The sequence below is a fragment of the Channa argus genome, chromosome 14 (assembly GCF_033026475.1).
Source record: "Channa argus isolate prfri chromosome 14, Channa argus male v1.0, whole genome shotgun sequence".
Classification (NCBI taxonomy): Eukaryota; Metazoa; Chordata; class Actinopteri; order Anabantiformes; family Channidae; genus Channa; species Channa argus.
The window spans coordinates 18703923-18847388 of NC_090210.1; the positions used below are offsets into that span (position 1 = coordinate 18703923).

Genomic DNA, 143466 nt, shown 5'->3' on the forward strand with positions numbered 1-143466 from the left:
AAAACCCCCAAAACAACAGTGATTAACATCACCAAATAAACGCTATCTCGTAAAGTTGCTGTTCCAATACTTTTGAAAGGAACTGTTTATGCAGTGCATCAGCAGGTACAGAAAAAAGGTGGATACATTCACAGAGAATGGAAGCAATAAAAAGGGAAGATATAGATGTAGCTACAGATGTGAGTATAAATAAAAAGTAGCCCACAGTACGAGCAGAAGTACTGGGAGCCGAACAGAGTAGTATGTGCTGCTCACGGAGACAGGACAGCAAGGAGATTCTACACAGTGCACTTTAAATCACATTCGACCAGCTTATGTCAGGACTGCCCACAACAGGAACCAGTACAACATATAGTTGTTTGGATAATATTCTAAACTCGTGAGACGATCTGTCAGGAAGAGGGAAATAAAGTGTCCAAATGTACAGAGCTGGTAGAAACTCTGAGCTGCCATTGTTGCCATGTGCGTTACTGAGCAAGGCACCTGAAGGCTTATTTTGGATTTTACTCTTGTCATAGTTTGTAAATTGCTGACAAAAAAATTGCAATTATTTTTTTCATGCTGGATAGTTATTTTCAATGCAGTCAAGTGTGTAAAAAGTAAAAAAGGGTTGAAGTAATTCCCTGTATGTGGGTGTCAGGCAGGAGGTGTGGGCCAGAGAGAGTGGCCGTGATTTTATAGAAAAAAAAAGTTTAGGAAGATTGGTTTAGCAGAAATAACAGTATTTTAGAAATTGGTGGGAACACAAGAGGATTTAAATGGGTGTTGAAGTTGTGTTGAGGCACAGACTGATTCAGAGGGTGGCAGCAACACAACAAGAAGGAGGCCAGCTGCCACAAAACACCAAAGAAGAAGAACAGGAGGAAGCAATCAGAGGAAATTGAACGTGTCTTGTCGGCAGGTACGTGGACTTTGTTTTGCAACTTGTTTGACTTGTTAGAAAACCAGTGGAAAGTGCTTGTTACAAAGTTTAATTTGTAGGAGGAAGATTGTTTTCTTCCTACTTTCCAAAGTCATAAAGCCTAAATTGTCATTTATTCGCATAAAGCTTTTGAAACACTGCTGTAAATCCGCCGCGTGTTCTAACGGCTTTATTTATTTATTTATTTATTTATTTATTTATTTATAATTTTTTTTTTTTTTTTTTTGTCAGCGCCGAAAGTTCTTCATAGTTTTTGCTTTGATGAAGTTCTAAGGGCTGGAGACAGTCACATCCCGGCAGAGCAAATAATTTACAGCATTTAATGCATGAGTCACCGCGGCGGGAAGCAATTCTCAGCCTGTCTTTAAAACTCCTTTCTACTTCTGGAGCAAATGAGAAACGAGCATTAAAGCAAACACAGAGGCAGCAGCACATTGTGCCAACACAACATCACTCTAGAATACCTCCAACAGCAATTACAGACAAGGACCCCCCCCCCCCAGTGTACTCATAAGCAGGGAAAATGTCACATCCCCTCAAGCAGTTAGCAATGATCAAAGCTACTGTAAGCTCCGTCCAGCAAACCGAATTACTGAGACCCGAGGCCAGAATTATCCGAGCTCTCATCTGAGGTTGTTCGATATCTCACGGTGATAAAGGAGAGGAAATGGAAACTGGCTACATCTGAATTCATCATGTTTGTGTGAGACCACAGCTGCGATTCTGTCGAAAAATACAGATCGAGAGGGCGATTTGACTGTATTTATTAATTACATTCTTCTTCTTCTTCTTTTTTTTGCCTTTCGTGCTGCTGCTTCAAGCCATTTCGTGTTCATTTTGAATGTCACTCGTTCTGAGCTTTGCATCTTGCTTGTGTTTGGCTGCTCTCCATTGCAATCATCCCTTATCTGTGTGCACAGCAGCTAAGGGTTCGTCTCCCTGAATGAAGAGGCTCAATAAACCTGTCACAGCCCAGACTTGTTGACTCCGTATTGACTCGGGTTACAGGATTCCATCCTTTTTATTAGCTTCAGTTTGGCTACAGATTTACAATAGGATGTTCTGCCCACACATGACAATTTCTTTTAAACTCAAAGTCACTGAATGTAGATAGTTTGTTTGTGTAGGTTTTTATAGGCACCTGTTGTGCAGGTGTTCCTTGTTTCAGGATGCTTATCTAGTCAGTTATTTTTAAACAGTCCAGATGATGGATGTGAATGAACTTTCCTCACTGGTTGGATTTGGTCAGTTGTTGCAAGTATTTTGGTAAGATTTGTAGTAATTGTGTGCAACACCAAAATTTACGACATTTTACACCTGGAAGTTGAATCTTTGGTTCGTGTATTTGTGAAATTATTTACGTGTTCCCATTAATTTGGGTTTAATCTTGCAGTTTAGCCAGTGCACAAAAGAACAACATTCTTGTATTTAGATATCATCTCTGTGGTGTTTTTCTGATATGATCTTTTTTTAATCTATCCTGTTTTTTTTTCTTTCCACGTCTCTTGTTTAATGGGAAAAGCCTGATTCAACTTCAGATTTGGACCAAACTGAAAAGTCTGAAGGCAGGTGTGAAATGCCCAAAGTCGAACTGAAATGTGCAGTTTAAATTTGTAACTGCAGAATGAACTATCACTAAAGGTTCTTATGTGCTGGTAAAAAATATTCTCATTAATAAACATAAATTCTTTTTGTATATTCAGGATGTCAGTTTACTTCAAAGTCAAATTTTCAGTTTAGTTTAGTTACTTATTATTCTCATACTAAATTATTTGGTGAGAATATCTGTACTGACACACCACATTATTATGGCTCTGAATTATTTTGTCCTATTTTATTGTCGTGGCTCATCCTGTTGCTCTGTGGTTTGGACTCTACTTAATTTTAAACTTACATGGCTGTGCGGAGACGTGCACCAAGATCTTCCAGCCGAGCGCATCCCACCATAGACAAACCAGCCCCTCTTCCCTCCACAGATTAATCTGCGCAGAGTGGCTGCCAAAGCCTTGGTTTGGGTATTGTAAAAAGAGATTGGATCTGAGAAAGCTGCCAGGCTTGAAAGAGAGAGCATGATAACAGAAAAATGGCACTGCATATTGTGAATCACACGTCTCCGTTCTGCGTCTGCTTCCATTTTTATTCCCACTTGTTTTGTTTGAAATCTGTCTTCTAAACATTAAAGCGTTAATAATGTTAAATGTTATCAGGGTAATTGTTTCACATCGGGCAGTATTGATAATTACAATGTTATAATTCACGATTGTCTACTAAAGACACCGACAAACTCTTCTTAACTAAACGAGTTGTCTCACTGTTGCTGCTCTTACAGCTGTGGGATCTTTTTTCATTGGTGATGTTTGTGGAACAGATTTGATACACAAACTTTCCACCTTTTTGTCAGATGAAGATTCTAACAAAACTTAAAAATCACAGATGTGTGATTCACATTTGAGTTGTTGCTGAAGTATTTCCAAACAACAGAGGAAGCTCATTTCTCATAATGACGTCTGGACCCTCCACCAGGCTTGTTCTGCCTGTAGGCTCGTGTGAATCCCTACGTGAACATTATCCAGCTTTGTACACTGTGCACAATGGCAACTTGCAGGAAGTCTTCTAAGGATTCTGCAACGTCACAACAAAGCAACTTTTCCCTTCAAGCACAGTTTGTGTCTATACTATATTGCGTTGATATTAAAACCAGGAAAACAGTTTTCTGTATTTGTCCTGGAAAGACTAGAAGTTGTCAGGGACCTGCAGTGAGACACAATGTGCATGCACACAGTTATTGTCTTTGAGATTACCGGGCTAACCATGAGGATGGCATTACGTCCGTTACCCTCAGCGTCTGCAGCAGGTTAGGTGGGACAAATGTGCTGTCAGCCTGCTCCACATTAGGATGCATTGAGGCCGACTGTGCATGTGCACGTCAGCTTTTTCTAAACGCTGTAATTCTGCGGCGCTCTTGGACTTTGTTCGAGCGCACTACTTCCTAAACTGTAACGGACCTACTAGATTTAGTGGATGCGTGTCCAGATATACCTAGTTCTACAGTGCATGTGTGCACATTTTAGTGAAGTCTAACTTATTCTGACTTTATCGCTTTAATCGTCTAAAATAAAGTCAATTAGACACATGTATTCCCCAGGCATGACTGACCTTTCAATGGAACTATTCATAGTTCATTTTCCACACTTGGCTCCATGGTTCAACTAATCTATTTTGCATTTCCTGGTGAATCAAGGAGAGGCTACAAAAGTAGAACATTTCAGAATCAAGGGACAACACAATCTGAACATTTTGTTGAATACTATTGTTAAATCTTTGTCACCATCACACATTTGACCATTTTGTTTTTAGATTATACATTGTATAAAATACTTGATTTGCTTGCTTGGTAATAGTACAGTGGTAGAAGTTTATTTTTCAAACTCATGATGTGCAACCCAACATTATTCAAACTCTATAAATTTATTTACAATTCTAGTAAGTCTAGTTGGGGGCTCAAAGTTTTTAGGCTGAGGGTACAGTGTATATTATGATGCCCTTATAAGAGTTTGAATACACAATAAATAATATATGATACTGTCAGACAGTGGTGAATAAGCTGATTTTCACAGCATTGCATTCATAGTTCGCCACTTATTTAGAAAACAAAGCATTGAAAGGGAGGTTTGAAAATATCAAAAATGTGTGTCAGGTTTGACTGACAGCAGCTGGCAGGCTTACAAATATACCAAATACACCACCACTGGTATGGGCTGGCCTGCAAAGGGCGCTACCAGTGCACTTTTTTCCAGTTATTGAATGGACCCTGAGGTTAAGGGTTGAAGGTGTTTAAGCTTGTAATTTAGTTTAGAAAGAGAATTGAGCCAGAAGCTAACGTGGTCGTTGTCCAAGTCTTTGGCTTGACTAATATAGCGTGCTACTCTTTGAGTGTTAATGGGGTTTGTTTTATTTTCATTTGTTTTCATTTTTTGAGATTATGTACTGTGGCCCTGACAAGTTAATGCACTGCAGCCTAATAGAACACATGCAAACACACAAGCAGCAGGTAGACATCACAGGTGCGTCGTTTAGAATAAAAGTCTGAAAATACTGAAAACAACCAAACAAGTGTTGCCGATAGCACAGACTAAAATGAAAATGTTTCAGGAGACACAATTAATGCCACAATAACGGGGTAGGCAAGCTCCAAGCTGCAGCCCTGCTCGTTTTCCTACCCTCCCTGCACTGCCCACTGCTGATGACCTGGGTCTGGTGTGCTCAATCAATCAGAAACTGGATGATAAGGTTTGTGCAGGACTAGTTGAAAAACAAGCAGAGCTGCAGCTCCTGAGGCCTGGACTTTACCACTTCTGCATTATTAAGTTAAAACAAACAATTAAAAGACTTGCAGACGGGACAAAATGTAACAAAGGCAGATTCTACACACAGAAGTTCTGCTACATCCTGTGGCTCAGAGTTTGGATCAAAAATTGGGTGGAACAGGACATGTTTGGTCACTGTGATGCTTTGGCTTTAGTGCGATGGGACCGAACAGAGGAGCAGCTTTTCCTCAGGTGTTGTCAGTCTGTGTAAGAATAGTTCATCACGCGGAGAGGGATTTTACACCAGGCCTGCTATTTTAACACACACAGCCTGAAATGTCATTGTTTAAAAGTAATTGGACCTTGTCCAAATGTGGAAAATCAATTGTTCTGCTGAGATGGGATTGACTTGACCACTCCAGATTATTCAAAACTATAACGTTAGTGCAAAGTACAGTAAAGTGAATCTTAAAGATTCAGTGAGATCAGTGGACTGTGGGGGCCACACCGTCTGCTGTGCTACTCCTTGTTCATGGAGTGGTTCATGCTGTATTTTGGGGCTTTTAGTCATATTTGGGATTAATTAGATGGCTCCTTGATGGCATTGCCTTATGACACAAAAAAAAAAATGATGGAATATCCAAATGTATATGTTTTCACTCCATCCCAATTCCTTTCAAACTATTTTTAACTAAAACGATCGAAATGCATATAACTTTATTGTTATGTGACCAACGTGTTTCGTGTTTTATTTTTGATCATAATTTAAAAACATATTTTATGTATTACAATATAGCATATTTTTATTAGAAAGTGGCTCTTCTCAATCAACTGTTTGGGGCGGGATCAACAATTACAATTAGTTATTTGGCAGAAGCTACTGAGTCACATCAATGGATTATTTGTGACTGTAATAAGTCATCGCATACTGGTCTGCTCATTTAGAAATCATGTTTGTTATTGGAGGGTTTATTAATATAAATATGTCCAATGGAGTCTATAAAACACTCTTTTCTTTTCTCAGAGGAACATGTAACTTACAGAGCAGTTTGTAATTTTGAAAAAAAAAATGTTTTTTTTAACATTTTCAGTTTTTCTGTAAAGTGAGAACTGCTCCGAAAAGTTTAGAGATTTCCATTAAAGAAGCTTCACAGCTGTTCTTTCTTGATTTTTGTGACCTGTAAGTGAGGCAGAACAGCCCTCGCCTGTCAGACATTTTTCATAATCAATAGGCCAAGAATAGCAGTTGAAGGTGAGCCACGTCGATCGGTCTTTCTCAATCATCTTTTCTTCTATTACCCCCGGGGTCGAATCCGCTGCTTTAATTCACACTCCGCCACCCCGCCTGCAGAGTTGCAGCATGAAGCTGGGGTGCTGGGAGAAAGCTAATGAATGTATTTGTCATATCTCTAATGGCTTACTATATCAGCACAGCACCTTGGCTTGAGATTTATTGTACTCATGACTGCAGGAAAAGCAAATGCATTCTGTCTTAGGATTTTTAGTTTCTGTGTACCGATGATGAGACACCTCGGGAGAACATTAAATTGACGGCACCGGGGTCTTTTCTGAGCCAAGCGTTGACAATGTGCCACGGTAAATGATGGCCTAAACACGCGGAGCTGGGAAGTTGGTATTCACGTCAGCAAAAGTGCAAGAATGGCAAACTAATGATGAGTCAACTCCACTATTGATTAGAGCCTGCTTATTTTAGTCCCAGAGGCCCACACAAGCCCACACACCAAGACTAACAATATCAGTTTACGCCCAAGTTATACTGAGATGTCTTTACTGATAGAAACTCCAAAAACTTTCTCTCACTGCCCCCTTTTTTTTTTTTTTTTTGTACTTTCAAATCTAATCCACCGGTGGAACTTCGTCTTCCATTAAGTCCCCAGTGACTTCATTTTGAGACTATATTTCATTTATTTTTTTATCTACGTTATGCACTCTAAATGCAAATGTCCAAGTGTATCAGGTTGTGAGAAGTGAAGAGCACAAATGAAGAAGACAGACAAGTGTTCGCAGGAAATATATTAAGACAAATTAAAGTAATTAGTCCATGAATAAATAATTTCCTCAGCTCTATCTGTTATCAATTTACCACAAAATTACCAAGGGATGGGAGTTAGTCTCCACTTGTTGATTGACTCCAGTGGGAGTGTTGAAGTGTGCAGGCAAAGTTTGAGCCAGCGGCATATTTAATTTGTATGTGTTTTGAAGTTGTGCGAGTACATTTTATGCAGCATAAATAATAGTGTGTGGGTATGTGGGAAGGAAGAGAGAAATATTTCTTCATGACTTTTTCAAGGGCGTCTCCTGCAGCTGCTATGGAGACAAGAACACACACGTACAAGGCTGGAAGATGGCAGGCTGGCGGCGTGGTTCTGATGCACTGTAAAAGCACACTTGATCAGCAATTCCCTCTATGAGCCCACACATCCCTCAGACATCAAAAGACTCCTGCTGAAGTTTCGGGGCACAAACCTGTGTGGATAAGAGCAGGGAAGCCTTACATTGTTGACTGTGTCCGGGTATTTCCATAATCCTACTGCCCTCGTGTGGTTGGTCCTGGGTCACAAATGGGGCAAAAGAAACGTTGCCAACAATCATCGATTTCTCAGAAATAAATGGCACGATTCTCATTTCGCCTCATGGTACAGTAGAAACCAAAATAGGAGGATGACGCTTATTTCCTGTAAACTGTAACATTTTTACCTTTTGATTCGGTCAGTGAAGGAAGTGATTGATTACGACCAAATGATTGATGATCTCTGTCGTCTGAGGGGGAAAATGCCATGATTAAGCTCATTTGAGAAAGAGCTGAACTTTTCTTCAGCACAGACTTTATTGATGGCCATTTTCCTCTTTAGCTTTTCGGATTCCACCCCACTGTGGACCTGAAACGTTCCAACAGCTCCTTGTAACCATTTGTCCATCTAGATATTTTTAGTAATAGTATCAATAGAATTTGTCTTTATTTATAAATGTCTTCTGTCAATAAATTAGCCGTGGCTTGTGTTATAGCAGGGTTGGAACCATCCAAAAATGAAAACCTAACGTGCAAAAATACACATCAGCTTGTACTTCATCCTCATAATGTCAAGTTTCCCAGAGTAATCGCAGAATAAACAGACTGTGAAAACACAGTGAGCAAAACTTTAAATACTTGTAATTCCAAGGTTACAAAATATATTTAGTGACTTGAGCACTATGCTGCCCTCTTTGCTTTTCATCCTTTTCACCTCATTATGGTGCATTAGACCATTGTGCCGCTGAACACTTAGTGAAGAAGCTGTAACCATCTATATGGAAAGTTGCCTGAATGCACAGTGATTAAATGCTTAATGTATTCAAGCATGAATGCCTCTGGTCATCTTGTTTAATGCAATCATGACCTTTTCCTCTTATTGTACTTGTGAATGTCCATCACCTTCCTCTCTCATATAACACACAGTTAATTACAAGACACATCAGCTTTAATGCTCGCTTTTCCTACTTTTGGGTCAGCAACTTTGTTTCTCCTTCCAGAAGTTTATTTTTTTTTTGCCACTTTGAACACAGAAACACCAGCAACCTTTTCCGACTCCATGCGTACACCATGGCCCCAATTAAACTTATGACCTGAAACATCCACTGCTGTGGCTCACATAATTTAAAAAAAAAAAAAGGATTTGAAAAAAACATAATGTGAAAATAAAACGGACATATTCAGGATCCAAGAAGCTCACACATCAGGTCTTACAGCTGCAAACTATAAGATGGAAACAAAGGAATAGAAGACACCGGTTCCCAGTAGTTTTCATTATTAACCATGGTGGAACATTTAGTAGTTGCTCACTGTTAACCATCTTCCAGCCTGTTCATGTAGCAGAAAGTGTGTAGTGAATTCATATAATGCTGGTATTTGTGTAATGTCATATGTAGTAATCTGCTGTTCAGTTTGTTTGCAGTATGTAAAGTGGCTTGAGAAATAATTTAGACTCCTAACTCTTTTTTTTAAGTTCAAGAAACATGCAGGAAAAATTCAAACAAGCAGAAAGTTCTTGGCCACTAGATAAAGTTGCTGCTGCATGGGGGTCCAAATACTTTTGGAAATAAGAGATTCAGTTTGACTTATAATAACATCTTGAAAAACTTGTTTTAAAGCTGCAACACGGCGTGTACAAAAAGTAGAGGGGGCCTGACGATTTCTGTAGCCGCTATAAAATTGATTTTGCATTTAACACTTTATCACATCATACATAAGTTCATATGTATTGATTGAATGCAGGGAGCTTTGAATCAATATGAGATACGTGTGTGTGTGAGTGATACAAAGCAGGGTGAGGCTTTGCAATGTTAATTAAGCTGAAAGTCTCTGGTCCTGTCAGGTACCCAGGGGGTCACCATAGGAAAAGAGTTTCTTCTCTCTGTGCATCATACTGTTGTCCACAATGAGAGAATGCTGCTCTCGAACATGTCGGATTGTAAAAGCAACATGTGGACAGAGGGTTTTTATATTAAATTTAAAATTTAATTTTCTTCTTTTCAGAACTGTCCTTTCGCCCGGGGGCTGCAGTTACATTGGCCACCTGCTGTGAAAACCACCTGGTAGGTGTGACTATAAAATCTTTTATCTAAAAAGAAGAAAAAGAATTTAAGTGTCAGAAATATGAAATATACCATGTCTGCAAAAAAAGGATTATCTGCCACATCATATTTTAGCTTTTATTTCATATTTTGGATTAAAATCCGTGAAATAGTTTGAGATTAAATACCTATCTTGGTGAATTAAATAATGAATTACAGTTTTCGAATTCAAATGTGCACGTTTATTACAAACCCCAAAGCCCCATCTGAAGTCAACAATTTGGCAACAGCTCCTGTAGAGTGACTTCTTGCTGAAGTGCAATCAAGACCTCAGAAAATGCTTTAATGATGGTAACAACTGATCAGCCTTGGCATCTGCTGTCAGTCACTCTGCACACAGTGAGTAGGCCTGTGGAGAGTCTCCACGTCTAGGTCATGGTATTTTCAAAAGTGCTCGTTGCTGGCTAGTTTAGCTGTGTGTTGGCCTCACACAGGGAGAGTATTTCTTTATCATGCAGTAACTCTCTTCCAGTTCTCTCTTTCTTCACTTGTGGTGGCTACTGCCTGTGTTTGAGTACTCATTCCCTCCTTTACATTTCAGATAGTTTTTGTTGAAAAAAAAATAGCAAACATGCTCATTTGTTGCCAATTTATAGCTTAGCAAGATATGGTGGCTAATCTTACCACCTTGATTCTGCTCTGCATTTGTAACAATTTGTTTGAGCTTTTGGCATATGTTTTTATCCCGGATGCCCTTCCTGCCGCTACCCTCACAATTTCTCATGCATTCGTGGTTAAGAAGTATTTTATTCTTGCAGTCGGTTGAAGTGAAAATAACTTGTACAGATGCAATTAATGGATTTAAAATATTTCCCTTATATATTCTTAATTAACTTTTTGATTTGTATGAACATTGTGGTGATTGCCAGTCACCCAGAGCTTAAACTACTTTCCTATCGTGTTATTTTGTCCATCTACCAGGGCAAACCTCAAAATAGTTCAGTTTAATGTAGCACGTTAGGATGACGAACAGGAGCAAATTAAATGCATTTCCTAACATGATAATTTGACTACGTTTCTCAAAGGCTTTGTATGTGAAATCTTGGTTTGTATACTAGCTGTAGCTCAGAGAGCATCCTCCATATTAGAGTTGTTCTGCATTCACCAGTGTGCAGACAGTCACATCGCACAGCTTGTTTACAGACTCATTTGCTCCCCCACAGCGGCAGTATTCATGCCCATCAGCTTCAGCCTGATGACCATATGAGCAGGAGATCGGAGCATGAGATCCACACCAGAGAATTCATTAGCCGCCCTGAAATGCCCACTGCCATCACTCCTCCGTTTCGCTGAGGTAACCAATGAAATTCAGACTAGTGGGGTGGCCTGAGGCAATGACAGCACCACTTGCGGCAGGAGAACAGTAATTGGACTGCGTGTCAGATAAATCCAGGTTGTGACTAGCCACTGAGCACAGTGTTGGCCCTCATACAAAGCTGTCTCTGAGGCACGCCGCTGACCTACAGTACGGTTTCTCAGCTTTTCCGTGGAGGTCAGAGGAGTTATTGTAGGTCAGCAGAGCGAAACGCCATTCAACTTTTCTTTAGAAGTAACCAACAGTGACTTTATTCTTTACATACAGTAAGAAGCAAAGCAGGGCTGAAATGCGGCACTTGACATGTAAACATTCTAAAACTTTGTTGATTTATTTGGATTTCATAGTACAATGAAAATCAGCAAAACATACATTGTAAAGCATGTTTAAGGTTTATTTGTCAAATGCAAAATAGAATTCCTCTTTATTTACAGCTATATTCATCTAACACCTATTGTTCTTAAATGCGATATTTCAAAAAGAACATTTCGTAATGACACTGGAAAATAACATGTATGAAATGTATGAAACACAGCAGATAAAGAAATAAATATTACAACAGTACATTAGTGAAAAGAAGGAAAACAATAGTAAACATGTTTTTCATTAAGTCAAGATGACAAACTTTAAATGACGCATCATTTAAATATGGTACATATTTGAAGGTATGTGCATCAATTTAGACAGGTAAAAAAAAACCACTGCTTCTAAAGTGCTTAAGTATTTTTAAATGTGTATATATACATATTTAATGCAATCATAAGCTTTCATACTTCAGACAAACGACGAGTTGTTACATAAGTTTGTGCTGTTTAATATGTGTCCGTCGAACACGCTTGGCCTTTGATAATCTCACGGAGGAGTAATTTTGTTTGCAGCCAAAGGCCTGTAAAGTTTTGCTGTGGCTGGGGAAAAAAAGGAACTATTCTATCATTTACATTATCAGGCAGCCAGCCGGGCTTGCTTCTACTCTAAAAACCAATTTGGCTAGTGAAATAGTAGAAGTGGTGGAAAATGTGTGAACTGTCCTCTACAGTAACACATTTTAAAGTTGCTTTTTCATACTTTCCTCTTCACTGGTGAAATCTTTACGTCTTTTCGTCCGCCTCCTGGTCGTCGGTGTGACGCGATGTCCTCATCTTCTCCTGTCTGTTGCTTGGCAAAGTTGACAAACACCTGAACACCAGACAGCTTATTTTAATACACTGTTGTGGTTAAAGGGTAACAGTTTGGAAATAACCAGGTAATCTAGGGGTAATATGTCGCTATATACAAGATCAATGCAGGTGACAGGGTTAATATTTCTGTATGAAATGTCATGTGATTATTGGATTACTGGATGTGTGGTTGCATCTTTTTTATTTGCTGTCCTGCTCAATTTGTGTCTGCATTTTTTTTCAGACTGCTTTTTTTTTTCATTACTTGCTCCTCAGGACATTCAAAGAACACCCCCTGAAAGGAGAAAGTTGTAACTGAGAGTAGTCAAAATGAACATTTCTCCCATCGCCAGTCTAACTAACAGGTGACCATCTTAGAGTTATTGCAAGTGAAAAGGTGTGTGTGAAGATAAAATAGTCTCCCATGCATGTAGGCTTTGCCTAGTTAGCAGTAGTTATGAAAACTAAAGCTACACAATATGTAGAACATTCCCATTAGATTAATGAAGTACAGAGACATCTCTGAGGGTCTTCTGTCACTTCCCCCTCTTGTTATTCCTGTTCTAATGCTTCACACAGACAAACAAACCTGGTCCAGTGTTGTCTGAGAAACAGAGTAGTCTTCGATGCTGAGCCTCTCTTTATTGGCCACCACCAGCTGAAATATCCTGGCTAGTGAGGAGGAGGCGATCTCATACTGCAGTGTGTTGTAGTGCTTCTCCCTCTGAACACAGCCAGGGAAGCAGCTCTCCATGAAGCTCTCGACAGGCTCAAGCTCTGGGGACAAGCCTGCTTTAGCTGCCTTGATTTTCATGGTCACTACATAGCCATCACCAAATCTGGATAGGGTAAGAGCACATGAACGTCTGCCGTGTTTAAGAATACTTTTTACACTACAAGTGTTTTTAGTTTCCAAAGCTTTTGGAGACTACACAGCCTTTTATTTTCATATCTTTAAATTAAAAGTGCAGAAGAAGTCAACTCCTCATTTTAGTGGTTTCAGATATTAAACACTGTAAACCTCTTACTTGTATTTGAGATGCTGAATGGTACCCAGACATTTGAAGGTCCCATTGACCATGATGGCCAGACGAGTGCAGAGGGCCTCACACTCCTCCATACTGGTGGAACAACAATAATCCATCGTTATTTTTACTTCTATTTCAGGTCTATGAGCAATAAATTTAAGTCACAGATCTGTAAAGTATAATTGCGTAAACTCCAATCTAGTTTTGATTTCATCAGCAGCTCCTGGCAAAACAGTTAAGTGTTTGATCAGCTGGTGTTGCAGATGTGTGCAGTGAATTAATTTTCATTATTTATTGTTGAACCTGTGTGACGTTAGCACCACGGCCCTGCCGTCCTGAATGACACTCATGATGGCGTTCCACAGGAAGCGTCGAGAGTGAGGGTCCATCCCCGTTGTGGGCTCATCCTAAACACACACAGTCACAAACTGTAAACGAGACTCTCTGAGCACATAATTCCATATGAACAGAGACCAAATTCTTATCTCTGTCAGCATATGGCAAAGATCTGAGATTAATGCCAATTTGAATTGAATCGCACTGTTGCCTGCCAATGTATAAAACATTTGAGGCCAGGCTTGACTGAACCCATATGGTTTCCCATCTGGATCCATCGTCCATTTCATTGATAAATTCCTGCATAAAACCAAAGAACCCAAACAAACGGGGCCACAAGCTCCTCCTCATTGGCTAACTCACCAGGAGCACGAGTGCAGGGCAGCCAATCATTGCGATGGCTGTGGAGAGTTTGCGTTTGTTGCCTCCGCTGTAATTCCCCGCACAGCGGCCGGCATATTCTGTCAGACCCAGCTTTTGAATGCCCCACTCTGCCACCTACAGAGGGAAGAGTAGACATGTGATTGCAGGAAACCCACAGTACTGTAGTGCATACGTTTGTGAGACGGGGATTCCCTGCTGTTAACGGAGACATACATAACTATTTCTCTGCTACATAATGAACAGAATTTTTAAAACGCATAAGCTCTGTGTCTAGTCAAATGGGTTTTACTTGGGCAGCAGAGTGAAACATCCTGTGACAGTTCAAGATGAAAAGCAGCTGGAGTCTACTCACTCGGGCGATCTCTGACTCCGGCACCCCTCTAAGACGAGCGTAAAGGTAGAGATGCTCCCTGCCGGTAAGGAGCTCGTCGATGGCATCAAACTGAGGACAGTAGCCCATGTTCTGGTGCACGTCCAGAATCTCTGTCAGGATGCTGCAAAACAACACACTGCAGTGAGCTGATATAGCACTAAAGCTGGTAAGAAAATGTAAATGTCAATCCATTCTGAGTGTGTGAAACTAAGAGGAAAAAGAATAAAATGTTCAAAAAGGTGCCAAAGTGTTGTTTAATCTTCTTCCTTATTGCCTCGACCCATTCAATTGGCAGTCTTTGCAATTAATGACTGACTTAAGAAACCTGCTGTTCCTAAACTAGCTAATAAGTCTTATTTGGAATTGCGAGCAAAAGTATGGTTTCATGGGATTAACGTGCCAAGTAGTTTGGACAAACTATCCTAATGATTCCCAAATAGCTGTTAAACTGGACTTGAATTCATTGGGGTTTAAACTGAGTTGTGTCAACAAATGCTGTTTGAGTGTCTCTTCCATCCTGGTAAACAACGTTTCTAAGGGAAAACTTGGTACTTTCAAATAGATGGCATGATTTTTCAAATGAGAAAGTACCAGCCAAAAAAAAACCCACCTCTCTATTTAAAGAAACGATCATTTGAAACCTCAGAAATTCATTGTCTACCAAGCCTTAGCTTTTTCTTGTTTGGCTTTTAATCTGTTTAAATTTCAATACAGACAATTATAAATGACTTTGTTGTTCTTTAAACTGTTTAACTTTAAATGATGAGTTAGTCTCTCCGTCTCTCACTCTCTCTCTCACTCCCACTTTCTCTCTCTCTGTCTCACTCCCACTTTCTCTCTCTCTGTCTCTCTCCCACTTTCTGTCTCTCTCTCCCACTTTCTCTGTCTCTCTCTCCCACTTTCTCTGTCTCTCTCTCCCACTTTCTCTGTCTCTCTCTCCCACTTTCTCTGTCTCTCTCTCCCACTGTCTCTCTCTGTCTCTCTCTCCCACTGTCTCTCTCTGTCTCTCTCTCCCACTTTCTCTCTCTCTGTCTCCGACTCTCTCCCTCCGCATTTCTCTCACCCCGACTCTCTCTGTCTCTCTTTCACTCAGTCTCTCTCACCCTGACTTTCACTCAGTCTCTCACTCCGACTCTATCAGTCCGCCTCTCTCTCTCTCTGTGTCTCTCTCACTCACTGCGACTCTCTCTCTCTCCGACTCTCTCTCTCTCCGACTCTCTCTCTCTCCGACTCTCTCTCTCTCCGACTCTCTCTCTCTCCGACTCTCTCTCTAATTTAAATACCATCCAATTTAGCCTAGAACAGCATTTGTGTTGCAATGTCCAGGGACAGTCTGAACTGATCTTTATATACCTGTAACCAGCCACTGTAGCCTCCCCAGAGCTGACATCAGTGTCACCAGTCAGCATTTTGAAGGTTGTTGTCTTTCCAGCTCCGTTAACTCCCAAGAGACCGAAGCACTAACGGGACAAGACAATCGGGCTTTTAACTAGAACTGATTCAGCCAAAATACTGCACATGAAGTACTGACATAAACTCACTATCACTACGTTAAAATATTTCTAATCTATTTGAATTGATACAAAAGTCTGTGTATATTAATTTAAAAAAAAAAAAAAAAACACATTAGACCAAGAATGTAAGAAACACACCCAGACTAAATAATAAATATCCAGTATGTTGCATGCTGATGTTTATTGACAACTTCTGCATATTATTTGAATCTCTAACAGTCTGATGAAAACCTTAATTAGTATGTTGAGGAAAACATGAATATTGAAAAAAAAAAAGAAAAAAAAAAAGATGGCAGTAGCTCTGAATGTAAATGAACCCTGTGACTTTACCTCTCCAGCAGGGACTCCTACACAAATCCGGTCCACAGCTGCCCTCTTCCTGCCTACATAGGTCTGTGCAGAGAGGGACACAATATTTGTTTAGCACATTTTATAATAACCGTACATACAGTAGGTGAAAGAAAATATACTGTATGTCTAAATAACATTTATGGCAAACCACAAAATACTAAAAATACTCCCACTCCAACTGTAAATTTAAATAGCCTGTAACAGTGTGGCCACCAAACAATTAAGCCTGTTTAAATGTAATATTAGAATACATTTGCCCCAGAATGACATGGAAACATTCCTTTTAACAAAACTGTATGCGTCCAAAAAATACTTTGGCTTAGGTTGTCATTTAATTAGCTTCATACATCTACTGGGATACATATAATAATGGATGAAATAATTAATAAAATCAAACTGAATGTGAAGCATAAGCCTCAATTCAAGTCACAAATATGAACTTAAGATGTCAAAAACATGGCTGAATTAATGAATTAATTACTTTACCTTACAGAGGTCTCTGATCTGCAGGATGTCAGTCTTGCTCCCTCCATCATAAATCCTTTGCCTCTCCGCTGCCACATCATCATCTTCGTCTTGTATTGGGGCGTGCTTGTAGTCTGATAACCTGAAGCATGCGAGAAAAGCAGCTGTCAGCACACATCTTGCACAACAGAGCTGCACTTTATCGGTCACTCCCTCGGCAATAGTTTAGGGAATGAATTTTTCCAGGTCAAGTGTCCACAGAAAGGTCAGAAACCCTGTTTGAGATGCTGTTTATGTAAACGTGTATGTGTGCATAGCTTACCAGTGGTCTAGGAAGAAGCGGTACTGGATCAGAAGATTAAAAATGAAGTAGACAAAGCCTTCCACTGCCATAAAAGCAATATTTTTCCCCAAAAAGTCCCAGCGGAAAGGATCTGCTGTGTGCTCTTCACCTGGACACAGAGATAAGGGCTGTACTGAGAATCACCCCCTATTTTGTTCAACTCACAGGCTTTTATTTCATATCTCAGACTGTACAAAGATAATTGGTCCAGATACTGAACAGAGAAAGATTTTTATTGGGGCATAACTTAGTTTTGAGCTTAATTTAGTCCTATGCCGCTGTGGTTATGGGGGGACCTTAACCATTTGACTATCACTTTGTTTCGATGTTTCATCTTTTTTACTGCAGCTTCTCACTCAGCTCTGACATAACTAAGCAGCTGGTCATTGCATAAACATTTTTATATCACTGGGTTGAGCTTTTACTCTGGGAAATCTAGGCAAAAATGAACATTTAATCCCAAGTATCCTATAGAACAATCCAAATCTAAAGTGTAGTACTCACCAAATCTGGCATAAACATCAGTAACAGCCTGGTTCATGGCCATGTCTATCAGTCCTCTCCCCAGGCAGAAGTGAGGGAACACCAGCAGGCCTTTCTTCAGCCACTCGTTGAATATTAGCAATGACTGACAAAACACACACACAAAAAAAAAAACAAACCAACTTGATGCAACACTTTGACAAGAACTGCACAAATGTGAATATTTTAATCAGATGAAACATGGTTATTCAGTGTTATGGGAATAAGAGCTTGAATTAATCCTAAATTTACTTTATTTGACCTCTCTGCAACATTTAAGCATTATTTTCGAATGAAAACATGACCAAGGGATGCACAAAAACCACTTATGTTAAAATGATTATGCCTGGTATTATGCCTGGTGGACACACCCACCCGCTAGTTATTTCAATCATGGCGCACCTTGTGAGCTCAGCTTGCTTTCAGTTATCATATTGTTTTTAATACTTTAATAGATTGTACAAACAATAACTCAAAGTTTAGATTCTTGGAAAGGGACAACAACATGAAGTGCATGACTCATCTATGGTGACGCCAGATAAGCGCAGTGCAGATGTGACATGAAGAGAATGGAAGAACATCTGTATCTGTTGACAGAGAAAATGCATTGACAGCTGCATTTGTGCTTTCCACCCGTACTTCTGGGATTTTCTTTTTTTTTTCTAAAACCTCAGATGCCACACACCATCTGTATAGATTTGTTTAAAGACTTGACAAAGTGGCTGTCATTGTTATCTTCTCGCCAGTTCAACAGGTACCCACAGTGTTACTGTGACTCATTGCACCTGCTCTCATGTGACTCATTGTTTCCACAGCTGCACCACAAAAATTAATCTTTGTGTATAGGCACAAATTTTTTGTCAAATAGTCCTATTTCACGAAAGACAGTGTAGTGTATAGCACATGTGTCCATAATGAAATATATGATTTTAGCTGCATCAGACTCAAGGTGCTGGTATTGTTCATGCTGTCACTCTGTCCTGTTTTACTGGGACACCTGAACAGAACACAGCCATTGTTGTAACACCTGTTTTTCCTACAATGACAAGTCAAGATGTCTGCTGTAAAAAAGTTTCTCATGGTCTTCTCACACAAGCTTTCTTGAATCCAAACCTAACTTATCATCGTGCCTCCTCCAAATACACCTATTGTAAGAGTAAAGTAATTTGTGCGTATATTTCTTTTAATATAAATGTTCTTACTCGATTGTTTTCAAAAAGCTCCAGGATGAAGGTGATGGCGCTGCTGTTGATGCCTATGAACAGATTGATGCAGGACAAAGAGACGTATGCAGTACTTGGGATGTTGAATATGTAGGACATGGGATACATCATGGGTGTCACGGACCATCTGCAGGCATAGGAGTCAAAGAGGTTGGAAAAATGAGTAATTTTATTACTGGTGTTTCTACATGTATTTTTTTAAAATATGCCTTTTGTATTTTGTGCAAAGCAAACTCTCACCCATATAGTAGTAGCAGTACTATTAGGGCTCCCAGGTTGGCTGGTGATGTGTAACACTTCTTGTCAAAAGCCATGAAAATGCAAACCACCATTGCAGTGCTGAGAGAGTAGTTAATCTAGGAGAGAACGCCAGCATTCATGTGATGGGAAATAATCATGTATTCACAATATCCAGTGCGCTGGTATCAGCTGAGTTGGGATTGTTTAATATATAGTTGCCAAATAATATGACATGAATAAACCAGGTTGGAAAGCTGGAAGTAACATTGCTAGATGCACGTGGACTTTAGCCCTTTGTGACTCACCATGTCCCAGAAAAAGTTAGCCACCCAGTAAACTAAGGGACTGACTCCACTGACAAACTGCAAATGCTTGGCCTTGGACACACGCTCCTGGATGAGGTATAGGACAAAGCTGGCAGGTATGAAGGACATGGCAAAGATGACACAGATCGCCACCACAGCATCTACTGACGTGGTCAACCTGAAAAAAGAAGCAAATAAATACAATTTCAGACTGGTTGAAAATCAGAATAAACAAACTGCTACAGTATTTTGAGAAACCCAGATGTGCAAACTCATCACACACTGAAAATAAATAACGGATTCTCTCATTTTAAAGACTTTTGATCTAAAAAGATGACGTGATCTGATGCTTTGCTCCAAATTAGGTAGCACCTAATAAAAAAGAAACTGGACAATTCATAATATATTTAGAACTTTCTAGGTGTTGCATACTGATAAAGCAAATCCTAGATATGACCATTTTGCATATGTTAGTCAAAGTGGAGTCTTGGTTTAATGGAAATTTAAAAAGTAAAGTCATAAGAATCCAGATGCTTTAAGCTTTGGTTATGTAAACTTTTATTAATGTGATTCTGTTTGTCTTTGAGTTTTCAGCAGATGTCTGTGTAAAAACATTCATATTACTTCCCCTACACAAGCTTTTGTGTACATACTGAATCTTATCTCATGTCTGTGTACAAAAGAAATGCATAGAATAAGGCCCCACTCACACGGTGACTTCAGAAAGCTGCTCTTTGGTGAGGTTCAGCGGGTGGTTGATGGCCGTGATGCCAAACTCTGCAGGGTTGTGTGTCTGAGGCAGGAAGGCCCTCAAAATGGCGTTATTGGCCACATTCATGAAGGCGACCATGGCGTGCCAGCCTTTGTTATTATACCATACCTGATAGAAGAAAGCAGAGTTGATATCTTCATGTCCTGATCTACAATATGAGGACTTGAAAGCTAACCTTCACTATACAGTATAAAACCTCCATTACTTTAAGTGGGAAAAAAGCTATTATAGACAATACATACTGTACAGCCAGTAGTCAGGGTGAAATAAATGGAAATGTTTTGTAATATAAAAGCAAAGTGGTACAGACAGACAGCAGACTGGTGACAATGAGCAAATAATTTCTGCTGCTTGCTGTTTTTTCTCTGTCCAACCCACACCTACCTTTACATTGAATTCACTCTCCATGTATCGTAAGAAGGGGCCAATTTCTCTCAGTGCGACTCCAGAGTGATACCCCTGTGAAACAGAGTGGTCATTATAAACAGACTTAATGGACCTTACTGTCGTGTCTTTGATGAACAGCAAAATAAAAAGTACCCCTGTGATGTTGAGCATTCGCCCCAGCTGATACGCCACATTCTGGATGTCTTTGGGATTCACGTCCAGGATGGGAAGCTGTCCTCCCACTGACAGACCCCCGTATCTAAAGACGGAGACAATATACACTCACTACTGTGTATCAATGTCTTTCAAGTGTGGTTAATAATAAAATGCACAGGAGGGAAACTATGAATGATGGGTGTTATAGGAGCAAATTATTACCTTTGTTCATTCACCCAGTATTTGCTCTTCAAACTGTGAAATGAAATTCAGAATTTGATTTAGCACAGATGTAATTATTTCAACGTGTCGAATAAGTGGTAAAACAAAATATTCTACAGAGCAATCACAGCATCTGAAAAACACTTTCAGACTATTTTTTTAAAATGTGTTTTAATTGTGTTGTTTTTTTGTTTTGTTTTTTTCCATAATATGATTTAGTTTGTGACAAGAATGAAGACGTAAACCTGCCTGGTTTTGATGAGACTGGGGTAGGTTTTGACCAGGTAGTCAGAGATGTTTCTGTCTGTCAGATCCAGCATTGTGTCTCCTGTGGCCTCGGCCCGTTGGCGAGGAGGCAGCCCGCCCGCACCGACCGGGCAGATGGGCATCATGGTCAACTTCTTGCTGTTGCTGCACTGGCAGGAGGGAGACGGGTTTCGCTGGTTCCACTCAGGACTCAGTAAGATGTTGCGGACCACAGGGGAGACATCAGGATACTCCCATTCTGACGAGCTGTTGCTACAGGGCATTCTGACGGTAAGTAAGAGGAGAAATCCACATGCAAAAAGGGAAATTTCAGATGCCACACATACACTCTATGCATCCACTTAACTTTCTGCTGCATTTAAAGTAGATCTTACTATTTCTCTGTGCACATCCACTGAATTAGTGAGGCTCAGCACCGTGAGTGTTTAAATAGAATTTTTGTTACTAAAACAAAATTACCGATCTGCATACTGTCAAAAATAACGTTTCTCAACAAATTCAAACGTTATTTTGTGGACGTGTTGAATGTATTTGGGCTAAAATGTGACCTTTTTACAAATATGTTTTTCAGGAAAGAAAAACAAGCAAGACTGCTGCACTTTTTCTGATTCAGGATGTCAGCACCAGTTATTCTTTAATAAAATTCAAGTTGAGTCTGAGAAATTTCCCCGAAAGCCGAAATGATTTTTCTTCAAACATCTTTAATGGTCCAAGATGTCAGAAACGGTTACTTGAAATAATGCAAATTATGCATTCTTGGCACTTTATTTCATGTTATCCTACTCTGTCCTAAGCTATCTGTAGTCCTCATACTCACTCCATTTGTTCTCCTTCCATGCAGCGGGTCCCCAGTCCTGGTCGGTTTAACAATCGCTCTGTGAAGCGTTTCATTTTGAGGTCAAATGGTTGCTCATTGCTGAGTGGGGAACAAAATCAGGTTTAAGAAAATGAGTGGAAGAATATAAAGTAAGCAGTATAATATAATCTGTCAAATGTGTTACATAACTGGGGGTTTTTTAAAGGTGGAGTTTTGTCAAAGTAAAATCTATTAGCAAAAGAACTGGCAATCTGCCATGTCCCCAATGTGCGTCACAGTGTCTGACCTGAAGAAGGTGTACTGCTGTCCGTACATCCAGGGGGTCAGAGTCAGGCTTGGATACTCTCCAAATGGAGGGACTATCGTGGTGAAAATCAAAGCTATCAGGACGAAGCTGGCAGGAAGGACGATCTGAAAGCAAGAAGAAGTTTTTCACATTATTAGGTTTAAAATGTCCTGTCAGTCAAATGTGAACTTGTTCTCCTCACTGCATTTCCTAATCCAGTTTGACAAAACCTTACAGCCACTCAAATAGTGTTGTTTATTTGGTGAAGACATTCCACTAGTCTGCTGCAACAGTTGATTAAAGTTATCTATACTATAGTCCTGACAGCATCCAGGTCCAACAGTCCAATCTGTATTAACAAGTCAAAACCATGTAACAATTTGTGGGGTGGACGTGGCTCAGAGGTTAAGCGGGTTGTCCACTAATGACAGTTTATAGATTTTTCTACAGTCCACATGTGTGTTTTCTGAACCCTCAGAGGTGCGAGGCCTTTAAGTCGCTACATGACTAAATGTAAATAACAATGCATTGCTGTATGCGTTCACCTGTGCCAGGAAGTCTTTCTGGCTTCTTTTGGCGTGGTGAAACCTCTTCACCAGCAGGGCATGGAACTGCTTCACGATCAGACTGCTACCTTTCACCTGCCTGGAGCCTTTTCCTGTCCTGCTGTCGGAAGCCCCAGGGGCAGTGCCGTTCATGCCATTATGTTCTGTGGTTAACAAGAAAACACCCAGTAAGTACTAAACTTATGATAAACGCACAGGCGACAAATTGAAGGGAAAAAAAGTCTTGGTCAGGTCATTGTGTGAACAGATATTGGGCACACAAAAACAGACAAAGTGTCAAATATATGTAATGAGCAAAAACGGGCACAAAACAAACTAATAAATGTAAATTTACCACAATTATACTCAACAAGACCAAAAAGAAAAGTGTGGGGATGTCTTTGCCTATTTTCTCATAATCCATCCAGGCTTAAGCCAGTCGGGAACATGTTGCCTTAAAATTTAGACAATGACTATCGATCATACATTTCATGTAACATTGAATTAACAGACATTCTGCTGATTGTCTGAAGTCCAGTAGAATCAATAAAGAAAATAAAGCGGCTTTTATATTTTGCCACTAGTGTGTCTTTCAAGTCTCTGACCTTCATCTCCCTCTACACCAGCAATGCTGTTTGTTCTCCGCTGTAACATCCACTGCTCTAGAGGTGGGAGGGCAACACAGAAGTGAAACACAACACACACACACAAACTAGAAGGTTAACACATGATGCACCACAGTACTTTTAAGGACAGACAAGTACTAGCAGTTGTGTAAGACAGTCTCGCATACACTAACACTAACAGTATAATAAGGACAGGTGCGAGGCAGCTGGAATAACAACACATCAGAGTCACAGGGCGATGGGCCACAAATTCAATTCTAGGAAAAGGCCATGTAGAATATTCTGCGGTGGTATTTACCAGGAGTGGTGGCATTATTCGCTGCTTCTCCATCTGCAGTGACCTTTATGAATATCTGGAAGCCAAAAAAAAAAATAACACCTTTCTCAAACTTCTATGACTTTTCACACATTAAATAAAGTTAAATGTAGCTCTACTTTTATGTTTACCCAGTTCTCATTTTTCTTCATTAAACTCGAAGAGTCCATAAAAAATAAGAAACAACTACAAGTGTATTCACATACTGTCCTGTTTCCACTAAAGTTGATGTCCATTGTACCTTGGTCTAATTGTCTGTCAGATCATTTCATGTAAATCTAGTGTACATGATTGTTCGGATGAAATCAAGTCTCTACCTCCTCAAGTGATGTATCTGAGATGCCAAAGCTGCTGAGCCCCATGTCAGCGAGCGTCTCCTCCAGCTCCCTAAACAGACTGGCATACGCCCGGTGTTTAAACCCCTTATTGGGCAGCAAATAGGTCAATTCCTGTCCAATCATCTCAATCAGTTTGGCTTCTGGGACATGGTGGTGGATGAGGCTGGTGATGCTGTCTATGTCCCCTGGGAGGAAGACAGACGGCATTAAAGAATAAAGTGTTACCAAAATAGCAGAAAGCAAGACAAAGACAAAAGACGGGAAACTGCTTAAGATGCAAAACCCCCAAACAGGCACAATTATTCAAGCGCTAAAATGTGTGTGTGAATTTGTGCTTAAACAACTACGTGGTGTTGCATCTCAAGTACAGTGTCCTCAGGCAGAATTTAAAAAAAAAAAAAAAAGGAAAGAAAAGCTCAATGTTTAATGTTACCACTAAATTACAAATGTGAAAAAATTGTTTCTGTATCTGTTTTGCAACTTAAAGTAGGACGATCATGTGAATGTTCAAACACACACACACACACACTCACATTATTAGTAAACTAAGGACTATATTCACATCTTAATCAATGACGGTCAGTCAGAGAATTTCCTGCCGTGGCTTAGAAAGTCTGGAAGGTTTCTGTATCTGTATCCATTCTTCTGCCTGGCTTTAAGTCTATGATACTCTACTGGATTTTTGTATTTTTGTCCCCATCCCATGAGTTGAGGATCCTTGGTCGGGAAGAGGTGGCCACTCTACCAACTGAGCCACTGCTGCCACCTGTGATACTCTACTGGATAAAGAGCCGTATCCTAATCTATCTGTTGATAGTTGTAGGTTTGCTTGTTTTAGTGTTTGCTAAGAGCATAGTAAATTACAACAAGGACGTTTTGTCTAAGTTTGATTTTTGTTCCTTTAATCATGTTGAGGGGTTTTCATAATTCCTGATTGTGATTTGATCTGAGATGTCAGAACTCTTTCCTGTTTAGTGGCCCAAAGTCTTGGACTGAATGTGGGCCTGCTGCTCCTGCAGCCTCGAATAAACTTGAAAAGGAACTTAAATAGAAGGAGGAAATAACCATACAAAGAGATCTTAGCTTCTAGAGAACTTAAATCTATTAAAAACGATTGTTGTTTAGTTGTTGATTGGTGTCTTTTAATCACTGAATCACAAATGTTTGGTGGATTTTACCTGGTTAAATAAAGAACCAGGTAAACTGGGTAAATTATTATTAAATATAGAAATACTTAATAGTTGTAACCAAAGACCATCTATACCCATGTTCAGCCACTGCAGCCAAATGCGTAAATGCAACTCTTACCTAACCTAAGCTTAAGTGACTTTACCCAAAGGAAGGAACAAACTTTCCAAAATTATTCTCACTCCCGGGGCCAACATTTCAAGTTGCTCCTCAATACGACCAAACACATGCACATAAACAGAGGAGCAGCTCAGGATTATGCAGCCACAGTAGAATAAGTTAACAGGTACACGCTTACCCTCCAAAACTCTGTCCAGCTGCTGAGACTGGTTCTGGGACTGATCTTTGTATCCCGTACAGATGGAGCAGGCACAGGAACAGTCTGAGGCACAGTCACAGTCATTCTGACAGCAAAGACAAGGACGCCTTAAACAACAAATCCTGCCAGAGAACTGAAAACCACTGTCTGTTGTGCCTTTGTTAAAAGCTGATTCAATTTCCAATGCAGAATGAACAGATGGGGGAGAGAAATACTGCAGCTGGATGATTGTGTGCACAAGACAAAGCTCACCTCGCCCTTCTTCAGGTCCTTTATGCGGCGCACCAGTGTCAGGTAGAAACCCACTCCGAAACAGTTCTTGAGGAACAGAGGGGATCCACAGCAGTGGAGCTGTCCTTTGGAGATGATGGCGATGCGGTCACTGAGCAGGTCGGCCTCGTCCATATGATGTGTGGATAGAATAACTGTACGCCCTGCACAAGGGTTAAACTTTCATCAAAGCGTCCTTTGCTGAATCAAAGGAAGTTTTACTCCATTCTATTAGTTAAAAACAGAGTTAACCGTAGCTTTCAAGTGCCAGCAGATGCTTAAATGTATTGATTTTATGATGAGATTTTTTGCTTTTGTTGTAGCTGAATTTTTTCGTTTGATCAGCTCACTACTTAATTCAAGTGCCTCGGGGGGGCTGCAAATTTTCCGTGTAACAGGAAAACGTGGGCATTAGCAGTGAGATGTTTACTTGTGCCCATTGACGTTAGATCCCCGAGCTAAAGGGGCATTTTTACCGGTTTTGTATTTGAGTAGTAGGTCCCAAATAGATCTTCTGGAGTAGGGGTCTACTCCTGAGGTGGGCTCATCCAGGATGACGACCTTTGACCCTCCAACAAACGCCATGGCAACTGACAGTTTCCTTTGCATGCCACCTGCAATGTGAAACACAGACTATTCAGAAGAGACACATCACTGAAGGACCTTATCATTTCGCACACACTGTAACAAGTGGACAACCTGAGAGGTTCTGAGCCTCATCGTCTCTCTTGTGTGGCAGCCCCAGATCCATCAGCATTTCCTCAGACTCCCTCTCTGCGTCCTCATGGGTCCGACCCTTCAGCAGCGAGTAGAACAGGATGTGCTCTTCGACTGTGAGACTGGAGTTTTACAGAGGAAAAGGGTAAAATTGGTGTTTTGTCAGTTTTAACACAGTGTAAATGCTTTAAAAAGCAGGAAGTGAATCAGTAACTGTCTCCAACAACTGCCTTTAAAGCCTTTCGATTTTCAAAGCCTCACTTTATCAAAGAGGTGAAGAATTCTAAAACTTAAACTTTTACCGAAACTATATAATAAACAAGTATGTTTTATTCAACTAACTCATGGTTCAGTTTTTCATGCTGTTTTGTAAAACTATTTTCACCTGGAACATGACTTACTGTTTGAAGAGGATGTTATACTGGGGACACATGCCCATAGAGGAACGGATGATGTCCATGTCGGTCCTAATGTCTCTTCCATTAATGTAGGCAGTGCCAGATGTAGGAGGGAACAGGCCAGTCATGATGGACCTGGAAAACAGTAACAGAACTGAGCCAAACTTCTAAACTTCTCATTCACAATGACTTTAAATCTGAGGCTGAGGGGAAAACAATTTATTTTTAAGTAGTACTGTTACCCCTTTACTAAATACTCATTGTAAAATGCATTTTTTTGAGGTCAATGTATATATGAAATTAATTAAATCCAACTTTTTCTTACATAGTTGTAGTTTTTCCAGCCCCATTGTGGCCTAAGAAGGATGTGATCTGGCTTTCATAGAAATTGATGTTGAGGTGGTTAATGGCTGGACGAGAACTTCCATTATACACTTTTACCAGGTCTTGGATCTGCACTCCCATCTTCAGGCCCACTGGTTCTGACTCAAAGAACATCCGGACTGTAGTGGACACAAAACAGACACAAAAAGAATCATTAGTAACAGTTGGTCTCAGTTGAAATTAACCGTTTGTGAAAATGTAAAAGACAAAGGGGAAAAGAAAAAGGAAAAATGTATTTTGCAGTTTGATTATATTAACCTAACCCTAATTAGAATAACAACTCTACAGTTGAACGGATGCCTGGTACATCAATAACAGAAGCGTTTGCATATGACAAATTATGTTAAAGTAACTTTAGAAACTTGTGTTTGTTCATGTTTTACTTTTAAACCTGTATAATGCAGACCAGCAGATTTTTCCTAATAACCGTACTGGCTCAGGTACCAGTTAGTTAATCATCACAGACACAAGCACAAATTATCTCTTTTGTTTATTATTCCTCTGGTGCTTTTTCATTTGCCCTGTTCCCTTTCTGTCTTGCAGATCCAGGTATGGGTGTGTTACTTAGCCTTTCCACCAGATGTCCTCAGAGTGCTCCCTATTGCCCTTCAGTCCCACATTTCTGCTGCCGCCTCCTGGCTTCCAGCTGTGCATTTCTTAATGCTTACCTTCGTTCCCCGAGTCCTGACACTCCTCTTCCGGATTTGGACTTTGTTCTTGTCGCCTCAGCAGCTCCTTCTCTCTCTCCAGTCGTTCCCTCTTACTCTGGTGCTTACAGGTTTTCCTGCTGGCCGAGCCGTTGCAGATGTTTCTCTCCGGTGTGGCCCTGCTCTCAACATCCTTGTCCGTGTTGCCTGGTTCTGGTTTCTCAGTGTCTAGACGGAACAGATTGCAGAGCCATATATTCTGGTTTAATTTGCTCAGGTTTTATCAGTCACATTTCAGAGTCAACTACTATAGTTGTGTGAGATACAGTACGTTACTCCTGACAACATTGTGCTCCCATCAAGACAAATGTTATATTACACAGGTTGCATTTACTGCTCCAACTACATAAATGCGTGCATGCTTTGTGAATGTTTGATTCCTGGTTGTGATGAGACGACCTCTTCCTGCATGTGTGAAAAATAGCCACAGATAGGCCAATGTTTTCATTCTGATTTTCCTGGAGAAGAAAACCTATTCTTTTTCTTTATTTAAACAGGTTTTTTTTTACTGTGTGGACCATTGTCCCGACACAGCATCTGAAGATGTGAGGCATTTCTTGTCATTTCACACCTTTTATTGACATTTCTGGCACAACTATAGCCCTTCAGTGGGCAAGTGACAGCTGCATGTGAGACAAATCAGAGCAAATAGTACTGACCTTGATCAGCCATTTCCATTTGCGAGGGAGCAGGTCTTTGCCAGTATGAGGTCTGGAATGGGAAGTAGAATGGCCGACCAATGCCGTACTTCCCTGTAGAGAAGAAATGCGATAGAATTCTAAGTGTAATAACATTTTAAAACAAAGCTTTAAAACAAAGCTAAAAGTAGACAAGCAGCCGAACCTGGGAAGACATTATCCAGGTACCAGGCCAGAAAGGCGTAAAGGACACCATCAAAAATCATCATGAGGATGGAGGTAAGGAAGGAGTAAGTGTCTTTCTCTAAAGGGCTGGTCTGAACATTGTCCCACTGCAGACCCAAACCCTGCTCCTCATACCGCGACAGGTACTCCGTCCCAAACCCGAAAGCCACTGGAGACAAAAGGCTCTACAGTAACCGTGGGAAGAAGAAGCTTGGCTTAGGTACAAATGCAGAATATCTACACACAATAGCAATGATTCCTGCAACTAGGATGTTTTATAATTGTGATCCTGAACCAAACAAAAAATGATTGACGTACAGCGACCAGCTTCATGGTTGTTGTAATGCGGTCCTGCCAGGCCGAGCAGAGGATGTGCGGCAGGTAGAGGGTAAAGTAGATGATGCCGCTGCAGGCGGCCGCCAGGTTGGCCTTGTTGAAAAACACACTCATTAGGAAACACTGCATGATGGTGGTCACGGTGAAAGTCAGCAGGAAGAAGAAGACGAGGATGGGGTCGCTGTAATTCAGCACCTTCCCACCCTGGAAGGAAAAGACAGTGTATTTTTCATTAAATAGAGTTTCAAAGTAATAAAAGTTTAAAAATAATACATAACAGGACCCCATTAAATTAACATGAACATCAACTCTCCAAACTTTTTAGCATTTAAAATATGCCCCAAGTTTCTCCATCTGCACGACTTCTTTGACCTTCTTGATCCCACGCCGCTGTTTAACTCACCATGATGATGGCAGTGAGCAGTGCCGTGCTTGCAGTCATCATTATGAAGCTGTCGATAAACCACGTGCACCAAATGACCTCGTTGCTGACCCCCATGGCTTTGAGCGTCTCCTTAAGGCGCAGCTCTTTCTCCAGCACGATGCTCTTGACATTCATGGACACAGAGTAGATCCAAGCCAGCACCATGAACATGGGGAAGCAGCGGTTCAGGGTGATCATGAAGCTGGAGAAAAAAAAAAAAAAAAAGAGGATGAGTTGAGACATGAACTTATTACCGGATTGTGAAAACTCATTAACCCCATGGCAGCATTAATATACAGCTTATCGTGACTGAGGAGAGACAGTTTCAGAAAACCTAAAGCCACTTCAACAAACCCTGCTTCCCATTCCCCCGGTTTACTCACAGATCATCCACATAGCATGGATAAGGCATCTGCTGGACGTAGACCCCGAGTGGCCAGTCGTTGCTCGTGTGAAGCTTGATGATGCCGTGCTCGATCATGTCCTGCAGGTAGGCGAATCCTCCCCAGATGTACCTCTGGTCCTCCATGGGGTCTGCTCGGGGGCCAGGGTCCCAGTACCTGAGACACAACCATATAGGGATAGTCATGAGATTGCTCTGAGGTTGTGTTGTCACGATGCTGAAGCAATAAAAATGCATCTATTACTTCAATCAGGCCATAATACAACACAATATTTAAGCTTTGTTGTTATTCTTTGAAAAACAGTGTAGTAATAAAACATCCTTAAGCCAAAGTCTGTAAACCACATACACACACACACACACACACACGTACACCGCTGTGACCTAAGCAGATAAGTCTGAAGCAAAGCCTTTTTACAATCTGATTAATCAATTGTATAGAGGCAGGCCTCCTGCCACTGGGTCTGTTGGTGCAATGTAAACAGCTAAAAGTGTTTGTTCACCCCAGGGGCTATTGACACACCGTCTGTTTATGAGTGGGGCATCAAAGAAAAAGGGTAATGCATGTAAGAGCCTCACATGGGAGAACGAAAGGGCAGGTATCAAGTTAATATGGAACCACCAATACACTTTGGAAAACACACAGAGGCCAGCTGGTGAGTTTTTCTTTTCTTCCTTTGAGCAATGTGACAAATCCATAGAAATGGTTCCACTAATACAGTGGTAGAAACATGAAAATAGGAAGGAATTGAAGGCTGTCAGGGCTGTTTGGTACTTGTTTGATTTTTAATAAGCCCTGTGTTTTTACATACCAGTGAGCTGCAAAGAAATGCATTGGACAATATTACTAAATAAAAATAACTTGTGTGTGAATTAGTATGTGGCACTTAAAGTGGTTGCAAGATTAATCCAAGTGCTCGCTTGATGGTTTACTGGATAGGAAAGAATAAATGGGCTTCATCCATTTTCTGACCACCTTAGCATTTTAAAAAAAAAAGAATACATGAATGTTTTACCTAATCATGTCTCAAACATCGGGAGGTAGAAGAAGAGGAAATGCTTGGGAACACATGCAATTGTTGCCTCAAAAGTGCACAGTCTATTTCACTCCAAGTGGTCAAAAGCCAAAAGGCTGCGCATTACTAAGAATAACATCACTCCACACAGCTGTTGCCGACCTGTCTTTGATCTTGTTTGTGCGCTCCACTGCATCTATGTCCATGCGGATCTTATACTTGACATGTGGGGGAACACTTGTAGTCCAGGGATATATGTCCATGAAGACCACTCCGCCCCAAAACTTGTTCTCCTCCAGTAGGTACAGGGCCTGATGGATCATCTGGGACTCATCTGTGTAAGCTGCAAACTTATCCAAACGGATGCACTGCAAAGAGTAAAAAAAAAAAAAAAAAAAAAAAAAGGAAAATGCCCTGGGGTTTGATCATAAGTTAGCAAAGATGCTCAATTATCAAACAGGCCATCACAACAAAAAAAAAAGAAAGAAAGAAAAGAAATACATTTACAAGTGATTAATGAAAGATATTGTCAAAAGAACATTTTTATGTGAAATATGTGCAAAGGAAAAAAGTAAGAAACAGTCATTAACATAATTGGTTATGTATTGTATTATTGTAATAACAGTCAGTCATTGTGTGGGTTGGGTTTTGCACATTTGTATTCATTCCATGTTTCACTGAGGGGGATCTGGTGACATGGGAACATTTACTTCATTTCTTCTGCAACAACACACAAATACATGAACACACACACATATATATAGCGTCCACTTACACATGCAAACACACACAAGCTGGCATTTTCTCACACACAGATAGGATTCACATGTAGCTGCAATGTGAAACTCCATCCCCCCCCCAAACACACACAAACATGTCGCTGTCTAACCCCCGCCCCAGAACCCCTATATACACCATGTCTAATGTCTCCATTCACATTACTGTACAATGCCCTGAGAGCACTCAAAGAAAGACGGGAGAGCGCATCCCATTCATCTTCACGGAGCCATACATTTACAGCACAATAATGCTCACTCAGAGACGGGCTGAGAAGAAAGATCCTTGCTGATACACACGTTCCAATGGGATTTCAGTGTGAGAAACACACCCCTGACAGAGTGACAGGACCTAATGCACCAGTTATCCTATGGCCCAATGCTAGCTGACAGCTATATCTAATTGGCTAAATTGCCTGGGTTTGTTGGAGGGGCTTCAAAGGGGCTTGATGCTGAACTTGGAAACAAAGGACAGATTGAGATGCCACCACTGACAGTGCTCTCTCCAGGACCACAATTAGATGAGAGAGGACCACATGAAGGATGGGGTGATTTGCCCTCTGCCATTTCACAGGCGCAGGGGTGTGTTTCCATGAGGGGCCATAAACCAAAACAGCCTTGAGCTCCCAGGGGGGTGACTCACTCCCACCTACTCTCTACTTTATCATTGGCCCAAAATGGAAGCAAAGGGAGGGGGTGACAGCGGACTTGTTCTCCCAGCCATTCAGCCTACAGGACAGGAGAGCAGCTCTATAGCAGTGCTAAGTGGCCTGCTCGGTTTCAAAGGGGCCTGGCTGAAATATCCTGGGAGCAGACCCGGAAGACTGATGCTGCTGTCTGGAGAGCTGGGTGTTAAAAAGGCCAAAACAGCTTAGGAAGCGAGTGCTGGCAACGTGCAGGATTTTGGAAATCGAGACAGGAGCAAAACACAGCGAACCATAGAAATTTCTAACCTCTCCATACTGGTTGAACATGCGTATGATTTGGTCGGTAACGTTAAAAATGTTCCTCCAGTCAAAGTCTTGCATGCCTGCATCTCTCTGTTCTTCTGGACCGTTGTACAGAAAGTTAAGGATGTCTTCGGTGGTAAAGTTGCTGCCCTCCAGACTGTTGTCAATGAAGTGCATCACTGTCGGGTTTCGCAGGGTGTCCTGCAGAGAAAGGGACAGAAGCACAGTTTCTGTGATGAGGCTCTAAACCATATTTCTATACAATATTACAGTCAGATAATGGAAAATGTAATAGATGTAACAATTTCTTGTCATATCACAAATTTGCAAAATGGGTTTTATCCTTTGCCCTCATTTCTTCTTTTACCTTTGTCGTTCAAAATATGCAATGCAAAATACCAAGACAATATGATGTTAAAGCAATTCAATATAACTGATATTCACACCTGTGCCTTTTCCTATCATAATGTTTTCTGTGAAAAAGGATGTGAGGCAGTTGTTCTTGGTAAACTCTGAGTTAGTAACTGTGCGTTTTTAAAACAGCAGTCAGGGCCCACATGAACACTGAACCCGGTCATTCTTGGAGCAATCATTCCTCCTGTTAATACCAGCCAGTCTTCTTCCTCTTTCAATAGAAGGGATGGGGGCCAAAATCCACAGTCCTAATTCTGTAAAAATGTATCCAAATGTGCTTCTAAAGCTAAAAATGAGGCCTAAGCAGTTTGAGTTTATTCAATAAAGTGGATTTTTCCATGGCAAAAGTCTCAAATAAAAGTCCCTCATTATGTTTCTCTCAATTTCCTAGTTGAATTGCATTGGGAAGAAGAAAGAAAAAGAGGGAATTTTAAATTCTGCTTGGTTATTTAGAATCTACTGTTGTACATATTGCTACACTTACAAATATATTTGCCAGCAAGTGTATTATATATGTACATTTGAGAGCATAATTGTTTTTTTAAAAGTGGAAAAATGAATTGGCTTTTTGTGTCCAGATGCACCTAAAATTGTGCACAGCGGTTCTTGCACATATACGGACATTTGTAAATGCTTCATACCCTGATCATGTTCATCTGGACACTGTTGTGTAAGAAAGCCCAGAGCTGGGGGCCCACCTCCTCCCAGGCCTTGGCCATGTTCTGGAGCCTGTCTAGCTCCTCGAAGGTTGTGTTGGCCTGGATACACACAAGAACACAATTTTGAGTCAAAGTAGACTGATGTAATGTTCACAAATACTGTATTTCCAGAGCAAGGCGGAAGCAAAGACAGTATGAACAAATGTTGTTCTGTGCTGACAGGTGAGGTCTATAGAAGCTTTTATTATTACTCAACATAGGTAACAGCTGGATTATCACATTAGGTTGTTTGGTTAAAATCTCTACTTCAAATTAAATCTGGTCAGAAGCTATGAAGGAGATCTAACAGTTTTTCCTTTAGGTGCTGCACTCTCACTTCCAATTTATTGTTTAATTCTCCCCTAACACCACAGCACATTGGTGCCCAATCCCTGTCCCCTCCTTTGCCTTAGTGGTCAGCTCATTCCTAAGAAGGGATATGAACAGATACGAACAGATACTGAGAGCGTCAGGGAAAAAAATGGAGAAGGAGAGAAAAAGCAAGTAGAGAGACAGAGAGAAAGAGGTGAGGGGTCGGGCTGGAGGTGGTCTCGCTTACACTCTTTAAGATCTTGCGGACGGCAGGGGAGTCAGGGGTGTACAGGATCTTTCCCATCAGCAGGGGCTTGACTGAATTCCACACAATTTTTGTGACAGGGTTGGACTCCAGTGTCTCCATCAGGGCATTGCAGAATGGAGCTATGGGTGAAAGAATTGCAAAAATATTCAAATATAGAAAATAATGAGATGGGGAAAAAAATAGAATATTTTACAGAGCAGAGATGCTATATCATATCCTTAGCAAACCGACATTCAGTTAAAATAAATTAAATTATCAATAATAGTAATTTATGATAACTCAGCTGACTAGTGCTTCTGTAAAGTGAAGAAAATGGTACCGACACATTTACGGCTCCGGATTCAATTACTTACTGGTTGTATCATCATAGACATAATTGTGGTTCTTGGTGCCATTAACCCCGAGAAACACCTTGTAGTTGTTGTCCTCATACCAGTTGAAGGACAGGACCCTGGACCCGCCTCCCTCTGGGTATCCACAGAAGAGACTTGACACACTGGACATGAGCTGGGAGAAGGAGGGTGGGCCCCCGGCTTGGAACAGGGAGGAAACTGCCTTTAGGAGCTCCTGAGAGCTCTCCTGCTCTTTCAGCTGTGTACGAGATACAGGGCAAGACATGAAAGCGATTTTGTAAGTGATCAGGTTTTGTTTTTTAATGGTCCATAGAAACTTAAAGCGTATCTGTTAAGATCAAACCATCTCCTGTAGCCTCAGTCACAACCCAAACTTCAGGTCTTCCCTAAGTCTGACTGACAAGAATATGGATCTATACCTTTATTAACAGCTCTGTGAGTTCTTTTTAAGATACGATCGGTCCAGGTTGTACCCCGCCTGTAACTCAATGTCACCAGGAATTGGCTAAAGTAGCCCCTTCAACCTTTAAGGTGAGTAACTTAAGGGGCGACTGTGGCACAGGAGGTAGAGTGGTCGAATCATGTTAATGCCTCACTGTCTGTAAAGTCTGTTAGGTACCTAGCTGACCAGGGGACCAACATTAAAAACCTGGTAGCATTGAACCATTTGTTTTTTGAATAGCTGCAGATGGATGACTTAGTTAAACCGAACTATACTGTACAAAGAGTGAAAACCAGTCTTACACGTAGGCCAGTGTTTAGATCTTATTCTGCAATCGACCCTAAGCTTTTATGAGCCGTCTTATGGAGAAACAGCAGCAGCATCAGTCTAACCTGACTTTTATTTATAGTTTTAATTTGATTGTAATTTGCACGATTCGCATCACATCCACACACATCACACCCACTCCACTATACACATTCCTTCAGAGGTAGGCAGACTTCATATTCTTACCAGCAAGGGGCAGAATATCATGGTGCCCCCGACAGGATGAGTGAGCGTATTGCTGGAAAGCATAACCATTTCATTTTCAGCTATTTGACCTTTTATCAGACAATTATATGAAAGGCATTTATATTTATGTTTCTCCTATTCAGTTATACAGTGTGGAATTTCATAAGATAAGCAGCCACTAGAAAACTGTAGTTTGGAAGATAAGCTAACATGTTGGAGAAGCATCGCTCCTTATGTGACAGGGATAGTTGGAGGGTGGAATATTCTCCAATTGATGGAACCTAAGTCAGATTTCTGGCAACCTTCTCATGGTGCACACAGGGGAGAAATGCACTTGGTTGAAGCTAGTAACATATTGGTCCACAGATTTAATCAGCCGATGATGAAAACCATCTGTTGTGGAATCAAACCTAAAAAGAAGCACTATTTCAAACCTGATGATATCATAAGGGATGGATTTTAGTTGGAATATTTATGAAACCCCCAATGATATCAAATGTAGACTTCACTGCAGCACTGATAAGCAACTTGGTCGAAGGTCAGTGAGAAAAATGACTCATGGCTTTTCTATGCCCCCAATTCAAACCAATTCAAAGTATTACGTGTGAACATGCACATGGTGAAGCCCCCCCCACCCCCAATTCAGTCTCACTCCCTTTTCCTCCCTTTTTTGTATTTATTATTTCACACAAACACACACTCACTACGGTGAAAAGAAGGAGAGGCAGGTAATGAGAGCATTTGGCTCGCCTTTCTGTCACCGCGGTGATACAAAGGTTCCACCTACAGGATGTGTCACCTCACAGGAATGTCTTTCCCTCCCCCACAAACCCTCCACGCCGTCCCTTTCTCTCTCCCATCTCAGCTAAGGTGATGATTGGGTATGCCACCCCTGGGACGTACAGTGAACGTGCTGAAACACACAACTTTGTGTGTGTTTCTCTGAATTAGTGTAAGACTATAGTTAGGTGTACAACCATAGATGTTTCCTGAGATGCAATTCAGATTGCGTTATTATACACAAGCCTACCTCCCACATTGTTGAGCCCATCACTCAGCTGCTCCTTGTGTGAACATTTCGCAAACAGGGAGCAGCGGAAGAGGCGAGTTTCCTGCAGGGCTAAAAATACTGGGGTCTCTGATCTGAAGGAGCAGAAGTGGAGGGAATAGATGAACTTTGGAGCACTCACGATTAGAAACTTCTCTGATGCCGTCTTAAGAACCCGGCCCCAGAAGTGAAGGTCAATCCCCTCAGAGCTCCTGTCCATAACTTTGGGCATCTGAGGAAACAATGCCACAAGGTGCATTAGTGAAATATAATTGTACAGTCGAGATTTGACACAACTTGTACTTTTGTATCAAAACCATTGCTGCTTTTGTATTTCATGTCCCATGACGGCTTTAGACATCTAGCACAAAACCACTTAGACTGCAACCCTAAAGTATTGTAAAGTAGTTCCAACAAATGTTTGGCCTGTAAAGGAACAATATGTTCTTTACACAGACTTTATATGAATTAGAATCAGGGAACCGGCTCAGAAAAACCACATCACACCCCACCCACATCCACTGGACTGTGGGTCTATCGTAGTAGCTTTAGTCAACTTGTATCAAACCTGAAATCCAACAATTCTTTGATATGGAATCATGCCAACATTACTCCTCTTAACATCCCTCAGTAGGTTTTAACTTGCAGAGGAACCATTACCAGCAGTTGTTAGAAAAAGCCTGGTCAGGGCAGAGGGCTACGGAAACTCTGAATGCCAAGACAAACACACACATGAGATATCCTTCCTCTGGCATTCTTCGTGCCTGCTTTTCAATGAATGAAGGAAGGAGGGGAGGGAGGTGGTGCAGTGAGGGTGGGGGGAAGGAGAAAGCGAGGTAAAAGAATGGAAGGGTGTTAGGAGGAGGATGGGAAACGTTAAAAGACACAAGTTGGTGTAGTAAGGGGCTTTAAACTTAAGAGCTAGCGGGATAAATGCACAGGTCACCACTAAAATACTGCTTCTACTACTACTGCAGTTTATAGAAACTAAGGACTGCATAATGATTTTTATGCATATTACCAATATGTACATCTGCACAGTGACTATTACGTGAGTTCTCTGCATAACAAGGTGGACGAGTTGACGGCACTGGTGAGGAAGGACTTTCGAGAGTGTAATCTAACGTGTTTCGTAGAGACGTGGCTGCGGGACAGAATGTCCGACACACGCATCAGTCCTGAAGGCTTCAGCACGGCGCAGGTGGATCGGAGGAGAGAGCAAAGGAGGGGGCCTGGTCATTTACATCCACAGCAGGTAGTGTCATACTACTGGTGAAGTTACTGTCAAAGAAAAAGTCTGTTGCCCAGACATCGAACTGTTGGTGGTGGACCTTCGTCCATACCATACGTCCATGGAGTTCTCACATGCCATATTGATCGCTGTCTATATTCCTTCCTCTGCTATCGCAGATGGTGCATTTGATGTCATACACCCAGACTCCAGACCCAACATCCTGACGCCCTCTTTATGATCTCTGGTGACTCTAATCATGGCTGGCACGAAAAGCATTACTGGATATAAGACCAGCAATCAGTGGACAGAGGGGAGTGTGCATATAGCTAATGATTTTAACAGCTTTTTCAATAGATTTGCATCATATCCAACTCCCAAGGACCTTCACCACAGGTGCCCACATCTCGCCCCTGCATGACTTGAATACCACTCCTGTCTCTGCCACAATGACCATCTCAGCACAGCAGGTGAGGAGAGAGCCAAGTGTCCCCAGTGACTACAGATCAGTGGTGGACAGTTTTTTTCTTTTTATAACTGTTGTGAGCACAATAAACTCCAGCTCAACAACAGTAAACCAAAGGAACTGGTGGTGGACTTAAGAAAATCCGGGACTCCTGTCAATCATTTCTCCATACGGGAGAGGGGCTGGAAGTAGTTTCGGAGCATTTCTGCAGCACCATGCTGCATCCATCGGTGTGTGAGGGTGTGTGAATGGGAATCAACATTGTAAAGCTCTTTGGATAAAAGCGCAGAGCAGCTCTAACAAGGCAATTCAATTTCCCTATGGGATCAATACAATTTTTTGAATCTTGAATCTATACCTCTATCTATCGATCGATCGATAAATACGCATCTCTCGACAAACAGACAGACACACTCTGATTGTGAATCAAGTTTCCAACAGAACATTGCTGACTAAATAGCACTGTGATAGTGGCTTAGCGTTAAAATTATGCTGAAGTGTCAAAAATCAAAATGTTATTTTAAGCAAACACGGACTTTCTCAAGGTTTCTCAAGCTTTAGACTCAAGGTTTCAGGGGGAAAAGTATGACACACCAGCATAAGATCAACATATCCAGCTTTGCTCACTGAGAAATACTGTAAATGAGCAGAGTCATCACCGATGAAGAATTTGCTGAATAGAATAGAAAGAATGAAAGACACCAATCAGCAACAATACTGTCTAGTGGTGGTCTCAGTGGATGCAGCCTCTAAAGGCTCACCCCATTTCCTGAGAAGTCCTTTCAACACATCTACAATAGGACTTTTTTTTGCAACAGAACTCTTCACACTGGCACAGGTTAACAATGTATTTATACTTACAGAAAACCTTACCGGCCCTGGGTGAGGTCTAGCTAAGCCCATTAGAGAAACAGGCCAACAGGGATAATGTCATGCCAACCCCCTGAGCCTGTCACCTGACTCACACAGGCCTGAGCCTGAATGCACACACAGCCAATTGTGTAAAGCACCAGATGTGAATTAGCTGACAACAATTCCCCAAAATATCATATTTTATGGTGTTTAGCTAACATTTGCTGAACCGTTCCCTCCCATTTTTATGAAAAAAAACCCACATATTTTTGAGTAGCTTTCTTGGAGGCCTGAATTTCTAAAGAGTAACAAAGTTTTGTTTTTGTTCTGTTTTTGTTTTATTCTGTAATGGATTGCTAACAGTAAAAGGTACAGAATAAAAACTTTACTGGTTAACAACTGATATATAAAAACAACCACATGTGTATTCCTGTTATTTTCAACCAATAGTACATTAGTGACTAAATGAAATCACCACTATACCTAAAAAGGTGTAGTAGTTTGTCTATTACTGACTGAAATTTGTGAACTTCCTGTAAACAAATGAGACTGGTTGCTGCTATGGCCTTCAGTGCCAGGACAGGAAAAGGAACAGATCGTTCCCAACAAACACGGCCTTCCAGAGGATCTCAAAGTGGAATAATGACTATGACGTCAATGAAAAATTCAAACACTTTCAAAATGGTCTCATTTCCAGTAACCTATACCCTGGTGATGTATCTCAAGGCAATGGGACAAGGCAGAATGGGTCTAAGGTACAACAGGTAAAATGATACCACTGCCGCATTTTAGATAATTTGACAGAAATTTGCTAATATCCTCGTTGTGCAAATGGCAGCATAAAGTACTTTCAAACAAGTTACTAACCAGTTTAAAGATTTTGAAGAAGTCCAGATTAGCATAGAGGATGTCTTCTATCTTCTGCAGCCTTTGTTGGCTGAAAGCACACATGGCATTGCGGACCCCATGGAGCCCCATCCGACTGGGAAAGATAATGAAGCGCTCCAACAGGGTCTGACTGCATGCAATGTCTTTCAGCTGCAGGTCCGGGACACCGTATGCAAACTGGACAAAATGAAAGCAGAAAAGTGTTTTATAAAAACCAGAAGTAAAGACTATTTATATTAGTTTCAGTCGTGAACGTCTTAAACAATCATAATGCTTTATGATCAAGAAGACCTAGAAAAAAAACTAATATTTTTACACGAGGGTTTGACCCCAAAACTCATTATATCCAACAGCCTTTACATTTCATAGATAACTACTAACTAACGGCACCTGTTCCAGTCTTATTTCTGCATTGATGAGCTGGTAAACTATCGAGTTTGAGAGGCCGGCGTCTCGCAACAGGTAGGCTGTGAGAACCTCGTCATCCTTAAGTATGTCGTTTACCCTGAGGCCACGGCCTAGATGGGAAAACCAGAAACAGAGATAGTGAATAGTCAAGGACAAAGACAATATTGCCCCAACTGGCAGTGGATTGCTCTGAGGAAATGATTCAGACAAATAGAGATTGGCAAGGATTCAGTATTTAAGGGGAAAGTCCAGTAAGCAAGAGGGAAAACACATTTATGCCCAACTCTGTCAACAAGTAAAGTTAATTTCTCAGAAAGTGATATTAGGAAAACACCTTTTAAAGTCATGCGTAACATAAATAACAGTGTGAAAACTGCATATGACAAATTAATCAAATCAATATTTTGTGGAATAGGGCACCTTTATGCTTGGTAATCTATTAAACTGAAGTAAGTCTAAGTATCTGCATATATTTGCAATTATCTTCAGTATTAATCTGCAGATTATTTCTTTAATAAAACACAAAGCCAGAAAACATAGTTATCATTGACACATGTGATGTTTAAATGAATCAGTCACCTTTTTATGCTGACTCCCTCTGTTGAACTGAACTTTTGTTAGAACTGGAAAAAAACATGGTTCTAACTAATGGTGTCACTGTTTGAATCACCTCTTCCATTGTCTGGTTTACCTGAGATTGCAGATGGGTTGTTGCGTAACGTGTCCATGAAGTTTGAGAAAGACACCATTTCATGCCAAAGACGGCCAAGCTGCTGGACCTCCGTCTCTTTGAGTAGAAGCTCCTGGGCATCAGCATAGAACCGTGCCAATCTGTAATATGACAAAAATATTCACACTAAATCTGAATCAGTACTTTAGCAAAAATATGAAACTTTATTTAGATTTGTAAATACTGAACAACTCCGTGTTTGACAGTGTTTATTATTGAGCTTACATGGAGTTGTTGTAGTTGGAGACAACGCCTGGAGACTCTCCTCTGGTTGGATACCTGAAGCAGGGGTTGTTGGCATTGCAGAAGATGCCCTGGATCCAGGGAAGAATCCCTGCTGAGGGCATGGCCTTGTTGGGGAAATGGCCTGGAGGAACAGACAACACAGAGTTACTTTAAAAGTGTCGCCCAGGGGATATTGTATTAATAAAAGGAAGGTATACTTTCTTATTTCTTTATATTCATATAAATATTTTCTAAATAAGAGAGCTTGTTAAACAGGATTGTATTTCTTACATTCATGTTGTTGGTACAGTGGATTGGCCTTCCTCAGCCACACTAAGCCAATGAATAACAACACAGGCCAGAAAATCTCCACCAGGAAGCGGATCTGGGCACAAAGAGGCGAAATATATATTAAAAAAAAACAACAACAAAAAAAAAAACACCTATGCAGCCCAGTGTCACCGTCCGAAGATGAGATGCATCGAGATGATTTATTTTGACGCAGTCAGAGTGATCTTGATATGGCGGCTTGAGTAATTTTGGAAGTGCCAGTTTGTGGTGTTATTTTAATGTTATGGGGCACCAAAACCCAGAACACAGTTTCTAAGGTTTGGCCCAAGCCAATTTACATTGATCGTTTTACCTTCTGTCTCTTGCGGAGAGTCCAATTTTTCCACAGCAACAGGCGGATTTGTGAGCCTGTCTTCATTGTTCCACAGCTTAACCCCTGGAAGGGGTCATCCGACAGACAAACCTGCAGACAAACAACTCCATTAGTGCTGACATTTACTGTGAAGTAGTTGGCAAATTAAAAAAAAACACTGTCCAAACCAGATGGCACATTTGGTGGTTGAAAAGACCCCTGACCTTAGTATAGGGTCTGGTCTGGAGTACATTTTCCTAATCTTGGACTGGATTTGATCATGAGCCCCATTTTAAATCAGACGCCTGAAATCACCTTTCCAAGATTTGGTGGACGTTTTTCAGATAAACTCCGTATCCATGGCGGTTGCTCTATATCTTTTTGTCTCCTGTGTATTGCATACTCAAAAATAACCGTACTGTACCACTCATCTGTGGAAAAAAAACATTTAAACTAATATTTCAAGAAAAGCCTGAAAAGCCATTTTCAAACTTGTTAACATTACATCTTGGTCCTGAAGTACTGTGACTATAGTCTGGTTTGGTACTGACATCATGTTGAGTCAGACTTGATTGTGTTGGCTATGTTCAAGGTGGCCTCAGTAAAATGTTGTTCTGTAAACCTCATCTTCAAGCCGATTTCTGATAAGCACACACACACACACACACACACGGAAATAAACGGTCATTAAAACTGCTAAATGAACAACTAAACATCATTACAAACATGTAAACATTACATTGCACATATACCAAATATGTGCAATTCAAAACTACTGTCGGAAAATGTTAATAAAAAACCCTACAAGCTATGTGCAGATGGCCTTAGAGAATGTTGAACAAAAAGAGTGACATGTCCAATAGATCACTACAGGCTGCAGGGACATAAATACTTGTCAACAACAGGACAAAGACTGTGAGAATACAACAGAAGACTATCATTATACGTCTTACTCCTGTGAAATCACATTATCGCTCAAAGTGTAATTACACATCACAGGACTTCCTGGCACAAGACTGATTTTAAAGTGTATTGGAAAACAAGAAGCGTCCCCCCAGGGGTGTTTTTACATTTCATCAGAATGCAGAGACTAAACAAACTAAAACAGTAATTAGCAACTACGTACCTCTTTGCTGTTCCATGATGTTCCATCGCATCCTGTTTTGGTAACTAAAATAGCAAAGAAGTAAATGTAATTCTTACCTCTTATGGTATGACATAAAAGTCATACGACGTCAAGTGAAAAGGGTTCACAAACAAGTGGAAATAGTGGAAAACATTAAGCCAGGTAGAGGAGCTCTGTATACGAGTCCTCACTGGCCACTCGTTCTCCTCTGCCCGCAGGTCAGCAGCACTCCTAATCTGATTGCTCTAATCTCCAAGCTCAACATGGACAGGCAGGAAAAAAAAAAAGACAACAGTCATCCATTTTGTGGCAGAATTTGGGGGGGGGAGGTGATCAGAAAGGGTGGCAGGAATCCTGGTGGAACCACATTCTGTGCTGCAGTGGTGGAGGAGAAAGTGGTTACAGGTTTCAGTAAAGCCATTATTTGTCAAAACTAAAGATTTACTTCAAGAGTCACAGCAAATCACTCTGCATGTGAATCTGCAGGTAAACATACAAAATACATCGGTTTTAGCTTTGTGATATAGAACCTCAATAGACGCAGAGACAGGGATGGTGTGTGTGTGTGTGTGTGTGTGTGTGTGTGGGGGGGGGGGGGGTATTGCACACATCTGAAGTGAGTCACAGCTCTGAGCAGCTCGACAAGGTGGAGCAGGTGGCAAGGGTAATTAGGTTGTGAGAATCTGAAGCCATCTGAAGTAGCACAGTAAAGCATTTGAGCCTGCAGTGGACTATGGATGCAGCACAGTGGCACAGCTTAACGTAAAACTGAGGGAGGTTCAAGCCTTACTGACCCTTAGCAGGGCTCGGCTACGATTTCACAGTACATGGATCTAGTACGGCACAATTCCACTGTCCTCAACTAAAAAGGTCAATGATGGGAACACAAACACACACACACACACACACACACAAAATCTCAAATAAGGGTCAAATGTAACCTTGGTTGTAAAAACTCACCTGGAGCAAAACACTGTTCAAAATACATTTTAATTTGCAGCAAGAACTGTTGTATGTTCCCTTTTTTTTTTCCTGTATGGTCACAATACTTCGATAAGACAGAACTGCTGTCACAAACATGCAGTATTTACAAACGTATACAAAAATGTAAACAGATAAAGCTTACATATTGAGAAAAGATGTACCAATAACAGGCTAATATGGACGAATTTAAAAAGGCAAAAACATTACAATTCTTTATAATCAACACATTTATGATACAAAACTGTATCACACATTTTGAACAGCAAACTTGAACCTGTGTGCACAGGTGCAACTGCAAGTGCACTGCAGTTTGATTTCAGTAAAACATAATTTTATAAAACAAATGAAACACTGGACCAGGAAAATAATAGCTTCATATTTCTTTAAAAGACAAAGCCATGTTATGTTTGGCATAATTAATTATATAACAATTAAGGATTCATCGCTTTTTAAGAACGTGATACCCAACATTCATGTTGGTGTCACACTTTGCTTTGTGTGAAGCTCACAGCAACCACTTTGAAACTAACATGTAAAACATAGTATATTAGTACTTATAACACTGTCATGGTTTCTTTTCGCAGACCTCCATTTTTCTCCCAAACTCTGCTTGTCGATAAAAATGTTCTCCCCATAATACACTATGGCACACTTACACAAATATTTACAGATATGTTTTTGGCGTCAGACAAAATGGGCCTCTCTCTGTTCAAACTCCTGCTGCCGCCGAGGTCGCAGTCTTTGGTAGATTGGTTTAGTCTCACTGGAGCTGAGGTCATCGGGGCTGCTAGGCAGTGGGGACTGGGGGGGTGAAAGGATTGCAGAGGTTGAGACCCCAGGGTCAATAACGCTGTCAGTGGAGTCCTGTGTCTGGAGCCGTGTCTGTAGGGGGCTAGTGAGGACAGGGGATGGGGTGACTACCTGGACACTGTGGATAGGGATGACTGAGGAGAGAGTGGTGGTGGTGGTGGTGGTAGTGGTGGTAACAGTAGTAGAACGGGTTGAAAGAGTCCTAGCTCTGCTGTTAATGGAAACAGGGGGCTTGTAAAAAGTCCCAGGAGGAGGCTGCAAAGTCCTTGGTGCCCTGAGTGTTAGAGGAAGCTTGGGGGAGCTGCTAACCTCACTGGCTGAAGTTTCTGTGCCATTCTCCCTTTTAGAAGTCCACGGAGGCTTGACTGGCACCGAGTACAGGCTGTTGGAGAATATCGTGTTCAAACTACTTGTGGTAACAGCCACAGAGGTAGTGGTTACAGCTGGATTAACACCGACAGGCATGATTGCTTTTACAGTTGGCACTCCAGAGCTGGCAGATGGCAGGTTGGCAACAATCATAGCAGTCCTGGGTGTAACACCATAGTGCTTGTATTTTTTGTCCCATGTCTTCCTCTGCATTGTCTGTGTGTCAATAAAAGGTGTGATGTAATAGGTGCTAAGCCTAGATGAGCCACTTTGGCGAACCTTCCCTGGCTCTGGCATCTCATGTATGGTTTCAGTAGCAGGGCCCTGCTCAGCGGAGCTTGAATCAACATTAGCAGCAGTGTTTTGTTTATTCCTCTCGCTGATCTGGGCAGGAGTGAGCAGGCGTTCCAGGGGCATGCTGATCGGTCGAGACACATGTCTGGTGTGCTTAGTGCGCAGCTGGACCTTTGGCACCACATTAGTGGTAGAGGAGATGGTGGTGCTAGGACGGCCAAACACTAAGGTTGACCTCTGGACTTCTACACTGCTAGATGTCTGGGGCCCATCGAGTCTGTCCAGGCCCGAGACCTCCAGTCTCTCTTTTCCTGGCTGGGCCTCCTGCACCTCATCCAGAATGTGTGAGGATGGGATCACGGATGAGTGTCTTTTATACACTTTCGAACTCTGCAAGGGCAAAAGAGACAATTTAGATCTATGTAACCTGCAGCAAAGAGCAGTTAAGGAAGAGGATTATCAGTAGTTTACGAAACTTTAATGTTTATTTTTATTCTTTAAAAAAAAAAAAAAAAAAAAAAGTATATCCAAATCAATAGGTGTCTTTGTTCTAGTGGTCACAAATCAGCCCAAGTGGGATAGTACACTTATTGGTATTTTCATGGTTCTTTTATTTGGTACTTTTTATGATTTTTTTTCATTTGAAGAAAAGAGATGAAGGTAAAATGACACTGCTTCATTTTCTCATTTATACTATATATGAAATAACAGTCTTGAGTAGCAAACTGCAACAGCAGTAGCAGAGAGGAGTAGGTTTGTTCCCTGTACTTGCAACATTTATAAAAAAGTTGCAAAAACTTCAATTGGGTGCATTTATAAATTCAATCTGACCATTTGAGCTCAGACCAGAGAACTGGGCGCAATGTCACAGATTTTACTAAAATATATCCAAATGATGCATTATTACTCCTACAATACACGTAGCATTACATAAGAAACAAAAGCTCCACTTTGAAGAGATGTTAAGTAAAATTTAGTACATTATGGTGATGATGCCTTAATCACAAATTCAGCTGGTAAGAAAATGTGCAAGATAACAGTTACATAGCAAAAACAATTCCCTAGTTCTTTTCTACTGGTTATTAAAACTGTTGTAAACCTAATGTAAACCTTTCCCCCAGCAACAGCATCCCACACTCTCCCCCTCACCTCTTTGATGTCCGTCAGAGAGGTGGAGTGTTTGCTGAGACGCTGCACCTTCTCCAGAGGGGTGAGTTTAGGGGACGCCTGCGCAGTAGTGGCGATGTCAGAGCCAGACAGGGCCGTCTTGTCAAAGACCTTTTTGAAATGTCGCACAAGCAGCTCCACCATCAGTGCCTGGTAGGGGTAGTCCACCAGAGAGGACAAGGACACCTCTGCATCCGTCTGCCGTGGCCTCACTAGTGTGGGGCCAAAGATAATGCCCAGGTTACTTGCGGTCATCTTGTTCTCTTCCACCTGCTCTGTCACTCTGAGGTTGTAGAGAGCAAAGGTAAGTTTATTTTTATTGAAAGACATATTTCACCTATTGGTACTTTAATATTCTATTTGGGGCGTGAGTAGTACAGCTTGACTCAGTATTCGATATTATACAGACAAATATTTGGGCCTTTAAAATGTATAAATTAACCAGCGTTGCTAATTGTGATGGTGGCAAACAATTGCAACAGTCTAAAATAAAGACAAAATGTACAGTTAAAAGAAGCTAACAAATTACTTTTTTGTCTTCAATTACTCATGCAAATTTCATTAAGGACAATAGTAAGCAAGAAAAACTGTCCAATTTAGCCATAAAGGACATACAAAAACGTTGACTTGCAACAGTAACACTTGTGTCAGATTTGAAAACCAAAAGAAAAAGACATAAGCAAAAAATGGGATATGAGTTTCATGTTCTTTACCACTTCCTCTGTGCTACATAAGGAACTCTGTTTCCCTTTGCATCTAATGAGGAAGTCTGCATATTAGTTTTTGCAGAGAATAAAGGATACAAATAATTACAATAGACTAGATGAGGGGGATTTTTAAAAGCCCCTTACCGGTTTAGGTGTGCTATAAGATAGCGCAGAGTCTTGTAGTTGGGTGAAGGAAGCTGGCAGAGAAGATCTCGGATCTTGAAAAGGACTCTGTTGAGTTGGACCTCGAGACTGTCTTTCTCTTCTGCCTGGGTGTTTTTTATCACTCTCTGACATTCTTTGGACAAGCCAATGAAGTCGTTGTAGTATCGATACAGAATCAGGGGCTCTGGTAACTGTTGAAGGGAAACAGTAATGCATTTTGTTTTCTTAAAAAAAACACACAAACACAACGTAATAGTGTAAAAGCAAACTAAGTATTAAAAGTTTTTGCTAAAATGAGAAAATGAACAATTCAAAGTGTGCTATGCTATGTATCATTACCAACTTTTTGTCCTTTCTTATGAATGACTGATTAATTTTGAAACATGTATGAGGCCCACCTGTCTCAAATATAGTTTAAGAACATTGCTGATATCGTGAGGTGAAAGGTCAGACAGCTCAACCAAGTCCTTCCCATTTTCAAATGCCTGACAGAGCTTCTCGACACGGGATTTGGCACCATTTACACGATAAATCCCCTGTTAAGAAAAAACACGGATCAGTAAATCTCTACTAAGACATTACCACAGTATAATATTACTTATAGTTAAAAAAGCCCAACAAACCACAACATCTACAGATAATACAGACAAAACATTAAAGGAGATGTCTTTACCTTGATGTTGATAGCACGACTCTCAATCTCAGATGTGCACTTCTTGATAATAAAGGGGATTCCATCCGGGCTGTTCTTTGCTGCTTGGGCGAAGTCGATGCCAAACAGATGCAGTCTGCCTTGCAGCTTTTTATGGCCACACTGAATGGCAAGTGTCTCTAGGCACTTTTTATGACAGGCCAGGGAGCACTGGGGAGAAAGTCAAACACCAAATGCAACATTGATTATTTTAAAATTTTTTATTTACTCACTACTAAAAAACTAAAATATTCTTATGTCTCAGAGAGCGTACAATCCATCAGTTAAGATTTATGGGCTTAAAACAATTGCCAAAAATTATCATTTATGCCACATTCTAATCCAAGTAGTTTAATAATCATTCACGTTACTAATGAGTAGAATAAACCCTTTTGCGTATTGGTGTATACATAAAGAAAAAGTGTCATGCCTAGCTAATCTATACTGTAAATAAAAATAATAATAATTAAAAAAAAAAACTCACTTCCTCACACTCAGCGCCATGGAAAACAACCAGGCTGTCACACTCCCTGCACTTAGACGGAGCTCTGAGTTTTCTTAGCTTATGGGTTTGAGCAGCTTTGGACATCTGAGCATTTCGGAACGGACCAGGAGAACTTGCAGTCTCTGTCACCATCTCTGCCAGACCTAAAAAAAAGAAACAAAAAAAAAAGAAAAAAAAAGAAAGAGGAGCTGAGTGCGACTTAGTATCCCGGCAATAACATGCTGGATTCTTGACAATAGGGTGAGTGATTTTAGTTCAGCAAAAACTGAACCACTCTAAAGACAATTAGGGAAGTGACAAGGACTTGATGTCATAGTATTAGACAAATGGTAAATTGCCTTATCTGGCTATTTCGAGTCACAACCCAACTTAAATAAACAAACATTTTAATCCAACCAATAAAATTAAATTAAGAGTGGAAAGGTGTGCGGAGCTGAATGACTATGACTATATGAATGAAAAATACAATTGGTTCTTGTTCGAGCAGTTTAAAACACAATTACATGTTAATTAAAAAGGAAATCTGAAGAAATTAGTTTTTGTTTTTTGTCCGTTCGGCTTCGGCCACAGCGGATCATTTGCCAGCATGTTGATCTGGCAGAGTTTTTACACTGGATGTCCTTCCTGACACAACCCTCTCCAATTTACAGCGGGCTTGGGACCTGCACTGCGCGGCTTGGGATGATTAACACTTTTAAAATCATATTTTAAAAAGATGGCATTATGCTCTAAAGGACCAAAACTTATTTCATAATAGAAAACATTTAAATAAACGCACTCTTTTGGCAAATAAATTCAATAAATGTGTAATCAAAAATTAAAAACAAGGGACATTTGTCTTGATTTGACAAACAAAACAGCATTAATGACACAACTAGTTGACCACTTGTGCAATTTAATACAGTCAAATACAAAGGTGCTGCCATGAATTCTACTTTTTACTTCTTTTTTGTTGAGGTCATAGCCTCGTACTGGAGTGTATTATATTAAGAAATGATTCTAATGTTTTGGCCAAGCCATTTAAAATGAACGAGAAACCAAAATAAAGATTGAAAAAAAAAAAAAAACCCAGCTGATTGTAAACCATGTGAAAACCTTTGTTCCCACTTTGCTAAAGCCTACTCTGTTAGCCTAATTTAAGGCTAAGAACTGCCTGCTCTTAGCAGAAACACGATTGTATACTAGAACACACACTTCATGGGGCCTGAAAGCGCAGACTCTTCTATGGTGAAAAGCTATTGGTAGAAGGATGCGTGTGGATTTGGTCTCTTTTTAGAGTTTTCGTTTTCGAGCCAACGCTCATTAAAACAACAACAACAACAACGTCATGGCGCAGTCATGTCCGACTCGGTGCGTTGGGGCGGCGCTGCTTCACACATGAAAACAAACTGACCGAGCAGTCACGTGCAGACCCAGGTGTAACATTTTTAATTTTAGACTCGTTTATTTCTCCACCTACTAAGCGAACTGACTACCCAGGTGCAGTACTATTTACTCTGAAAGACCCACAGTTACTGTTTCAAGCATTTCCAAGCACTTTCTCCAGAACTCAAGCACATTCCAGGCCTTGAAAACACAACATTAAAATTCAAGCATTTTCAATGATTTCAAGCGCCGTACAAACTCCCTTCAGTCAAGCTTAATTGAATGTAAAGACTTGGGAAATTGGGACACACACAAGTCCTATTTACACCCTCTGCATCAAACAGACACACACACACACACACACACCATTATCCGAGGGCGATGGTGGCTCCCTCTCATCCAAGTCATCAGCGGAAGACATGGTTCCAGTGGAGGGAGTTCTTGGCAGTCGTCGTTTAAAATCACCTTCACAAATAAATCAAAGTCACAAAAATGTACATATTCTTCATTGACTAGTTATAAATCTCCAGTTTCATATGCATGTTCATATTTAGTATCATATTTCATAGCTTTTCACAGTGTGGCATGTAGTTTCAGTTGTAAGGGGGAAGTGCACTAGCAGATGAGTAGTGTATGAGTTTGGTGTGCAAAGAGGAAGTACACAGTTTAGGAGTTATATAGAAAATACATTATGAACATCTATAACCCATTTTAGCTTTGTAGTGATTTGTGTATTGAAAGCATGCTATTTTAGCATTTCCGCTTTTATGTTTTTAGGTGACAGAATTGGAATGTTTTTAAAATGGGATTTCCCCAATCCCACCTCCCGAAATATTTTGTCCTTGCGCCCTCTCTTTCAGTCTTTCATTATATCCATGAACAAATACCGCAAGTCCTTTTTAACTAAGAAAAGCTTTTGTAAAACCCTCATACCTGGACTGGCAGTGGGGGAGTCCATCGACCTTGATTCACTGCTGCCTCCAGCACTCTCTGAGTCACTGCACATCCCACCCTGGTTCCCCTGACTACTGGGGGCCCAGGCTCTTACCGTGGTCTGGTTTCTCAGCGCTGCAAGAAAACAAACCCCAAGTAGTAACAAACAAAATCATAAGAAACAAAGAAAGAAACTCTACTAGATTACACTATATCACAACTGATATTCTTAGCGTCAGTGTCAGGTATTTTATGAGAAAAGCAGTTTGCATAAGTCTGCAGACATTCCAGACTTATGATAAGGAAACTTGAGAAAATTCCCAAGACTCTGATCCCAGGGTAAGTCCCTGAGAAGATCACATAAAAAAGGTACACGAAAGCTCTGCAAAGAGTAAGAGTAGGTACTGTATCGAACGGCACCCTCTCTAAAACAAGTTAGCTTGTGATTTGAGCCCACATGAGCACCTGGAGTAACTGAAACGCCAAATGTATCTTAATTTGTACCTCGTATGTCTGAGCTGCTGTTAGACCTCTGCTCGCTTATCTTCGCTGGCCGGTGAAGAAGACTGTCCACGTCATCTCCACTCAACACATCACAGGAGGTGACAGATGTCTGTGACAGGTTGCCATGGGAGGAGTGAGTGCTGCCCACTGATCTTTTGTTAAACCGAGACCTGAAGAAATAAAGTCAGAGTGTAATGACTGTACCAGGAAGAAACAAATCCTTATTATAACGGTTTGTATCTTTGGAGATTTGACAGGACTTTTGATCAACACCAGTGACACAAACATTACTTTACCAACCAACATTTTTGCAGTTCATTTTCTATCATTTAGCTTAAAGAACAATCGACAACATTGCATATATTAAGTGGTTAAGACACATTTTTAACTGACATTAGTATCTCAGTGCATTACAAGGTATATTAACTCTTCTATGAAAAATATAGCTAGCTGACTTGTTGGTTTCTGTGCATTACAAGATTACTTAAGACCATGGGTTTTGTCATTTCTTAGTTGCAAATACTTATACTTAATATTGATTAATGTTGATTCATAAAATTAAAAATTAAAAAAATGCTTGTTGTTTTTGCATTATTAAGAATGAAAGAGAAAGTTACCAACCAAAATTGAAATGTGTCCAGCCAGATTATTCACTGATGCCTTTACAATAATGAAAGTGCTAAATGTGACTCTTTACGGTATCTAGAAGTTACAATAACACCAAACGTCATACCTCTAACTTAGCACAAAATGAAATTATGAAACGTCTATTTTCTTAATGATAGTGTGTGTGCACGTGTGTGTGCATCTGACACTGCTTTGACAGCTTTAGGCCAGAGCCAAACTCTCACGCCTGCAATCTCCCCTGCTGCATTCAGCCTGCAGCAAAGATATTTCCTGAGGAAGGGCAACAAATTCAACACACATTCTGTCTCCTCCATGGTTCTCTCTCTCTCTCTGTGCCTCACTTCCTCCCAATCTGACTCACTGATACCTTTGCTGAAAGAAGAACTAAGCAACTTCTACAAATTCTAAATGGGTGGAAGTGACAAAGATATTTTGAAACTGTCTTCTAAAACCTCATTTTATGTCAACAAATGCTACAAACCTACTGAAAAAAAAAGTGAACTTAGCTGAGCACAGTTAACAGTGACTTGGATTTTGGATGCATTTGCAACATTCTGCCTTAAGAATAAATGTTTAAAGGACTGTACACCATACAGGGGCAAAGCAAGAGTTCATACACAGTAGAGGAGCTTAAGTCTGACTTTGCAGATTTCCATTTTGTGTTTTGCAAAACAATATTAAAGCCACAGTCTAATATACCTGGTACTGTCAAAAGAGATGGAGTCTGACTGCAAACGCTCTTTGGGCAGATTTTTGGGCAGATTCCGGACAAACTCAGCATAGCATCCACCCGGTTCATACAATTTGGCACTCTCACACAGGGCCTGATAGTGGGCTGGGAGTGACACAGTCTGAGCCTGCTGCATTTGAAACCAGTTCACTGTCACCTAGAGAACATAAAATTAAAGGTTGCATGGATGAGCAAGTAAGTGAATGGCAAACTGAGAAAATAAAAGAATAGGCAAACGAGTACACACGTGATAACAGAGCAGATGATGTGCACAGGAATACAGGTAGACAAATGATTTGTGTTATGCACTTTAGTTTCTATTCTATTAAAAAAATTAGTGAATAACCTGAGAAAGACTGAGAACCGGAGTGCAAAGCATTCAGTGCAAACTTGTATGTATGTTCTGTGGACACCATTTCCACTCCCATATTCACATTTTGTACTGTGTTTGAGTTGCTGTGGATTTCAAATAGCTTAGGTCATGATTTGGCATTAGTACGGTTTTCTCAGCCATTGGGCTGCTTTATGTAATGTATAAATTAAGTTCATTGTATTGCCGATTGACTGCTTATAGCACGTATTTTCCACTCACAGCTTTGAGTGTGAGGTCACACTGGTAGACCAGCTCTCGGATCTGTGTGAGGATTGTGTGCTTTGCATTGGTAAGATCCATTCTCCTGTTGCCTGCATCAGTTATGCAGCTCTGGTATTGGTCCTGAGCTTCTTCTGCCTGACCAAAACAATAAATACAGAGAATAGTATGAGGATATGAAAGAAATACTAACTTGTTAGGTAAAATAAATGCTGATACTTTTAACTAAAATGCACTGCTGTGAAAACAGATGGTGATACCGTTTCCCTGGTATAACACCCTCTACTCACCTTCTGGAGAGCCTCCTCCTCTAGCTTCCTCTTCTTTTCCAGCTGTTTGTTAGCAGCATTATTAGTCGGCTCCTCTTGGGAGCGATTGGTAGATGAGTGGGCTTTCTGGTACTCCTCTTTCCTCTGGGCCTTCAATGCTCGTGCCTTTCTCAAGGTTGCATCTGCCTCTTGCTGCCAAAAAACACAGATCAGCCACATAAGCCCGTGTGAATCAATATCAAATAGATCTGTATCAGACACACCTTTATGGTTGATCGACCTTGCATGTGAAATGACACAGTGCAGTGTGTAAATAGAAGTGTGAAAAACTGTGCTCTTTTTTTTTTTGTCCACAAAATAAAAGAGCAAAGAGTTCAACAGGAAAACAGTTGCCACTCCTTAAAATTATAATGATCACTGATGTTATGATGTTATGTAATTATCACTGATGATGCAACTTAAAACACTATTTTGTGCTTTTGGCAGATTGAACATTTTAACTATGTTGACATTCAATTAACTGACAGTCCCCTGGCTAGCTGACATTTACTCTGAAAAAACGTATGCAGGTTTCTAATAGTATGCATCTATACAGGGTCTTTACATACCATTTTCTTTTGCTCCCTCTGCCACTGCTCCTTGATGTCTTTCCTCAACTTGTCCAGATCATTTTTGCGGGCCAGAAGAGGCTGAGGACAGGTGGAACAAAGTTTATTTTTAAAAGGTCAACAGGTTCTCAAACACAATATTACTATTTCAGGAATAAGGTGAGGCCCATATGTCCTACAGTCCACTTCTTGTCACACTTACCTGTATAAATTTATTGGTTTGAAGGGCCATTGTAGCTTGAATAAGCAGCTGGTTGAATTCAAAGTCTTTCTTGAATGTGGAAATATAGGTATCGCTGAATGGCATATAATCCTATAATGAAATATATTAATTATAATACCAATGTAATAATACCAATACAATATCATTTAACATAAATATCTGATTTTTTTTTTTTTAAGTATAAATATATGAAGTAGGAATTCTCTCTATGCATCATCAATAAAGTCAATATTGTTTAAAAAAAATGTCTCTTTGGTTACCTGTTGACTGGCCATTGTCTTTGCAGACTCAGCCATTTTGGCATAATTTTTAGCATATTCAATATCTGAAAATGAGAAGACGTTTTTTGTAATTGATATTCATTAAGTAATACAATATCATTAGTAATGTAAGCTAATTGTACAAACAGCTTTCACATTCAGCTTCAAGTGATATAGGAACTAGTTTCGGTCAGTAAATAACAGATTACAGTATACTGAATATATTTTACACTTAAAGTAGAGTGTCATCAGTAGATGATACACTAAATAAATAGTTAATCAAATAAGCAAGTAATTTTAGCACATATTCCAAAATAATATAATATCTATTTAAATGTATATGAGCAGGATCATGTTTGCTTGTTAATAATGTCAATTGAATTGCAATCATACATTATCTTTTGCAAACTGAGAACAGGAGATTTTTGTTGTTGTTACAGATATCAGTAAATAGCAGACACACTGATATCTGCAGGTAGCGCCTGTGTTTTGGATGGTTAATCATAGTAAATTAATATTAATAATTCATATCAAAGTTTTAACAGTCGCAAGATTTTAAGCTATCCCCAGACCTTATGCATTTGGTTTGTAAATGTTTGGAGCTTTTATGAGTTTGTGAAGTTCACAGAGATCATGTTTTTGGGAGATGCTCACTGTCAAAAAACAGATGAGCCCGGTATCTGGGGAAAGAAGTACGTGAGTGAGTGACTAAGAAAATAACATGGTGGGCAGTGAATGAAAGCCGTCTTTTGTCCTATAGGTGGACGGTCCAATAGCGGCGCGACGTCATGTAAAAACTATCAACAGAATGTACTTTTATAGCCAAGTGGCTGTGAAGTAAAAACAAAGGACTCTGGGTCTGTAAAACTGTTGCTTCAGCTCCGCCTCAAATAAATGTACAGATAACTCAATTTGTTCTTTTTACCTTTAACAACAAACTTGCAGCTTGGGAGTTGACAACAGTCACACCCTGTTTAATGAGGTCTTATCCAATACTGTACTGCACTAACCCTCAGTTTGCATCTCACTGCACTGCCAATAGTTTTACTGTCTCACCCATGGCTAGTCTTTTCTCCATCCAGGCCAGAAGGTCTTTGATATACTTGGACAAAGCCTTAGCATAGAGCAGAGCAGACTCCACCCCGCTGTCATTCTTCAGCAGGGTTGAGTCAACTTCTTCCTCCCGTGACAATGGCACCTCTGGGCCTGCAGAGTCAGCAGAAGAGATACACATATCAGTGAATGAAAACGTGTGCATGAACAAAATTGCTTGCGCTACTATCCCATCAGACATGTGTGGGAGATACATGGGGAAAAAAAACACTCATGTAATTGAAGTTGACAGTGTAGGAGGATATGAAAGTGCTGGGCATCTTTTAAAATAGTGTGACAGCATTATTCTCTCATGGCTACTATGTGATACACCTCTCCCAGCTGCCCTCCATTTGATTCAACACAAAACCCCCATGTGTTTCCCATCCCACGCAGAAGTCCTCCTAAACAGGCCAAGAATGTCAGATATGTGGACAGAGAGAGGATAACGAGCAGCTAGTATGAAAAAAGCAGCAGAAATAACAAGGGTGGAAGCAGAGGTTTAGGGTGGGTCTACCTCAGGCATTCAAGAGTCCAAAGCCTAAATCACTCAGTTAACTCTTAAGCTGACACTCCGGGATGCCCCTGGGCTGTGAAGTAACCATCAAATGCTAATTTAAGCAGCTATTACATGTCAGGATCAATTTATTTTACAGCCAGATGTAAAGTTTGGAATGTGAAGTACACTTACCCACAAGGTCACTTTTCTCTGAAACATATACCTCAGGATCCACAGAGAGGTTGTCAAAAGACTGCAAAAGAAAAATGTATGTTTTTAAAGAAGGGGATACTAGACATATAGTCAAAGTCAGACATCAGACGCGGGAGAGTTTTCAACACCCCAGTTGAGTGAATAAGAAGGTCTTTGGGGTTGTTTTAAGTTGAAGCATGGTGAAAAGGCTTTGTTAAGTGCACCATTTTGAAAACCATCATGGTTCAGAACAAAGCTTTAAAAATAAAAGCTGGTCTGAAATCTAAGAAAACAAAAAAATTGTCTCACCCTGCTTCTCTTGGTCTGGGGGATCCCCAACCCTGGGCCACTGTCCACATCTCCCATAAGGAAGTCAGAAACTCTGAGTAGCAGAATGCAGATGTGTGTCAAAAGCACAGTTTAATATGGTCAAACTTGTAATCTATTCAGCAGGTTGACTGAAGGCAGCTACACATTTTGCCTTGGCTGTTACACAAAACAGTAAAAAAAAAAAAAAAAAAAAGGGAAACAAACAATGTACTTACACATTGCCGAATGTGAAAGCCAAAGTGTCAATGGAAGTGCTTATCTCGCCAAATACAACTTTTCTGTTTTCTGGGTTTACTTCCTTGAAGTCAATGCCTGTGGAAAGTGATAAAATAGAACAAAACCTTAACTGTATTATAAATGAGTTTATGCACACTCAATCATTCACCAAAGGTAGTTTACTCAAAGACTGGGTGTAGGTGGGGCAATCTTGTTTCTACCACACATTTTCAATAAATCAAATGAAAGGATATGCAAGTGGAAGAAACAGCTTAACAATTACTTAAACACATTTATTAAACAAAGATATTAAACACATTTAATTTGCCCAATCGCCTTGTCAGGATTTTTGTTTTTCTTGTTGTAATCATTATTCCAAAGTTATATTATATTACTTAGTTAACAGCTTGGTTCCTCTATTGAGCGGTTTTCCTCCTCTACTAGGGTTAAAGTTATTTCAAGTAAGGAACGAGCAAAAGTCAAACTTCCCGAACAGGAGGTTACACATGATCAAGGGATTTCATAAAATTGCGAGGGAAACTGCTTAAAAGCCACATCCACTGCAACAGACATAGTCTAATACAACAACAAGTACCATCTGTAAGTGTTACTATCAACAATGTCTTCCAGAACAGTGTCAAGGATCTTCAAGGATGGATATTTAAGGAATATTCAGAAAGAATCCCAAACATTCCCTCCTTTGTTCCAGTGTCTTCCAATCCCACAGGTCATCCTTAATGCTGATCGTGCATAGAAAAAGGCACAGAATCAATCCCACTATTCTTTGTTTTGAGATCTGTTCACAGGATGCCGTCCAGCGATTTCCATCAAAGTTTGAAAGAACTTCATGAACGTGCACAGTGTTTTCCTTCTCAGTTTACTAAGCAAGAGGACATTTGCAGAAAGCAATCAGAGGAACCAACACACTTGCAGTGAAATCTGACTAAGCTGAGTACTTCCTGTCTGACCCACAACAGGAAATACACATAGCTCGCGTTCTGTCATGTAACATTTTTTCAACAACTGTAGCAAGGCTTACCTCTTCAGAAAAAAAATAAAAATAAAAAATCCAGTTTCTAGCCTTCGTCTTAGCTTTTGTGTTTTCATTTTCAGTTCACAAAAACTAATTGAATCAAAATTTGATGGCGGCTGGGTAACTGTAAATTCCCATCTCATGATGAAGTACAGAAAAGCCATTGCATTCTGAGTTGGGGAGGCTACCCTATCATCCAAAGAGACTCTGACAGTGGTGTGAGCCTCCCTGCCGTGCACCTCCCTGGCCCTGAATGTTAGAGTACAACTCTGCACTGACCTCTTCCTCAGGACATCCTGTGGGTCTCATAACAATGATTCCAGAGCTCTGCCCCCCTTGTCATGATTGAAATATGGAAACTGCATTATTCAAGTACAGGGGTCATTGTTTTCTCCTAGCCGAGTTGTAACTAGGGCAAGAAAAATGTCTCGAGTTAATACATGTCCGATAGCTTTCTGATAAATCTGTCTTGATATGATTATGGGTGATATAAAAGTAGTTGCCCGTGTCCAGAATGAACCACTTTTGTGGCATTTTCCAATTTAGTAAAGTGTTACATTAAAAATGAATGAAGGAGAAGAGCTTGAGTCGAGATCAACTACATGTAAATGGCATTTGAAACTGGTTAGACAACCATGTGTTTAGAGTAGGAGGAGAAAGGAGGGAAGGGGATTTCTTTCCATTAAATTCTGGCAGTTGGCCAAATGCCCCAGGTTTCATGACCATGCATCAAAAAGTAACAAGAAGAGATAGCACATTCCCAAACAGCGAGGTGCACAAGGCATGTTATCGTCCCAGGCTTCAAGTCTTCATTTCTGACGTCTCATCGATCCTTTCCTTTTTCCAGTGTCTCCCATTTGAGTCCTCAATGTGTTCGCTGGCTGTGCCAGTATTGTGTTACCTATTGGCCACTAAAGAAAGTCCAGCGAGGCAGTGCTATGTTGTAAAGCGCCCCCTTGTGGACAGGCATGTTTTCATGTTTCCTCATAGGTTTACTGCATGACTAAATTACATACTGTAAATTAGTATCTATTCCTAATTCATATCTTTTGGTAAAGTTATGAAACAACATACTGCATAATATTTAAACTCAATTTATCATGATATTATTACTATTTTATGAAAGTAATCTTGTCATTAAATCCATGATACTGGGATAAATGTTGACTAAATGATAGTTTCATATTCAGGATGTTTTATCCCCAAACTTTCTTCCCATGTATCAAATCCAGTAACTGAATCTCAGCTGATTCATTTGCTATAAATGTTCTCTTTTCCCCCAAAACATATTTAACTGTGAGTTAACATAATGCTTAGGATTGCTTTCTAATGCTGGTTCTTTGGTTTTTTCCTTTTTGCATTGTCAAAGCCAGACATGAATTCTAAAGCATGCTTCAGGAGTAGGTCACAACGAAAGATATTGAGATGTAACAGATGAGCTGTCGAGACAACCTTCACCTCACAGCATGAAGAAAAGAATGAAGAAACGTGGGTGTGCTTGGCTGACAAGCAGTTTGACAAGGGGCCTCTGTGGTCACTGAAATATGGAATGCAAATTACAGCTGTGTAGTTTCAACCAGAGAGTCAAGTGAACGATTGTCTTTGCTGTACAACTAAGTTGAGATTCCCTTTCTTGTACTCAAAAAAGTATCTGTTGTAGAAGAGGTAATAACCTCCTACTGTGACCTTTGAAGAACGACACTCCAAGCTAACTAACCAAGCAAACATTAATTACGTGTTCCTGCAGGGTCTTTCCCACACCGGTCTCAAAGACTGGCATAGACCCTAGCCTAAACCAGTTATGCAACTAAAAGATTGCATGCCAAGATATTTGATCATCTGGGTGCCTGCATGTGTTTACTTTTAGGTCCATGTGCGCCCATGCATATTAGTGAGGAATTACTTACCTTTAACCTTGGCAATGACCATGCCAGCGGCTCCTAGGATGTCCGCTGAATTTAGGGTATGGTGTTTGCCAATGACAGCCTTGAGGACGCGAAGCAACTCTGCCAAACGTTCCTGCACCAACTCCTGAAGGCCTTCAAGATTTTCTGGACCAAAAAAATAAATAAAAAAAAGGGACTCAGAGATTCATCCAGGTATGACATGACAAACACAAATTTGAGTAAATCAATAATCCAACAACTATGCCCTGTGTTATCTAGTAGTCAGTCACCCACCCACCCCCACCCCCCAAATTCTTGGCATTCCTTTTGTCATTGCCACATAACGTACTTGTCAAATACTTGAAATTTGGAAACCATGTTATTATCTTTTGTCTAATCTTGATAAATCCCCACAGAGTAAAAAAAATAAATAAATAAATAATTTGTGCTCTGTCATACGTTGTCTTTGTGTCTGGCTGTACAAGATAAATAGTGGAAGGCTGAGACAATTGTGGGTAAGAGACACTGACAAACTCCGCTGCATGAAACTACTGTGATGCAACTTCTTTCCTGCTTCATCCAGGCAGATACTGACACTACGCACAGCGGAAGTGTACATGGTATCGCACTGCGTCGTGTATTGTAAACAGGCTGCATTGTCTCAGACATGGTATTAACATTCCCATACTGCTGAAGGTGATAGAAATTAATAATTTATTTTTGTGCATTTAGGGTCACAAGTGAGTCAGGCAACCTTCACAGTTGAGAATGAAGTCCCAGTCACAAAAAGGAAAAAAAAGAAAAGAGAGATTTCATCTACACAACAGCCAGAGTGCCTGGCAACATCAGTGACTGTGTACAGTAAGGAGTGAAAAATAAATGTCAATGCATTTGGCAATTTACTGTTCAAGCACTGAGGGATAGAAACCTTTAATTACAGAGGTAACTGAAGTAGCCAATATGCAAATCTAAGTATGCAGTGATCAGCAGACAATGACCGTGTTGAGAGTATGACAGTGGGGAGCATTAGAACATACAAATGACTCATTACCAATCTTTTATATACAGTCATTACTACACCACACAGGGAATGTGTTTCTGCAAAACAAGAGCAAGCAGTGAAGAGTTTTGATTTTCACTTTATTTAGTAGGCATTCTGTGGTTACTCCTCTGCAGCATGAATAAAAGCAAAAAGATATACAAAACCATGTGCCATATCATAATATCACATGATCCCCAAAAAATATTGCAAGCTGTGTCAATAACCAACAAACATAAAATTTGTTTTACCTCAAACACAAACATGGCTAAAATGCTAAACCAACAACAGTAACAATTTAGAAAAGTTTGTCAACAAATTCTAAAAAAAGAAAGACAAATGACTACAACTATACTGTCATGCTCATCAATATTGTCCAATAAGAAAAAAATTGTGTTTACAGTATTTTCTTTATCTTCCATTTCCATTAAAGAAGAGGGGAAGGCAGTCAGTATACTAGTCTGATGCAGGTTAATCAGCAGAGCTGGCACCAGACAATAGGTGAGTTTATTTTTCAACATGGGGGGTGGGTGGAAGCGGAGGGGAGGGGGAATCCCCCCCTTTAAATGTTTCACATACAGGGGGTGAGAACCTACTTGGGAGCTAAACTACAGTTTTTAACTAGTCCTATTCTTACCTCTGATTGCATTTCATTGCTTTATCCAACTTAAGCATTCATTTGCCTCTCTCATCATTTATGTACATTACATATGTAATACTGAATCATTCTTATAGTTTCTCTGTGGACTCATGTTGTACTAAGAAAACTAACCTCCAAACCACAATGCATGTCCCCGGCTTCCACCCCCCAGGATTAGAGGAAAAGTGTTATTTACAATAGAGGCCTCACCTGCTTTGCTGCCCCAAAGCAAAAGGTCCCTATAAACCTGCAGCGTGCACTTTGAAGTTCCTTTGCCTTCCAATTCTGACAATGGGCCTTCATTAGGACCCCCCTTCCACCCACCTTTAAACCCTCCTTTTAAGTTGTGGTCATCTGGGCATTTCAGGTTAGCTCACTGTTGTTTGAAGATTTTCCTATCAACGACAGTGTATGGTTAGGCAAATAGAATATGAGAGTCAGTCCCAATGACACAAGCACTGCTACGGAGTCACACAGTGTCTTTGATAGGAAAATCTTCAAACAACAGTAGGGTGGATTGCCTGCATTTCCCTTTTTCTGGAATTAATCTAATTAAAGTTATCAGGTCTTTAGTAAAGCAAACAGGATACAAATGGTGAGGAAATAACATCTGAGAGCTTGTGGCAACGAACGAAACTTTTTAATTTTTTTTTTTTTTTAAACTGCTACTGAATATGTCTTTTGGTCACAGCCACCCACTGGCAGGTTTCACAAATGACTTCACTTCAGTTTACATACACACCCACCAACAAATTCAGTAATGGTTTATCTGGCCCTGACTTTTAGTAAACAAAGATTTTAAATTTTCCACATTATTCAGAGCAAATATTAATGCAATTACCTCTATAAAGCATTTGCACCACACCTCAACAGTGCTGTCTAAGAGAGGTTGCCCAAGTCCTGCTTAAACCTTCTGCAAAAAAGTGGACTTTATGCATTCTGTACTTCCTTGTGGAGAGCAGTAAATGAAAATGGTCTACTTTGAGCTGAGGATGCATGAATGCACAGCAAGAACCGACTTTTTAAGAAGCCAGGTCAAAACATTACAAAAACTGTATAAAAACAATTCAATGACAAATTCATTTTGTAATTCTATATAAATGTGTTTTTAAAATGATGAGGGTTAAAAATGTAGATTTGTTTGTAAATATGTCTTAACATTTAACTCCTCATATGCTCCATATGTTTGTAAGCACGTCCCGTGTGGTTACTTAGATCATTGTTAATCCAGATTTTAAAAATTACAATAGAATCACATCCAACATTAAAAAGGCTGAAGAAAAGTTGTCACACAAGAGCAGATTTTGTGACAGCTCATGCTGATCAGCATCACTGTTGCCCTTTGATATGTGTGGGAGGATCTGCGGACAGCACAGCCTGAGACAGCAAAGAGAAAGCTGGTAAAAACCTGTGGAAAGTGGTTTTATCAGAACAATGGCACCCAATACCCATTGGAAATGTGCTGGTAATTGAGTGTATCTGTGTGTTAGGGGGTGGTGGTGGGGGTGGGGTGAGGGAGGGAGGGAGGGGGGGGGGGGTACCATTGTCATTACAGAGATAACAGCACAGAGACAGTGAGCTGGGCTACATTGTCTAAATGAAGACCCCCTACCAATGCCAACACAGCTCAAGCCTTGTCTTTCTTTACAGCGGTGGGACGAATCTGCATCCCAGCCAATCTTCATGCTCAGTCTTCCTCATTAACTTTCAGTTTAAGACCTATAACACGCTATTAAAATGTTTCAGACTTTACATACTTCTATACCCCAGACTACCTAATTGTATACAGTAGCTGAAAAAAAGAGAAAAGATGGAATATGCTAAATTGACTAACAGTGACATTTTTTAAAATAGAAAAACTCAAGATATTGATATAAGTTGAATATAATTTGAGTCAATGAAAATCAATAAAAACTCCCATTAAGACACAAGTGCCACTGAAAGAGAACAGTTCATGTTGCGGGTGCAGCCGAGTTGGTAAGGCAATCGTCCACAGGGTCAGTGGTTTGATCCCCGGTCCCGGCTTTATGTCAAAGTGTCTCTGGGCAAGACACTGAACCCCTAAAAACCCATTCCCATCCCCAGCTGTGCAGTGCCAGTCAAGCCCAGTACAAATTGGGGAGGGTAGCATCAGGAAGGGCATCCGGAGTAAAAACTCTGCTAAATCAACATCCGGACAATGATCCGCTGTGGCAACCCTGAACTCACGGGATAAACCGAAAGGACAAGAAACAAAAACAAAAAACAAAACTGTAGTTAGTCCATCGATTTGTCTGAAACTTTGTTAATTTGATCTAGAATAAATTGCAACTAAAGGCTTCCAAATTTACCTTATATCAGTAAGGGTTTTTAGTGCTGTCCCATGATCTAAAACCAATACTATCTCCATAGTAATTGTTTTACTCAAAGACTTTTTGTAAACAAAATTTTGTTACCAACTGAGTCTTCAACACTGTTTCACCACACAGCACATATTACACATTACACATGCACATAACATTATGTTTTACTTTTCAAATCAATAAATTCATACACCAATTGAAATCTATCACCATTCAGTCGTGGATTTCAAATGTTGCTGAAAAAGTTGTCATTTTGAAATAATTTAGTTTGCTTTTTGCACTAGTGACTAGTTTCTACAGCAACATTGCAAATCCCTTTTTCAGAACCATCCACTTGTATGCAGTCAGTCTGCATGCCAGCAATTTGTATGCCAAGTAGGTCACAAACTGAAAATGCAAGTTTAATTGGTTCCCTTTTTTTTGGCGCAATGCAGTAGCTCAAATATTTCCCTATTAATCTAATATTGCCGATTAAATTATTGAACGCGTGCGTGGGGGGGGATCCCATTGTGCCTAGCAAAGCTCATTGTGTACCAATCTATCCTAAACCTTCAGGTGGACTTGGGGGGAGCAGAGGCTGTAACCTCTAACACTGATAACAGCAGGCAAGCAACTGGCCTGTTTGGACACGTGATCTGCTCAACATGAAGCAAGCCTCAGCAACTCTTGTGACAGTGCTGATTGGGAAATAGCCGCAGGCTTCACTGCGAGGCAAAGGAAGTAATTTTTCTTTGAAACCATCCCACCTCCTCCCCCTCCTCTTCTAAAGAAGCAGGTAGGGTGACAAATTAACTCTGTTTGCAGCAGATGAGTGTTAGTCTTATGTAGATGTGCAGCCATCTACCTCATTCTTACAGTGTTCTCTGTGTGGGCTCTGCCAAATGCTTTAAATGAAATGGCCACTTTTTCTTCTTTCCATAAATACAAGCTTCACTCAAATTAGCAATAGGTCTCTTCAATTAAACGTCACAAGTGCAGAAAACACGCCCTGTAGCAGACTCCACTTACATTGCTGCGCTGCCTGCAACCTTATCTGCAGCAGGTGGAACTGTTTGGTCAGGATTCCATCTCCAAACACTAATTTCCCCCCTCTGTCCAAACAAATGCCGCATTGCTGGGTTGCCTGTCCAGCTTTCCGATGCCTTGTTTGGAGACAGTGTGGGCCCAGACATTGCACAGACATTAAACAGCAGGCCCTCCATAAACACCTACCTGCTTAGCCTATTAGTGAGCTACACCCTGTGAGGTCTGGGCTTCACAGTCAGGCTAATTGTTTGACACTTCATCATATGTTTAGGGGACTTAACAACAGTTGTACAACAAAGAGGCATCGTTACATCCCAGTCTTCCAGGTATTAGCCACACTACCAATCTATTTTACAGTCTAGTTACATCTTTACAAGATTGAATTATTATAAAGGCTGAAAAAATAAAATAAATAAATAAACTTAAGGAGACAAAAATTGATTGAACGAAATTTAAACTATTCGATTCCATCATTAATCCAAAAAAGAAGGACAATCACATTATAACCATGCACTATAATGCAAAGAAAAATAGCAAAGCCTTATATTTGTGAAGCTATTGTATTTGTTTCTTGGGGAAAAAAATGGAATCAACAGTTTAACAGTATGGAGAACAAAAAAAAAAAAGAGCTAGCTTTGTTTGTGAAGGTCATACAGACCTGTAAATGCCTTTACCTTGGGAAGTTGGAAGTACAAGGTTTACGAATGAATGCTCACGTACCTGAATGAATGATATAACTTACTACAGCATGGGATCATTGGAATGTGTCTGACACATTGTCGTTGAGCAAGAGCAGTGACTCACTCTTGGTAACGCGTGAAATGAGAGAATTTGTTTGGACAAGAATAACTGTCTTTTAATTCAAAAGCTGAACAGAAATAACATTAACCTACACATTTAATGTGTGTGTAGGCTAATGTTATTTATGTTCACACACACTCTCCTATTTTCTCACACTCCGTTTTCTGTACGGCCTGATTCAGAGTGTTAAATTTCTGTCCAATCACTACTATGTGAAGAGCCCCTGCTGGCAGGCGTTCTACTGGCCAATCCACCCCTCACCATGGCCAATGTCTTATACAAGCATCCATGGCCCATAACCATAAATCCCACCACAGGAAGCACATCCCAACCACAAGATTGCACAAAAACATCCTTCAGCGTCACATAGGAGAGATTTGTTGGGCACTAACTTTCCCAACAAATCTCTCCTTTCTTTTTCCTAAAAGCAGCAAGCTATTAAACCACTAGGTGCTAGAATTTGTCTTTTCTCTCGATTTAGAGCACCACCCACAAGTGGCCACTTGTGTGGTACTTGTAGAAGAAAGGCAGATATTTGTGGTAGCTATTACATGTACATTTATATATAAAAACATATAAATAAAAATACATTGCTGAGTAGTTATCATTTTTTGGGAAGTAAACAAAATCTTTAAAGTGGTTAAATTTGAAAACTGGCTTCATTCTGGTAGTGAATAATAAACTGAATATAATGGAAGCATTTAGCTCCCTACTGCAAAGTCTGAATTATGTCCACCCGAGCTCATTTGTGAAGAGCAGAGGTAAGCACGAGATTCTGTGGTATAGAACTAGATTACAAAGCAAAACACTGTCACTTCCGCAGCTTTGTTTTTTGCATCACGTCACGCACCCTGTTGTGCCCGAGCACCACCTCTTGCCCAATTTCTTCACAAGTGAGAAAGCATCTCGCACGGACCATCTCCCGATGTTGGTTACATGTCTGAAAGGGAAACTCCTGAAAATGTCAGAACATGAACCTCTTGACATTCTCTAGAGTTCATGCCTGAAACAGGCTTATGGCAAAATAAATCTTTTTGAAGCAGAACGAATAAACAACTTTGTTCAGATTGTTATCAAGGTAACAAGGCCTTGTAAGACTATAATCAAATACATTCTTAACCTTTTTATAATATACTAGTCTCCAAGAAGAGTCTGCCCCACTGACAACAGTAGCGAACAATGTCCTTTAACTGGAGAATAGCCAGATCTTATCAGTTTCACAATGACACCAATAGTTTAAAAGCCACAGGTTTCATAGTGAAACGAATGCAAGTCAGCTCGACACATTTTTCCTCATTGACAAACATTTGCAGTTTTTTTTTTCTGACAGCACACCACAGTTTATGTGGTTGAACAAGCATAGCTTAAACTGAGTAAATAAGTTTTAAACCTCATGCTAAGCAACTATGCTGTGAGATGTTTGTTTTACACTATGCTCTCCTTTTCACCTGAAGCTAGAAGGATAAAGTATTTCACCCTGACAAGAAAAGGGAAATTGATGGTATTCTTATGTTAATCTATCATCGTAACAAATGCCATTAACGCTTCATGGTTCTTAAGGCCTTTTTGGCCAGCACACTATCCATAACCTCCATCATATTTCTCAATACATTCCTTAAACAGTTTAGGCTTGGTAATGGCGGCAAACAACTTAGCAACCTGCGTGTAGTTGGAAGGTTGTTAGACATTCAGGAATTTCAAATATTATAATAAATAATAATAACAGGGGGCCGGGTGGCTCAGTAGTAGAGTAGCAGTGCCGGTCCCAAGCCCGGAGGAAATGGGAGGATGGTTAAAGGAAGGGAATCAGCATAAAAACTCATGCCGAATCAGCGTGTAGAACACATCTCGCTGTGGTGACCACTGAAGGGACCACAGCCACTGAGCTTTGATGATAATAATAATAATAATAATAATAATAATAGTAATAGTAATAATAATAATTATTTGAGATGCAGTCTGCAATTGTTTTGTTCCTGTGTAGTCAGCAAAATAAAAGCAAAACAAACATGCAACATACAAATATGGTGGCATGTTTCATCTGTTACAAGCACTGGTCTGAAATAGTTAGCAGCGAAATCCCAATATTAGGTCTTCATTATTCCCCTTTTCCTAACCTAAAAATAAGTAGGACAACTCTGAGTAATCATTCACAATTTTTAACCACAAACTGCACCTACATTTATTTTAAGAGAGTTTTCATAGTCAATCTGCCTCAAATGTACCATTACTCTATTGGCGGCACTATATCTACAAGTGAACATTTGTTCTAAAGGAATGCGGAGTATGCATGAGAGCGGGGGGATGGGAGGGGGACAGCTCGGCTGTGTGTAGAGGACTCCTTTTTTATCCTGATTATAACCATTAACCAAGCTCTCCTCTGTTAGGAAATACAGACTCAAGACGAAATCTTTAGGATAAAAGAAGATAAAAGGAGTAAAGAGCAGACATCTGATGAAACTAGAAAACACACCAAACTTCTTCTTTGACACAACAAGCTATATTTTTAGAAAATAAGACTGATTCATGCCACGATGCATATTAACAAAAATTACACTCACTATTTGGGTCAACTTGATTATTAGGGTTAATACATTGGAGTAGGATGTAGGGCTGCAAGAGTAAAGTAATTCATTAACAATGTGTGCTGATGAACATGCAAATAGACAAAGATCACCTTGGGACAACAGGGGGATGGGGACAGGGGTCACCAATTCACTTAAACCTCATACAGCCTCACAGTTCTATTTGGGGTGCATTGTTTGACGGCATAACTATTGCTGTACATGTTAATAATTACTTATGTTAACAAGTCAATACCATCTCTGAAACCCAGTTATGAGAGAAAGTAGAACCCTACACCCCCATATGCCCTTGGGAGTTCTGTAGGCTGTAGGTCTGAAGTTGTGTATGAACTTGGAAGGTCCAGTAAAACATCTTTCAAGCTATATCCCAACATTTTCTCTGAATGAGAAGCAATGTGACACAACGGAGAATAGAATTATGCCACATCTCAACAGGGCACAAGCCTTTTGGCAGCAAGACAAAAAAAAGCAAGAAAGCATTGTATAAGTTTTACTTAGTACTCCACCTCTAAATATGAAAAGAATATAAGAGCTGGCATGTGCCCTGCTAAGTTACTTCCCACTCACCCAGCTACTTTGCTCTTGCTGCTTTCCTCATCCACATCGAAACCTGTTAGGCTGTTTCTCTTTTCCACACGTTGCCACTAACGACAACAACACTATAAAGTGTAACTTTGCCTCCGCTGACTCATATTTTATGTTAGCAAACACAGTGGGCACCCTTACTAATCATGTATAGCAAACAAGTGCTTATAAACTAGACTGTACTGAAACATGTACTTTGAGATTTCTAACTTAAATAAACAAGAACCACTCTTCACCTATGTTAAGAGTAATTATATTCAATAAGTTATGCACTATATTCACAGTGCAATTCAAAAATACATTTATAGTTAGCAACTTGGACTATGCAGGAAACTGAAATGGATATAAATTACATATGCATTAAAGTAAATACAGATACAAATTTTAAAATCCTAACAACCAGGGGAATTCATCATGATTTGTACACTTAGTGAGCTTATACAAAAACAGAAAGAGTCTGTTTAAAAATCCAAAGAACAGTAGAAAAACAAGGATTCACTGTTTTGACAGACAGTGTAAAACAGTAAAAATAAATCCAGTAGAATTATGGATGTAGAAATATTGATAAGATCTAGACACTACTACTTTTATCTTTGTTAGGCAAAGTCCTGATGACAAAGACTTTCTTCATAACATATTATAATGTCCTGTATGGGCTGTGTATATTCATACATAGATCATCCTCAAAAGCTCAAAGCCACAGTCCCAAAGTTATCAGTCCCGAAGTTCAGACATCATTTAAGTGCTGGTTCTTTTGCTTGCTTGGTCTGCATCACTGGCAGTCTTCCATCTCATTGTACATTTAAAGCTAGGACTGTTAAGAATATGCATTTAATTTTAGCTGTGACCTCCTTCCACCACTCTTAAATAAAATGACACAATGTTTACTTTAAGTCAGACAGCAAACCGCTTTTAGCAGTAGCAGCATTTCTTACACTTCAATCACAGGTACAAGTAGCTTGATAGAGAAAAACTAAAATAAATCACTAATCCTACTGGCAAATAACTCAATGGCATTATAAGGTCATACACTATGATTTCATTCCCACCTGCTGAATGTGAGCCTTTGTAAACGGGGAGGCAAATAACCCAAATATTTTTGCAATGGGTGAGAGCAATACTCAGCAGGACACAAGCCAAGGCTCACTCCTCCAGCCAGAGGAATGGCTAAACAACTCACTCCCGCTGCCAGACCTGCAGCAGGACCCCTGTGTGTGTGTGTGTGTGTGTAGGTCTTTTAGTTGTACAGTAGGAGCAGTAGTTGTAACAGTGATTATTTTAGACTATAAATTCCAAAGATAGTTATGACTCAATTGATATAAAATATACAAACACTCAAAAACATAAATCCAATGAAGCAATATTTTGCATGACTTACATATGGCTTTATAGCGGTTAAACAAGCTTTTTAATCATTAGTAAATTTTATATCTTTGATCTGGATGGACAGTAATCAAAAAAAAATGTACACAATTTGACTACAATTGAAAGAACAGTAGTTGCACCCACACGATTACAGTACGAGTATGTCCAGGCCACTGTAAAATGTTGTTTAATACCAGGTTTGCATTTGTGTGGGTAGAGTGTTTGTGTATGCCTGCAAACAAGTGTCAAGCCATTAAAACCAAGTGAGAAAAACTAAAAATGAGCAACCGTGTCAGTTCCACTTTTCTACCTGTGTGTGCAGTACATAGTGGCGTGTGGGTGGTTGGAGTTATTAAGAAACTAAGAACACAGCGAGTCCTCAAGCGGCTCAGAGACTGGTGTTATCTCTCTACTGTATAAAATGACATTCCACAGGTGGTTCTGTATGTTATTATAATTATAAGTATGTTACATCAAAACAGCACACAGATCATTCGTGGGTGTTTTAATCCAAAGTACTTTACAGAGCAACTATATTTTGGGGGTTTTGGCCCAGAAGGTATCAGAGATCAATAGTGACAGTGCTGGTGCGATAAACAACTTATGAGCCAAAGTGTTCATTCTAACATTGTTTAAATGCTAAAAGGCGTGTTTACATTATTACATCTTGTAAATATTTCCAGCAAGTGAATTTGATGCCAGAGAATTGTAGCAATCTACAGCACCATTGGTAAACATTAGGTTTTAGTGTCAGTAGCATAGTTCAAAGACCAATGGTTCCTTTCCAGACAAACATAGCCTAGAAAGAAGTAGGTGAGGAAAAAGTGAGAAACAAAAACTTAAAATAGAGTAATTTAAGTTTATAACCCCCAGGTTGTATAGAACATGCAACACGGATTAAGGCAACACATGAGAAAAACGCTTTCTTCAAATATAAAACTGTATTGAGTTCCACTTCCCTGACCCATAAGGTTCTCCTCCAAACCTTTAGACACCAACTCCGCATGAACTCACCTTTATTCTGGAAAGCATCCTTGAGGTTGAGTAGCACGTCAGCAAACCACCGCACATCATTGACTAGTTGCATTACATACTCTGGGTCCACTCCCGGTGCCCCAGCCAAACATGACGTTAGCCCTATGCTGCTCAGAGGATTGCGGTTCTTGGAGCTGCGGCCCATTTCAAAGGTCGTGGTGGATCCGGCGGACACAGATCTTATGTGGGGTTTGGAGAGGTGTTGTGGCAAACCCTGGGAGAGTTTTGTCTCAGCACCACCACCACCACCACCACCGCTACCACCACTACTACTGCTGCTGCTCTTCCGCAGCATCCCGGCAGTCGAGTTGCCACCCTTTGCAGGTGGTGCGACTTGGCCAGCTAGCCCCTGAACTCACCACGCTGCCCTGGTCCCTGAACAGCTGAAGGACATAAAGAGGGTGGTTTAAGAGTCTGGGATTAACGTTAAAGGCCCTATGATCTATAACGTTATTAATAACATAAAGCAGAAAAACTTAACGTTACCTATTGCAGGCTAGAATCAAACAAATCATTAACCACTTCACCATTCTTAGTTACTTTTGTCTCTTATGTGCATTTACACAAAAACATTACGTTTACAGAACACGTGATGTTATTTTTTGGTCCTTAAAGTCATTTCAAAACTTAAAATGTATGTTAACATTTTCACTTTGCTCAAACATTGAGCAACGTCTTGGGGGTTTTTTGCGTTACATTTCAATGAACAAGTAAAACGCCACAACATATAGGCAAGGCAACACGGACACAAATAAAACATGTTAAAAAGATCAACATAAAGCAAAATCTCAAACCCACAGTTTTATCTTTAATACTGTTAATGCCAAAGTTTATGGTGAAAACGGATGCTGCGGTTACAGAACGTCAGTTAGTCTAAGCAGTCGACCCCGGTCATAAACCGCTTTGCTGCCACGGCTTAAAAAAAACAGCTATTTAAACTCACCTGCTCGGCAGTTTACCGACATAATGGTTACGATATGCAAACAAATCTTTGCCCGGTATAATCCAACAGCTGTTCCGTTTGAAAGGGGAAAATGCACAAACTCCGGCACCAGAACGAAATCGTCCGCTTCGAATCACTGTACATCGACAAGTAGCAAATATCGGCAACTCTCAAGTCAATCGTAATTTAGTAGTTTTTTGTCACATGACCAAGCGAGGCGTCTTTTGATTGGCTAGCTCGTCTCAGCGGAAAGGAGCTGTGGTGCTTTCGCGTACGGGAGGACGTTTGGTGATTATGAATGGAACCCAAAACATCCCATTGGTTTTTTTTTTTTGCTTTTTTATTACAGTTGTTTTATTTTAACTTGCAAGATATTGTAACTTAATGTTACTTTACGGGGATAGAGGCTTTTGTGATTCCCAACATTATGTACACACTTTCAGATTGTTTCAGAGAGTAAATTGTGGCTAGAACTGGATTGTTCGGAGCACGCTGAAGTGCTGAAAAACAAAAACAACATTTTTTGTAATGACGTTAGAAGAGGCCTAATTGATCTGGTAAACAGATGTGTGACTAAGAATGCCAACGTAGACATACTGTATCTGTGTGGCAAGTGTGCAACAGCTTGAAGTACGTCAAAGATTTCATTTTTTATAAACAGAACATGTATTAGGTACTTGTGAAGTTTTTGGAGCGAAATGCGTGAAATCAAGCAGCAATTTTAGACCCAATAACAAGGTGATGTAGTCACTGTTAACATAACAAGGTAGGCTACATTATAATTAAACTTTATAGATTGTGGCACAGTGGAGATTTTACTGTAAAATATGACACAAAAATCAACGAAAATGTGTTGACTGTATTGTTCTGGATGTTTCAAACTACCAAACCCATCTTATAGTTTATACATCTTGGACTTTTTAAGGTTGAGTTGCTGTGTAAAGTGTGAATAGGATAAAATGAGGAAGCGTGAGAAAAAAAAAATCCACTTACATAGTTAATCAGTGTTTCTTTATTTTAATATACAAAAAGGATGTATTCTCATCTAGTTTATATTTCTAAACATTTCAACTCACATATAGTTACCATTCATACTGTTTTAGTGAAGCCAACAAATATACACCACACACACGTGCGCGCGCAGACACACACACAGTTCACATAAACAGGGAAGGTCGCACAATTCAGTGGAACATTCAGTCACACTACAAGAAATAAACCATACACTGACTGTAAATGAAAAAAAAGGGGGGATTTTGCATTCACAGGACTCACACGAAAAGGAAGAAACCCTTTACATTTGTCTAGTAAATATATACACAATAGTTGATATTTTTTGAAGATGACACTGACTCCATGTTAGTGTTACTAACGAGGTACTGCATGAGGTAACTGGTTTTTTTGTTCAGAAGAGCTGGGTGTATGACAGCATTTGGAAGCAACAACCGATCACAGCCGATTTGCCTACATGATGTGATCATTGTTTTTCTGGCACAATACGTGACAGCACCTGGGTCACATTCGACTGAAAGCCTTTTTCTTCCATCCTAATGGGACACTAACAGTTGTCATGTCCTCATCAGAACATGATCCAGGTGGGATGATGTGATGTACTTTATTGATCCGCAGAAGAAAACTGCTAAGTCACAGCTGAGTCAAATGACTTGAACTATGATAATGAAAAGACTATTGCTGTATAATAAATATTGCTGGACCCTTGAACCACGCATATGCCACCGCTCACATTACTCCTATTAATGGGGTTGCATTATCAAAATTAATCATATTGTTATATATAGATGATCTCCAAACACTAAAACATTGTTCTGTATTGAATCCCCCCCCCCCCCCCAACCAACCACACACACTCTATCGAAACTGCACAGGAGCAAGCATTGAAGACCACTGTCAAGGGGGAAAAAAAAGTCACAATTTTTCCACAGGCTAATCAAAGCACAACAGATGAGCGTGTGTTGTCCAACGTGACTAAACTATCACTGCACAGGAATGAACATCACATCAGCGGGTTAATATTGAGGTAATACTGTTCAAACTGGCATTTTAAACAAGTGGCCAACAACACTAGCCACCTTCACCAAATCATTAGATTTTTTTTTTTTTAAACGGTTGTTGTTTGATGATATTCACACCAAGCTTTCTAATGCAAGTGCTACCTACACAGCTTCTGACCCCGAGGAACGGATACCTTATCATTGTGTTACTCTTCAATCACAATCAATGCAAAAATCTGAAAATATATTGATATAACCACAGGCCTAGTTGTCAAAATGACTTCTAAATATGTAGAAGTGGAAATGAGAAATCCATTTGTTTCTGTGAAATGAGAAAAGTTAATACCCTGATTTTGTATAATAAAAAGAAACCACAAAACAAAATAAAAACAGATCAGTGTTCGGCAACTGCGTGTACACATCTATTTACAAGAATCTTCCTCTTGTTTTTTTTAGGTTGTTTTTTTTGTTTTTTGTTTTTTACAGCATTAACACCTTGACAACCTGTCAGGCTCCTTTAAAAAAAAAAAGAAAAAAGAAAAAAAAAAAGGTCTGCACACAGTCTGCACAGATAAAAGAGGCCCAACCGGCAATAAAATATCTCAACTACTAAAAACACAATAGAATACATAACACAACTTGATATACATGTAGAAAAGGCCTGAGGTAACTTGTCAGAATATCTGAGGTCAGTCTGGAGGAGTAAGCAGCTGATGGCCTACCCAGCCAAAGAAAAAAAGAAAAATTAAAAATAAAAACAGAATATTAGCCTCACATAGTATTATGGATAGTTATCACATGTTAGAGTTATATTAACATAGAATACATGTACATCTACAAATCCTTGAGTATCCTGGAATAGTCACAGCAGCATAACGGACATTCAATGTATGGTATTCATGTTACGGTACAACTATGGCATTGCATTTGAGACAAAGGCAACCATTTGAGCTCTCCTTGCATGACGTACAGTGACTGAGGTATCTGGGGACTAGTGTCTGAGTCTACTGAACCAACACCCCTGAAAATTAAAACAGACATGTTGCTTACTCAAGTATGGCCCTCACAAGGATAAACCCCAACTACCTGCCCATGGTTCTTACCTTAAAAACATGCTCTTTAGCCATCTCATAACATTTCATCTTCAAAATCTCAAAAAACACTCATCCACACGTACATACATTTGCACAGACAAGACAGTTCAGAAAAAAAAGACAGAAAAAGAAATCAATCAAGAATGTGTAACATTGCAACTCCAGACAGCATCCGTCAACGCCCCTGGCACTGGCAAAGGAGTAACTCTGAATTTTGACAATTAAGAAACTAAGAAATCCAGGAATATGTCCATGATAGCTAGCTGGAAAGCTTGGCTCTCAAATTAGAGAAAAATGTTCCAAGAAGCTTACTAGATACCTGAGAGGTAGTTCCCCAGGGACACCATGCTTGTCCCAAATCTTCAAAAGTTCAAAAAAAAAATGTCCAATGCAACGGCTCAACTGCTATTTAGCTCGCACCCTTACAATAAAACTGCTGTGCTCCGATCCCCCCTGACCCTAACCCCCATTTTGAGGCATTCCCAGGTTTAAAATATGGGAGCACCCTCGAGTTTAAAAATCGAGAAGTTTCAACCCCTGAGGAAGATGAATATATTTTGTTTAACAGTCTCAAAACAATTCCTCCGAGGTGTGCAGCACGTCGTCTGAGGTTTGGAGCAAAGATTCATTTCATTTGGCCGCAGACGATCATGACCAAGACAGGAAATTAAACAAAAAAGAGAACTCATGAGGTAATAAAAAAAAAAAAAAGGCTAACACAAAAGAAATACATGAGGTAATGACAATTTAAGATTTGACACATGGGTGATATCAGATGTGCCCATCGCATAGATTCTTACTACTACTTACAAACTACAGCAGATGGATGTGTTAGTAAGATCTGACTTTAAACACTTAAAGAGAAAAGAAAAAAAGATAACAGTATTGGGATAGCACAGCAGCTGCATTCATGTTGCTATTCGTTTGTTTTTTTTAATACTTTTATAATATTCACAGAGATCCGCTGAGTTTAGGTTTGGGGGAAAAAAGTCAGGAGCTCAGGAGAAGGATGGTGTCACCCATTCAGGTGCTGGACTCTTTGGGAGGTAGGTCCTCATTGGTGAGAGATGTCACAATGCACACTGGGCCGTCTGAGGTAGTGCTGCTGATCGTCCTGGAGATTTGGCCAATGCGCTCCTCGACGCAGCCAGCTGACAATCGCGCCTCTGCATCATGGTCCCAGCATTCCTCGATGGTCTCGCACATCTGGCTCAAACCCTGCAGTCAAAAACCAGACGTTATAGCTCAGTGCCTTTATAGTAATTCTTATATAATTTACACCCAGTTGGTTTTGTTTCTGTGTTTGGACCAAACATTTCATACAAATGTGATAAAGAAACCATCGGTTTCTCTATGGCCTCAACGCAAACTGAAACAAACAAACAGACAGACTAATTTGGAGAAGTATTTCCTCACACGATCGAGCTGCATTAACCATAAAAAAGGATGTGTAACATACTGGTAATGCTGCAGAAACGAGTCTTTCACTGTTACTCACAGGATGTTTGAGCCAGCAGTCCTTGATGATTGGACGCATCTTCTTGTGCACGACCACATCCTGCAGGTCCTCCAGGGAGGGATGCTGGCCTATTTCCTCCTCAAACGGCAGCATGTACTCGCCCGTACCTGAAGATGGGCAGTGAGGGAACAGGATGGAAAGCTTAATGCGGATGTCAAGTCCAGTAAACAGTGGAGTTTTTGTATTTTGGAGCATAAGAGTAATTTTATCCACATTACATTTTGTCTCTCGACTATGTGACTCTCCCAGAAAAAGCAAAAAAGAATCCAATGTTTTTTAGGTCAACCCTGAAGCACAACGACCTTTAACCTACTACTTCTGGTGGTGATGTTTGACTCACCATCAATTTCTGAGCAGCGGGACACCAGCTCCCACAGCACCAACCCCATGGCGTACATGTCTATCCTCAGGAAGGAGTCTCGTTGGAAATTGATGGCTCCCTCTAGCACCTCTGGAGCCATGTAACGCCTTGTACCCACCTGATGAAAGAAACTTGTTCAAGTACATACGAGTGTGTGGACTAATGTTGTTTTCCATTCTAATATGAATCCTACTATCCATCAGGTAAAACATGCTATCAGGTGGCTGGTGAACTATTCAGAAAACATCTTGTTACTTGTTTGATTAATTCTTTTGTCCCATCTGCATTTATGCCAATTTCTTTCAGTTCAATATTTACTAATAAGAGCTGCTGAAAATTCGGAAAAGACACTATTACATCCTTGTGAATTGGGCAGCATAAACAAGGGGGAAGGTTATTTGAACATGCCTTAGAGGGCTAATGCTGAAATTAAAACCATGGTGATGACATTTCATACCTGGCCATGAGTATCTCCAGGAGGTTTTCCTGGTACAAATCGAACAGCGAGCCCAAAGTCTCCAATGACTGCAGTTAAATCATCTCGAAGCATCACATTCTTACTCTTGAAATCCCTGGTGAATTAATGGTAGACAGTCACTCAAATGTCAAACTTACAGACACATGAAGTCGTGAATGGGGGGGGAAAAAAATCAACAGTCTTTGTTCTGTGCCACAATGTATTCAAATGTGCATCTAAAGCTTAAAGATGTCGTGTCACATTTTGCTAATTCAACTAATTATCTTCCAAAGTTTGTATTTTTAATCAATATTAAATACTCTCTTAATCTTTCCTGTTATGTGGCATAAAGTATAGTATAAAGGTATTTAATTTGGAAAAGTTGGATTTAATTTGGAAAGTTGGAAGCCTTTTTTTGTTTTCCTATACCATTAATCCATTTTTGCACAAACAAGGACTGTGGATTTTACTTCCCTGAATTACTTAGGAAGCATATTTTAGAGGGACTTTTTAAGGGAATGGTTGTAGATCATATACCGTTTATGGAAAATGTGAAACATTGGAGAAAAATGTAAACCTGTCCTTAGAAAAGTACCTCCTAGACATTTCTGAAACAATTCATTTTCATGCTTGTGATTTTTATTTAAAAGAGCTGTGGTGAAGATCCTAACCAGTCATGTACATTATTTGTGTTCTGAACACGCTCATTGAAAATATCAAATTTATTGGCAATAAATATAAAATGAAATTTGAAATGAATATGAAAACAGTGGGAACATATCGGAGCAAACCATAAAATGATGCGTGCATGAGTTTGATAAATATGTATGTGAATCTATTATCCCAGTGCATGCTGAGAAGATTTCTTAAAACTATCTCATGCACCTGTAATCACATAATCAACACTTAGTTAAAGAAAAGATCATTGTGTCAACTTTTTTCTTTTTGTCATTATTAATTTTATCCAAAATCAACAAATCAATCCTTAAAGAGCTTTTTAGAACGAATCAGCAGAATAAGAACGAGAAGCATTAGTTTAGCTCTATAATGGAATGTTAGACTGACTTAGTTAAGCCACATTTTGGGCCCAGAATAGGGCCCAGGTTTCCCATGTTTGGAGGGCAAAGATTCAGCAAAGTGAGGAGCGGTCTACATTTCCCCTACCTGTGTGCAATAGTGGCCTTTGGCCCCTCTCCCTTGTGGCTGGGAATGTCTTCGTGGAGGTAGGCCAAGCCTCGTGACATTGTCTCCGCTATGTGGCACAGCTCACTCCAGGTCACAGTGTTACCCTTCAGGTGGTCCGTCAGTGAGCCCTGTGCACACAAACACACAACAGATTCAGGAACAAGAAACAGCCACTGGAATTAAATTCTTAACCCATTTTTTTAGAAGCCCTACTGTTGTCTATATACAATCATGACATACAAAACAAAAGGAATAGTTTATTTTAGCTGTGTTTCACTTCACTTGGAAGGGGAATAGTGAAGCCTGGAGGAACTAACAGGAGTCAAAATGTAGACAACATACCTTGACCAATCATATGACACATGCACATGGGGTAGTAGGACAATTAACTGTAGTTAAATATGCTTGTGTCACTACGTTGGATAAAATATTCTAGGCTTTGGCAGTCATTGCACAAATGCAATGCTACATTTGTGGTTACGGCAATTATTGTTTGTCCTGTTGCTGACATTTTTGTTGACAAGACCAGTGAATGTACCGGGATGCTTTAGTAGCATAGGGGTTTATTGGGTTATTTGAGGCACACACACACAATTTAATACTGCTAGTATGTAAATTCCTGTAGCCTTTTTACTCAACAGCCTTAAAAAAAAAATAAAAAATCATGTATAATAAATCTCAGGAGCACTGTAGGAGCAGTACTGCAAAACTGCCACAAGCAATAAAATCATCTTTAATAAAAGCTAGGAAGCTGTTGTTGAGGTAAATAAAGGGCCCAGCCAATATTGAAAAATATCCCGCAGTTCTAGTCAGCAAAGAGACCCTATACCTCACCAGGAATTTGCTATATGTGGGTGTATAGGAGTAGACATGCTCTCACCCTCTCATGAAACTCCGTGATGAGCCACAGCTCCGTCTCCAGGTTTGTTCCATGTTTTTCTGCAGCAATGTAATGCAAGAGGTTTTCATGTCGCATCCCCGGAGTCATGAATATGTCACGCTCATTTTGCCACGACTGCTTATCCTGTGCACATGTACACAAACCAGAGAGTGTGTGTTTAGGCTGTGATGATTTATACATCAATAGTACTCTGTGATGTTTGTTATGTTACACAAGGCAGGTAGCACCAGTTTGTGCCTCTCACATAATATTACAAGATGACATTTTTTGAAAAAATATACAACCAGTGATATGTAAAAATAACCCAGAAAAACACACACACACACACACACATAAGTTTAGATATGTTTTTTTCAGAAATCCTGATCCTTGGCATTGTGACTCAAATATAAAAGTTAATACATAAGAGGCACAAATATAAAAATAAAATAAAAATAAAATAAAACAACGCAAATGACTTGAATTTATTTTGCTTAAATACCTGAACAGGGAAGATCTTTACTGCAACATATTCACTCATCAACTGGGCTTTCCAAACACAACCAAAGCGCCCCCTAGCTTTGATTTCCAGCAGCTGCAGTGGTTTCAGACCCACCAAAGGGGATGGAGGAGTGGGTCCTGGATCCTAAACAGACAAGAAATAACAGATTTCATTCTTCTGGCAAGTTAAATGACACTTTGACAACCATTGCCACAAATTATTTTAAGTGGGTGATTTGCTTGAGCAAAGCAGAAAATCTAAGATCAAGCAACAGAAATTTTAAACCCCAAAACATGCAGGAAGATTAATCTCACACATAATGCAGACTAGTCTAAATGAGTGTCGGAGTTGTGTGTGGCGTGCCTCACCTCGCTCAGGTCAACGTGGCCATAGGGAGGTTTGCGATGGCGGTACATCCACAAGGCCAGAATGAGGGCCAGGGACAGCACACAGAGAGGCAGCAAGGAGTACACAAGCACATTGAGCAGGGACGGCACCCTGGGTGGAGCCCGGATTTTCACTGTCAAGGAGTAAAAACTATAATTACAGCATGTCAGCTTTTTTTGACATGCGAGTTATTAGCGACGTCATAAATACCCCTTTGATTGCAAGACATGATTGTGAAAGAGCAAAATTTTAGCTAGAGTGTCCATCCTTGATCCTCAACTGACAAATGTCCTCAGAGTTTTAAGAAATGCAGGAAACAGACAATAGTCGGCATGTTAAAACATGTCACTTTCCATCACTTGCTAGTCAGTGGGAAATCAGAGCTGGACTGTGAAATGAAACAAATTCAATAGCACACCCCTTAATATGCAGTCAGTCAGGTGCATGACTTGAATAAATTAGCAACAACTGTGCGTAAAAGGGATCATTATATTACAAATCAGGTTTTACTACTACTAAAACATTACTTTTACTTCTATTGCACTTTTCAAAATCAAGGTGGCAAAGTGCTTTACGTGGATACATACATAATACAATACATAAAGGGCATTACAAAAATCCAAACGGGATTTGTTCACGCTGTTGCAAAGATGAAAGGGAACTTGTGAAAATAGAATGACTTAGTTACTGACTTTCCCAGCGTCCCTTTCAGAGCCATGTAATCAAAGTTAACACTAATGCATTTGAAACTAAGGGACCAAAGTGCTGTCGAACATTTTCTACAGACTGACTGTTGCAAAAACCAGGACTTCGATTGTAGAAAATGAGACATCCATGCACTGATCTGATTACGACAGTTTTTCAATATGAACAAGTTTAAGGCTTCACCCGGTTTCACAAATACATTTAATTGGACATTATCAGCATAGCAATGATAAGAGAGACCTTCAAACTCACAACTCATGTGCCCTAAAGGGAGCATGTACAAGGAGAATAAAACCGTTCCTAAAATAGTAAAACCATGCAGGGTGGCGGGGGTAAAACAATATGGCTCAAAGAAATACCTAGTTGGAGGGCTAAGCTCCACTCCCACTAAACGGAGGGAAAGAGCAAAGACCTATTTTTGCTTGTACTATAAGTGGCGGTGCATTTGTCAAGTCACCTCGGTTGCCAATCATGTCAGGTAGGTGGGTGAATCGCTCATTGCAGTAGTTGCCCTCACAACAGCAGAAGAAGACCTGAGGGTTTTCCTCCATGGAGACACACTCTTGCCTAAAAACAGCAGGCAACACAAATATAGATTAAAAAAGGAAGGACAAAAAAAAAAACACACACACACACAAACACACTGAGCTGTTCTCATAGCTACAAATGGGTTACAATAAATAAGGACCAGGTATTCCCATATATATATATATATAGTAATTCACCTACTGACATTGGTCCCTGGTACCTACAGTATGTGTCAACCAAAGATTAGGAAATGTTGAATATATAGAGGAATCACATGATTTGTAATTTGCCCTTAAGTGTACATCTCCCCTGTTTAACACCAAAATTGCCAACCTGTTCATTACGTTTCACTTTCTGTCAATACTTAAGGAGAGTTTCCTCAGACTAAATTGACCAGGTTCCTGTATGTTCCCTGTGTGCTTCTAATTACAGCCAAAAGTGGGGCAAACACTTTGAACAGTCTACACATTTAGTAGTTTTAAAAAATAAAAACTACATTTGCATGCGTCCCATTGTAACTAAGCCTTTAATTTAATTTAGTTACAAGTTGATCATCAAATTATCTCAGTGTCATTGAAAATAGCTGTCGTTTGCCTAGTATTTAAAAACCCTGATGTTAGTCCTGAAATACACAAACTGTGTAACTGCGTTACTTCTTTTTTCTCCAGCTTGTCTTTGTGAGCCACCAGAGGTTTCCAGCTCATTCAAGAAGCTGTGGCATGAATATTAAAAACTAGGAAGCTCGATGCCACATAACTCTGCATAGACAGCTGATAATGTCCAGGTTTAAACGTATTTTCCTAAACTACATATTACTGAGTGGCCTGCTGCCACCATATCTATCTGCTTTTATCAGGCTGTGGACCCTGAGCTGCACTCTGCACCATCAACACAGACTATCTGGTTATTTCCAAAAAGAATAAATGGAAGCTCTGCTGGTGGGGGAGCATTTGCCGAATAAACACAAGTCTACACTTGAGGGAATCTCTCCCCCCGTTTGATAAAGCCTGGTTATAACGATGTTTTATAACAGGATTGGAGACTTCATTTTGAAATTACTTGAATTTGCCCTACAGAGTGTATGAGTTAGTTATACTGCACTGGGACTAGACAAAATAATCTGAATGTTACTATTTTTTTTTAACTAAAAAAACTAAATTTCTAATCTTTTATTCAGAACTTCTTCATTCATCAATTAACAATCAAATTGCTAATAAACAAAAAAAATCCATTTGCATCTCTGGTTTTAGCTTCATGTGCAGTGTCCGCTGTGTGTGTCTACGCAGAAAGTATTGCGAGTCCTTCACTTTTGCACACGGTTTTTGTACCAACATGCACAATCTGATTTATTGGACCACATATCCACAGGAGTGTGATGTCTAATCAATTTAATTTCAAAGCAAACAGGCATCAATAGACCATAGTTTGAAACTGCAAAGGGCCTGAAACAAGTTCGCTAAGATTTTTTTTGAAAATATGTTTTTAATACAGGCATTGAGTGTATACTGATGGGCAAGTAAGTTGCAAACTGTGCAAAAAGTGAAGGGGTTTGATGCATGTCCAAATATCAGATTTGAGAATGATTTCTATAATAATGGATCACAGGAAAATTGATCGGTAGTCTTTATAGGAGGAGCCAGATATCTAAAATGTGAATGTAAATGTACAGTGTGGGTGATCTCGCTCAGTTAACCGACCTGTCATAGCAGTTGAAGTCGTCCAGCCAGCAGCCTTTCTTCACCAGCTTGATGGTCCCTGAGGAGTTGAGCCAAGAGGCATAACAGTGCAGTCGCTTGTCCTTCTCCCCCTCGCAGCGTTCAAAGCCGCTCTGGTTGGTCCTCTCCGTACGCCAGTTATCATTGTAGTACACACACTCCCGGGTCTCAGCTTCTCCCAGACTGTACCCTGAGATAGACAGAAGGCCACAGTCAGCTCACATCGTAATGAATTGCAACTCATAGGCGGAAGCACGGACATATGGCGCAGGATCCGCTCAGTGCCACTAAGGAACATCTCTGAGCAGAGCTTCTATCATCACTGTGGCTCGTGGCCAAGATTGGGAGCTCTCTGTAGTAGAAAGGCAGTTCCTTTGGGCTAAGAAATTGTATTTTAGCTTAATCCCATTCACTAAAGCATCTTTTCATAGAGGAAAATGTTAAAAAAATGAGAGAAAGAGACAGAACTTAATTAGCTATAACAATTATGCCCTGCTGTGCCACGAAACATCTCTTTCTCGCTCTCTCTTACACACACGCACACACACACCCTGACATTACTTCTACTGATAAGGACTCCTGCATCCTCCTGGAGTATGACACATCTGGTAAGACCGATAAGACCTTTTTCTTTGAAAGGGGGGAAATAGCCGGACATTTCCTAACCAATGCTGGGATGTAACAATGGCTGTCAGTCTCCTTACAGAAAATGTTTTTTTTTTTTTTTATTCCTCTATTAGTGGAATTGACGTGGGACGCACAGAGGGGACATGTTTTCGATGAACACTAAAGCAGATAATGTGCGGTACATGTCACTCACAATATCACTCGGACATTAGGTTTAATCTTTGTTCAGCAAAAAAAAAAAAAAAAAAAAAATAGTGCCTGTCTCTTTAAATCCCTGACTATAGGAGGCTGCCCATCCCCCAGTGTTACCCCCACCAACCCATTACACACAGGCACGGGCACACATACATGCATTCAGTTGTCCAGTAGCATACAATGGACTCCATTTTGGCATGTAGGGATGCATGCTCTGACCAAACACCATGTTCACTAGTAAGAATGGGGGGAAGCATGGTAGAAAAGACAAAAAAAATAAAAAATAAATAAATACGCAAAAACATTGAGCAGTGATTCTCAAAGCCCCACTGAGCCGAGATGGCATTTCTGATATCTGTTGTCACATGATCCGGGAGGACTTACTACAAGATCATTCCCCAACCCCCTCCCTCTGTCACTTAGCGAGGATTATACCACAACAACATGAATTCTGGAGAAGCAGCTTACTATACTCACCTATAAGCCCTAATCTATAAACCAAAAAAAAAGAAAAAAAAAAGGCACTAGCCACGGAGGCAGCTGTGCCTCAATGGTGATTTCATGAGGGAAAGTGGATACTATTGTTGTCGAAAGAACAAAATAGTTGTAGTTGAGAACAGCTCGCTCAGGGAAACGTGTGCTCGTGCGTGAGACACAATAAAAGATCCAATGTGTGAGGCAAAAACACAAATTCACGTGGTACCAAGTCCCAGTTGTGTGTGTGTGTGTGTGTGTGTGTGTGTGTGTGTAACAGTTACCTAAATTCAGACAAAACATTCCAGACAAACGCTTGCTGTCTCTGAAAACCAAACTCCGATGATGTGTTTTTATGTTTATTTGTCTAATTATCCTTTAAGATGCAGTGTGTTTGCAAGAGCTCTTGTTCAGGCTGTAACCTCAAACAAGAGCACAGACCTGAGACGGCGCCTATAAGGTTTCAAGATGTTGCTGCAGCTGCTACTGTTACGAAAAGGCGACGAGGACGCAACAGTTTCAAGTTTGGATAAATATAGGCGGCGTTTTTATGTGTGCGAGCGAAGGACACACGTGTAGCCTTTTTTTAATAACTAATATTCATGATAATAATAAGTCTGCGCTTTTACTTATATGGCTCGGGAGGGGACTAGTTGTGTTAAAGGGACTAACAGAGAAAAGGCGATTAAGGGTAAGAGAATAAAATCCCCTCAGCTGAACCACCAAAGTTTAAACAACTAACAAAGATGAAGTGGCTCGTGGGTCCACATTTCAAACTACATTCTTTAAAATATGTGTGTGCGCCTCCGGGAAGGGGAAAAAAAAGGCTGTTGCAAATTCGGTAGCTTACCTGCGCATAAAGTTCCCAGAAGAAGTGAACAAGTCAGCCATGAAAAAGACATGTTCCGTTTTGAATTCAGGACAGAGATTTCCCCCGCGTTCCGTCGCGAACATTAAAACTCACGGCGTCCAAAACATCAGTCCAGGATCAAAACGACCACCGGGCCTCCGGTCCCTCCAGCAGCCTAACCAACACCAACACCACCGCCGCCACAGCGCGTGTCAATAGCCGCGACGCTGCAACAATGTTGCAAGAACAGAGAGGAGCGACTGAGAGCCAGGCTGTTAGTCCGCGAATAGGTGCAGCATTCCGCGTCGAAAGTGGGTCCCCCCCCCAAAAAAAAAATACCGAAAGCGGAGCCGTTAAAGGACTCGAGACGAAAGCTCAGCACTGCTTTTCATTAAGGTAATTCACTCGAATAGTAGCACCGCTGCGTCGGGAGGTCGGTCGGGGTTTACGTGCATGTTACTGATCTGTGTCCAAAATGGCTTCTAAATGGGGAATGGGCTGCAAACAGGGAAACCCGGATGTGTAAACACAAAGAGGGGAATTCATGCAGCCAGCGAGTGACCTCGACGCGACACCACCGATCCACGCCTGAAATGACTTTGTTTTAGCCCCGAATTAATCATTTCCTCTCTCTTTAAAAAACCACAACCAACCTTTAAAGCGCAACAGAAGGAATCTAAGGTGTTTCCCACGTCTGTGTTCGACTCGGTTTCCAGCTGGTGTAACACTTGCACTTTGTGTGATCAGAGTTGGTGTTTTTGTAGTCTACCCTTCGGTTCCTATCATTTATTAGTGTAACATTTAGCTCAAGTTTTACATGGAAATATTGTTGAACGTATGCCTCATTTAAGCTAAGGGTTAATTTAGACTTTTAATTGTTTATTGGAAGATTGTGTTGCAGTGCTAGTGTTCCCAGTAGACCTGTACAGATCATCAGCAGCCTGCGTTTTTTTTATTCTTTTTGTAACATATTACAGTTAACCAGCTCTTAAACGCTTAAAACCTATATTATTTCCTGCGCTTTGACATACTGTGATTAATATCTCTTACAGCGCCATTAGTTGTATGAAATTCAGAGTTTTTCTCTATCTGAATGATCTTTTATGCATAAGTGGCAGTGCTAAAAATAGCTGACCTAATTTGGGGTAACAGGATACAATAAATGCTATTTAAAATGTATTTGTTCTAATTACTTCTTTTTCCACCTTATTGAATATCAAATAGCTGACATCTCACACCACAAAACCCCAAATAGATGTAGGTTGTGGCTTATAATGCATATCTATTGTTATCACAAAACAGGAAGTAAATTACAATAATCTTCCCCATTTTCCAAACATGAGATTCCTTAAATAGTCAAATAATTTGCGGCATAAAATTAAAACAAGATGGGTTTGTGGCACAGGGTTGATCAACCCGCACAGTTACCCAGACAACAGACTCTTACCTTTAGAAGCATGTCTCTAAAAAGATTTAAGTTCTTTTGCTTGAACTAATGGGTAATGCTTTCCCCCCACCCCCCCCCCCCCCACCCCAAGAAAAAAAGTATCTCCATTAGAGGAAGTAATTTAGGTCTGTGAAACAGAATAATAAAAAATCAAGGTATGCAGTTTGCTTCCCAGCATTTAGAACACTCTTTCAAAACTGAAGTCCTTTGTGTAAAATAAAACCCCTCATCAGAGGAAATCAACAATGACATTGTTAAAATGCCATTAAGCCGAACCCACGGGTCCCTCTCGCTTTCTCATCTTTGACAACCAGGCTAATGGCATGTTGGTGACACCCAGCCAATTCATGCAGCAAATGGCCCAGGAATAAGGTTAGCTATAGGTAATCGCCCCTAAACTATAGCCATTGAGTGTAACTCAAGACAAAGCATTTCCTCATTAAGCTGTCCTACATTGACCCTGTAACTCAATAGAGGCCACAAGTGAAACCTTGTAACGATAGATGTTGTGTTGTCATGACAGCTGGAAGAGAAAGCACACGAGTGCTCATTATAGGTCCAGCGGCCACAATCAGGGTGTGACATTCCTAGAAGAGTTAGAGCACGGAAGGAAAATGATGCGGCACTACATAAAACATGAAAGTGTCAGCTAATAATGCTGCTGCTATTAGATACAACAGATGGCAGCCTGTCATCAATGATGCTGCACTGTACACAGCATCAGTGCATCGTGTGTGCAAAATATAACGTAAGCGTCTCGGTCAGACGCATTCATACGTAAACTCCAAAGAGAAAAGTATTAATTTATATATGATGCGATCTATGTAAAAAAATGTTTTATCTGTTTGTGTCATTGCAGCTGATCATCTTCACTGTGATCCTTTTAAAAACCTGAACTTGAAGTGAGCGTCACTGCTTCACAGTTAAATAAATAAATGACACTAGGTGGTAGCAGAGCTCCCCGGGCTGGGCACTGCTGCAGCTTCAACCTGTGCAACATCTGGCTGTCACTCGTGGTTTATACACTATATGTGGGGAGGACACACAGTTTGGACTGCTCACCGCAGGAATACTTGCAGACTTGTATAGCAGAAGGAGAAATGTGTGTATGAAAAGTCTGCCTGAGTTTTAAAATGAGCATTCTCTTTTCTTCATTTTTTGCGCTGCAATTCTTTTAAATAGCCAAAACAATTGGACCCCCCCCCCCCCCCCCCCGGGGTGATAAAATGACCATTTATTTATCTGTTAATTTGCATTCAGTGATATCCACTATACCCCTTGTAAGTTCATAATGGATCCATTAGTATGAGGAAAAGTACAGCACTTAAAGGTTCTGTTGTTACGGCACATAATAGAAACCAATTACGTGAATCACAGCCTGTAGCCATTTCCACTGTGAAATGTGGTGGTTATGTTAGGAGTTTCACACTGACTGATCATAAAAGGAGGGAAAAATGAAAAATGAAGAAATTGTAGGGTTACTACTTTATTTCATCCTTTGAATAATTCAGTACAAAAATAAAACAACAAGCAGTCATCATCTTCATCTTTTATTATTTTACAGTCCCACAAAGCCACCGTGAGAGCACGCGACAGTGTGGGGTGTTTTTCGACAGTGGGTAATCTCACTCCTGCCATCACATTGCCAGCGATGGGCGAGTTGGCTTTAAAAGTAGTTGGCCACCCTACGAACCGATTGTACGTTGGGGTTCTCAGCCTGCCACTCCGTGTGGCTGCAGTAGTTTCCCCGCTCCACGATGTACATGCGGCCACGGTAATTAGGGTCCTCATACAACACCCAGCTGAAAAAAAAAAAAAAAAGTACTGACATTTAAAAATGCACTATGTATTGTAATTCAGTCCTGATATAAGTAAAGTAAAAGCATTTCCTTATTTGCTTTGAAAAGTTTTTGATGACATTTTTGATTAATGGAATTTTGCTGGTGGTGCTAAAAGCATTGTGAATATGGCACAAACAAGTTTCCAGCTACTTTGTTTTGTCTTATTATTTTGATAAATAATGGATTTCTGTCTATGTTGCTTTGAGAGCTTGTTCTATAAGCTTTTAGCTTCCCGTGCTTCATGCTCAAATTCAAAGACATCTGAGAAAATGTGTGTTTAGAATGAATGTCCTTGTGCACGTACATAATATCTTTCACCTTTCCAGAGCAACAAGGACAGTGTTTGTGAAAAGTGGGTGCTGGTGAGGCTTTTTTATTCTAAGGTTAAGATGGTAAACCAATGAGAAGATGTGTGTCTGAGCCTTTCCAGTTTTCACTAGGGTCACTAGGGGTATCAGTATCTCAGACATACAGTCCATTAGTCATACATGAGGCTCTTGCTTCAGAGATACATACGCTCCATCTCCATACACCTTGATGGAGTTGACACAGTTCTTCATCAGGCCTCGCGTTTGCAGAAATGGACAGTCGTCACACAGCTCCACACACTTGCCAGTGAAGTTGTCTGCCTCAAACAGCTCCATCCTGTAGTGCTCTCCATGCTGGGGAGGATAATGACAAGCCCGCTCGCTGAGTCACAGCAACAATGTTCGCCTTCACCTCACTGCACACCACCAATGCCTTCTCCCGGTATGTGCAAACCACATGTACCTATAGAAATCTAAAGGTTAAATGTACATGTGGAGGATGATATGTAACAGTCCTCAGTCTGTGACTGCAGTGCAATAGAAGTGCAGTTTTCTTTCAGCTGGTGGTGTCAATATATGATATGAATAGCTGCACTGCAAGTTGCTAATGTGCTGCTGTGCTGCAATTCCTCCATCATTCCATACTCAGGCAATTAAAATTATTCATACTTTGATTTGCCTGAATAAACAGATGTGCAGAAATGAGGCTACACAAATGCCAGCCTGCAGCCTCAAACACACACACACACTCACACACACACACACACACACACACACACACACACACACACACACACACACACACACACACACACACACACACACACACACACACTCCTACCATCCTGATGGGCCTGCAGGAGCCCATATGGTCATTATGTGCATTCCAGCGCTGGAACTCGGGGTACTCTCCATGCTCCAGGATGTACTGTTGGCCCTTGAAGTCTGGGTGGTCGTAGCAGACGAAGGCCCCGCTCTCCACACGTACAGAGTTGACCCTGTTCATGAAGCCTCGGTCCTGGAAGTTGTCGCATTCACTGCAGATCTCCAGTTTCCTCCCAGTGAAACATTTTCCCTCATAGAAGACAATCTGCGATTTATTGCCACAACATTAAAAAGTCATTCTCCCAATAGATCACTTTGACCGGAAATACAAATTTCATCCAAATACCTTGCAAATGTGCCATCTCTGATATCTGAGGCTGAGCCAGTGTTTCCACATTATTGCTTTGTGGCTTTTATTTGTTAAACACCTGCATATGTTTTGTAAGGCTCCACTGTTGTGGTACTCACCTTTCCTGAGTACTGAGTCATTTTCCACTGTTAGCTGTTCCAAACTAGTCACAAAGAATAAGAGTGGAAACATTTGGACACCCAGATATATATGGTGGACAGGGAGTCCAGTGGCGTTGAGAGGCAGCGGCAACAAAAGCACAACAATGGGGGGTTTAGACATTTTGCCACATGGACAGTTTCTCATACATGTGCCAGTGCTGATATTGGACTTTGGCTCAGGGGACAAAACAATAGAGTGAGAGAGAGAGAGATTTTGCTTTGACTGGGCTTTGGGAGCAGTGAGTCGGAGTGGCAGGGTAATATTTGGGTTGGGTCCAGATGAGAGGCAAAATAAACAGAGAAGGAAAGATGAAGCAGAGGTGAAAGGAGGCGGATGACACCGTGCCAATAATAAATCTTGGAGATGGCACAAACAGCGAGGTGTGGTCGGTGCTGAAGTACTTGTCCGTGTCTGAGTTTTAATGGCAGAGTGAAAGGGAGACAACCCAGATGATTTATTCCAAAGCAGAAATCCCTCTAGCTTTTCTCTGCTGTAGTCTCTCTGCTGTTGATCCAGAGAGGATCCCTGCGTCAATTTAGACATTGGCCAATAAAAACCAGGGAGGAGACTGAACTGAACAAAGAAGACCTGTTTTAATGTACTGTACGTCCTTTTTCCCCTATCTATTTCCATTCACAGCAGCCGCCATAAAGCAGACAATTGGAAAAGATTAATTACACTAGAGTGGATTTTTAGAGATTAGTAAGTACAACAAGGTTTGGCCTTTATGTTAAGGCAGTCGTTGACAGTAAACATTTGTTCCAGGTGTGTAGACTGAAAAACCACGCAGACTTTGCACTTTATGTAAACAGATGTCTGTCCATTTCGCATCAGTTGGCTGCTTGGGCGATTATTGGGAGACTATTTTCAGGAATTCTGCTAGAAGGGGTATACTGATTTTACACCAGACTTTATGATTTAAAGAAAATGTTTTATGTAATTAGTGCAATTTTACATTGATCAGCTACAACATTAGGTGTAGCTGCCTATCTATTGCAGTCCAGTAGAGCAGCTCTGCCATGAATGACTTGGAAACCCACTATGACATCAACAATAAACATGAAGCAGAATTCTCATTTTTCTAACTGGTTCAACTTGAAAACTGAGAAATAGTTGAATTCACGGCAGACCTGCTGTATTGGTTTGCATTAGATGGACAGCTGTACTTAATGTTGTGGCTGATCCACACGTATTTGGATTTAAAGCAACATCTGAGCCAGAGTTATACGCATTACTATCAGTGCATAGCAATTGGTAAGTGTTGCAGTTATTTCTTCTGTTTTTGAGTTTTATAATAAATGTAAGTTTACATTCAGTTCAGACTTGGCGTTTTCTTGGAGCTATTTAATGTCTGGTGGTGATAGTGGTTAAATATAATACACCTTATATGTATTACATATGATCCAACTAAAGTAAACATACTGAGCCACTTGTCCTCTTATGGTACAGCTTCAGCTAATACACAGTAAAACTTTATTGCAGTCTGTGACAAATGCATGTGTAATATTTGCAACAGCCTCATGAATTATATGCAGGAGTGGACAAAGGGTGGACAGCTGTTGCATAATGCAGGAATCTGAGGGTTAGCAAACTGTAACCCCTGAGCACAGTGTACCCAAGGCGAGTACACTTAGAGATACGCCTCATAATGGGACGTTACCATGACAGGACAAGGTATGAACGGGTATAAATGCAGGGAGAGAGGATCAATACGTCTCAGACATTGGCAGAAACTAGGACGACCGACCAGGTACAGTGTTTCTATACACGAAAACATTGCTTCTTTACAATTCTTTAGATTTAGATCCTGTTTCATTTGCTTAGCATTTTAGATGTTTTTGAAATATGATAATCAATAGTAATTCAATATCAGCTAAAATCTTTTCCACACATTTGTTTTTACCTCTTAAAGACATAATGAACTCATGTTTTGGTGTCATGAAATCTGTACTAAAAGTACAGTATGTACTGTATTATCAAATGTGCGCCTAATATTTGTGCCTAATCGCTCACAGGCAGCAGTATTGAGCAGAACAATGAAGTTATTGGTCTTGGCTTTAAGCATCGCCCTGCTGTTGACAGCTGGTGAGTCTGTCACTGATTCTCTACTGAATAAACACAATGTCTGCCGCTGTGCAACAGGGAGGTCTGTTTCCCCTGCTGAACAGAAGCACAATCTCAGCCGACCAGCCGGAAACCCAATTATTTTCCCGTCAAAGGACTGTAGCCATCATAACTAAGAAATGAAAGTAATAACAGCGTGTAAAAAGCTGCTGAGATCATTGTAGTTTAATCTACTTGTTAGATGAAAAAAAAAACATCAGCCACATTTTACTGGACCTTAATTTCATACGCTTAGGCTAAAAAGTGTATTTGAAATATTGTCGGTGTGGTTTTGGTCTTAGGCGAAGCCCTGGACTGTCACCGCTGTGTCTCCAAAACGGCCGGGGGAACCTGTGACCTCACTGTAGAGACATGTAAACCTGGGAAGGATGCGTGTGCTGCTGCCAAGTTCCTCAGAGCACCATGTGAGTTTCTGGAAATGCTCCAACTGCTTTATCATTTTAACAAATGCACGAACTGGAAAATGACAGATTGGACCACAGTCAAATGCAAATGCAAAGCAGAAAAAGATTTCCAAGTAAACTATCACACCAAAATGAGAGTGCTAGGGAACGGTGAGGTCAATGCATTGTTTTTACAGACTTTTACGACCTTTTGTGGCAAAACAGCCACAATAGCAGGAAGAATATCAAATATTTGTGAATTGTGCAAATATGCAAGTCTTACATACCTAAGTGACTTTTCTTTTCTTTTTCTACACTCTCAGTTGGCCAGTTCCAGAAATGCATAAAGCTGTCGGACTGTGAAATGCTGAAGATGAACGCCTACATCAACATCAAGTGCTGCAGTGATGACATGTGCAACACCTTTTAAAATGTAATAACAAATAACTCGAATCAAACAACATTAAAATGTATTGGATCTCACAGTAACAGCTGCAGATCAGAGCTGCTGCAGGTGTGAGGTATAAATTCCAAGCAGCTGCGTTTTAGAAAATTAAAAAAAAAAAAAAAAGTGTCAGTCCCCTGACAAATAAAGGCGTTATGACGGTTTGAAAAATAGCATGTGTCCGTGCTCCTTCTAACTGTGTCTGAAAATCTTTGCTGAAAGTTGGTATTTTCTGAGGTTTCTCTTAAATCTTTTACCTGTTAACAGCTCAGCCTCTCAGTGATTTGACAGCAATTATCACACTGCAAATAGCTGCAACAAACGTCAATCATTAGCTCTTACTCCTCAGCACTTGAACCTGGCTCCCTCTTCAGTTCGTGCTTCCAATATTTGCCAATATTCTCTCTGAGAAACACTTTAAATTACCATTAAATTGTGCTAAATCAGTCAACCTGCTCTGCCAACCTAATGACAACAATCACACGTTTTAGCCCAGACAACAATCTACTCAGTCTTCTTTTACATAACCACTTTTTGCTTTAATGATTACAATCAAAAACATTTGTACAACATTTTCAACATTAGAAAATGGATGCAGATTTTATTTTTTTGTTGACAGTAACCGCTATGAAAACAAACTGAAGAACAGAGAAGAGGGTACTGTAGAAAAAGAGCTGTATATTGGAAGGAACTAAACAGCCGAGGATGTATCAGAAGAAATGTATTTACTTATCAGTTTTTAGAGCGGGTGCTTGGCCGGTAGGACATTTCTCTTATATCCTGTTATTTAAACAGAGAAGATACATACAAGATGCATAAAGAGAAGCTAAGATGCATCAAGCCACTTATATCTCTGGCCTTAGTTACAGTTGTCATCATTACCGAGCACAGGAAAACATTCTTTTCTGATACACCCAAAGTGATGTTTTGCATCAGTGCCGAGCAAAGAGATGGAGAAGGGGTGGATTGTGGGAAATGTAAGACAAGGGATCTACGCAAAGAAAAACAAGGATGACAAAAGGGAACAGGAAATACTGATAAATAACAGTGGATTCAGAGCCATAAATAGACAGTATTGGATATTTAGGACCCTGGGGGGGGGGTGGAGTCAGCTGAGGTGGAGGAGAACTGGCAGCTAGCCTTCAAGTAACAGGATATCCCAGTGCAGTGTCCTGTGTGTTGATTGGGCGGCTCTACATCATGGAGCAGGAGGTTTTTCCTGGCTGCACGCCGCCGTCCATCTTCTCTGCCTCCAGGATCATCCTCCGGAAAACCTCCACGGCTGTCTGCGAAGGACAAACACGAGAGCGACACGCACATAAGATGCTGTCAGATGTCTCAGTCACCTCACTTTGAATTTTCCAGCAGCACAAACACCAGTGGAGGCTCACTGGCTTTAGGGTCCTTACAAAGATGGCTCTGGTATTATGTGTATGTAAACTGAGTCGAGCAATATTGCTCGCTAATTTGATTTGATACAGATTAGCTGACTTCCCGAATATGAAGCTGTGTAGAGTAATACATCCACCAGAAAACAGAAAGAGGGTGCTGATGTTGGTCAAACTTTCGTCTCTCTGTATGTTTTTGAATAACATCAGCAGAATAATGCTGTATCATCGACACTGTGGCCGAACATGTTTTCAACCGCCGTTCAACTTCAAGCCTTTTCTAAATGTCTGGCCATTTCATTGAAGCGTACAGAGCTGTAAACACGATGCTGGCACTAAAGGCAATCGGGAGACTTTGTATTTACAGACTGAGGAGACAAAAAGGAACAGTAGCACTCATGTTTGTGTTTATCTGACAAATCAAGTCCAACATTTACTCTGCTTTTAGCTGAGGTTCGCACTCCACCGACTCCTAAGGGAAATAACAGATTCTTCAGCTGCTAAATGCTCCACTATTGTCATTAACCAGTTGCTAACGTTGTCTGTTTAGTCTTGAGCAGTTAAGAGAGTGGACAGTGAGTGTTTACTGACTGAACCCACACTAACTCTGTCAGCCGTGAAACCAAAACAGTGCAGTGGTGTCAGAAATGGAACCAACGAAGAGCAGCGACTATCAATAGGCATCTTCAGCTGCAAGCAAAAATATTCATTAAAATACACTTTATGTTATACACCATTTATCCACATAAAACAATGAAAATGACTTAGTAGTAAAGAGAAGTCGTAGTAATGGATGCAGAAATACTCTGACCTTTAGCTGGAGACTGTAACACGCTAGAAAAATGCTGGATCCTACGCATGATGCAATCTGACACACAGCATCAATTTTACTTTTTGAAATCTCTATGTCCTCAAACTGGGGCAGCATGGGGGTTAAGTGTTGCCACCTCACACCTCACACCGCACAAAGTTCCCAGATTTGAATCTACCTGCCGCCTGTGGCCTTTCCGTGTGGAGTTTGCATGATCTCCCCTAGTGCGTGGCTTTCCTCCGGGTGTTCTGGTTTCCTCCCACACCCCAAACGCATGCATGCATGTTTATTGGTGACTCTAAATTACCTGTAGGTGTGAATGTGAGCTTGAATGGCTGTCTGTCTGTGTATGTCTCCAATAACAGCTGGGATAGAATCCAGCCCCCCCACGGCCCAAAGCAACCCGGATGACACCATTAGAGCTGTTGTTTTTAGACTTTTGAAATATCTCTTCTGTGGTGCTGAACAGAGATTTCCAAAGCCTAAAAAGCTCACAGGCTGTGTGGTAGTGACGCTCTGTGTTTCACATGAACTCCATATTAGATCAATTAAAACAAACATTTGTCACTATCCAATCGAAAAATACATCATTAACAGAATCATCTATACCTGTTGATGTTTTAGTGGATCAACAGGTAATTAAATGTTAGTTTAATTGTGTAGTGAGAACAATCAAAACCCCAAAACACTCGATGTGTAACATCTGTATGTGCTCAACTCCTTACTCTACCTGGTTCTCTTTAGCTGAGGACTCCATGAATGCAGCGTTCCACGATTCAGCTAATGCTTTTCCCTCTTCACAACTGATTACTCTAAGGAAAAAAAAACACATCACAAACATTTGTGTGTAGGTGAAACAAATTGGGTTTTTTATAGATACTTCTATTAATTGGCTCCTGCGCAAGCTGTATTTGAAGGACTACTGCACTTTAAACATTTTTACATGCATTTTTAACGCATGAACTTGGTGCAGTCATCTGTGAACGTTAACAAGTCTGTATTTGTTTTGCTTTTTTGATTTGAAGCTTGTTTCACTTTGAATGTTTGCTCCCGAGAGCCTGCAAAGTTATAATAAGTAGAAAAACTGGCAAAGGCTTTGGTCCATGTCTACTGTAGTGAACCTAATTTGAATCTGAACATGTTTGAGGACATACCGTTCCATATGTAGGTCATTCTTGTTCCCGACAAGCATAATTGGTACTCTGCATTGGAGGGAATGTAAACAGCATATTGTCACATACGCAGGATGTATTACACCTGTCTGGAAGCACATTTGACAAGAGAACAGGTGATACTCACTGAACTTTTCCCACCATGTCCAACAGTTTTTCATGGATAACTTGTACAACTTCAAAGCTATAAGAAAAGACAGGACGGTTTCTCATTCTGCCACGATGAACTGTGTGCCGGCCAGATGAATAGATATTACTCGGATTTAAAGTTTACCTTTTATTAGATGTAACTGAATACACCAGAATGTAACCGTTGATATCTATGGAGTAAGTCTGTGGGAAGATAGAGTACTCATCCTGGAGAGACAGAAATAGGGAAGAAATTTTATAGTATCCAGATATTCTGACAATATTAACATATGACAACATGCTAATATGGAATACTATCACACACCTGTCCCGCTGTGTCCACCAGCTGAAGATGATACTCTTGTCCATTTATTGTGATCATTTTAGTAAACGCTGCAGTTAAGAGAAAAGGCAAAGTAATAATAAATAAAAAGAAATGACAGTCGAACATTTTCATGGACGGAGAGCAGGAAATTTCCACCCAATACAGTCACAGAAGACTCATACACCTTATAGCTGACTGTGTCTTCATTAGGTTTCAGGCTGCAAATATTGACACATACAAGACACAGCCCAGTTATGGATCCATTTTGGTTTGCGTGGGACCGCCGGGCTCATTCGGCACAGGAATGTCAATATCTGCCTGGGGATGGGTCATATTATCTACAGAGGGACTGAGAGATTACACACTGCCTGCAGCATCTTGCTGATAACCCTGATGCTTCTTCTCCTATGCTTGGCATCTAGAAATTATTTATAGATACAGACCACACAATAAAGGAATGCAGGGTGGTATGTGAGCGAACATGATTGGGGGAAAAAAAGGAAAACAGCCTACAGGTAAAGTTTAGACTCAACTCTCTGGAGTGTCTGGAAACATGTATGTTTACGTTAGTGGATTATTGTACTGTATGTTCTTTCCTTTGGCAGAATGTGCTCTTAAAGTGTGTTCTAGCAAAGCTTCTGCTCCAAGGCATCGATGTCCAAACAGTCAGCAGGGTTTTATTACCGCCAAACATTTCTCTACTTTATACAGGCTCCTTGTCAGAAAGTTCTTCTGACCAGAGAAACCAGCTGCTGTAGTGTTTGGATCACTATATCAAGTCTTATCATTTATTGTGGAATCAGATCAGGGTTATCATGGTGAACAGATGTGAAGTGATGTCTAAAGTAATGATAACAAGCAACATATGATTAAACAAAAGCTAAATGTTTTTTCTTTGACATCAGTTTCCATCTATTCATCATAAATTTCAGTGTGACTGACAAGTTTGAATGAGTGAAATATTTACATTTACATTTAAATTTAGATTTGAAAAATAGGTTATCAAACTATTATAAGTTATCAAACTATTTACTCTTGATTACAAATTGAGAATGTGATACTGTATTTGAGCTGTCAGTCTGCAGCTGTTTTAATAATCAATCAGTTAATTTGTTTGAGTAGGTTGTTAAGCCAAATTTCCAAATGTTCTAGTTTCGGCAATAAGGAGCATAATTTGAGTTTGGTACAAAAAAAAACAAAAAAAAAAGAGAAATAAGAAACAGAGAAATATGATATGGTCACAAAGCTATTTTAAAATTACTATATTCATTAGTTGTAGTTTTGTATGTTGAATATCCTGTGCTCACATCCTAGTTATCATGTGATTAAAATATCAAATTTCGGTCACATAACAACTAAGAAAGTATATTCAGTGTTGAAAGGCCTGATCACACTTGAACAGGTGATGACAAACCGCACAGACAAAACTGAGCAGAGATGGCAAAGATAGAAGGAATATTACAACCTGTGTGCAGGTTACACAACAAAGACGGCACCTGACAGAGGAATAAACAGCTATTTTGATAATTAATCCTTAAAAAAAAACTCTAAGGCAAAAATGCAAAACACTCCAGTTTCTTAAGTGTGAAAATTTGTTGTTTGTATTTGCTTTTATGTGATATTCAGTGAAACATCTTTAGGCCTGAGAGTGTTTGTTCAACATGTTGGGGACGGGCTTCAGCCTTTTTGTTTGACAAATGCCCATTTTAAAGGCTGGGGTTGTCCCGCTGCTGAACTGGACTGAATCCTACAGAGATGTGTTTCCACCCCCAAGAATGTAGGCTAAATAATGACAACAGCACAACAAAGTAAATGAACACACAGCTGAAGGCAGTACCGATTGTAGCACTGTTGTGATGGGCTGCATTACAGAGGTTTCGGCTGGTTGTACCTAGCACAGTGCATGTAGCAGTGTAACGATATATGTTAAGGTAGCAGAGGTAATAATAATTAGAATTTTTACATAACACATTCTTCAAAAAGAGCATATGTGAAGTGGCAAACGGCAAAATATTTGGTGTTAACAACAACTAATGAGCCACAATGGGATCTGAGTAGCTGAGGACTGTATCAAGGTGCAACACTTACTGTTTTCTATTGTTGGGTCATAAGAGTCAACAAACTGGCCTTCCACAAACTGAATGGTCAAGGAAGACTTTCCTGCAAAAACAAAAAACAAATCAGACTCAAACCCCTCAGAATAATTATTATTTGAATTGTGAATGAAGAAATACAACCTTAACAATATAGAAACCCTATAAGAATACAATTAAAGCCAAAAAAAAAAAGCCCACTGAAGGTCACAAAACCCCCGATACAAGCCTCTAGTAATTTCAGTGAAGGTGTTTACAAATTGCACAGAGGTTACTATATCAACTCACTGCTGAGTAGGCAACCACACACACAATGCAATTGTCCATGGGAGTGTTACAGAGGTTCTTCGTTAGTGTTTCCATGCTGGCTGGGCCTCCACTCTGCGTTATCTCTCTGTGCCATCTTGCCACCCTAATTGCGCTTCTTTGCTTTCGGATTCGCTAAAATAAAGTGCACACAGTGATGCGTCAACGCCGGCGGTCCTTCGGGCCTTCCGAGAGCGGGGCACGAACTAACGCTGGCTCACCTTAAACGGAACCGCATCAAAAGGAGAAGACGCGTAAAAAGCTCTTTTACGCATCATTCGAGGCCTCGTGTGCTAAAGGCCCGGGTCTCACCTGGTGGCGCTCTTTCGCAAGCTCGGAAATATTGCGTGACAGATCCTAGTCCCTATAATTTAGGTCTATTATAAGAGGCGTAAACCGCCCTCATAGAGGACTTAAACTGACCCGAAAGGCCGCTGAAATAGCCTCAGTGTCGCATCCAAGGCCTCTGCTGTGTCATTCCCCCCTTCTTCTCGGAACTTACCTACGGATCTGTACCCGAGGATGGCGATCTTTCGTGATTTCGGCTGCGGCATATCTCGTTCTGGTTATAGCATCTAGTCCTCGGGGTCTCCCGCAACCTCCAACCGGAATGGCATCCGAATTCAAGGAGCGCAGAGATTCGGCATACAGCCTGCAGATGGCAGCAGGAATCCTTGTTCTTATCCTTATGTTGTGCTGATGAGGAAAATTCGGATTCAGCGCTCGATTAAAAAATGTATTTCAAGTCATATGTTTTAAAAAAAAGCGCGGAGTGTCTATGGATCTACAATAACTGCGTCACTCCCCTTTCCAGTGTAATGAATTAGTAATTACGGTCCGTCATGATTGGCGACAGGCACACTGAAGGCGGGGGTTGGAGCCTATTTTGACACTCTGATTGGGTGAAGCAGCTGTTTGTCAAGCGATAGTGCCAAGTTTCTAAAATCCCATTGGCTGCGTAACATATTAGAATGTCCTGGGTGGTCAGTCAGAATGTCATTCACATTTTTAGGGTCAGAGAGCTAAAATACTGACCGGGGTGATGCGGACGTCTCCATATTTTAAATAAAAAGACGATGTATTTATGTATGAGATATAGTATGTACTTAAGTGTAAAAATACTACATATCATAGCAGTGCCACAGTGTCCCGCATTCAAATCTAATCTCCAAAATACCTTAAGTATATCAAATGGATTATTTGATTAGATTATTTGAACAACCTTCAACACTGAAAAACTGAAAAGCAGTGTCCCTAGTTACCCAACAGTAACTAGTTGAGAACATCACCTCAAATCTAATTTTGTAGTTTTGATCATTGTATCCTCGTTAGAAGATGGAGTACGTCCAGTTCTCGTGGGATTAAAGCTGTTCACACGTCCTTTCTGTAAGATAATAAATCAACTTTCCATTCAGGTTGGCTCAGGAACTACCATGAGTAGATTACGGAGCCGGCCCCACCAGGCCACAGGGCTCTGTTAAAATGAGCTAAGAAGAGACAAAAATAGCAACTAAATGAATGTTCACAAAATGATCCATTAAAAATGATCAAAAGGACTGACTGCAAACAATGACACTGCTTCATCATGTATCTGTCAGTAGAAGAGGTGGGTGGTCATTTAGCTCTGTGTGCCCTATTTTTTCACAATCCTAGTTATGCTAGGACAATTAGGTCAACAAAGATGAGATGTCCTTAAAGTGCAGTTGACGATTCCATGACAACTTAGCACATGATGGCCAAGTTTAGAAAAAAGTTGTTGTTTTTTTTTAACCGATGACGTGATACTAAACACTAAATGAACCATGTGATGAATATTTGTTGTCAGCTGAATGGTCAAGAGCAAATCAAGTTTAAAGTTAAGTGAATTAGGCCGTTTAGGACCAACTACCACATTCAAAAGCTGCGCACGTCAACATGAGTGTCAGTCTGAAAGGAGAAATTTTGTTAGTGAAAGCTGATCTTTCTCCAACATGAGGTTTGGAAGGCAGGACTTTTATTTACATCCACTACCACTTACTTAAGCAAAAAGTCGCTAATAAGCACGAAGGTGAATTAAACTTTATTCAGCACATGTGGTAAAATGATGATACCACAAGTAAAAAGTGGTTCCGTAATCACTTTGGTTTATTATTATGTTATATATTTTTGCTTTTCCCATTTATTCCGCATTAAGACCTCAAAGGCCTGATAAGCATGGATGCAGCATATGTGCCAGTGGACAGTATTTTATGTACAATATTGCTATCATGAGAGAAATAAAGATGCAATATGGTCACAATGAGCTCACAGTTTATACACAGGACATACTGTTTATTCTGAGTCTCAGGAATTTGATAAAATCGGCTGCTTTACCTAGTTTGACATTGGCCAGTAGATGTCCCCATAACACCGTTTATATGACCAGCAGTCTATTCTGCGAGGGAGCAAACAGCTGTTCTACACACACACACACACACACACACACACACACACACACACGCACACACGCACACAAACACACAAAGAATGGTTCAAAGATGGCTCAAAGAAACAACATCTTGTTTTTAACTCAAAAGCAATGTCTCCCGAAACCTTGTTCCTCAAGTTTGACCATATAATAAGACAAGCTTTCTGTACCTCACATATAAATCAGACTACATACATCCCAGATGATAGTGTACTTATAGATGCTAAAATACCCGGGTCTTAATATAACCATAGTCTTTCAAAGCCACAGGCATCCAACAATGCCATAGGAACTCAGGCCAAAATTAATGGGTCAAACCCATAGACACAGGAATTCAAGACAGACGTGGCCAAGGTGGTGAGATGATGAGAGTCTGATTTGCTTTTAAAATCTAAAGTTATTGAAGTGTCGTTTCTTAGTACTCGGAGTCTGTGAAATTGTATTCACACACACACACACAAACACACACACACACACACACACACACACGGGTTTAAAAACTGCTAAAAGTTGCTAGTTTGGAGAGTTTTCAGAGTAAAACCCCTAAAATAATTATACACTCCCTCAAAAATAGCCACCAGGCCCAAGGGTGTGTAGTTTTTCCTGCCCTGTGCCCAGTGAAATCCCCTGTTTGCCTGTCACTTCCTGGGTGATTACTACTTAATCACAGAAATGTCCAACTCTCCGTCAGTGAAAACCCAAATGTTTTCGCCTCCACATGTGTGTCTCAGCACTGGAGACAAGAATCGCTGGTGTCAGCGAAAGGCGATTTGTTGTGCATGACATTGGGTGTCCAAAAAAAGAAACCAACCAAACAAACAAAATAAAGAAAATCGGAGCTTGACTGAAATGGCTGACGGGTGCCTGCATCACTGCACACTCCCACACACACACACACACACACACACACTCGTGGAGCTGTTTTCCTGCCTCTCCCTCATTCATTCCTCTTATATACAAACTTCTAACACACTATGATGACCAAGAATAGGTCACATTGGTAATAAAGCCATGTTCTAGCCAGGGATTATACTGTGCTCACACAGGCCAACGATAAATAGCCCCTGGAAGAACAACAGGTGCTTGACAAGATTGTTTCACTTCAATAAAAAGGCTTACACAAGCCTCAGACAAATATTGCACTGAGCTCATTCAGACATACTGGCCTTTCTTACTTCATCCCATGTGATTGGAAAAGTTCTTTTTTTTTTTTTCCACCACAGCAATTAATCTCCCAGTATCTCGCAAGCAACGAGACACAGATATGATTAAGCTGGTGCCGCTGTGCGTGATTGTTAATGTCGTGAGATCGATATTCTTGTCACGCACTATGCTGCAGGCTGAAAATTCACTTTAGATTTCCAGTCCCTGATTCCTTTAGCTATACGCGAGCTAGTGGACATGCAGCTGGAGCTCGTGTTTCTGAACCCTGGGTGTGCGGCACCAGCGCCAGGCTCTTTCAACTCACTGTGAAAGCACCCCTGGCTCTGTTAGCATGCCAGTCTGAGCGCCAGCAGAGCGAGTCAGCCACATCCTCCAGCTGGGTCTGTGCCACCAACGGGCACCTGGACTCACTTGCAAGCCTCACGAAGCGGAATGCATACTTAACTCACAGGAACGCTTTAGTGTATCATCTTTCATCGTATATCTGCATGATGCTCAAAGGACGCCCAGTGCACCTTCATTTCGTCCATCTTTGGGACTTTTATCTACCTACATTGGCCAAAACAAGGCCTTTTTAACTGGCACATTCACTCTTCAGCCTGTGCCTCAGCTGTTGGACTGTGTCCAGAGTCACACAGGCCTGAAAGACAGTCATCATTATCCAACTCACACAAGGTGTCATTGTAGGGATCCAATGATTACCATATCAGCACCACATGAAACATTTATGGCATGCTGGCAGTGATGGTCTGGCAAGCATCCTAATTTCAAGAACAGAGCTTGTCAGATCCTATTGTTTCAAGATCTGGTGGCATGAACAGAAAAACCATCAGCCCTGAAGCCTCACTACTGTCACTTGTCTCAGACCTGCAGTCGCAAGGAGAACTTTCTCGACCACACCTGACATACTGGTTCAAGCAGACAACTCACTAGCTAGCACTCACTCCCAACACATTTCTGACACAACCTTTGTAATAAACGGGTTTGTTCAAACTGTCAGTACTCCTTCCTCCTTTTTTGCACTGCTTGTTTCCTTACTCTGTTCTTTCTCTATAACGCCAACACTTCTCCTACCACAGGCCCTTATATAGTATTCCATGTCTTCATGCTTGTCCCAATAATCATGGCCATGAATTTTTGGCTGTAACAGCCATCACTGTTGGCTGTTTTATTGCACTCTCCCACATCTAGTTGTGGGCGATATCTTGAATTCGTCTGGATACTTGTCTTGTTGTAATGACTGATGTTGCTTACGTTTGTGTGTTGCCATTGTAGATTTTTTAAGGTTGAAAACTGTTACCCAAGTAAATTCTGGCTTCAGGGATACAAATCGACTCATTGGCTTGTTTATTGCCAAAAGGTTCCAGTCCACTTTTTTAATAAGGCACAGTTTGGATTAGTCTGTATAAGGAAGGACAGGGCAGAAAAAGGCTAAACATAAGCGAAACATATTAAACTACAGCTAATTCCTTCTCATAGCAAATTAATAATTCGACAGAGGTCATTTAAAGTCAAACGCAAATATTTGTCGCAAACATACAACTATTACCAAACTTATCACGCGAAGCGAACTTGCTCTTTATTTGCACAGCCCACATCATTGAAGGGTTAGGCATGATCCACATGAGGCCAGTCAGCTGCTGTCTCTAAAAGAGACAGATTGCCACAGGTAAGCTGGCTTTCTATATACAGCAAGCCTATCTCACACATGCACTGGAATTCTGACATTCTCCTGACTTTGTCCAGAGGCGGTGCATGTGAGAGTGCAAATGTCTCAACGAAACATTCCCAAGATTATCTAGACTTTAAGCTTTCGACTCTGAAGCAGCTAGGCCATGTAGAGGAAGGTCAGAGTGTGGGTATTTTCTATCCTTCTGTTGTTGTTGTTAAGTGGGGCAAACTATGAATATCCCTATGTAATAATAATAACTGTTGGGCTGAACCTTTGTATTTTAGCCTGCTGCCACTGTTTGCATCACTAGTCGGTCACTAGTATTGCTTTATTGCCGAGTGTATCTCTGAATATAGTTATCTAGTTACTGGAAAAACTTTGGCAGACTGCAGCAAATGTGGTAAAATTACCATTGTTTAAAAGTAAAACCATTGTATTTTATTTCTTTTCAAACCTTTATTTTTTTTAAAATTGTTTGTATGTGGGTCATGTAATCCAAAAAAGGACCATTCTCCCATACAAACTCAGGTGATGAACTTGATACATTTTGAGGGTCAGAGATCATGGGTCAGGGTCCCTGTGTCCTCACATATGTTCTGATCTTATGAACACAGTATCAAGGGGGATTTCTTTATACATTTACGTGGCACAAGCTTCTACTTGGACACAAAGAGGAACTGATTACATCAAACCACTCTTGTCAATGCTATAGCTCAGAAACACCTGGAGGGAATTTCAATAAGACTGGCCCAAGCATCTATATGGGCTCATCAATAAAATGATTTGAGTCTGAACTCCTTTACTAGATGCTACTGTAGATTCCCTTAGTGGTCAGAGCTGTCTGTCAGAGGAATGGTGGCCTGTGGCCACTACGCATATCAGCTGAAGTCAGACTCTGCATCTATGTACTTTTGGGGGAGAAGTTCATTATAGTCACTTTTGGGAGCCTGCTGACATTACGGGGGAGTGATGAGGTCAGAGCTTGGACTCAAAATCAATCAATCAGTCAATCTCGCAGGCATCCGAAAGCACTGACAGTTTATCTCATAACGATTGCAACTTTGCTCAGTGTACAACTGCTTTGTCTGGCACTCGGTAGCCTGTAGCAGTGGGAGTGAGCAGGTGAGACCCAGATAGACTGCTCGATGGTACTTTATCACCCCGCTTGTTGTTGTCACAGCCACAATTGGTTTGTACTCCCCATCTGCTGCATCAGCAAAGTCAGGACTGATTTGGTCACTTTCGAGCCCAGTTAGCTTTGCTTGCTGCGTTTCCCCATTGATTCCAACTATCATTACAAATGGTATCTTTATGCGGTGGAGTTAACCCGGATAGTGCTCTCCCCTGGGTGCCTTTATTATCTATTCATCATGTTGTCCCAGTTTATCTCGAGATGAATCTGGCTGCTTCACTTCAGATCTAACTGCAGATACCTGGCGTGTGGCCTGGGGAGAGAGATTAGGGGATTACAAGATAGTCAGCAGAGGTGTTTCACTTAGCGTTGATAAAGAGGCTAAAATGTTCTAAGCAGTGGCTATGATTTGGGTTTATGCTCCTTTAGCTCCAATTTGTTTCAAAAGCAAGCAGTCTCTAAGAACATCTTGATATTTTATCATTTCCATAGTGTCACTTTGCACAAGCGGCCAGGGGCAACCCCTGTGTGCAATCTGGTAAATAAATGAACATTTGCAACATTGAAATGAAATGTTCTTGGCCTCATATTCAAGCCTCGGAGCAGACTTGTTGGACACTTCCTCCAATACCCTCCCTGCTAATTTGCATTGCTAAGCTGATCCTTTGTGTCACCTGGAGGTTTGGACAAAGCAACATTGCAGCCAATTTCTAGATGGCAATTGAAATGGGTGACGTATCCTCAGTTTTTAGACAAAAATGCACAGCCACTTCCACAGAATCCATTAGCTGGTGGGAGGGGAGGGGGGCGGGGGGCACAAATGCACAAATGGAAAGTGGAAAGTGTCCAGTGGTGTGAATATTCACATCTGCACCTGCTGAATAATACACGATTATCATCTCAGGTGGCTCGCCATCCACTGTTGTTCATGTGCTCTCTGCTATTCATGATGCCGATTTTGTCTGGGACACTCAACGGACTTGCAAAATGGAATCTCTTAGACCTGATCTTGTCTTCTATTCTGGCCAAAGAGGGAACATATTCTTCAGTAAGAGGGCTGGCTTCAGGCAGTAATGTGACTACAATATAGACTCTAAAGAGCCTCAGGTCCTGGCAGGTACTCCTTACCTTTCAGCAGGACAGAGACAACCACAGAAGATGCTGTAGCAACAAGGCCATACGTCATCTGTCATTGCCAGAAGCCTCCACAGTAATGAACAAGTAATATTGGTATATATCTTGAACTTGAGTCTCTAAAGGTAGCTCATCCAGAGTCATTATTGTGCCACATAACCAGATGAGCTTTCTCAAATGAGATCATTTTTGTCACCCCGAGGACAGGAGGGTGTAACTGTTCTCAGAGTAAGTAACTCATCCTAATTTGGTTCTAATGGGACTCGGTATTAAGGTGTTGTGCAAATGCAAGAGGAATGGTAAATCCCATTTCCTTGTAATTTAAATCTCAAGCTGTTTCCACACATCTGTTCCTCTGGTAGAAAGGAGGGAGGGGGGCTCATTTGGGGGCATGCAAAGAAAAAGAAGCATTTAGTGAGCATATAATGATGATTCATACCACCTAAGATCATGATGGAGGGTTTAACAACGGTGTGTTATGGAGAGGTATGTCATGATGACATCTATCTGTCACACAAATAAGCATTATTCCCTCTATCCATTCATTCACCTACCATCCTGTTTCTTTTCCACCCTATCGCTTTATCTGCTCATGGGTCGTATCGTTTCGAGGTGTCGGAGTGCTACGGTTAACCCCAAACGTGGGCTATGCATGAGGGGCCGGGCTCTTTCTACATATTTGACAGCATGGGTTCCCAGCCTTGTGTTTGCACATGGGGGAAATGCTCTGATGGTTACAGCTGAGGTGTCATTTTTCATGTAAATAGAGGATGGTGGGGTAAAGCAATCCTGCTGTTTGTGAAATTAGCCGTGACACACATACACTCAAGATCAGCAGCAAAGCTCTTCTCCTAAAAACTGAGGCCTGTAAAGGGCTTTGTGATAAAGTGTTTTGCTGCAAATACACACCAACACACACACACACACACACACACACACACAAGAAATGTACCAGTCAGCCAGAAAGCAGTTTCTACACAAAGTTACTGTAATGTGAAAGTATTAAGATTTACTAAAATAGTCCAGATGCGACATGCTGCACAAGCAGCTGCGTGGACGGGCAATGCACCCAATCGTATCTCCAGTGTCCAATTCAGCAAATGCATGATTCAACCTGTCATTTATAAGTGCTGATGTAGCCATGCTCAGGAGCAGAGCCACTGAATCCCCAGAGCTGGATATCACTGCTAACTGTCATCCAAGTACTTTGATTACTGGACTGGGAGAAGAATGATGACTAAAGCTGATCCCTGTCTTGGTCAGATTCTGTAAGCCTGTCCAGGAAAGTTGAACAAGTCTACGGTCCTATTTACACCTCTATCGTTTATGTAACATATTCCAGGCTCATCTATCTAGACTTCTCCTGCTGCAAAAATCATCACTTGAATGACAACACCTAGAAAATAATTGATGCCATACAAGAATGGATTACGAGAAAACAAACCCCCCGGGCGCAGAGAGTGAAAGGGCCTCACCCTTTCTTTTCGGTATTTCTTAGTGTTTGTAGTCATTTAACACCTATTTCTGAACACTTTGTGTCTGTTTTTAGCTATTTTGTTTTTGTTTTTGGACATTTTGTGTCTATTTTTAGACACTGTTCATCCTTTTGCATCGTCGTTTGGCATTTTGTTTGGTTGTGGCTTTTTGTGGTACATCTCTTGGTATCACTTTGTGTCTTTTTCAACGGAGCTCTTTCAAATAAGAACAGTATGTTCTGAGAGTCTGGCCTTCTGCGCACAGGCCGAGGGTCCTGAATGCAACTCTCAGCAAGGAACAATGATGCTATTCAATAAAGACAAATGAAAAATTGAGTTTAATTTAAGAGATACGCAATTTCTGTTGCCCTTTGACAAAATACCAAATTTACTAATATTACACAACAATGTAGCACAATTAGTTGTATAAAATATGTCTGCAAAGTTATATATAGATATAATTGTTTAAAATAAAAAGTAGGAAAATACCTTCTATAATTAAAATGTTTATGAATATAGACTTGAGTTTCCTTTTCATATCTGTCCTTATGAGTTCTAATGTGTAAACAATGTATCTACTACTTAAAAACTATTTACTGCATATTGTGGTAAAGTGTCATAGAGCACAATATTTGGACAAACGTTTTCCAGTATGGTGGCACATATTTTGTTTTTCTCCAACAATTCAAAGGCAAGAAGGTCATTTGAATAACAGTGTAATCGTCAAAAGTAGAAGGAGGACGTATTCACAACCTTTCCGAACTGATGGCCACTTGGGGAAAGGAGAAACAAGTTGTGAGTGCAGCATTGTCATTTTATCATATCCTTTCCATCAGTTATGAGAGACACCTTATCCAGTCCACGCGGTGAATATAAGTCCAATTTTCCCTTTCTTCAGCACTAGCTTTGGTCTCAACCGACGCTTGAAGGAAATGTTTGGTTCTTAAGCTGCTCAGTGCTTGAGTTCAAGTGCTGAGTTCACCTCGCTATGATCAAAATGGAAACTCCCAATAAAGCCCTGTTAAGCTGAGGGGAGCTGCAGATGCAGGTGATAATTCCCTGTACTAGTATGAGCACTGGCATAAGTATTGTCACTTGATACATTATTTATTTATTTTTTTTATTTACAATCAATCCAAGTAAAGTAGGAACCCTGCAATATGCAAATATTCTTTTACAAATAAAAAATAAATTCTTTGACATAAAGAAAGAGGGATCACTAAGGCCACGTGAATCAGATTTTGAGAGACTGTTCTGTGTCCCTTTGCTCTTTAGCGAGCACGTGTCTGTGCATTCGTGTCCACTAATTCCCCTAAGAACTGTTTCTTTTTTGAGATATGATTCAGTGTTTTCACGGCTGCTAGAACTGGCACCATGTTTAAGCTGAGTCAGATTAAAATGGCCAAAAGTTCACAGTCTCCTGAGAAAAAAGGAACTATAAAGCTATGGTCAGGTAAATAAAGTGTCCAAAAAGTTGGCATAATTTTATTTTCAGACATTCCTCTTTTTTGCAAAGGTTAGCTGTGTTTTAATTTTCACTGTGATATGTTTGGAAAAGATGGATCAATACAGTTTTGAGAAGATATACACTTTATCTATCAAGAACTAATCACATCGTCACAATAATGGGGGTAAAAAATATTTTATTCCAACTTTATTGGCAACAGTGTATGTCTGAATCATTACAAATGGAAAATAATATACAAAAGACAGGAGATGGAGCTAAAAGAATCAACATGTTCAAGTGTGACAACATGTGTACTCCAGTGTCTGTCTGTGTGTTAGGGTATGAGGTCAAACCTCAACAGATTGAGCACACGAAACCTCCTATCACCAGTCAAATCCTCTTGCAGTGGGTGGAGAGCAGGGAGCTATCTGTGGACTTGGAAAGTGACAGGACCAGCTGTGGAATGAAGACCAGTAAGACAGGCATTTCGTGTGGGAGACAGAGACCAGGAGTAGCCGCTGTAGTAGTGCTCAGTTACAGCAGCCTGCAACTCAACTCAGAAAAGACAACTCCGGACTCAGTGTGACTGCTGCCAAACATCAGGAGTTCTACAGCATCCAGAGCCCACAGAGCCACTGGACCTGCTCGTGCTCTGTGTGGCTTGTACAAGAACCCCGGAGATCAATTAACAGCCACAATCCTTAGTGATCCTCTCAATGCTCCAAGTGCTGGTGATTCAGCTAATTGCATGCTGACATCTCATTAACGGCAAAAGAATCAACATTGCTGTGAGGACAATGGGTGGGAATCAGTCTTGCAGCTTTTCCAACGGGGAATGTAATCACGTGAGTGTGAGTCAAAGGAGGAAGAGCGCTCTGAGAGACGACCAGCCCAGCTTGTCCTGGGCAGCTGAGAGGATCCGAAGACACACCACTGTGCACTTTGGTTACAGTACCCTCAGTCTAGCCATGCGTGGGCTTGATGAGACCCCCACTGAGCTGTGGGAACTCCGAGAGCTTCAGAAGCTAAACTTGTCCATGAACTGCCTGAGCTCTCTGCCCCCTGCCCTGGGAACTCTGGACAATTTGGTGATTCTTAACTTATGGGGCAACAACCTGTCCCGCCTCCCGCCAGAGATTGGCCTCCTGAAGAAGCTGCGTGTGCTCTTTGCTTGTCGCAACCGCCTGCACGAAGTGCCCGAGGAGCTGGGATTATGCACCTGTCTGGAGGTGCTCAGCCTGGCCAACAACCAAATCACAGGCCTGCCTGGCAGCTTGGCAACCATGCACAATCTGACCAAACTCAACCTTAGCCACAACCGCATTCCTTACATCCCTACCTGTGTCTACAGCATGAGGGGTCTGGTTTTCCTCCACCTAGCCTGCAACCGCCTGGAGACGATTGCAGATCAGATCCAGGACTTAGTTAACCTGAAGATCCTTATCATGGAGGGAAACAGTATCCATACACTGCCCAAGACTCTTTGTTTTCTTGAGTCTTTGGAACTCCTCAATGTTGACTTCAATGACCTGCAAAGTGTACCAGCAGAAATGTACCAACTGAGCAAACTTGGGAGGTTGGCCTGCCACCCCTTGGATAAAGGACTTCACATTATCCACAACCCCCTCCTCAAGCCAATCCAGGAAGTGCTACAAGGAGGACTCAGTGCCCTTTACAACTACCTCAAACCCACATGACGGACTACCACTGTGAGTGTGTGTTTGTCAAAAAGAGTGTGTGGTAATGTTAAGTTACAGATCGGATGTCTGACACGTGGTGGTCACACTCTGAGTCCCCTGTCACCACAAACCGAAAACTGAGAGAACAGTTTTTATGTAATGTAAAAGTTTGGATATAAAGTAACTGCTGTGTTATCTCTTAAGTGTCTGTGCGACCACTGTGAAGCACTGCGACAGCATAAGTTGCTCAGCTCACACAAAAATTCACAAGGCCACATTTGGGAGGTGTTTACTGGTCAGTTGATCTTGTTTGGACGGTGGCAGTGAGGCAGCACAGAGGTAAGTTCGGCTACGGATCAACAGTCTCTTTGTTGCATTCGGGTCACAGGGATCGGTTGCATAAAGTCAGTGGAAAGAACAGCAGTGGGGGGTTTAGGATCTGCAAAAAAACAGAACACAACAGGCAGTTAGACTCGATTAAATGTTGTTCCACTCCATCAGATAAGATCAGGACTGCTGGGCTGGACTTTCTCTGAGGTTGGTTTGTTTTAATGCTAACAATCTGAAAACAAAAAATCTTTTTCTCTCACTCAATAGTTTAAAGCAATCTTATATGATATGTAAATAAAGCTTTGAAAGCTGGTCATTTGATTTTAATAATGTGTTATAAAACTGCTGCCAGCTTGGAACTGCACCCACAGTAGCGCCCCAAATATTATACATGAAAAGACTGACTTTTATCACAGCTCAAAAGAACAAAATGTTCATAGTTATTGTTTTTATTAAATGATGTGGTCAAACCTCTAAAAATAAAGAAATAAATGCAACTGAAGTTTTTGTGTCATGTATGAAATGTTTTCTTATGTGACACCTGACTATCAACTGAATGTCAGGTAACATACCAAATATCAACATCGGTTTTTCCTTTGTGTTACTATCCCAAGAGCCTTTGCTATAAAAATCATATAAGCACATGCTTGTAATACGCTGACTTCATCTGGTACATGGCAGTAGTACTGTACCGCAACATGTGATAAGTAATTGCATTTGTGACTGAATAAATATATGTTCCCATTTCTGTTATCACCTAGTTGCCCCTGAGTCTGTGTCAACTTGAGAGTTTGAATATTAATGAGGTCCACATGCGTCTCACTACCTTTAAGAAGGTCACTCACTTAAGAGGAAGATTGAATGTGCAGCTGAAAAGGCAAAAAAGTGACCTCTGTTGGCCTGTACGTATTACTGCATTAGTCAAAGTGAATGCGGGGCGAGACACAAACCCTCTCTTTCTCCCATTCTCACACATACAGTCACACACAAATGCACACATTCATGACAGACGAACCCCTCCTGAATAAGTCTTTGTCCTACATAGTGATCCTGGGACATGTTGTCAAATAAAGCACCTATGAAGATATTGCTCCAGTGTGAGTCAGATGACCTGAATTCAGGTATTAGTGTTCTGTGGTGATGTTACTATTCTAGGGCCTATATAATCCACAATGACTTTGTCTACTTTGTATCAATTTATACAGTGTATACAGCTGTTTTTTCAGCTGTTACTACTTTAACTAATAGATTAAAATGTATTTGGGCTTGAAAAAAACATTGTGGTGTTTGGGGTCATATTATTGTGTCTTGTGTACAGTCAACTAAAACGCATTTTAACTAGTATGACAATTAATTAGATCATTCCCATCGAGGCAATGAACCCCACTGAACCTCACTCACTGGTGGTCAGCTGCACAGTCGAGGCTGCAGTTAGCAGGCTTTGTAGGAGTTGCTAGTCTTGTTTAATTGCCGTGCGCTCAGATAAGTTTGCTTTATAATGAGATGCTGGTGCGAGATGTAACAACTGGATGAGCACACACACTGTTGTTCTTTTTTCAAAGGTATTTTCTATGTGGAAAGCAAAGCTTTGTTTAGCATCACTTGCAGCCGGTGAATTCCCAAAATGAAGGACAGCTAATCAATTTCGTATTGAGCTTTTGACAATCAACGCATGGGATAATCACAATGCAATTAAATGACAAAATCACTGTTATCTGGCAGCCACATGAGGAGAGACTTAATAAGTCTTTCTTTGTAGTGCAGTGCTTTGATTTATTAGGTCACACCAAGACGCCTCACGTAGAGTGAGGTGATTGGCATTTATTGACAAACAGCATTATACTGCCACTTATGGCAATTACACCAAAGTGTTATTTATCTCATCACTCTTATATTTAACTGATTTACACTGTCCCTGCAGGGAGAAATATGAAGAGGAATAGATTTGCTGAAGGCCAACAGGTTCCTTCCCCGGCTGGTGGCGGCTCTCCACAACAAAATGTCAATATTGCCTATTCAGTGGCTCCGAATGTTGTTCAGAAATCAGCGAGAGTCGCCGCTGTCAGAACCTTTGAGGCCTAAATATGGAATCTTTTGATCCTGCTCTGGCATCAATTTTGGACACACTTCCTTCCTGTCCAATCTTTGAGAGTGCGATGAAAGTAAGTTTGCGAAAGGTTACCGAGTTCAAATATGTATATGTGGCAGAACCCCAGTGATTCCCAACCGAAGGCAGGCTAATTCTGCACAGGTTCTTTATAATAAATTATGATTTGAATAAAAATAAAATATGTAAATACTAAATGAACACCAGAGCACTATATGCTGTGACTGTGTGTTAAAAGCAGTTAGACCAGAAAGCTAGCCAAAAGTGAAGGATTATTGATTGAAATAGACAGAATCTAAATAATGGATAAAAAAGCTGATGGATAAAGAGGTGGCTGGAAGTAATGGATAAATGGCAGTAAGAATAAAAAGAATGTCTGAAATGGGCAGATAATTGTATTAGCTAAAATGCTGTAATATTTACCCCAAAACAATGAATAAAGTTGGGCTCAAAGTACTGGAAAATGATCAATAAAAAGATGACTGAAAGGACTGAAAGGTTAAAGCATTTGGTTGAAAACAAATCTTGAATGTGGTTAATTATAAGGAGGCTAATAGTTATATTTGCTACAGCTAATGTTAAAATGATCTAAATAGCTGCTGAACATTATGGATAAATGGTCCCTATATGAATTGAAAAAAATCCTAAAAGTAGCAAGAAAATAAGTAATAAAAGTTCGTATTAAAGATTCAATTGTTCAGCTAAAAGAAATGGTGAATAATTAGATTAGATGTGTGCATGTTTAGAACCGGTTGAGGAGGACTTCATTCAGACTGTGTTTATAGAGAACCGCTGAAACACACCCCTCAATCACTCACACTCCCCCCCCCCCCCCCCCCTCCCTCCCTCCTCTGCATTTAAGTGCAAACAAAGAGGTTATCTATTCATTCCCCCCATCCAATCAGAGGAGATACATTCTCACCAATTCCCATGACAGCTGTGCTCAGAGTGGCATTCATGCATTCCTGGCAACATAACTGTTGAAGCCAAGACAATACTTAAAGACCACAAAGAGACGTGTGGCTCTGTCTGTAAAGTCCTCGGGCATTGTTCGTGTACCTCTGGAGAGAAACAACAACTGGAGCCATATATCCTTGACAACCGGAGGTCATTTTGAAACTAAATGTAGACCCACGTCAATCTGCCTCCATTTTAATTAGCCGTGAAAACTGCTGGTACAAGTGAAATCGCCATGTGTGTTTATGCATGCAAAAACGATAATGCAGTGACATTGGCTGACTTTGTCATTAGCTGCTTCTCCATCCTAGTGTTTGGTGTTGCTGAGAGGAGCTACTGCTTCTGTTTGCACTTGCTGTCTCAGATTAAACTCATTTTGAACAAATATTTGCATATATTAAAGTAAGTCAGCGTTACCGATTCATCAAAGCTGGAAAAAATTGCGTGTGAGGTGATCTCTTATTTTTTTTGCCAGGTCATCTGATGAATTGCTTTTGAATGTTAAGTTTCCCTTTGATAGGACGAATGTGTGACTTTGATCACAAAGGACACATAAGGGGAACTTAGCTGGCAGTGATTTTATGAGTTGGATTTCTACATTTAGACGTGCGCTCGAGCGGAAAACTTACAGCTTTTGGGGAGAATTTGTGCAACTGTTTGGCAAATAATAATAATAATTAACCAACGATGATCACAGGAATATGATATTATTTCATTACATTCTCTGCAGAGATCCTCCATACTGAGTTTACTCTTGTTTTTAAATGTTTTCACAAAGCGTTAGTCGACATGGGTGTAATGGGTTGAAATCTGTTGTAGTTTCTGCTGTAAATTTAATTTGTTCAGTTTTGAAGCTCGAATCGACCTCAAACACGAGCAACGCCTTTGCAAAAGACAACAGACTGCACATTTCTGTTATTAAACGTGACTTTCTAATGACTAAAACACCATATGTTGTGTATAAAAACCTTTAATATGTGTTCATTTGGAGTCCCATTAATGCTTTGTAGAATAACACTCGCATTCTGAGCTAATGCTTAAGCTCAGATTGTGACAAGTACAGGGGTTGCTGTCAGTAGTTTTCTGTGCATTTGACATAAAGTCAAATATATAGGAAGAAAATGTTGAATATCATTGCACACATACAGCAGTGGGGTCTTTGGGGCCATAAACCAGAGGCCAAATCCAATAATACACCAGGGAAAAGGGCAGAGGAGCCAGTAGAATTTACTTCTACTATGTTAGAGATGCTCCTGGTGATCTTGAGCACTACTGTGATATCAGGGACTATTCATTTTTAATACCTTCAATGTGTCATGAGTTCAGTGCCTAATTATTTCACTTTACATCAACTAACTTTACTCTTTGCAGCTGGTCCACACAAAACAGACAAACAAACAAACAAACAAACAAACTAGCGCCGACAGAGCCCCCCACCCCACTCCACTCATGTCCTCTGTCTCCCAGACGGAGCTCACACCTGCCCTCTACCGGACAGACCGCGCGAGCGCCGCCGCCGCTCTCCTGGAGCTGCCGGACCACTCAATCCACGCGTAAATCAGGACTCACTCACACGTTCCTCCTCCAAGTGTGGAGCAAGCCGGCGAGGAGTGGCTGTGTCGGCGACAGTGTCCTCTCACCCACTCCCTCCGACACAGCACGCCAAGGGACGGAGGACAGGGGGGAAGACTTTAGAGATAAGCACCCCTGAAAGTATAGGCAGGATTCAAGTTGCGATACAGACAAGAAGAGTTGCCAGTTAACCCCGCGCTCGGGGGGTTAACGCTGCCACGGCGCCGCCGACATGGATAAAGTTATCAATTGCTTGTTTGCTGCGATGACCCTGCTGCTGTCCGCCCGAGGGGAAGTTTTTAAAGGTAAGGAGGATTACCTGGAGGTGTCTGCACCTACTGAAAGCATGTGCTGTCTCGGGTTGTGCCACGGTGAAGTGGACGGTGACGGCACCTGAACTCAGTTTGTCCACTGTTTTGCCCGGTAGTCCCGGCGCATCTGTAAGTGCGTTTTAATTTAAATGTGAAGCGAATGTGAAGTTTTTCCCCCCCGTTTTAGTGGCATTGTTTTGAAAATCAATTTTGCTCAAACTGGATTTGCAGTTAACTATGTCACATTTGGCGGCTCCAGCCCAGGTAGTCCTAGTAATTCATCCGTATAGTTCGTGCGCCACGAGCAGGTGCGCTGCGGGCGGGCACCCGGAGCCGCGCACCTTTCAGTGCAACTATTTCAAGTGTAACAGTGTTTGGATGTGACCTTATCTTGGAAGTTGCTTTCTAATTTGATTCACCTAAAGGGATTTCGCGCACCAAAGCGTCACCGTGCGCCGTCGGTTGTATGCGGCGAGGCGTCAAGCCAAACCAAGAACCACCGTCAGTATTTAACCGGGAACGGGTGCGAAGTTCATTTCTGATGTCCCAGTCGCCATGTGAGGATGAGCTATAGCTTCTGCAAACTATAATTCTCAGCGTGAATTATAGACCGCTTGCTACTCAGAGTTTATTTTACATCATCAAACAATTCAAATATGTGTGCGTAATGTTCAATTCCAGACCATAAACCTCTACTGTATGACACTCAGTCTATTTCCCTCTTCGCTACACGAGTCCTGCACTAAAAGAAGGAGGATGATACACTTTGAATGTCTAATTTAATTGAACTTCTAAAAAAGCCAATCAAGCCCTTAACTGTTCTGAACACATCTGTTCCCTCGGACATGCACCTCTGGTTTTGCTGAGCTGGTGTCTCAGAAAAGGGTTTGCTTTTGTCGTTTTATTCAGCATAAATTTGACGGAAATGCCGTGATTGTTGATGCAAACTTCTTCTCTCTCTTCCTATGAGATATTCATACACAGGGTTTTTTTTATTTGCAGAAAGTCTGTTCAGTGCTTCAGAATAGGAAAAAAGTTTCGGGTTAGTGTCAGACAATGATTTGACTTATTATAATAACTGTCAGTATAATGGCTCTACATTGCCCAGGGGGGACTCAACAGTTTAATGCAGCCATTAAAGGGGTCATTTGTGCTCCCTCGGCGTTGGCATTACATATGAGGAAAAGCCACATTAGCCTATATTAATGCCGATCAATGCATAGACAGTGTGAGGATAATCCATAATGCCAATAAAATTAGAAGTGCACTGGAAAACTTCAAAACCGGGTTTAGGAGACGGGGTCTCATATCCGATGTGCTGTTCTGACTCTGGGGAGCTGTTTGTGAGTTGTGATGTGTGGTTTCAGCCATGGTCAGATGCTGTGGGATTTTAAACCAGACAGCTGATGTGTTTTTCAGAGAGCCTGTTGGGGGCAGCATGGTACACACATAATCTGATACCCGGATGACGAAGTTAAGCTGCTCACAGTGGAGGACCACGAGTCAGACACATACATCAGAACTCAGATGTACGTTGGAAACCATCGCAGCCTACACTCTGACAAAATTTGTCTCAACTCTGATGCGATAGTTTAGCTCAGCTGCTAAAATTGTTGTTACTTTTAAAATATTCTTTGTGTTCCCTGTGTTTTAACAGAGGGGGCTCATTCAGAGACCTGCAGAATAACCATTTATGCAGTTTTTAATAAATAAAGTGTTTATCTTGTTGTATGAGTCCACAATTGAATTTTAGTGACTCAGAACCCTCTAACTCTGCAGCCTCAAGTCTTCTCAGTCCATTGTGGGAGGTTTATCAGTCCTGCCCATTGGCAGCCTCAGGACTGTGAGATTTATTGAAGCGGGCTGCACTGCAGGGCCCCCAGTGGTGGTGAAACCATCAATAAATGTGCTCCTAATTGCACGTGTGTGTGTGTAAATATGTAAACCAGGAAGAAATCAATGGCATGTGTTTTACTCTCCCAGGGTAGGTGACGGATTAGCCACACACGGGTGGAGAGGTAGAGGCTAAATATGAGCGTGTGCATGCGGCTTGACACATTTGTTACGGGGAATATGTGATAACAGCTCACTTGATAATTCGATCACTGAGGTAACCAGAGTACCAGTCTACTTCAGTGCACAGCATCAACGCCTTGTGACTGTGCAGCCTCAATTGGATCACAGAGAGCAGAGACCTTTGTAAGTCTTTTAATTTACACAGATCCAACTCCATAATCAGGGCCGCATCGTATCGGTTTTCATCTCCTTCCTTTGCGAACTTGTTTATGCACCTGCAGCGGCTCTTACTGCTGCGGGGAGGGATGGACTTAGCTTTAGCTCCCCGGCCTCATCCACCCCTTCAGTGTTGCTTTCACCATGCCCACTGGATGCTGTAGGTTCAGAGATAAAGCAAAAAGCAAAAAGCAAAAAAAAAAACAACAACACTATAAATCACTCGCTTGTGTATGACCAGCACTTCTGTTTTCTACATTATGAGGACAGCCTTTTTTTTTCTAGAAGGCCTGGCCTTTGATATCTATACTCTGTCTTTTGGCCGAGCGCATTAAATTCCAGGGAGCTGTGCGCTGTATGTTTACCACCTTTTTCCAGCAGCCATAAAACCTGCCTTGTTTTCTGATAGGAGTGAGCCATGTGTTGAGAATAATGCCCGCGCTCGGAGCGTGGAGCCACCGTTTGTCATTGCAGAGTGACTGCTGCTGATAGTGTCCTGCTTGACCGATCCTGATTGCCATCCAAGCTGTGACTAAAGAGTAAAACAACACATTGGCTGCTTGAAAAGATAAACAGCACTTCATTTGATGTCTGGCAATAATTTAGATAGTTTTTCACTCATTAAATATTTCTCTCGACTTTTTCTTTTTTCCTCCCAGTTGACTCAGATTTAATAGAGACTTTTCTGAAAGGTGTCCTGAAGGGTGGCAGTTTCCTTTGTGCGAGCCAGTGGAGAATGAAATTAAATATGCATGTGATTTTTTTTTCCTCTTTTTTTTTGTACGATGGCTTCAACCAATGTTGGAGGAAGGAGGGGAAAAAAAAGCTCTATTGTGATTGATGATAGTACAAAGCAGAAAGTGAGGTGTCTACAGTCTTCTGTAACTTTGCTTTTCAGACACTTTTGTTATGATGATAATGAAGGTGGTGGAAATACATGGATTTACTGAAGCTCTTCAAACAGTGCGGGTACATGTGTGACTTCCTAGAAAAGGGTCTGCTGAGTTTGTCAGCAGAGCTGTCTTAAGACTGATCATGGTTGGTAGACGCAGGAAGAGGGGGGTTCTGTGTGTCACTGAAAAAAAACGACACTTTAAAAACTTGCAGAAATTATATGGACTTAGACCGTTTGTTTGAAGTGACTCCACTGACAGTCATCGAGCGTACGTCTGCTTAACACAAATATAATCCCCACAGGAGGACCAGTATCTGGGCTATGAAATATCAATATTTCTGCATCTTAGTGCTTTTGTAGAGAGTCATATTCCTGTGCCCCCTTTTTCCCTTCGAATAGATTCTGTAACTGGCCAAACATTGACAAAATGAAATCGCATTATTTTGCAACCGTATCAAATTAAAATTTGCTTTTAGAAGCATCAGCAGCATAGGTCAAACTCTGATGTCAGTGTCTCAGCGTTTTGTCTCTAGACTGAAGCGGCATAAATGCATGTGGAAGCCACCATATAAGGGAGGTTCATCAGATATTTTCCTCGTCAGACTCATCTTGGTATAACAAAGTGTGTTGCATTCTGAGTTAGGGACACACAGTAACCCAGTATTCAGCTTCCTTAGGAAAAGTCAGCATCTGCTCTCTGGAAGTTGGCAGAAGGGCTTCTAGGAAATGCAGGAAATCGCTAACTGCAGGCGAAGATAAGGGAGGCAGAAGCACGGTTGACACACACCACGTCGCAGATTGACAATTCATGGCAGCGCAGGAGCAGCAGGCAACACAGCAAGTGTGAAGATTGATATCGCGGATGTGTCTTATTGCAACTTTTATTAGACAGGATGTCAATGCTGTACTGACAGGGTTCGTATGAATTTAAATGAAATGCTAGCCGGGTTAGTTGGGGGATTGTGCCACTTTTTAACTCACAGGCTGTTTCACCACTGCCAGTATGATTATGAAATGATCTTTAACTGATGACTTGACTTTATTCTGTAAAGTGCCCTGAGATGACTTTGTTGTGAATTAGCGCTAAATAAAGTTGAATTGAAAAAATTGAATTGATGTGAAAACAAGCTAAAAATGAATAAACATGTCATTATTGATAGACTTAGGGAGGTGATGCGAAGTGCAGGGACAATACTGCCAACTTTAATTTGTCTGTGTTTAATCCACTGAAGATGAACACTGAGGCAGCTGCAGCCCTTTTAATACGTGCGACCTGATTGTGTAACTTGATACAGTGAGTTAGCATGAATTTAACACAAGATGAGAAATATGTGTGTTTATGATGTAGTGGTGTCAATTATTCTGTATGATGTGGCGGATTGATCTGTTTCTGCCATTTGTGCCCCGATGAGGACTTTTAATAAAACTTCTCTCTTGAAGAACGTCTATTTTTGTGGTCTAATTTTTAAACTTAAACATTAATATTCAGAATTGACGCACAGTCCCCTGTACTGCAGCCGTCTTCACTTCTTGCTTATTTGGGGCTTTTTGTTTTTTTTTTTCTCTTTTGCCTTAAGTTTGGCCTTGCACAAGTGAAACATGATAATTTAGAGTGAGTCAGATGACCGGCCTGAGCGGTCAGGAACATTCCAGTGTTTGACCACAAGAAACTCTTTGGCTGTTTTAACTATTTGTTTGGTGTCTCTGTACTGCTTCATTCACTTACCAACCTAGGAGGAAATGACTATATTCATATCATGCACCCCAAATCATTTTGTTATAAAGGTTAAACCTCATATTAGAGTTGAAAGCACTTTGAAATGAAACAAAGACAGGGAGGTTAAGGTGCTGGAGTTCAGCTCGCACATAAAACGACAAACATGCCAGCGTCCAAGTGCTTCTTGGACTGCGTAGCTAGTCTGGAAATTGGTTAACTGTGGGCCTATCATAAGCACTTTCCAGCAAAAGAAAGTGAGTGAAATCTTTGAACGCAAACCTACCGGCACGGTTCATCATCCTCATATCCCTGGAGTGCCACTCCACATTCAATCATTAGCTGTTGATTTGCAAGTGATTTTATTTACATTCTTGAGAGGCAGTAATAGTTTGAAGTTCACTCTCGAGGCGGCTGACGTGGCTGCGTTATCTGGGAGCTCTGCAACGGAATGATAATTGGCCTTGAGATGTGACTGTGTGAAGGATGCTGGACAAACAGAGATGCTCTAATTATACACAGCTCCTCCTTCAAATGAAGAGGATAGAAGCTAATGAATCGCACACAGGCCAACACAGGGGCTGCCTAATGAAGAGAGAGTGAGAGACGGAGAGGGGAGCGTTTGTAAAAAAAAACAGAGAGAGAGGGGGTGTTTGTGTGCGTTAGGCATGCTGGAACAATTCTGTGATCTCGTCACCATGTCTAAAAAAAAACGCTGTGGAAAAACAACAACTTACTATGCAGCAGATCGTGTTTACACAAGTCTGCCTTCGTTGTAGGTGGCTCAGAGAGTCCAGGCACTCAGGAAAATTTCACTAATTAATGCTCCAAGGGTCTCAATTGTTATTAATGGTGACCAGGATGAGGAGGAGAAATGAGGGAAGAGCAGGAGAAGCAGTTTAAATCAGGGCATTATTGTGTGTCTGTTCAATACCAGGAAGGATGTCTGCTCAGTTGTTCTCATAACATTTTAAATTTTTTTATTTTTTTAATTTAGAAAGTTTGCTCCTGCTTGTCTGGAGAATTGCGATCAGTGACCAAAGCAGTGTAACATGGTTTTACAGTCAGATTGAGTTGACCTCGACACCAGCTGGCACATCCCTCACTGATCCTCAAAGTCTGCTGTTCAATCAGCTGGTTTATATTCACTATCTAAAAGGCAAAGGGGTTATTATGTGAAATCGATTGGCATACTGCACACTATTTTAAGTTCAGGTGAACGTATAGCACTGACCTGAAGCTCGACGTTTAATTTCAAGTCTGTCAAATAAAAGTGCCGCCACTGTCTTGACGCCCGAGTCGTGTAGTTGAAAAGGTGCAAAGTTTCTTCTGTAATTCCATAACTAAGTGAAGTTGCCGTCTTCTTGGGATAAGTGCACTTGCTAACTTGGAGGAGACTCTGTTTCATGCCAAAAAACTGTCCATTCCCGCTCCTCAAACTACTGGCCGTAGCGTTGGAGGTGGCAGTGGGACGAGGGGAGTTTCACCTTGTCTGCTGTTATTTATTAGGCTTCTGTCAAGGCTCGTGCAGTGGGAAGGTGTGCATCCCTAGGGCTCCTCTACCCCATCCGAGCCCTATGAGGATAACCGGGGGCAAAATTCTCCATTACTGTCAGTCTGAATCTGTTGCCGTCACATTAGCGCACGTCATGCAGTCATTAATGCATTAGGCCTTGTTTGAGTGCCAGTTATTTGCATTGGCTTTTACACTGTCTGTTTGCCCTTGTACTAAAAGCTGCTTTGGCTGAACCTATTGACTGTTTAACTGTTCAATAATGAAGCCATTCCTGAGGATGAATTTGGCCCCAGTGGTGCTGTTGAATAATGGTTATTAGGACATGCAGAAATAACATTATCATATCAGTATTAAACTTTTATTTACCTACTCTGCTGTGTGTTTTTAATGCAGCCTTATCCCCGTAGCACATGATCTCAACACTAACAGTTGAGGTCCTCTGCTTCTTCCTCCCAAAGCAGAATGTACCTGATTATACTCCTATCGGTCACACTCTGGCGCCTATTTGCAGGCTGTTATCTGTTTGCGGTGGAGACTCCTCGGGGAAGCATACAGCTGATAAGAGACTGTTGTTCTGTAAACAGTCCTCTGACCTCCTCAGGCTGGGCTTGGCGCTTTTTCAAATGGGAATCTTTTCTATTGGCCTTGAGCTCAAACCTCCGCGTGACTGATTCTCCAGTGGCAGGTGGGGAGACGGGGGGGTTTTAATGGCATTACTGTACTCTATGCACCACACAGGGTGGTCACTCTGGAGCTGTCTGAGCCTAAGGGTGGAGGTTCGTGCCTTCAGAAGCAGAGGGGAAGTGGGAGAATAAGAAGAAAAGATGCCTCTAAAGTCAAAGAAGCTTGTGGGAATAGAATAATCAACAAGTATTTTCCCTTATTGTCAGTTTTAACTGTTAACCAGGTGGCAAACGTCTTATCACAACATAAATTATACTCTCACTTGCACTCGCTCTTGACCTCACTGAAATCTGACATGAGTCAAGTGCACTAATAGCTCCTCTGGGGAGACACGCCTGACCGCTGGACTGTCCACTATCAGGGATGATCGGTCATCCTAGCAGACGTCGCTGGGTTCCTAACAGACTCCTTGTTTGCAGACTCGTCTGAAGCAAACAATGCGTTAAAAAATCAGTAGCCATGGGCGGTGACGCAGCGAACTGTTGTACTTAATCACTTTGGTGTTAAACACTGCTTCATCCAAACGGCTGTTGAGACACACAGCTGCAGGGCTCGTGTTAAAGACAGAGCAAACACAAAACAATATCTGGAAAAGATGATGCTTGGCTTGAAGCTTGACTCCCACCCTGTAATCAGAGTTTGCCACGCTAAAGAAATTACAGGGCACAGGAGTCATTAGAAGTGGGGGTGCAGCTCTGCATTGCAAACGGAAACAAAGTTGAAAACACGTGTTTTTGTAATAATGTACATCTGAATAAACAAACCGGTGAAAATCTGACAAGTTGATTGTAATGATAGTACGCTGCCGGCCGGGAGGATAAATCCAGTTGAATGTGATGTCTCAGACGTATTGCTATCGGGGCAGAAGAAGGAGTAATTAATGTGGAAAGCCTCTAGCGTCAGTTGGTTTTTCAGTAGTGTTATCATCAGTCCTAGTGCCTTAGCATCACATACTGTGACAAATAACACAGGATGGGACTTAAACAAGGTCAAACAGAATGGAGCAGAAACTGCTGTAATATCATAGAATAATATTAAGTGAAGCAATGTGGCTCGGTTGGATTTTTTACTCTTAAAACCGTTTGTCCAGTTGTCTTTCTGCACTCTGGAGCCCTGCAGTCTGAAAACCATTACCCGATGCCGAAGCCGCGGTTTGACAAAAATGCAAACATATCATTTCACTGTCCTACTAAGTCTTTGAGCAAGTCCCAAGGCTAAGTGAGGATTTCCCCATTGCCATTCCCAGATCTCTAAGTGGGGCATTATTCATTATAGGATCCCAGCTGAAGGTAGACTGTAGAGGCATTTATAAAGGGGGAATGAAAAAAGCCTGAGCGACTAGATTCACACCAAAGCCGTGGCTTTTTACAGTTTCCCTGTTTTTTCCCCCCCCCCACATAGGGTTTGTTTAAACACATGTATTTATTTTCTCTCACATTGGTTCCTACACTTTTAATTTGTAAAGGGTGAGGGAAGGTACCCTTTATTCAGGAACAAAGGCCTGTTCTTTGAAGGTCATCTCTGTCTCTTACTTCATTGCTTATCATACTTAGTGTTAGTGGAGGACATCTAATGTTATTCCCCACTTTTTTTACAAATTGTTAGACTCAGTTGTCTTAGGTAAGAGCCAGCAATGTAACGGTTCTGAAACCAAGACCATGCTGGGATGGAAAATTGAAACCTGCATGTTATTAGTGGATCCTGGAAATCAGATGTTTCCTCTGTTCTTGTGGTTGGACAAAAACACGGGAACTTAAGCTCAGCTGTAGGTCACAGCATGCACTGCGAGGCGCTCAGGGACTTGTACGGTGTGTAGGCCATGTGTGTTTCACTCAGAGCGCAAAAGGGCAAAATGGCGGTAATTAAAAACAAAACTAAAACTGAGATCTGAGCCAGAAATCAAAGTCTGAGCTGAACTTTACACTGCTTCTTATTCACCTATTCGCACTCACAATAACAATAACACATCGATGGGGGAGCTGCTATCCAGCTGGCCAACACTCACCCAGAGCAACAAAGTTGAGGTTCAGTGTCTTGCTCAAGGACACTTTGACATGTCACCGGAGGAGCCAGGGATCGAACCAACTACTGCGTGTATGGACGAGGGGACGACCGCTGTACAATCCTGCTCCACTGTCGCCCACTGTGCCTTTGGCTACTTGCTATACCATAACTTTCTGTAACTGAGTCCAATTACAAGCAATATAATAAATTAACATTTGTTGTGAAATGATAAATGTCAGTCGTTTACCTGCCGTGGATAATTAGCAGAGCTAATGTCTCGTTTCATCAGTTCCATTTGTGCACAAAATAGCCATTATGGTTGGTAATAGCTTTAAATATCACAGTTCAACAGTAGAAATAAACACATTTTCAGGCAGAATCCAGGACTTATGGCTTTAAGTCATATGAAAACTTGACATTTGATCCCTCACCCAACGGAAACTTTGATGCTAACTGGTTTGGTCTTAAAATTGATGAGTGTGAAGTCTTAAAGTTTGGTGTTTGGCGTAATCCAGGTTGGCCCTTTAGCAGAGACCTGTGCACTTCTTCTCTGGAGCAGCTCCCCTACCTCATTCGGCTGCTGAGAATCGGCAGCAACATCAAAAGGTGCACATCAGGACTTCAGTGGCCTGACGGGGCAGAAGCACACAGGTTGGCTTCAGAGGATGAATAAATTCCCTTCTTAGCCACAAGGCTAATATTCAGCAACACCTGTGTGTCTGAAAACTCCACTCCCACCTTTCGCTGGCATAACCTCAGCTGTGCTTTCTCCAGGCTGTCACAATAGCATGGCTGGAATGCTGGGATGACAGGAATGTAGAGAGGAAATACAGTTGTACTGTACAGTAAGCTGTTGTGAAACGTGACTCAGACATTCTGAGAAACGTTTGAACGTGGCGAAAGGGTGGGAATCACACCTCACCACTTGTTTGCTCCACACAGCCAATCATGTAAACCATCATTTTCTGAACAGTGTCTCCACAAGATCCTTTCAGTAGCTGATGAATGGCTTTTGAGATCACAACACATTATCTTCATCAGCAGCTGGACTTTCATAGAATGTAGACATTAACACGTTTGTCAGCTTTTACTCATGCACATTGACTCACCATGTACGATTGGCTAATTCTGAATTTAACCCTCAAAATTTCTATTATTTGCAGAACATTCTTGTGTGCATGCTTGTGTACATCAGTATTTATGAAAATGCAGGTATCATAATTGACAAACGATAGTCACGTCCACAACCAAATGCAAAATACTGCTGCTCTTCATACTAAACTGAATCTTCTTCCCCTCTCCCCATCATTCTGCATTTCACCCTTCAGCCTTCATTTCTATAATTATCTGAACAAAAGAAGCTCAATCGTTGACAGAGAGACTGTGTCCAAGCATGGGTGTGCGTATACGCATTTGTGCATGAAAACACAGTGTGTGTTTACTGTGAAACCGTCTCTTCACAGTGGCCAATTTTCACTTAAATGTGTGTTGTGGTGCGTGGCCAAGCTGTACCTTGTGTGTGTTTGTGCGCACGTGCGTGTACACGCTGCGTCTTCCTCCTCGTCCCTGTGTGTCAGGTAGCGGAACCATCTCAGGCTTATTATCAGGGACGTGACAGAAGGTGGCAGGCAGCAGTGCCGATGCCTTAATGAAACCTGGGCCCCGGCTAATTGGTGACACCGTGGCGAGAGGGGATGAGAGACGCAGTAACCAGACGGAGAGGACGAAAGGAGGGGACAGCGATTCCGGCCCTCACACCAGTGAATTAAACCCGTCATGTTCATTTGTAGAACACACAGTCACAGGGAACACCTACACACTTCTTATCAAAATCCTGCAAATGCAAAACTCCCCGCTGGTTGACTAAAGAAAGGGGCCAAAAAACACATTTTCTACTCAACAGCTGCTCCTTTTCATCATACCATGTCAACTCTTTCTCTTTTTGCTCTCACTTTCAAAGAGCCAGGTTTGATTGGGATGAACTTCAGTCCCTTTGTCTTATTATGGACCGACATGTAACTTTTTTGAATATTTATTTTAGTAAAGAAAAAGTTTTTGTTTGTTTGTTTGTTTTTAGAAAAGTTCTAACCGATCAAAGAATTCCAACAATTTCTGCTTGATTAATAATTTTTCCAGCACTTATTTATTGTAGTCTGTGATAACTAATCTCTGAAAGGCAAAGAATAGCATTATGCACCCACAATCTGAGGTTTAACTACCGCAGCCTGATGTAGTCTGAATCAACAGTGGCATATAGTAGCTATTTATTACTTGGGGTCAGTTCACTGACTCTGTATGGTTTAGAATTGACCAAAGTTATGGGCCTACCGGCGTAAATATTACAGGGACCAGAGTTGCATTTGGTGACATAATTTAGAGAAAAAAAGCACCTTGAGGTAAACAGCACCAGTTGTGGCCCAGCTGATGCCAATAGTTAGTGTAGTTTCAGTATTTAACCCACCCGACAATCTTTCCACAAAGCTGTTTGTGGAAAGGTTTCACTAGACCAAATGTGCTCTTTCCAATCCACTCTTGCCAATCCCAAGCAACACCAGCAAGACCAAGTGTTCAGGAACCAAGTGGCAGAAATTTCTGGCAGAAATATTTGCTTCATGGGTGAGCAGTGCCCAAACCAACAAACAAAAAGCTCTAGCACAAACCCTACTTTACCTAACCAAACCAAATACACACAAAAAAAGAACAGAATGACATAACCTAAGAATGCATAACCTAAAATCCTAACCCAAAACCCAATTCTGATTTTGCTAATTTCAAAAACAAGGTTTCTTCTTACTTTGGCTATCCAATATTATATTTACACTTATGTACACACATATCAGAAAACCAGGCAACACAAAAGTCACAACAGCCTATGCTTTCACACAAAGCTCTCTAACTGTTCCACCTTACAGGGTCACTATCACCCTGATGGGTTGGTTGGGGGTGGCAGATGTGGAGAGAGAGAGGGCTGCTGTCATCTTGGGTATATGATGCACCATCTTGTCCAATCAGGTGGCGACAATCATTCAAACGGCCCAATCCATGGACACCAGCCGTGGCCCATTCTTCAGACACACCCACACAAACACACAAAGAGTGGGAGGGAGAGACATCAACAACAACAACAACAACAACAACAAAACCAAACAAACAATGACCAAAAAAATAATGACCCAGGTCATAATAACAACTTTTTGATGAAAAATATCACCTGAACCTACCAGCATCTACATGTGGTGTGGATAGTGACAGATAACGGTCATTTGAGGGCGTGCTAACTTAGTTGGTGTAGAAACTCTTGGGTTTTATCAACATTTCTGCGTGCAGCTCTGACATTTGTGCTGCCTCCTCGATGCAGCAGGAAAAGCAACATCTGTTTCCAGAAACAATGTCCTAATTAATCCACGTCTCGCTTTGACATAGTGATACACAATCTGTTGAAATGGTGTTGTGTTGAATATCAAGGCTACTGTGAACACTGCAGAAATCTCAGACGGATGTCTCAAAACCTGAGAAATGCTGTCTACAATACTGACTAAGTTGCGTTCACAGTTTGATACCACTGGTTGTCCGTGGGCTCATTTGCTTTCTTTCGTTTGTGTTAACTAACCCTCTAAGCGTCAACTGGATGGAAATGCCTGAGGTGTCTCTAGTTCTTTCTGTCTTGCCCTCGGCTTGGTGTCTGACCACTCTGCCTTGCAGAAAGCCAGTTTGGCTCCTTCCAGGGTGTCAGTCCTGACCTTTCTGTGCTGGGAGGAGGAGTAACGTACAGGCGGCCTCTATCTGTCAGCAGCCCAGCTGTGTTATGCCTCAGAAAGGACCACGGGGGCCTGCTTTAATGTTATGCTGGAATAATAGCAAATGAGGGACAGTGTGAGTTGTGTTGCTCAGCTCGCCCCGTACTGATACTGATGGCCTCTACTTTCCACATTTATTTCTAGAACCAATCATTATGTCACTGAAATTCAGACTTATACAAGCCATTTGAAAGTTCATTATGAAGAATGACTTACTCACAGGCAGCGCTTCATTAAGTTAAAGAACTTTATTAAAGAGCGATTGCATTGCAACATGAGAAAGATTAATCCTGTGAGTGTGCAAATCTTCTCTGGTTCACATGTGAAGCTAAGCTTGTTTGTCCCTGAAGATTTCGATGAAAGATCCAGGTGACGTGACCATGTTGTTTCAGACCCCCACACGTAATGACCGGATCAAACATCCTCTGTGCTCATGGGCTGACAAACATCACAACAAATCCGATTTCCTTCCACTTCACTTCTTCTCCTTCTGACTCAAGTGACAGATCTAGCTCAAGTCTGTGATCTGGCTTGTCCTCGACTACATGGGGAGATCAAAGAAGGCAACAACATTTACATAAAAGATTATGTATGAGTTGTAATTAGTGCCTGTCTCAGCAGTGACAACAGAAAAATATGTGGTTTTGACTGGGAGATGAAACGAAGGTGGGTTGAGATTTATAATAACCAGGTTTGAGCTTTAGTGTCACATTTTTAATTGAAGAAATCCCCAAAGATTGTCCGGCTTTTCCAGGAGCACCTGACTTTAAAACCGATTTGGATTAGGCCTATTAATTTTTGTTAATCTATTCATGCACATTCATTTCCTCCAAGATAATTATGTGTTTTACTTTGATGGCTGGCCTCCTCATTTCATATGCCCAAGTGCACTGCTGCAACCCCAGCAGTGCATATCTCTTAAACCCCCCCACCCCTAAAATCCAGCCTAGAAAAATTTGGATTTATCCCCTAAACTGATTCTGATCCTGAGGTGTTGCTTCTCCTGTGCGGGGCCATCTTCTCGTGTAGAGGTTTGGTTGGGTTTCTCCAATGTCAGCACTCTTCACTGCACTGGACTGCTTTTCTTGTGTTTAGGTGTTTGGACTTTCGTGTGGAGGAGTCTTTGTTTCAGTGTGTTGGGGGTGAGAGAAGCTCAAAAGGATTTTCAGAAATCACCACATACCCCTTCACTTCAAACAAAGACTCATCCCCCCGAAAGACAAAACGCCATTTATGTTCACATGGAGAATCCTTCTCTCAACAGAGGGAGAGGCCTCAGGCACAACCTGTCTCCCATTTTTCATGCTGCCCTTTCATCCATCCCCATCAAAATTAAGACTCCTTCACATATCCTCCAAGAGGACCACACCTTACGAGCCCCATCTCAGGGGTTTAGGTAGTTAGGGCCGTAATCGTTACTCTTGATGACGCCACCCTGTTCCCAGCTCCCACCTAATGGAGCCTATTTATTCAGACTGAAGAAGCCGCTTGGATAAGTAGCGAACCGTTTCACACCAAGGTAAAAGAAGCCCAGTTGACACAGTTCAATCTTCCGATAACCAAACCTGGATGAATGAGAATCCTCACCGATCCCAGTTTATTGCACGCAGAGAATTTTATCTGAGGATGTGTCGATTGCCGAAGCTGAAAGAGAAATCTTTTCTAATGTGTCTGTGCTGCGGCTTGTCATTAGAAGCAATTTCCCTGCCACAAAGAGGGTCAGCGGAGGGGGTCACATTGTTTTGTGTGCTTATTGGACTATTATCTGAAATTGTTGAAGAAGACAATTTTTGAAATTTCATTCTAATCATTGTAAGTAGCTTGGTGAGGTGGAAGTTCATCTTGCACACTTGTAAAAGGTTATTTCTCAGAAATTAAATAGGACGCCCTCGGATGTGTGCTCCTTATCTTATACTAACTCACTCGTACGCACTCTGTGGAGCAGTAACAGTGGCAAGACATGGAGGCTTATCCTCCTGTGGGAGGAGCTGACATTTTCTTAGAAATTTCACCTTTGGTTTCTGCTTCTGGATTCACGATACCACTCTTATCTAGATTTCATCCCAATCTTTCATTACTGTTGTACTCCACCTGTGTGTGACTTCATGTCATGGCTTGTAAGATGTGCCCTGAGAGAGTAGAGCTTGACTCATCGCAGCACTAATGTGTCTTCAGGTGTATTTAATGTGGAATCATTGTGAAAATGTGCTTTGTCATAAATACTTGCAGTAGAACCTCATCGAAGCCTGATGTTGGACTTGATGCCAGACTGTTCGCCGCCTGCAGTGGAACATTCAAACCTTGTGCTTAATTAATGTTTCGGCCTAGTTGCTCCAATTCTGTCAATCCCTAATTCCAGGAGGGATATTATCCTTTGACTGTTAATAAGTTTTTAAACATCTTTTAATTTACTTGGGACTATGTAGAGTTTTGCTTAACACGTTTAATCTACTATAGCTCCCCTATTGCTCTCATAGGGGAAACAGCAGCTGTCTTGCAGGCGTGATTTTTCCAGGAACATGTTCTTAGCTCAGTTCACTTTTGTTCTTAAATCAAAAAGCACTGAAAAGCACCGTCCTTGAGTATAAATAGTCCCTGAATCAGAGGATATACTGTAATTACAGCTTGCTTGAGATTGATAAGGGCCTGACAGCACATTTGTTGCAAAGCAGAGCCAGTCACCAGAGCCCCGGGTTGTCTAATTTCTTGAAATGAATGTCATGTAAAACAGCTCTCAGTTTGGGTTCGGGCTGAATTCCACCCCAGTGGGCATGCATGATGTTAATGCCCCCTAATATCTGGCTGCACACAGTTTGACACTTAGTATAATGAGGAAAACACAGATAATTCCTCCAAACATGCACACTCTATTAGACAGATCACATTTTATTGCTGCGCTGTGCAGGGTCTGGGCTGAACAAGTGCCAACCAAACAATGACAAATTGCCCCGAGATTTCTTAAATGATATCAGGCTTGGCCAACACGTAGAAATTATCCTATATTTTGGTTCTTTCGGCATACTGCTTTATAGAGGGGAGGAACTGTAGTGTAATCAATTTAGTCGACTCAACCAGCGATATTTGCAGACTGCTATTCTGTCAGTCAACTTCAGTGAATGAAATAATAACACTAGCTTGTTAATCAAAGATTCCATCTGTCACAATGGCTGTAAGACAGAGAGGTTACTCAGTTTTTAATTTCTCCATTTTTTTTAAGTAGAATTTGATACTTTTCTAAGGACAATTGGCCCAGTAAACATTGAAGTGGTGATCTGCAGTGAAGATGAATTTGTCTCCAATAAATGACAACCTTGATCATCAGACCTGAGAAAATAAGAGAAACTTGCTTTTTCCAAAGCTTTCCAGGCTTTTTTTCGTTGAAAAGTGATTATCTTTACGGGGCAAAGCAGCATGTTTGGATTTTTCATTAGATCCTAATGGCATGTGGAAAAATAATCCACGAACTTTAACTTTTGGCAACAAAATTGAGGTGGTTTAAATAACACTTCTGGATGACCTACAAATCACAAATCACCAAATGTGCGATTGCAAGGAAGCTTCTAGTCCAGGCTGTGATGACAACATTCCCTGCACGTTTTCCTCATGTTGATGTTTCCGTAGCCTGAAGATGTGGCGTGGGCCCTCCGGAGGCAAGGTATCTCCGGCGCAGAGACAGATCTGCAGAGACAGGGAGCAATCGGGAAGACGGATACCTCGGCTAGACGCCGTCTGCCATTTAACAGTCTCACCCTTCTCTAAACTGACATTTCTGTTTCACCATCTCTAGTCCTATCGCCCACGCACTGCTGCCGTAACTTATATACAAGAAAAAACATGAGAATCTAGATGTGATGGTGGGGAAGGAGGCTTATTCCCAAGCACAAGCACAAACAGAACCTGCAGCCCCACACTACATTCAGTGTGTCTTTGAATTGTCCTTCTTCTGCACTGAGCCAAACTACGCCTGTGGAAAGAGTGATGCAGCTTTGCGTCCTGAGGGAGAATGATGAGCCTGATGAGTTCCCCGCAGCCAGGCCAGGTGCTTCTTTTGGTGTCACGGGGGCCAGTGCAGATCTGCGGTACCGCGGGAGGGAGGATTGACATGATAACATGCCTACCGACTCCCTGCGCCACCCGGCAGCGCGACCACACGGTTTAATCCTCTCTCCACGAGGGCAGGGCTGAAACACTTGTTCCCCTTCCTCGCTCTATCCTCTGTCAAAACAAGGGGGTTTTGTCAGCCACGAGGGGTGTTGCATCCCTCTCAGTCCCTGCCAACGGAAGCCCTGTTACTGCCTGCCAATGTCCCGGGGAAAAAAAAGAAAACCCAATATGCATATTATTCTAATACCAGCCGTCAGTGCCTGGAATTACTCGGCATGATAGCATTATAAATGCGCTGCCTTGTAGGTTTCTACATAAAGCTGTTTTGCCACTTGGATGAATAATTCATACTAGCCCAAAGGCAATGAATCAACCAGGCAAGAACTAAGAAAATTAGTTACCAATTAGTGTTTATTTATGGGGATATTGTGTTTTAGCCTTAATCTTAATGCCAGAATATATTTGTGAAAAGTAAAGTTTGGTGATCCCAGTGACCTTAGTAATATAAATGAGCACACGGAAGCAAAAGAGAAGAGGGTTTGACTGTTTGATGAATCACGCGACCCCAACGTCTCAGTTCGGATGCCCCCTCCCCTTCTTCGGACTCACTGACTCCTGGGTCAGCCAGCCTCCAGACAAACAGTATCAGAGTCAGGGCCTCTCAAAGCAGATTGATTTCATCTCTCGACACATGATGTGTAAGGGACTTTGTTGACTGAAGGGATGTGTTGTGAGGTTTTGATGCTGCCACTGGTGAGTTAAACCTCTGTCTCCTTGGAGCATAACCCCCCCCATACACACACACACACACACAAACTCCAACCCCACCCACCCCCCTCCTGAGCTGTTCAGAGCCCAGTGCACTGGCAGCCTGCCCAGATACATTGGTAGTCGTTAGTTGTCACTGGAACGATGTGACACGTTGCTCTGATTCGCAGAGTCTGTTGTTGAAAGTGATCGTTCCTGCCAAGGAGAAGCTCCCCCAACACGGATAAATGGACAGTGAACAGCATGCGAGCAGAGAGATAAAAAAGAAAGAAAATGAACTAGTCAGCCTCGAAGTTTAGCTCAGTTTCTTGACATCAGAATCTTTGGGGCTGGTGAGCTAAGACAGGCAGACAAACTGAGTGCTTCATTTTTTCACTTCTGATTTGTCATTTATTTCTCCTTCATGTAAAAAAAATAAAATAAAATAAAGATTTGCCTAAAGTTGAACGCTTCCCGCCTGAAAATGTGTGAAGAGTTGAAAACTCTTAGTTTCCTTCTCAAGGTCAATGAGTGGAGAAGATATCTCCAGCCAATTCAATGAAAGACAAACAGACATGAGTGAAGGATGGTTTTTTTTTTATAAGAATCAGACAAGCTCCCGACAGATGGATAAAGGAAAAAAACAGCGCTTCCAGAGATTCATGAGGATAACTCTCCAGCGTGTGCGCTCTCCTTTTCTGCCTTTGTAAAGCTTTGATTGTGCAGAAATATGCTGCTGTGGATGTCTTGTCCACAGTGCTGTCCATGAGCTCCAAATGTGGAGTTTGAGAGCTGCAACATTGGCCAGAAGATATGAGTCGCCAGGTGACAGACGATGTCTTAGTTTCATCTGACTTCTGGGATAAGTGTTCATGTCAGACTGCTTGTTAGATTGACTGAAAAGATAGGAAAAGAACTTGTCTAAAGACTCCTAAGCGTTGGTGAAATGGACGAAACTGGACAATATACTATTAATTTGTTCTTATGACCTTTGTTCTTTTGCCTTTTACCTTTACTAAAAAAAAAAAGCTGCAGTGATCATAGATGTCTATGGAAATATCGAAGCTGCTGGCCTTGTCTATTCACCTCTGCATTGCATTTGGGGCTGTCTGGTCCATATTACAGATGTGTTACAGAGACTATATTTGCATGTAGATAGAGCCCCATCGCTTGCACATTCAGATTTTGGCTCAACATGAAATATTTGCTTCATAGACTATATTTGCTTCATATCACTTTACTAGACTTGCTGTCTAGTAATATGATATCAGCACAACAATATGCTGTGGATTTCTTGTACCTGAATATTAAAATAAATCCAATTTTTGACTTTGTGTAAAGTGCTCTTCTGTTTGAGCTGTTTTCTGTCAGATCTCGCCTTCCACTTGAGCTGTAGTAAACTTGTTGACTTATTTCAGCGTCCCTGTGTCATCTTCCATGCTATGGAGATGATGTGATTCTCTTATGAGTCATGAATTACTGTGCTATCATGTCTTCTCCTGACACTCCAGAGAGGACAGCTCTTGTCACAAGCCATTGTGGTTTGTTCCGTCAGACTGATGTCTAAGTGCCTATGTTGTGTTCTCAGCCAGTAATTAACCACAGCCCTGCAACCCCCATAACGCAATTATGTGTGGGGCTGCTACTTTCCTCCACACCCACAGCAATAATGAATGAACTACAGGTTAATGAAATATGTGTGTGAGACATGGAAGATGCCTCTTGAAATGGTTCACACATCTATTTCATTAAGAGCTGAAGCCGGAGGCACAATCCACAAAAATGATCCAGTGCTAAATATACCGCTTACTTTGCAACTTCTCACCTTAATCATTAAAAAAGTGAAAGCGTATGAATGTCAAAATGAGGCACAGCTTGTTAATTGTATGCGCAAGATGGATAATACATTTATGTGCACATCTTTTTGGAAATACAGCTGAATGTTCACATTTTCCTTTTAAGGAGCAAATGCTGCTTGTGCCACTTATCATCATACACAGATTTATCATGTAAGAGCTGTGGGAAGTTTGCCAACTCCCAATCTGTTGGATAGGTTCGTGTTTTTTGTGCATTGTTTGTGTATGCATATGGTTTATCCCAAGTGCCAGAGCGTTAGTTAAAAGTTTTCAGCGCTTGTACCTCGCAGAATCCATGTTTGTATTTGGAATAAGTGCAGTTTTAATTGCTGGAGATGCAAATTCAGATCCTTTCAAAGCCAGCATCCGTTTTTTTTTTTTTCCTATTCGTAGTGTCAGGTCAGCACTACAGATGGTCATAGTGTAAAATTCTTATCAGTTTATCACTTAAACATCTGGATGTTGGAGTTATTTCCACGGCGGCTCTAACTGGCCGTATTTTGTGTAATCACACCATGTACTTTCTCAGATTCATGTTGCCATATGGAAGTGGGCCACACTAGGTTATATTAAAAAGCTTCCTATTCACTTTGAGTAGTCACATGTGGGAGAAAGCTTGCTGTATTTCTTCTGATGAGACAAAAACCATTGTTAAAATATTCTTTCCACACAAATATGGGAACGTGAAATCAACTTTTTTTTTTCTTTCTGTGCTCTGGCCATCCCATCATTATCATTATTGCCATCTACCCAAGCAGGACCATCTGTACCTTGTGTACCTTGCTACTGATGTTGTGTCTGTGTAGGATGAGCAGCACTTATTTATGTGATAAGCAAATTGAGGTGGACGTCTTCCAAAGTGCATGAAATCAAATAAAAGCAAGGGACAGATGATGACTGCTGAAGTACAGATGGTTGACAAATTAAAAGAAAAAACACCACAGAGTGTCTTACTAAGGTGCTGTGCCTATCCCCAGTTTGTGCTTTTACTTTTAGGTCACAGAAATAGAAATCAGATTTTCTAAAAAGTAATTACAATAATCCAGTGATCTTTCAAAAACCCGGTTGTATAAAAAGCCGGAGGTATTTCCACTTCTGTACAGACTTGGAAATCTAGCTATAAGAATGAAATACTTCGAAAAAGTGTCATCATCGAAAAACGGTTTGCCCACATAAAAATAGTGCCAGCGTGACGTCTGTAAAATTCTTTCTCACTTTGTGTGGTCTGGAAGGGAAGTGAGGTGTTCAAAAATATCCAGTATCCTAAAGACATTGCTTAAAGTGCCATTTAAATACAAATTCTATTCCCTCATGTTACCATCGCGGGAATATCTCGAGGGGATTTCTTTACATCTTGCGACCTGAATTCAAGGACAAACTGATTAGATTTTGTTGGTCAGAGGTCCCTGTCACCTTACATGTATCACATTCCTGTGAAGACAATATCTCAGGGGCACTTTAATGGGATTTGTTTACATCTCCTATCCAACTGAACCCATGGATGAACTGATTAAGTTGCATACAAACTGCAACTTTACTGCTTATCTGTCTGGTATCTGTTTATTCACATTAATGTGTAAATTATAAAAATGATGCATTTTAGTTAGGTTTGTCCTTTTTGGCAATAGCATTGAAGGCGATGCCCTATGGTCACGGTTTTCACTGAAGCCACCAGCTTTACACAAGATCAAGCAAAAACCTCTCTCAACCCCCCCAAACAATCCACAGCTTCTCCCCCTTTGCCTCTCTCTTACTAATCTCACATTGCCTGGAGGTGCTTTTGCATGTTTTGTGGTTTGGTTCAATTTGTCAAACTGTGCTACAGTGAAAAGCGATAATTTATTTTCCGATTCTGGATTAGCAGCATTTGATGGAAGCCTGATTGAACCTGGTGTTGGACTCCAACAGACTTTTTTGGATGCCATTAAAAAAAAGAACAAACAAAAAAAACCCTTTATGCTTGTGATGCACATTATTCATTAATATGTCTTCATAGTTTCTTTGTTTCCAGGGCCGTGGAAATATTTTTTTTCGCCTTGTATCTTTACCCTCTTCTATCTCTTCTGTGCTTTTTTTCGATCTTCTCAAATTCAATTTCATGACAGCCACTTGCCTCGCAGCATTTGCATGCTGTCCCCGTTGACGTCCGTGACATTTCTGAGACCATGTCAACATACGGCGAAACATGGCAGTGAGTGCTGGGAGTGGTGGGATCTGGAAAAAAGGCTTTGGCAGCTCTTGTTGTTTCATGATTGATTTAGCTCTTCTGGCCAAACCAATATAGGCTTGAAGAGCCTGTGGGATGGTCAAGCAGAGCAGACCGCTCAAATTGATGTTTGACGAGATTCGACATTTTCCTCAAACTTACGAGTATCCTGACCTTTGTGGCCATTCAGATGATGACACTTTTTAGAAAGACCTGAGGGATGAAATTGACAGACTGACAGTTGTCACCGTTTTAATGAATGTGCAGCCTCCAAGCTACTTTGGTGAATAAAAGTTGGTCACAACAACTTTTTGTTGAAACTATTCAGTATTTTCCGTAATGCTTAGGTGTGAGAGAGAGAGATTCGCTTACTGTTGTGGAAAATAACAGTGGATTCACGAAATTACATGAGTGACATTTCAAGCTGAGACAATATGAAGTGACTGATGACTAAAACAACATTTCTTTTTCTTTTAAATCAGGGCTGCTCACCTACAGCATATGCAGTATGTAATTATGGATACTGAGTTCTACAGCGTATTTAATTCACAGGGCCAAGCAGCGCCCATGATGTGCTGATCAGGAACTCTGTTCACCACGCCACATTAAACCGAGGCAGAGTAAATGTCACAGAAATCTGTCTATTGACTTACCGCACACTTACAAAGCAGATACTGCCTTTATCTCTTGCAGACTTGCTGAAAGTCTTTCTGTGCTGGTATATTTGAGGATGCTATAGACAAACCGCATATCATTCAAAATGCAGCAGCACGTGCACTGACCAAACCCGGAACAAGAAAGTGCTCATTACATCTATTTTTAAGTCTCTTTGTTGCTTGACTGGTACTTTAAGACTTTAGGCTTCTGTTATTGGTTTTCAAATTGCACACTGAATTAGCACTTGAATGCCTGTCATTAGACTATTTTGAGGTATATACAGTGCATTGCTTTTAGACTTTTTCTGGCTTCAATGCAGGTCTTTTAAGTGTTTCCACGAGCCCGGACTAAGACCTGTAAGAAAGTGGTTTTAGTGATTACAGCACTCAAGGCATCACCCTTGACACTTTAAAAATGGAATAGGAACACATCCCTTTTAGTCTCGAGTACCTGTAGTGCATCGCACTAATATGACCTTTTTAACTTGCCCTTTTTGGTTACTGATTGACACGGTTGTGTGGGCACATATTTACAGAGGTGTTTTTAGATGTGCAATATGCATGACCTTTAGAGGGAACACTGGTTTATTCCTCAGCTCTAAGTTGAGGATAAAGGTTAGAGTGTTTGAGTGGGCAAAGAAGCTTTCACAGATGTACATATTCTCAATATGAACCAAGACCTAATTACTTCTAATGTCAGTTAGTTGACTAAATATTTTACAGTCAAATGCCCCTCACTGTCTATGAGTAACATCTGTTTTGTGTTCTGTAGAGTGAACAATAGGTTATTCTATAATCTGTTTGTATTACCATGTAGCAATTTCTGCGTCTTCATTTTCTCTCTTATAGTCACTTTTGTAAATGACCCTCTCATACATCCGTTTTAGACTTTTCTATGTTGTGGACGCTCCGCTGACGTAATCCATGAAGAGACACTTTAGGACACTTTATTATGAAGGATAAAAACGAACTATATACAGGATACAGAACTGTAAGAACTTGCGTAGCTTCTGGGCATAAGTGATTGCAAATTTAACATTCATAACTAAATGACTTTATATTAACTATGACTCGCTAGTTAATATCAAGCTCATTATGATTAAGTAAAATAAATAACTGGCGTTTTGTCATTTATATTTAAAGCCGAGTTCCTCCTTTGCTGTTTAATTCAAAAACAGGTTATTTCCTGTAGCATTCAACCCATGAGATTATTTTGGCTCAGCCTGCAAATTCACTCTGTTCACTGACCGGACTTCTCTGCACACTGACCCATCTTCCACTGTAAATTTCCTCTTCCATCTGGGTAAAATGTGCTTGCTCTGTGTCTTTACACAGACGTTTGTCACACAGTTAATGAAAAAAAAAAATACAAGGAAAAACCTGCAGCGTAACAAGAGATGAGAGAGGAGTTGTGCTTTAGAAGTTTGTCTGCTCTGGACTAATACCTGTGATCATTCACCTGGATGGTACCATAGCTAGATTGTAATATTCGTCTGCAGATTGGGATCTCAACATCTCCCAAAGGAGGTCGAGCACCATCTAAACCCTGAGCAGCTCCTCCACACTCTGTGATATGTAAGGTTTTGATAGGACACTTAAATCTGCAAATGGGTCACGAGCCGTCATACAATAATTGGATTTAAAAATTAATAATATTAATGACACTCAAGGATTTCCTTTGTTTCCTTGACTTATTCATAGCACTTTCCTGTCTAAATTGATAACTAGCCAGCTGAAAAGTCCTAATTTGTCTCGTGTTATCCTTTCACTCACTGCAGAGAGGTCACCTGTTTATGCATTATTAGCATTTTAAAAGTGGGTTACCTGGATGTCATGTGTTGGACTATTTCTTGGTTGGAAGCGGTGATTTCCTATAGACTTCTCTCTCTGAAACCATGTGTCCTAAAAACAATATCTCTATAAAGCAAAACGAGACCTGCAAATGCGGTTGTGTATGAAACCTAGTTGCATTGCGATTGCGTTTTCCGTTACCATAATTGCCATAACTTGATTTTGTCAAATAATGGAGAAATCAGCAAAATGTTTCCAAATGTTTCTTTACCACCAAAATATCTGATCCTTGTCATTGTCCGACCGTAGCATTGATATTAGGGAAAGACTTCACACCTGCTTTCCACCTTACAACTAAATAATCATAAAATAATAAAAAATAAAATAATAAATGTTGCGCATTATTTATAAAATAGTTACATTGTGTGTGGTGGTCAACCAACTCAATTTTACTGTATGTACAGTGACAGTTTCTGGCCTCATATTACTGTTAAAAAAGTAGAGGCAAAAAAACAGGTATTGCAAAATCTTGCAAAAGAAAAAATATCATATTCGGGTTTTAATGACTCAAAACACACTCTAAACCCTCATACTGACATACTAGCACTTTCTTTGGGAAAATAGATTCTTTAGTTTGTTGTTTTGGCCTTGCTTCACCCTGAGTTAGAGTACTTCACTTTTGTATCACATTCTCCTAGTTGTAGAAATAAATTGCACATTTGATTGCCAAGTTTGGGGACTGGGGAGGGAACAGCCTTGCATGTTGGACTCCTACCACCTGGACAGGGGCTTAACAGTTGAATAAAGAACTATTTAAACTGTGAAATATGAGAGCAATGGAAATGTGCTGAATTTGAAAGATTCCCACTTCACATTTAGTCATTTGGCAGATGCTTTTATCCAAGGTGAGGTACAAGGCAAGCAAATAAACATTAAAGCATAGATCCATTTTAAAGTTTGTCTTCAGCAGCTTTTTGAATCTTGGTAGTGACGCTTGCTGAACTTGCAGTATTACAATCATTAGCTGTGTCCTGTAACACCAGGCCACCACATTTAGTAAAGACAACTAATGTTGACTGTCCACTGCATCCAATCACTGCTGGTGGTGATGTTTATGGGTATAATTAATCTGCATTGTCTTGAAATGTTATGGCTGTAAGACCTGAGGCTGTAGTAATACACAGCGAGAGAAGATCACTCCCATTTGCTTTGAGATTCAAACTGACCAGTCTGCAGACTCTCCTGTTGCCAGGCACAACGGGATCTCAGCACATGCAGTAAATTTAAAAGCAGGCCTCAAACACCTCATG

General features: G+C 40.9%; 8 protein-coding genes and 1 long non-coding RNA gene across 18 annotated transcripts in view; 4 read left to right on the forward strand and 5 right to left on the reverse strand.

Moving 5' to 3' along the window:
• The first annotated feature begins 804 nt into the window (after positions 1-804).
• On the forward strand, positions 805-21400 carry LOC137098628 (uncharacterized). The gene is made up of 5 exons (XR_010910627.1): positions 805-901; positions 9764-9822; positions 11025-11155; positions 18870-19022; positions 21266-21400. It is a non-coding gene; the product is annotated as an uncharacterized lncRNA (long non-coding RNA).
• Positions 11833-43791, reverse strand: LOC137098627 (retinal-specific phospholipid-transporting ATPase ABCA4-like). Of its 2 annotated transcripts, none has more exons than XM_067475068.1 (50): positions 43595-43791; positions 42392-42502; positions 42040-42133; positions 41749-41890; positions 41485-41624; positions 40776-40903; positions 40365-40562; positions 37091-37180; positions 34946-35183; positions 34572-34711; positions 33956-34072; positions 32904-33101; positions 31337-31542; positions 30139-30315; positions 29735-29957; positions 29314-29535; positions 28976-29180; positions 28792-28884; positions 28094-28300; positions 27367-27544; positions 27045-27176; positions 26626-26765; positions 26403-26540; positions 25909-26090; positions 25636-25741; positions 24129-24334; positions 23794-23848; positions 23475-23531; positions 22870-23033; positions 22325-22449; positions 22039-22137; positions 21204-21473; positions 20955-20987; positions 20730-20835; positions 20574-20648; positions 20128-20297; positions 19418-19595; positions 19113-19228; positions 18852-18999; positions 17632-17755; positions 17107-17236; positions 16806-16926; positions 16299-16361; positions 15808-15914; positions 14434-14575; positions 14061-14195; positions 13665-13768; positions 13362-13454; positions 12923-13172; positions 11833-12352 (listed from the first exon to the last, which is right to left on the reverse strand). In XM_067475068.1, exons 2-50 carry the CDS (start codon positions 42455-42457, stop codon positions 12236-12238), a joined length of 6948 nt encoding a protein of 2315 aa, XP_067331169.1. In that variant the 5' UTR covers positions 42458-42502; positions 43595-43791; the 3' UTR covers positions 11833-12235. The 2 variants fall into 2 exon arrangements, with proteins under 2 accessions (XP_067331169.1, XP_067331168.1); XM_067475067.1 differs by having other exon boundaries at positions 21204-21485; positions 43595-43790.
• Positions 43792-44488: 697 nt separating this feature from the next.
• LOC137098461 (rho GTPase-activating protein 29-like) lies at positions 44489-73093 on the reverse strand. Of its 3 annotated transcripts, XM_067474708.1 has the most exons (22): positions 72930-73093; positions 71966-72369; positions 60590-60733; positions 57649-57745; positions 57413-57485; positions 57104-57164; positions 56377-56526; positions 55321-55385; positions 55040-55150; positions 54838-54918; positions 54251-54421; positions 53961-54098; positions 53338-53525; positions 52012-52181; positions 51508-51642; positions 50941-51039; positions 49189-49352; positions 48687-48875; positions 48412-48549; positions 47993-48204; positions 47124-47424; positions 44489-46364 (listed from the first exon to the last, which is right to left on the reverse strand). In XM_067474708.1, exons 2-22 carry the CDS (start codon positions 72279-72281, stop codon positions 45186-45188), a joined length of 4182 nt encoding a protein of 1393 aa, XP_067330809.1. In that variant the 5' UTR covers positions 72282-72369; positions 72930-73093; the 3' UTR covers positions 44489-45185. The 3 variants fall into 3 exon arrangements, with proteins under 3 accessions (XP_067330809.1, XP_067330810.1, XP_067330811.1); XM_067474709.1 differs by lacking the exons at positions 60590-60733; positions 71966-72369; positions 72930-73093 and adding an exon at positions 58689-58935; XM_067474710.1 differs by lacking the exons at positions 60590-60733; positions 71966-72369; positions 72930-73093 and adding an exon at positions 58245-58552.
• Positions 73094-75722: 2629 nt separating this feature from the next.
• LOC137098247 (activin receptor type-2B-like) lies at positions 75723-87083 on the reverse strand. The gene is made up of 11 exons (XM_067474289.1): positions 86421-87083; positions 84257-84464; positions 82489-82598; positions 81308-81459; positions 80940-81083; positions 80438-80581; positions 79537-79685; positions 78373-78487; positions 77895-78033; positions 77534-77661; positions 75723-77253 (listed from the first exon to the last, which is right to left on the reverse strand). Exons 1-11 carry the CDS (start codon positions 86470-86472, stop codon positions 77059-77061), a joined length of 1536 nt encoding a protein of 511 aa, XP_067330390.1. The 5' UTR covers positions 86473-87083; the 3' UTR covers positions 75723-77058.
• Positions 87084-89452: 2369 nt separating this feature from the next.
• Positions 89453-91422, reverse strand: LOC137098249 (gamma-crystallin N-A-like). The gene is made up of 4 exons (XM_067474291.1): positions 91310-91422; positions 90858-91106; positions 90225-90370; positions 89453-89669 (listed from the first exon to the last, which is right to left on the reverse strand). Exons 1-4 carry the CDS (start codon positions 91328-91330, stop codon positions 89534-89536), a joined length of 552 nt encoding a protein of 183 aa, XP_067330392.1. The 5' UTR covers positions 91331-91422; the 3' UTR covers positions 89453-89533.
• A 1585-nt stretch (positions 91423-93007) lies between these two features.
• On the forward strand, positions 93008-94477 carry ly97.3 (lymphocyte antigen 97, tandem duplicate 3). The gene is made up of 4 exons (XM_067474292.1): positions 93008-93102; positions 93368-93437; positions 93758-93880; positions 94183-94477. Exons 1-4 carry the CDS (start codon positions 93043-93045, stop codon positions 94287-94289), a joined length of 360 nt encoding a protein of 119 aa, XP_067330393.1. The 5' UTR covers positions 93008-93042; the 3' UTR covers positions 94290-94477.
• A 341-nt stretch (positions 94478-94818) lies between these two features.
• Positions 94819-101354, reverse strand: LOC137098248 (GTP-binding protein Rheb). The gene is made up of 8 exons (XM_067474290.1): positions 101031-101354; positions 100218-100289; positions 98130-98197; positions 97950-98032; positions 97803-97859; positions 97658-97705; positions 97234-97315; positions 94819-95590 (listed from the first exon to the last, which is right to left on the reverse strand). Exons 1-8 carry the CDS (start codon positions 101080-101082, stop codon positions 95498-95500), a joined length of 555 nt encoding a protein of 184 aa, XP_067330391.1. The 5' UTR covers positions 101083-101354; the 3' UTR covers positions 94819-95497.
• Positions 101355-111183: 9829 nt separating this feature from the next.
• LOC137098971 (leucine-rich repeat-containing protein 30-like) lies at positions 111184-114266 on the forward strand. The gene has a single exon (XM_067475756.1). The coding sequence runs from the start codon at positions 111796-111798 to the stop codon at positions 112693-112695; it is 900 nt and encodes a 299-aa protein (XP_067331857.1). The 5' UTR covers positions 111184-111795; the 3' UTR covers positions 112696-114266.
• Positions 114267-117598: 3332 nt separating this feature from the next.
• The window catches only part of LOC137098565 (receptor-type tyrosine-protein phosphatase mu-like), a 147160-nt gene continuing 121292 nt past the window's right edge, over positions 117599-143466 (forward strand). For 4 of the 7 annotated variants that reach the window (XM_067474920.1, XM_067474918.1, XM_067474921.1 and 1 more), the window contains exon 1: positions 117599-117948. In XM_067474920.1, coding sequence (XP_067331021.1) covers positions 117876-117948 — 73 coding nt within the window. In that variant the 5' untranslated portion in view covers positions 117599-117875. The remainder of the gene's footprint in view (positions 117949-143466) is intronic. The other 3 variants (XM_067474916.1, XM_067474922.1, XM_067474923.1) reach the window with 1 other exon arrangement.

Coding starts and splice junctions, on each gene's coding strand:
- LOC137098249 (XM_067474291.1), bottom strand. CDS start 91,330: ATGACTCAGTACTCAGGAAAG. Junction 90,371..90,857: donor CCTGCAGGCCCATCAGGATG/GTAGGAGTGTGT, acceptor TATCCTCCCCAG/CATGGAGAGCACTACAGGAT. Junction 89,670..90,224: donor AAGGTGTATGGAGATGGAGC/GTATGTATCTCT, acceptor TTTTTTTTTCAG/CTGGGTGTTGTATGAGGACC.
- LOC137098248 (XM_067474290.1), bottom strand. CDS start 101,082: ATGCCGCAGCCGAAATCACGAAAGATCGCCATCCTCGGGTACAGATCC. Junction 97,706..97,802: donor GACATGGTGGGAAAAGTTCA/GTGAGTATCACC, acceptor CCTCCAATGCAG/AGTACCAATTATGCTTGTCG. Junction 97,316..97,657: donor AATGACCTACATATGGAACG/GTATGTCCTCAA, acceptor TTTTTTCCTTAG/AGTAATCAGTTGTGAAGAGG.
- LOC137098971 (XM_067475756.1), top strand. CDS start 111,796: ATGGGTGGGAATCAGTCTTGCAGCTTTTCCAACGGGGAATGTAATCAC.
- LOC137098461 (XM_067474708.1), bottom strand. CDS start 72,281: ATGCTGCGGAAGAGCAGCAGCAGTAGTAGTGGTGGTAGCGGTGGTGGT. Junction 57,486..57,648: donor GCTTTCACATTCGGCAATGT/GTAAGTACATTG, acceptor TCTGCTACTCAG/AGTTTCTGACTTCCTTATGG. Junction 49,353..50,940: donor ACCATCGCCCTCGGATAATG/GTGTGTGTGTGT, acceptor TCTTTTTTTTAG/GTCTGGCAGAGATGGTGACA.
- ly97.3 (XM_067474292.1), top strand. CDS start 93,043: ATGCAGGGAGAGAGGATCAATACGTCTCAGACATTGGCAGAAACTAGG. Junction 93,103..93,367: donor AAACTAGGACGACCGACCAG/GTACAGTGTTTC, acceptor AATCGCTCACAG/GCAGCAGTATTGAGCAGAAC. Junction 93,881..94,182: donor CAAGTTCCTCAGAGCACCAT/GTGAGTTTCTGG, acceptor CTACACTCTCAG/TTGGCCAGTTCCAGAAATGC.
- LOC137098627 (XM_067475067.1), bottom strand. CDS start 42,457: ATGAAGACAGGCTCACAAATCCGCCTGTTGCTGTGGAAAAATTGGACT. Junction 27,545..28,093: donor TCAGGACTCGGGGAACGAAG/GTAAGCATTAAG, acceptor TGTCCACTACAG/TCCGGATGTTCTTTGAGTCA. Junction 15,915..16,298: donor TAGGAGTCCCTGCTGGAGAG/GTAAAGTCACAG, acceptor TTGTCCCGTTAG/TGCTTCGGTCTCTTGGGAGT.
- LOC137098247 (XM_067474289.1), bottom strand. CDS start 86,472: ATGTCTTTTTCATGGCTGACTTGTTCACTTCTTCTGGGAACTTTATGC. Junction 81,084..81,307: donor GCCACGTTGACCTGAGCGAG/GTGAGGCACGCC, acceptor TTGTCTGTTTAG/GATCCAGGACCCACTCCTCC. Junction 77,254..77,533: donor ACTGCTGGCTCAAACATCCT/GTGAGTAACAGT, acceptor TTTTGACTGCAG/GGTTTGAGCCAGATGTGCGA.